The 144,179-nt window shown below is 43.1% G+C and overlaps 3 protein-coding genes and 1 long non-coding RNA gene across 6 annotated transcripts; 3 read left to right on the forward strand and 1 right to left on the reverse strand.

Annotated features, from left to right (window-relative positions):
* The first annotated feature begins 16,707 nt into the window (after nucleotides 1–16,707).
* LOC115336875 (atrial natriuretic peptide receptor 2-like) lies at nucleotides 16,708–55,636 on the forward strand. The gene is made up of 24 exons (XM_030004566.1): nucleotides 16,708–16,799; nucleotides 17,562–17,658; nucleotides 20,347–20,479; nucleotides 23,403–23,411; nucleotides 26,555–26,678; nucleotides 28,578–28,682; nucleotides 29,307–29,409; nucleotides 30,987–31,132; nucleotides 33,758–33,830; nucleotides 36,052–36,199; nucleotides 37,693–37,779; nucleotides 38,047–38,190; nucleotides 39,057–39,178; nucleotides 40,824–40,965; nucleotides 44,483–44,531; nucleotides 45,451–45,555; nucleotides 46,545–46,664; nucleotides 47,533–47,626; nucleotides 48,465–48,552; nucleotides 49,320–49,459; nucleotides 50,590–50,742; nucleotides 52,253–52,351; nucleotides 54,741–54,832; nucleotides 55,383–55,636. The coding sequence occupies exons 1-24, from the start codon at nucleotides 16,734–16,736 to the stop codon at nucleotides 55,545–55,547; spliced, it is 2,604 nt and encodes an 867-aa protein (XP_029860426.1). The 5' UTR covers nucleotides 16,708–16,733; the 3' UTR covers nucleotides 55,548–55,636.
* Nucleotides 55,637–59,388: 3,752 nt separating this feature from the next.
* On the reverse strand, nucleotides 59,389–67,484 carry TMEM215 (transmembrane protein 215). Its single transcript, XM_030005642.1, has one exon. It carries the CDS (start codon nucleotides 67,164–67,166, stop codon nucleotides 66,450–66,452), a length of 717 nt encoding a protein of 238 aa, XP_029861502.1. The 5' UTR covers nucleotides 67,167–67,484; the 3' UTR covers nucleotides 59,389–66,449.
* Nucleotides 67,485–67,573: 89 nt separating this feature from the next.
* LOC115337367 lies at nucleotides 67,574–102,983 on the forward strand. Of its 3 annotated transcripts, none has more exons than XR_003922111.2 (5): nucleotides 67,574–67,754; nucleotides 76,806–77,189; nucleotides 77,310–77,424; nucleotides 98,796–101,315; nucleotides 102,632–102,983. It is a non-coding gene; the product is annotated as an uncharacterized LOC115337367 (long non-coding RNA). The 3 variants fall into 3 exon arrangements; XR_003922112.1 differs by lacking the exons at nucleotides 98,796–101,315; nucleotides 102,632–102,983 and adding exons at nucleotides 78,907–79,151; nucleotides 79,221–79,364; XR_003922110.2 differs by lacking the exon at nucleotides 102,632–102,983 and having other exon boundaries at nucleotides 98,796–102,002.
* Nucleotides 102,984–108,014: 5,031 nt separating this feature from the next.
* TOPORS (TOP1 binding arginine/serine rich protein, E3 ubiquitin ligase) lies at nucleotides 108,015–112,979 on the forward strand. Its single transcript, XM_030005214.1, has 2 exons — nucleotides 108,015–108,282; nucleotides 109,415–112,979. Exons 1-2 carry the CDS (start codon nucleotides 108,121–108,123, stop codon nucleotides 112,421–112,423), a joined length of 3,171 nt encoding a protein of 1,056 aa, XP_029861074.1. The 5' UTR covers nucleotides 108,015–108,120; the 3' UTR covers nucleotides 112,424–112,979.
* Nucleotides 112,980–144,179: the final 31,200 nt, after the last annotated feature.

Here is a 144,179-nt window from a genome sequence, read left to right on the forward strand (position 1 = left end):
AATCTGGGCAAGATCCTGTCCCTTTATCACAGGGCAGCATGTTAAAACTGAAGGCGAAACAATTTTCAAGTCCAGCAAAACAAACTGCTTGAAAAATGCTGTCTGTGACTCTCTCTCTTCTTTGCTTGAAGTTGCGAAGTTGAGATCCTAGCTCCTCAGCTTAATGAAAGCCTTTGCCACAAGCCATTCTCATTTTTAACCTGAAGAAATGCTGTACCTCTGAGAAGGAAAGGAAATATAGTGATCGCATCTCAGTCTTTCTGCTGGAGCTCCCCTCTGCAGACCTTTAGCTCCAGGTATGCTGGCTGTTGGTGATGCTGAGATTTGTCCATTAAAAGCAAAACTGACTTCATCAATAATAAATACAGTCTCATTGTCATTTTAAGTAATTGCATATTAATTTGTACTGAACTAAATCCAATAACCGAGCAAAGAAACATAACCTGTGATTATAGATGACTTCAAATTAAATGTTTTACGGCAAACAGTGGATTTTAGTGGACTGTAACCATCAGATGGCTGTTACAGGTTGTTACAACTACCATTTAGTTCTGGTAACAGGGAGCAGTAACTCCAAGTTGTGGCTCTCAGATGTAACTTCCATTGTTTACATTTGAGTATTTTAGCTATCATTCTGTCAGCAAAAAATGCTGCCAAGGAAACCAAGAAACCAGTCCTGCAAACTGGTTGATTGCTGCATGACTGGTAAATTCTTGACAGGTGTTTCTAGATTTTCAAATGTGGTGCTTAGTCATTCCCTGGGAAGTCTGACTGGTGCCAAGTAACTACTTCAATGTCTTACATGTTTTTGAATATTTTTCTTTGCTGTTATTTGTCTTCTAAGAAGTAAGGAAATAAGAAGCTTTGAACTAGTTTGCAAGCAACAAGTTTGCCAGGAACTTTGTGCAGCATTTTGGAAATCAGTCTTATTTGTTTGGCTTTGTTTTGTTTAGAAAAATCATTTGCCTTCTTCATTCTTAATATCTAATTTTTGCTGTTGACACATCTCCTAATTATGTTGGCATGTGATATTTCCTTCAAGCCAGCATTGTAACTGAAAGCCAAAAAGGCTATGTAACATGCATTTGCTTCCCACTCATTTAATTCAACATGCTACCACATCTCTAAGAAGAATGGACATTGTATGAATGGAATAACCTTTTCATCACAAGTACTCTACTGCCAGTCTTATAGGCATCACATTGATTAAAGAAGCAGTGAATTATACAAATTGCATTTTGGATGCACTACAAAGCTGCTTTGTGTCATTTATTAGGCATTTCTCATGATAGTTCACAAAAGCTGCATTTAATGGAAAGAACTGCATTTGTATTTGTGTTTATGGTAGGATGGTATTGTTTGTCCTGTTTTAATGGGTGTGTGGAATCCTGAGATATTTGGTGTCACCAAAATATGTTCCTTATGCTTACTTTTGCTTTTTCAATATTTTGTATTTCACAGTTACTACAGAAGATGGTGTTTATTTCTTAGTGGCATGTTTTGGTTATGTTTAAAAAAACCCAATGCATCTGTTTCTGTATCCACTTTTACACATGTCCAACAGAACTGCATAAAATTTATTTCATGACTCCATGTTCACATTTTTTATTGAAATAATTTTTATCTGACTATCTGCAATGGCTTAGTTGATAGTTGCTCTTACTACCCCCCATGTATAAATTTTAATTCCTTCCACTCTTCCCAATGAGTAAATAAAAGTATCAAGGGATTAGAATAAGGTATTCAAATTTTAAACACATCAGTGAGAGCTGAAAGTGTGCTGTTGATTCAGAATACCATATAAGTTTTTTATGTGATTCCCCATTGTGTTAGTTACTACTGAAAAATAAAATGGCAAGAGGGAAAGTGAAGCTTTCATAGATGGAAAACCAGGGTATGTTAAGAAAGCCAGTGGACTTCTGTTGACTAGACCAAAAGACTAAACTTCCAAGTCTTCTGGTTGTCAAGTGTTCAAGCTATGCAGAATTCGAGTCTGTTTCAGCACAAGCAAGTGGCTTGCTCACCAAGGACTGAACTATGGCACTCACCATGTATCCTTAGCCTGCACTGTGATCTCTAGCAAGTCACTGAACATTTCCATGTCTTATTTTCCCATCTTTTAGCACAGACCCTGAGAAAAGGCAAATTTTATTACGCGTTGTCCTTTAATACATTAGACTATTTTGAATCATATCACAGAGCCAGTTTTCAAGAAGACTTTCTCAAAATGTTACCTCATGCATAGATATGCAGAACATTAATAATCACCTTAGGATGGACACAGGCATCATCCAGATACTACAGTGTCTGAGCGGTGGTTAGCAGGTATGGCTTAATGTGGTGATAATGCCTTATAAGGTGGAAAGTATTCTGTTTGAAGGACAAACTCTACCTTGTGCACAGCTAAATCAACTGCATACTCTAGAGTTATGATCTGGAGCCACCTCATTTAAAATAGAAGGGGTTATCAAAGCAGTCACACCAGCCAAGAATTTGAAAGGTAGGATCAGTTGCCCTTGACTGACACTGTCAGTTGTTTATGAAGGAACTTCAACTTTCTTCCAAAATAGATAACTGGGGCCTTGCTATTTTGTATCTTTAAAGGAGACAGTGACACTAGAGCCATTATTAGAAGGCCAAAAAATGTTACAGGTAAAGCCCTATAAAATGCAAGGAAGAGTTTGTTCTTAATTCAGGACTGCTCACACTGTATCATTTCTGCTTAAAAAGCAAGAACCAGAACTGATATGAAATTACTAAGATAATACAACATCCTGAGGAAAATAGGTTTTTGAATAGGGCTCTTGGAAAATGTCTAGGGCTGCAGCTTGACTCTTTTGGGGAAAAAAGGGGTGTTTCCCAGGCACTAAAAATTGGCTTCTAAGAAGGAGGGAAAATAGATGAGAAGAAACACTTGCTATCTGTGTTAATCATAGCCTAGTTGGAAGCAGAAACACCTGAATTAAAACCAATGTTGGGATCCTAGAAGTTGAAAATTGTGTTCAGAATGTCTGGTTTTTGAGCTCATTTTTAGGAAAGAGGCCAAGAGGTTATACTGGATACTGAATTTTATTTAATGTCAGCTTACAACCACTGTCTATAAATACACATACACACACCTGTAAGGAGTCCTGTTTATTCTTACTCTTGCTCTAGAGCATTACTAATTAATAATGTATTGTTACAAATAGTTTCTGGAGAGCCAATCAAGAGTCAAATACATAGCCATTTTTTACAATTCATGAGGATTTCTTACCTGAACATTTTCCTGCAGGACTTATGTTGAACACTAAAGTTTTCATATGAATTTTAAAAATTTCGGTGGGCAAAGACATACTACAGTTATATACCATATCTCACCTTAGTTAAAAACTGAGAAGCCAGTACAGCTCAGCAGCAATCAACCTTTCACCTTTGTAAAGCATTTTTTCTAATCTCTAGGTTGTTCTTTTGTCAGTTACTTGCAGCTTTGTTTCAAAAATAGGAAAGCTGGAGATAAGCAAAGTTCAACAAATTACACTAACACAGAGCAGGTCTATGGCAGAGTTGGAACTGTTCCTCACATCTGCTGGCCCATAATGTTATATTAGCACAATGCCATCTACATTTTTGAGCTAGATAAAGCCACAGAGGTAGCCCACCAGAGCATTCAAAATCTGTTCTTATAAGGATATCAGTCTCCTTTAGGTTTTCACTGGCAATGGTAACCTTGGAGCATTTTAGTTTCAGTCATGTGAGTCAGTGGTAACAGCCTGTGGACTGACACGCCATTCCCCACCTCTCTTTCTTTCCTCTAACGAGTTTTGGTCTGTCCACCATTAAAGACTTCTCTTAGTTATAAACTCTGACAGACCCCTCAACTGAGACTAGGATATGGAATTTTTAAGACTTGTGCTTTTGAAATGGCAGCTCTAGGCATTGAAATACCTGGATCATTTAGTTAGAAAGAAAAAGTCAAGCGTGTATACTCGGATAAAAAAATAGTTTGCTTTACAAGAGCATTGAGTAGGTCTCCTACTTGTAAATCAGGATCCATTAATTATGAGGCATTTAAGAGTCCTGTTTTAAGCAACCATTGTAAGTAAGTTTATGTTAAATGTCTGCATGAGTGCTATAAACTGCCTTCTTGGCATTGTGTCAGGAGGTATTCAGTACAACTGTACTGCTATCACTCAGCTACACTTGTAGAGAGGTGGGACATGCCATAACACAGTTTCAATAGCATCCAAATTACTAACCCCTCCAAGTACTGTTGTTTTCTGTAATTAAATGTGATAAGCCTGGGTTTGGTTTTTTCCTCAGGGACAAAGGGGTTTGTCTGTTGTTTGTTTTCCGTCTGATGCCCTAGGAGCTTCAAAGCAGATAATATAGGGTCACCACCTTCCTGCCTCTTCTAGTTACTGACAACGCCCTCAGTTTTTGAGGTACCCCAGCACTTCCTAGGTCCTCTGTAAATTCACTTTCCCTTAAAAAGAAAGTCAGACAAATATGTCCCTTCCACTAGTCCCCATCTTCTAGAATGCATTTTCCTCTTTTCTGAAGAAAATAGCTCTTAGAGTAAGTGCTGTTGACAATCTTTTAAGCAGGTTAAAAATCTCTCTCTCTCTCTCTCAGCTTTGAATGAAACAATTAAAAAACAAGATGTAAGTGAAATTCATAAGACCTAAGCTGAAAACTGAGGTCTTTTAAAAATATATGCATCCTCCAAAGAAAAGGCAATTAAGCTAGAGAGAGAAAAGTACTGGCAAATGAATTTTACAAGTATTTTTTACCAAATTTTAAATGAGGGTGAAAAAAATACTAAGAAGAAAATTGAGTTAATCCTGGCAATTGAGATAGGCTATATTTTCCCCATAATTTAGCAGAGTAATAAAGTCCAACTGCTAATAAAAAAAGAAGTTAGAAAGTCCTGAAATAATTATAGTGGCACAATGACGCATTCTGGGACAGCTTTGACAAAACTGATTAGCTCATGGAGTAGGAAACAATTCTGAAGGAAATTGCTTGCAATATTTTTTGGTGTGCTGAATGCCTAATGCAGTCTAGGGAGGGAGAAATTCAGGTTGCAATTCTGCCGCCACCACTAACTCAAGGCTTGTGAACCCAATAGAAATATAGAAAAACTTACAAGTTTCTCCATTCTGATTTATCCACATCTTATAAATTTACTGCTGTAATATAAATTTATTCCTTATATCTATTTCCTTTCATTCAACACTGTGACAAAGCCAGAACAAAAAACTTGTTTCTAAAGAAACAAGTGTGTTTGGTGTTGTTTCTTTGTATGGCTTTAACCATCAGTATTGTTGCCTCTAACAAGTGAGACACAATACACCACTGAGGCAGAACTGAGATTCTCCAGTAAATGAATGTAACATATACAGAATTGTTTGTGATTGCTGCTGTCCTAGGACTAAAGGAGTTAAATAAGTATATTCTTACTAAATGAGTGTACTTATTAAAAGTAAGTATTAATAGAAGAGCAACATCTTGGCTAATGAAAACACCACAAAAAAAATTGACTATGTTAAAAATTTACCCTGCTTAAATCCAAGTTAGTGGGCTTTCAAAAAATTATTACAGAAAATTGATGAAGATATATCTGTAAAAATGTTACATTACCAGAGTTCCCCACTGTGACATGTTAATCATGCATGGTCGTTATCATCTGTATTTACAGTTTTGACTTTTTTTTACAGATCAGGTAGAAGCTTGCATTGCTCTTTTCCTGTTGTGTCTAAATGTTTCTGGTGAGAATCTGGATCTTTCTCTTCCATTCTAAAACCAAATCCCTTAGTAAGAATACAAGGCACAGACAGAGCCAGGGATTTATAAACACAGGTGAAAAATCTGTGTTAAGTATGTGACTAGAATTTCTTATACCCATAAGAAAACATAATTTGAATGGCATTGCTTAAAACACATTTAAATAATACAAGTTGCTTGCTTAGATTCTGGCAGTTTGCCCTGAGAGCTGAGACTTCTCTTGTATCAACAAGCATCTTTTTCACTATTTCTTGTAGATCTCAGACAAGCCAATTCTTTCAGCACACTCTAAAGAAAAAAATGGAGAATCTGCATTCGTTATAGAAGGCAGCAGTAACAAATATTGATGACTGTTCTAATGTGAGACAGAGGAGATGCCCTCAATGGCATCACAAGGTAAGTCCAGACATGCTTGGCTCTTGTCATTGTTCATTTCATACATCTAATGAAGAGTAAATACATAAGTCACAATTCTGAATAGCACTTCCTCATTCCTCCCTAGCAACTGAGACTCATTCTTTCTTTAAGGTCCTTTTGTCCCTCTCAGCTAAATCAGGCCAAACTGGTTATTGACACCCTTTATCAGGGAGGTCCAGTAAACCCTGCATCTCTACCTACTTCCTTGCTTGCCTGTCAAGTGTCATTCTGCATGAATTCTCATTGCTGTCTCCCAGTACTTATGAAATCACAGGGCCATCTTGCAGTCTCTGCTGTGCCAGTGGCCAGCATTCAGCAAATCTGTTGCTTCTCAGCTAGTTTCATCTAGCAATCAGGGTTTCCAGTCAGGAAAAAGAGGACAGCATAGTAGAGCAGTTGGAGTCTGTCTGCATCCCATCAAGATCACTTTCAGGCCAGAAATCCAGTGAAACACGCTTATTCAACACAGAGGTACAAGCACTTCCTCACTGTGTGATGCCAGGCACTTGTAAACCTTTGTCCTCACAGTTCTGGTCTTTGATCCTGCCTGCTACTCTGTACTTTTCTTGTTGTCCTGGATACTCCTGCTGTGCTCCTCGCTCCTTTAACAACAAACATTTTGGCTATTTAAATTCTTTTAGAATGCATATAGCCTGTAGGACAGGCTCCTCCACACAGTCCTATTGGTCGTAAGTCCAGGCAACTCTGAAATAAATTTTCTTTCCCTCTTCTTCCCAGGCCTTAACATCTATACCTGCAAAGTTTTACTTGGGCAGACTTACCAAAGCTGGTTAACCCAGGTTTCTGTGTGTAGGTACAATACATACATTGCAATGCTCCATATATTGTGCGAGTATATGATATGATTCTTTTACACATCATAAGCTACATGCTGTGAATATAGAGTAATGCAGTGAAATGGTGCTGCTAATGATAGGTCATGTTCATTCCATGGTTGGAAGTGAAAGTGATCTCAGACTGCTTTTAAGAGAGAAAAGAATCCTCTCTGTGGGACCAGAAAGATGAGATTTTTAATATATCCTAGTCGTAATACACAGTGATGTAGCTGTTTCACAAAAGCTCATTAGCTCTGTTAGATTTGTGGTGTTTTTTTGAAGCAGAACAGGGTGTAAGTTGGTTCAAGAACCAAACTTATGTGCTGGGTATTTATTGAACCACTGGTACATCAGAGGGAACAAAAATAACCACTGAGTTATTTTAGAGAATGATCCACTTGTGTTTAAGTAAAGCCACACAATTAATCTTCTCTTCACCTTTATGCTAGCCACAGCTCCCCAGTGGAATTTCAATTTATATCTCTTACATAATCAGAGCACAGTTTCAGGGGAGAATTTGACCCTGAGGGAGGCAGGAGGACTGGAGAGGCTTGCTAATAGTCATGTGGTAAAAATAGTCTTTTCATAAGCCCTGCATGAAGCATGGAGAATGCCTTGAAACATGCCCTAGCTAGTATCAGAAATAGCCGAGCCAGAGATGAAAAGCATCCTTCTGCTCAAATGTAAAGGGAAAAAAACTGCCTAAGATATTCTATAACAGTCCTCATGAGTCAGTCAATGTGTTAATGAGTTTGTCACAAGCCACCATTTAAAATGGCAATCCTTTCTCACCAGCACAGAAGTACACCAGTTCTCTGGACATTCAGGTTCTCATGCACCCCTTCTCTCCTTAAATGTGGAAGGTACTAACATCAGTCTCATTTCAGGGTCCATAGAAATCAGTCCTCACAGCCCAGGTGTTTATTCACAAAAAGAAAAGTGAATAAGGCTCATGATCCCTGGGAAGCAGCACTTTCTCCAGGAGTTGGGAAAAGAGCAATTTCTTTCCTGGTTTTGCCTATACAACCTGTCTAGTTTCCCTACCCTTTCTGCAGGTAGCCTGGCTTTTTAATCCCCTGTTGTCTTGACAATGGTAGGAGATTTGTCCTGCTTCATGCTTGAAGGGCTAAGGATTTTGTGTATCATTCTTCCAAATGAATTAGTTGCATCTCTAAACTTTCCCATCAAGTATGGAGCTGCTTATCCAGCTTCCATGGGATATAAAGAAGGCACTAATAAGGTGGGGGTTTTTATTCCCACTGAAGTACAGAGAACAAAATATATACAAGTTAAAGGTCATCTCCTATTAATGGGATAAGCACCTGGGGCATGAGGAAAGGACAAACCTAGTCTTTTTTATGACTAGGGAAAGAGTGATATCATGAACCAATGCAACAATTGGTGGTCAAGCATTAACAAAAAGATATCACTGTTAAGAAATTAAAATGCCTGTATAAATTTTATAAAAATCTCTAAAACCACAGCCAGTCTGAAGCAGATATTTTGAAGTAGGAGTGTGCCTGGAAAACAAACCAAATCAGTGATAACACTGTTCATTTAAAAATACTGTAGAAACCCCAGAAAATCCCAAGATATTTATAACGTCTGTGTTTGAAGTTAACTATGCATAGAATTCTGTCCTGATTATTACCTACTTACTGTAAAAACAACTTCTTTACAGTAATTCATACTTGGAATTAGAAACAGTTTAGCAAAAGATGCTGTAGAGAGGTATCTCTACGAGGTTTTGAGCAAAGCATTTACATTTTCCTCCTGATCTTTTTTTTTTGTCTTTTTTTTTTTCACTGCAGCAGTACAGCTGAGGTGTCCTTGTCAGAGAGCAGCAAGGACAGAGTGCTCCAGAAGGGAAGGAGATCCAGGCTGACAGCAAGACAGGAAGAGCAGTGTCACCCCAAACAGGTCCCAGGTCCACAGTGCCTGAAGAGGGCAAGCATGACGGGTCTGGAGATAGTAAACAGTGTCAGCCAAAAGTAGGGATTGACAGACAAGTCCATGGTGATGAGACAAGTCTGAGGTCAAGCCAGGAAGTCAAATCCATGTGTCACAGTCAGGATTCAGATCAACAGGATACCTGGCCAGGTATGGGCATAGGTGGAATGTAGCTCTGGCAGAAAGCAAGTGTGAGAGCCCAGCCTAAAAGTAGCTGCTAGAAAAAGGTGGAGAGCCCCTGCAAGGGCTGCTCAGGCAGCTCTCCCTCACATAGCTTCAAGGCTGGAGAGCTGCACTATCAGTGTTGGCCCTGAGACCAGGCAGCATAGCTTCCAGGAGAGAGGGGTATGGTTGGGGCTCTGATAGCCTCTGTCAGGATGATGAGTGTTTCCTTCTCTTACTCACTGTACACATACTTACACAAAAAATAGAGATTTTTCCAAGAAGTAAGTGGCAGTAAAGCATGGGGAGACTCAGTGAGCATCAGGCTTCTGGCTGCTATTTATGCCTTTAAGAATCCCCTGCTTTTGGAAGTTTAAACCCCAAGAAATTATTAAATAGGAATCACATTATAAGAGAAGTGAGGGATCTGGAGGGAAGTGCAAGATGAGAAGACACACCTGAACTCCTAACTAATATTTGTCAGAGCAAAGCAATGAAATACTTCATGGCAGAATCATACTGACACTTCTTGATAACCAGGCTGCACTAGAAGCTGTTAAGGATAGCACTCTGGAGTGTGCTCTCTGAAGGGAGAGAGATATCAAAAGACAGAAGAAAAAGCTAATTAGTTAGTAGCCTTAGGCAATACAAAAGTGAAATAATGGAAAATAAAAATTGTCTTTATAAATACTGACTTATTATGCCTACATATAACTTTGCAGTGTGTTCTCAAGTTCTCCATTCTGGGACTAGCATATCATTGGAAAAAGCAAAGACATGTGCCAGGGATTTCAGTCAAAGTGAGGCTGAGCCCTAAATCAGGTGATAGCCGCACGTGGCTACAAAAGGATACGTTATTTTATCCCAACAGGTAAGTCAGATCAGGTATTTGGGTTTCAAATTCAAAACAGTTTTCTTTTCTGTCTCTTCTTCTCTGTCAGCATTCGAGCCACTGTTCCTTGTGTCAAAGCTACAGTGCAAATGGTAGATTGATCTTTGTTTGGATGCTAAACATGATGGGAAAAGAAGTTGCTGGCTCCCCACTGTTTTCTGACAGAAGGAAGGCATGTCTGACTTCAGCAGAGAAAGTAATGTACCAAAGAATAGAGAATCCTGAATGGCAGAGAAATCTTTTCAGGTTCAGTAGCATCTGAAAATCCTCAGCTTCTCCCACTAGACTAGTTCTGACAACTAGTCAGTCACAAAACAGTCTACGAAAGGGCATTATGCCAAACTGGACATGTACCAAGTTCACTTCACTTGAGGCACAGATTTAAAAAGCTCATTGAGACAAAGCATCCATCAGCAGAAAGACTGGGATTTTAAACAAAGGCTGTTTTCCACTTCTTTCTGGAAAAGTGACATTTATTTTAATTGCAGTATGACAGTGGTCTCTTGATTATGATCCTGGGCTACACTTGAGATCACTTCTTTGCATCCAAAGATCCAAGGAGAAAGTGCTCATTCCTACTGCTGAAATATCTGTTCTACTTAGACTTACTCATTTTCTTTAATCACTCTTTATTCCTGTATTATGTTGCTGAAACTAGGATAATCCTTTTTCTTGTAAAGAAATGTGAGAATACGCTTGTGTAAGGCATCTTGATACATAGTAACTGGCAGAAGCCAGAATCCTAAAGACTTCAAGCATGTAAAAAGTATACAGAACATCCTAACAGTTCTCTGTGTAGCTGGCATAAGTACTGAGGTGAAATTGTAGCAAGATAGAACGAGGTGGGACCATAGGAAAACTTTTTAACAGGGAGCAGTACTGAAGCGTTGTACTACATACACCACAAAGGAATGGCTAGAGACTCCACTACTGAAGGTCATTAAAAACAGGTTAGGCAAACATCTCTCTAGCCTGATATATGCAGTAATGATCATGACTTGAAGAAAGGAAATAGTTTGGACCTCTGTTTCATTTTGGGGCTGGTCCAAAGAGATGATCCAAAACGCTAAATGATCCTTCAGTTACAAAAGGCCGAGAGACCCCTTGTCTCAGTGAGTTCTCAGTGGTCTCTTAGGAATTCCTGATCGCATGAGACCCTAGAAATGTGGAAGCAATTATGGGTTATGAGGGTGTCTTTTGGGAGGGGGCAAGGGGTGAGAAAGAGTGTGTGCAATGACAATAAATGTGCAGTGCTAATGTGCATAAAAATATAGACAGAAAATTATTCAAGAATTCTGAAAACATAAATTAGTCATGCAGTGAGAAGTGAGAAGGAGAGGAAAAACCCATTAAAGCAAAATACAGATTTTAATTGAATGCTGCTGCAACCAGTAGAGTGACCAGTGGATCTCAGGAGCATGTCGCAGGTAAGAACAGAAATGTCCCTCAGCTGCCATCTGTAACTGACACCCACATCCTCCACAGTAGATCTTAAGAGCAGCCAAGTTTGCTGTTCCTAAGCACTGCAGACATCTATAACATTTCTGCCTGTGTGGGAGGACTGAAAGATGGGAGGCATTTGAGAACACCAGTGATGTTCTGCTCAGTTTCTTTCCAAACAGAAAACTCAAATTATTCTGTGCTGAACTGGGACCAGCTCTTCTTAAGCCTCTCAGGCAGTCATCCTATCAAACTGAAATTCATTCTCACATTCTCAGACTTGCTGAATGCCCTTTGAACAACTACAGCATTGACATCCTGTGTTATAGTAACAGAAACCCAATGATTTATTCAGGCAAACCCTTGATGCAGAAATATTTTAAGTTATGTACTTAGGCTAGGATTTTCTAAAGGTTAACCTGGATCACTTTGAAAGTGACATTCCTGTTGGCTTCTCTAGGAACTGTGAGTTCATTTTTTTATCCAGTCTCTTTAGGGGTTTTGAGTCATATGTTATATCAAATTATTAAGACCAATGGCATTTTCAGCTAGAGAGGTAATCACTGTAACCCGTTAGTTTTCTAGCTGTGAGTATTCTCCTTGCAAAATTCCAGATGTCATCATTCTTTCCACCTTCTCTTTAGAAGAAGAAAAATTACAGATTGCTTTACGTGATGAAAATCCTAGAATGTTGATTTTCTTCCACAACTGCTAATGTACTGGTCAATTCTCTAAACACAGAATAGTGCATATTTTTAAGGAGAAATATTTCTTCTTCAAGTCTGTGACATATCCTAGATGAAACTCTTCATACATCCTGCAGGGAGTATACATGATACTTTTAGTTTCAAGTTTTGATAGATTTTCTAACATTTTTGAAATTAATTAAATGTTTAATCTTATTTAGTGCTGCAGATCAAACCCAAAGTACAGCAACAGAACAAAGCTTCCTGTGATGCCCCATGAACTAGAGTGGACCTAAGGAATTCATCTATAAAAGCGTAAATTTGTTCAGCATTTGCAGTAACTTGAGAGTCTAGTGAAGACTATCTGCCACCTTACCAATTAATACCATCTGCATTTTTGAGGTTTCTGTGAGTTTGTGTATAACATCAGAAGCAGTTAGCTTCTACTTAAACTACTTAGCTGTAGTTTTCAATGTCCCTAATTACCTTTTTACAAAACTATTTCTCTGATCTGTCATGCTTTCATACTGCCTTCCAGCTCTGTTCCTTTGTGTAAACTATGTAACTGCTCCTTCTGCTGCAGTTGAGTTAAACTGTCATCAAAGATTAACCACCTAACATTAACCTTTCAGATCTTTAGCAACAAATACGTCACTACTTTTTTTTTTTTATTATTTTATGCTTACTATTCTTTTAGCCCAAGGCCTCTTTCTTTGGAATTCTCTCAAACTTCTAATATTTGGGAGAGTGTGTGAAAGAAATGGAGAGAGACTACAAAGTTAAGGGATGGCATGGGTGCAAAGCTCAGGAGGTTGCTTACTGCTCTCCAGCATTTCACAAGACCCACAGCTGTTGCCTCTTCAGCACTCTCAGCAAATTGAGGGCACTCATTACTTCTGAAGCTACTGAACTACTACAAAAGTTATGACAATCTTTAGTCTTTTAATTACCAAGAATTCTGGAGAAAATCAGATGTTGCTTTTTGATCTTGCTAATCCAGGCTCAGCTGAGGTCTGAGTCTCACTGAACCACATGAACACACGTGTGTGTTACTTGAATAAGAGTTTGCACCTAGAACAGGTGAGAATAGGCAAAGGGTGGGAGGAAAAAAACAGTGACCTCGTTAAAACTAATGCAGCATAATAATAATAATTTTAAAAAAAAGCATTTGTAACTGGATCAGATTTTTGATCCAGTTGTCCAGTTCATCTCATAAGCAGCAGAAAGCTTGGAGTACCAGCACGACAGGGAGAGCACACAAGAAGCTCACACTGGAAGGCCTCTTTTGATACATATGCTTGCTTGTGTCAATGTGGAGTTACAAGACAAGATCAACATCCTTTGTCCGTGGGGCTTTATGCAGGACAGCAAAGCACTTTCCACAGGCTAAAAATGCAGAAACAAATGGTTACAGCAACCCAGTGGAGGTGTGATCACTTGCTGTGCTGTGGTAACATGGCCATATACCAGAGCCCTGGGAATTTCTTGTGGCAGTCCAGTGCATCACTCTGCTGTGGGAAGGGGAGGGGTAGAAGGCCACCAGCTGCTGCCACCAAACCCCTAGGTGAGAACCTGAGGTCAGGCAGGTTCTCTGCTGCACTGCTCCCAAGTACTCTATTTGTGGCAGCTTGTGCATCAAGAGAAGACTATCCTTAAACCAAACTGCGCACAGGGGAGAATCTGTCTGCCGTTGTTCTGCAATGAAACCACTAGAGGGGAGTGTCAGAGTGCGCTGGCCATGCCTGCTCACCACCTCTGCAAACACGGTGACTATCGAAAACTTTGCTGGTCGGTTATGATCCCAGTAAGTAAGGCACTCAGACTCTCTGTCATTTAAAATGCTTTTTATTGGAGCTAACACTATAAAATGAGAATAGGATAGATAATCTTACATCCCTTTAGATGCTAGGAGCATGGAGCAGTGTAGCATTGAGCAGGATGCCAACCCATGTGCAGGATAGTTTGTATTTCAAGAGCTTAAGTTTTAACTACTGATTTCACAAATGACAACATAGTTCAGATAAATGGTATCTTTGTAATTCCATCATTTTGAAATGTCAAATGAGCCCTGGCAATGATTTTCTGAGATCGTTTTTTGTTGAAAATGAATGTTGAAAATGTGTCTTGCTAGAAAATATAACATATTTAAAAATGAAGTACTTTAACATCTCTATTTGAAATTCAGCTTGTTATCAAGACAAGAACCATCTGGAAGTTCTGAATGCCAGAATAAATAAATATTGTCAAGGATATTTGAAGCTTTCATCACAGTTATTTTTATTTCATTATATTGCTGGAAATTGCTTTCCTAAAATACTTGAAAGCACATAATTAGCAAGTCTTATGGAGCAATATTTTAACCATTGTTATTTTTTTCTACAAATGCTGCATATTTATATTTTAGTTATTATTATCAAAACATTAATGAAAATGCATGGTTTTACCAATATCTACAGTGTTATTGCTCATAAAACTTTGAAATATCTTTATTTTCCCTCTGATTTGTAGTAGAAGTTATTACTGAGTTAACGAATGAAGTAGAAACAGTGTAGCTTAAGGGACTGTCTAAGCACAGCCAACACAACAGAAATAAATCTGTAAACATAAAGTTATTTGATAAACCTCATTTCAATCAGTAGAAATTACAAGTTGGTTTTTTTCAGACCAAGAGATCCTTCTAAGAGAAGAAGCCAAAGAACTGTTATTGCACTAAGCCAGTCAAGTGGCAGTAGGCAGAATTCAGTTCATCTATGCTAGACTGGGTCTGGCTGTGTTAATAAACTCATTTGTAGTACGATGGATGGTAATGCAAATTCTGTGACTGTGTATAACTTACAGAGAGAAAAAGAAGCAAATGTAAAGTAAAGATTATTAGGTTTGAGACTACCATCTCACTTTATTCAGATCTGTTTCTGATTTCCTCTATATACAGAGAGTTGTAGATAGACCTGAAGAATGTATTACTCACTAAGCTCTCAATCCTTTCTTTTTACCAAGGTTCATATATTTATATTGCAAAATAGTCCTCATTGGTTTTCTTTTTAAAATTTCCAGTGCTTAAATGCAGAGGTGGTAATGTGCTTCTCAAATAGCTGGGATAGATTGTTAAGTCAGATAAACACCAGCCATTCCGATCCATCCATCTTTAATTCAGGATTTCCAGGCCAGCTTCTTGTACATGGCCACTCTCCAGGAATTCTGAACTTGGTGATAGACAAGTAACTATAAATGTAATGTATGATCTTTACAGTCTTTGAATCATGATATTAATGTCATGTGAATATTTGACAGTCCTATTAAGGAAAATAGGATCAGTCTGGTATTCTTTTGGCTGCTGTAGGGTCTAACAAGTTGTAATCCCTACCTTCCCTGCCAGCAAATTCCTCATTGAACACAAGATATCCTAAAACAAATCACCAGTAAAACCTCTCCAAGATGTTAGTATGTGTAGCATTCTTCTAAGCAGATAATTCCAGCCAAAAAAAAAAGCATTTTTTTTCTCTTCTCCTTCTGCCATGTAGCCAAGCTGAAATACAGTAAAGGCTTCCGTATGTTGAAACCTATGTTTTGGGTGAAATGGTCATAGTGAAGCACAGGAAGACATAACACAAATGAGGTTTAGGATTTCACTAGAAACATAAAATTCCAACCTAAAATATTTGTATTAGTTTATACAAGTATCTCTTTTATGAGTGAATCCAAACAGATTTTTTTAATTGATCTACAACCCCTTTCAAGATGAACTGGGCACACATTGCATTTTTTTTCCTGCAATTTTGATGCAATAAATAGTGAAGTCCAAGCATTTTGATGAAGATTCTTAATGTCAGTTTGGGCTGAGAGCCAGCATTCCAGAGAAAACACAGGGAAATGTTCAGGAGACCTGAATCACAACTGAAGTTCCGTGTTGGCGGTGACTTCAGCAAACATAAAGTCATGGACACATCTATGTCTTCATTGTAGCAGCATGGCTAGGCAGAGGTCTGTTTCACCCGTGTACGTAGCAGGACACTTCTCAGGCAGAAGTTGTCCTACCCCTCCAGGGACTGAGAAATTGAAGTCATAAGGTCTAATACAATTCAAGTCAGAAGGAATGTCAGGAGATCACCTAGTCCAGCCTCTAAGGTTATCTTACATAGGTGACTGTTTCTTTGCCTTGGAGTTTATACACTTCTCCTCCTCCAGGCCCAGCCATGTCTCTGTGTTTATTTCCACAGTATCAATTCAACTGCCTAAGGATCAGATGCTGCTCAAGTTCAACAAGGCAGTGAAATGGAATCCTCCCATTGCTTTTCCAGGTTTGAGATGACAGGGGCACAAAATTCAATGGTCTGAGAGCTGGGCTGCCCTTAAGACAAGTGATGATTTTTCAGAGAGGTTCAGCAGAGGTGCATAAGGGTGTTTCCACCTTGCACCGAGAAGAAGTGGGGTAGGGGGGAAGAGGGAAGGAGGAGGCAGAACAGCTGCAGCAGCTGTAGTTGCCAGGTTCAGCTTGCCTAGCAACCCCCCTTCTTAGGCAAGGGCATCTAATTCAGTAGCAACAGCAACATCAGAAGCAGCCCTGACACTTGGTGAGCTGGGTGCATGTTAGGGAGCATGAGAGCTGTCAAAACACCAGCCTTAGGGCTCCGAAGCCTCCTCAGTTTATTGGTAGGTAAACTACATAGATCTGCTTACCAGAACTTATTCCTGTGGTCTGTGCATATGGAAAGAACTGTGTATGGCTTATTGCAGTGAAACAGCTGTTTATATGAGGCAATCATTGAATGTTATTTTAGTAATGTAGAAAATGAGTAATAGAAGAATATATTGGAAAAATCAGTTGTATAATTTAATCTTATTCCATGCATACTGTGATAAGTAATTAAGCTATTCTGATGCTGTATTCTACCTGTAATAGGCTTATGCAGTCTTAGTATTATCTATAATTATATATTAACATTTATATAATTAACAGTTGTATTGTGTTATTAAAAGTATAGCAAAAACCTACTCTTTCAAAGAGTTTAGGTGTAAAAGATTAAAAGAAACAGCAGTTTGGAGCAAGGGGGGTGCCATTTTAAAAACAAACAAAAAAAATCTTTAAATCAAATGTCTCTCTGCATATGGTCCTAGAATCACCTGCTCTTCATAGAGAAAACCTTCTGCAAGACACAGATTAGTTAAGTCCCCTCAATGTTTCATGGCTAATTTCTGGGTAGATCAAAATAATATACTGATCAAGTCTGTATATCCCTTGGAAGCTGTCATTTTTTTCTCCAGAAGTTGAAGAGAGTGATATATGCCAGGCTATGTTTCTGCATTTGATTTGATTTCTTTAGAAGAAATACAAACTTCGGAGAAGGAACTCATCCTTCCCTTGTTCCCATACTGTCTTTTTTGGAGTCTATTCGTATGCTTTTTTTCTGGCAGGTGATATTAGCGGAGGGGTGGCATGATTTAGATAACAAAGACTATGACTGTTGGCCCCTGGAAAAACCAGATGAGTATAACATGCTGGACTGTGGAGGTGAGTGAGTCCTAAAGCTGCTCAAGAAAGAGCATCTCTTGCTTGGGGAATGGTTGAAAACCCAAAATTGAAGTACTCAGAATAATACCTAACTCATGATGAATGTTATGCATAGTGGAAAGCATCTGAATTGGTGACAACCTTTCTTTCTAGAGAAATAAGTGAAAGAAAACAACCAAAAGATACTTCAGAGCAATTATTTGTCCAATATTCATTGGTTCTGAAAGATTAAAAAAATAGCAACAGCTGAATCCCTTCACCCTGGAAGAAACTGAAAACATTTTATTTCTCTTTAGAAAACCAAATGCAACTTAATTGAAACAAAGCATGCCGGCAGCTCTGCACTGCAGCAAATTCTATTGAGTCATTGCTGAAATTTTGTAGTGTCAGTTCAAAAGTGGACTGTGTTTAAACACTCCAGCCAGTAAACAAAATCACTGATTCTACATGTCATGCTTTTTCACCTTGCTCAAAACTGTGTTCCATAAGTACTTAAAAAAACCCCTGAGATCTCTAATCACTTATTCCAGTCAGTTTCAAAAATGAATTATACGATGAGATAATAAAAAATAGAGTAATTATTTATGTTGGAAATTGATTTTTTGAGATTGAAAAATAATTAAAGAGCAACTGAAATATGAGAAATTCAGTTTAAATACGAGAAAAAACTTTTATACTGTAAGGGTAACCAAACAGTAGAACAGGTTGCCCAGAAAGGTTGTGGTTTCTCCATCCTTGGAGATTTTCAAAACCCAACTAGACAAGATCTAGAGCAACCTGCTTTACGTGATCCTGCCTTGAGCAACAAAGGGTTGGACCAAATGATTTCCGGAGGTGCCTTCCAATTTCAACTATTCTGTGATTTTGTGACTCTGTAACTGATAAATAACTGATGTAAAGCAACACTTTCGTTTCTGTTGTAGAAGATAAGACCAGAGACAATGTATTTCAATATGGTTTTTAGGAAAAATAAGAACACCTGTGAAACTAATACCGATAAAACACTCCAGGAAATACACTGCTGGGTCACACCCTGAGCTCAATATTACAATTAAACATTTTCCAAAGAGTTCTGTTGGAACAGTGAAATTCAAAGACTATCTAGGTGATTGTCAACTAAGACTTTTATCCCTGTACGAATTTACTATTACTTTAACATTGAAACAACTATCTACCAGAAAAGATTACTTGTTTAAAGCTATTCTTGCTAATAATCAAAGTGTGAACTGAATACAAGGGAAACTAATATGAGAAGGTTGTTTAATTAACATACATTCTTTACAAACAGGTTTAGAATGAACTCCAAGCTCTATCCTACCTTTCTCTGTGGTTCTTCCTTGTCATCTTCTGGGCATTGCTAAAAGCAAAGCAAGAGGCATATACTGTAGCCTGATTGCTGTGGATTTAACATAAGATCTTCAAAGCATTTAGATGTGGCAATATCTATCATTGAAATAAGAGTTTTGTTTATTTTTGTGAGACCTTAAAAGGAATTAGAAAGTAATTAAACTGAAATTCATGCTGACCTTTTGCCTTCATTCTCACACATTCTCTGAAGCTCAGCTCTCTCTTACCTTTTAGTGCAAATCACACTAGCATTTTGTAAATCTTTGTGTTGTTGTTTCTCTCATAGTGTTAGCATTTATTGAGGAAGATGTGAAATCAAGAGGTTATTTTACAATTTTCTTCTTTATATCTGAAAGGTAATTACATTTAGGGGAAAAAATAGCAGCTTCACTAACAGTGCAAGTGAAGAATACATTTGTAAAAACAACTCCAGAGTAATAAAAGAGTTTAAACCGGAACAAAACCACCAACAAAGTGAGATTCTCTTGAAGGGCAGGTTTACCCACCCTCTGCATAAGGGATTTGAAACTTCCTCACAAACTGAGAGCTACACACTTGCATGATGTAAGTAATTTGATGTGGCGAGAATTAAAACCTTCACCCAACAATATGGAAAGAGGTAGGTGAATGGAGTGGGAAGATTTTGATAGTGTTGTTTAAGAATATGGATTAAAAACTTCTTCTGTCTCTTATGTCACTTCATTCCCAGGCTCAGAGCAGGTAATTTGGTATCCCAGGGACAAGAGAGATGACTGGGATAAATCATCTTTCCCAATAAGAATGTGGAAATGGAAAATGACACATGTCTGAGTAGCACTCCTTCCACTGTCCTCTGTTTTAGATGTGGTATGGTTTTATAAAATGAGAATGCTTTCTTAAATATATTAGTATAAATAATTTATGTCTCATGAGGTTAAGGGTTTTGACTGAATTTCTTGTGTGCTAGAGTTGTCTGTTCTTCTTCCATAATGAGGTATGCCACAGTGAAAGCAGCTAAGAATGAAGAGAAGTGTTTATTGCCTCATCAAAGAGGAAAACAAATATATCAGGACAAGCAGCACTGCATTATACTGGGAGTAAAGACACTTCAGATAAGATGACCAGATTTCTTGTCATATTTCTCCAATTGCTTGATTTTTTTAAAGCGAGTGTCAGAATTGTTCAGTTAATGTGCATTTGTGTTTACCTACACAGCCACTAAAACGGATGACTGTTTTGGGCTCATAAAAAGCAATAGGAACAACTGATGAAAATCACTACAGAGAAAATTCTACATTTGTGTGCATCTGTAAAGTAGAAAAGTATAGCAAATATGTTAGCCCATGACTGTGTTGTTTCTAGGCCTGGAGATGGCATGGGTGCAAAGGCCTCCAGAAAAGGCTGTGAGTGGAGAATTCTTCAATGTGACCTATGCAGTCTTTGCTTCAGACAGCTTTTATCAATATGCAGTGCAAAATGGAATCCTTTCTCACAGGTATTAACTCCAATAAAAATGCTTTCATTGTCATGATTATATGGGGATTCTGTGTGTACATTTTCGGTTACATAATTGGAACACATATTCTGGGGCTCCTTGCTAATTCTTTGCATCTCTTTAGGTCTCTTTTAGCTCTGTTTGCCCTGATATTTTCCCCTCTGCATTGGCTTTGCTCTCAGATAAGCTGTCATGGCATGCTTACCTGCATGGTCAAAGATAGGGCACATCATCCTGTACCTGTATTACTGTCTCAGTGCAACTCTGAACATCACAAGGAATTTACAACTGAAGTTTAAGCACAAGTCCCAAATTAACTATGTCTTATACTCATTTTAATCATAAGTGTGTTTGAAGTGCACAACATGGATATGAAAAAGAGGCTGGCCCAACCCTGAATCCACTGAATTTAGTGATGAATTTCTTCTGATTTCTGTGGGATTGAAATCAGTCCAAAAGTTTATATAGCAACTGAGAGATTGTGTTGATAACTATAGACAACAGAGGTTAAATACGAAATGTTTATGGGTACAACTCCAGGTCACTTAGAGGCTAATAAGCCCTGATTTTACAGTTTTGTCTGTACATAGCAGTTCTCCATCCATATACAGCAATGTCTGGGACAGATGTTGCAGCTGTATTTCCCCACTTTCTGTGATGTGCTTGGTTAGTGTAAGAGAGGTTTATGGAAAGCATCACATTTTTCTCTGCCAGTCTGACTGTTCACATTGCAAAGTTCAGACTGTAAAAGCTGTTATCCAGAGATATTTTTTTTCATATTGAAAGATGACCTATAATCAATTTGCAATGGTAAAAAGTTGATATTGGATTTTGATCATCTATGTACTGTGGTTACACAGTTTTGCAAAATTTGTTTATCACATTTTCTGAAATTTATGGCTAGTAATAGTTCCAAGAACTTAACCATAAAGCAGTTTTTTTCACTGCTTGGAAATGAATCTGTTTTTCTAGTCTTACCAGGGAGACCCACTTCCTTAAATCAGTAAAGAATTTGGAAAATTCTGCTTTTTGTGTACTCATACATATCTTGCACACAGAAACAGATGGTAAATATTTTAAAAGAGAGAAATTGACTTCAGCAAGGCCTTTGACACTGTGTCTCATGGCATACTCCTTGAGAAACTGGCTTCTCGTGGCCTGGATAAGTGTACTCTTCACCGGGTGAAAAACTGGCTGGATGGCCGAGCCCAGAGGGTAGTGGTGAATGGGGTGATTTCATACCTTGATTTCAAGTTACTAAAAAGGTGCATAGGCCCTCTAGGAGATAAGAAGATTGGAAAGGAAAGATTGGAATGGGCAACACAGGGAAAATAACCAGCAATGTCTGAGTTCAGGAAACAGAAACTCCCCTGGGGAAACATCTTTTCAATCACTTATAGTTACAGCTGCCCACTGATAACCCCAGGGCCAGGGTGAGACATTAGATTAAGCCCATCAGATGCGCTGGATTGCACAACCTGGCTGATTTAATTAGTTGCTTCAATACGTATTTACAACTGATGTGAATTAACCTCTTCACTGCATGACTGGATCTCATTGTTAGAAGTCATGTTGCCTGGTCTGGCAGACTGTGCAGCCTGGAACATCAGCTCAGCAAGCAAGGTTAAGCCATTGGAAAGCACCTTTTCTTAAGCAGAGATGTTGTTCTACCTGTTACTTAAATACTAATATATTCATTCTTTCTCTAATTCATGAGGGTGTATGGGGATGCTGCCCAGTCTTCAGAGACAAAGAAAATCTGAGTTTGTTACAGTGTTGGTCTCCTCTGGGTGAAAAAAACAGAACAGAAAAACCCACCACACATGGAGTTTGCCCATCTCCTCACTCCTGTGTGCTCAGAAGTTTTATTTAGAGACACAAAATTCACATGCCAGCTGTCCCTTGCGAATGGTTAGTGGCAAATGCAACTCACCGCAGATAAGCACTCCTGATATTTCCTTCTTATGCTAGCTCTGTCCTTACACAGGAAAAGCCAAACATGGCACCTTTCGTGTGCACAGGAGGTTTTGGGATCAGAGGGATCTGCAGTCAGTGTTGGTAAGGAGAGGTGTGGGACGAGACCAGGAAGCTAAGGACATGCCTTGTTGTTCAACTTACAGTCCTGCTATAGCATCAGCAGACCCTGATGAAAGGGTAAAAAAAGCAAGGGGTTGAATTCCGCACTGTCAGTTCAGACTCTGTTCAGGAAACTGAACATGTTTTATAAATATGCCTGTGTAGGTACTTTAACATGTTGGAATATGTTGGGCTTGGTTAGTGCTAAAAAATACCTTCTTGATTCTTTGTTACCTTTGTTTTCATTATAAAGTAGTTGATGAGTTTGTCTTTGAACAATGAAGCTTACCTGATAATTTTGGAACATTTAGACAGTTTTGTTGCCGGTTGCCTTTTTTTAAGGTCAGTAGGAGGACACGAAGTACATTGATGCGTAACAATTAGGGTGAGTCAAGAAGGCAAACTGGAGATCTAAGTTGTTGATTATATTTCATATGTCAAATGTTCTTCTGAAAAACAAAAGGCATTAGACATGAACAGGAAAAATATCTGTACTCTCACACCATGCACAGGTTAAATTCTACGTCGGTCGCTTCCTCTTCACATATTCTGTTTAATGAAGGCCATTGTTTAAGGTTAAATAGATTAGTTTCACACATCTTGGAAGCCATGGAAAGATGAAGAGCAGCAAACAGATGAGATGCTCAGGAGAACCACACTTTCTATTTCTGGCTTTGAGGCTGCCCATCCCAGTGGCATCTCTCTGCCTTATGTTCCTTCTGAAAAAAGTAATTAATTCGAATCACTTTTTTGGTAAAACTTTTGTCTTAGAAGACATAAAACCTCCACACTGAGCCGGTGCAAGAAGTCCATGATCTTTGCCTGTCACAATATAACCCTCTTGCAGCTTCTGTACGTGCAATGGTGGGCAATTTCAGAGAGAAAAAGCACAGATTATGTCCCAAATTAACAAATGTTTTTCCACCACTGCTTAAACTGGAATCACTGATAGCATTTTGGAGTTAGCATTGCTCTGGTGTAGCAAGATCCCTTTATAACTCTTGCCCTTGGATGTCTGTACTCTCATGCAGGCATAAATGCACAAATGATTTATGCCTGATTCACATTTTTAAGGCACGCCCAAGAAATTAGAGAAGAAAGCAATAATCCATTGAGCTGCCTGCCATAAGCTAGCTGAGGCTGGCTCATGGGTGTACACCAAGACACCAGATCATCCAGTAAAAATTAGATGGCCTGGGACGTGGTGGGAAACCTAGCTGGCTAATTTAAGCTAGATAGCTAACTCTTGGATGGCTTATATTATGAGACATGATGCCTGCCTTGGTTCTCATATGTTGGCCTAATCAGTTTCATACCAGAGTAATTCAACTTATCCATGCAGGTGTGAGAGGAGAATGAGGTATTTAAATAGTTAAAGATTTGTAAACATGGAGTATAAAATAGGTGCTATCTCGTGACTTTTAATTGCTGTGTTAGCTGTGTGCTGCTTGAATGCTTCATTCAAGGCTTTTAATAGCAGTAAAAGACATCATCACCTTTGTTGAGAGTGAGATAAATATAATGACTGCTAGCTACACTGTAGAGTAAGAGTTTGTGGCCTCTGTCCTTCTTACTTGCACTTCAAAACTTTTACTTTACTATTTTCAAGGGAACATTGTGTGAACTTAGCAAAAACCTGATTTCAATTTGAGTTTTTCAATTTGAATTTGTTGGGCCCCGTTCTGTTTAATATCTTTATCGATGATTTGGATGAGGGGATCGAGTGCACCCTCAGCAAGTTTACAGACGACACCAAGTTGGGAGGCAGGGTCGATCTGCTTGAGGGTAATGTAAGGAGGCTCTACAAAGAGATCTGGACAGGCTGGATCAATGGGCTGAGGCCAATCGTATGAAGATCAACAAGGCCAAGTGCCGGGTCCTGCACTTGGGCCACAGCAACCCCATGCAGCGCTACAGGCCTGGGGAAGAGTGGCTGGAAAGCTGCCCGGCAGAGAAAGACCTGGGGGTGCTGGTTGACAGCTGGCTGAATATGAGCCAGCAGTGTGCCCAGGTGGCCAAGAAGGCCAACGGCATCCTGGCCTGTATCAGAAATAGTGTGGCCAGCAGGAGCAGGGAGGTGATTGTCCCCCTGTACTCGGCACTGGTGAGGCCGCACCTCGAGTGCTGTGTTCAGTTTTGGGCCCCTCACTACAGGAAAGACATTGAGGCGCTGGAGTGTGTCCAGAGAAGGACAACCAAGCTGGTGAAGGGTCTAGAGCACAAGTCTTATGAGGAGCAGCTGAGGGAGCTGGGGCTGTTTAGCCTGGAGAACAGGAGGTTAAGGGGAGACTTTATCGCTCTCTACAACTACCTGAAAGGGGGTTGTAGTGAGGTGGGTGCTGGTCTCTTCTGTCAGGTGGCTGGAGATAGGACGAGAGGAAATGGCCTCAAGTTGAGGCAAGGGAGGTTTAGGTTAGATATTAGGAAAAATTTCTTTACTGAGAGGGTTGTCAGATATTGGAATAGGCTGCCCAGGGAAGCGGTTGAGTCACCATCCCTGGAAGTATTCAAAAAGCTCGTAGATGGGGTACTCCATAACATGGTTTAGTAACATGGTTTAGTGGGCATGGATGATGGTTGGACTTGATGATCTTGAAGGTCTTTTCCAACCTAAATGATTCTATGAGTCTATGATTCTATGAATCTATGCAGCAGTTTTTCAAAGGGATCAAATTTGCACCTCATTTTAACTAGAAGACTATCTGGTTGACTCATAAGCTTACAGTGGCTGACCCAAATATGGCTGAGGCTGGCAAGTCAAAGTATGGGTGTCAGCATAATCAGGTGAAGGCCATGATGAAGATATTGAATAGAAAATAGAGAATACAGGATAAATTTTAAAAAGCAGCCATAAGGACAAATACATGATGGAATTAGGCAACAGCTTGCTTAAGTATTTTTTAAACTCCCAGCATGGAGTCAAAGGCCAATAGATTTTAATATTTTATCTGTTTAGATGCCTTGAGGATTGACAAATTTGCTTATCTCAAGTTTCAAGTATATCTGTGCCTTTGTAAATCTGGCCATTAACACAATCTATGTCAACCAGATCCCCTATGTATGTGTTTATTTCTTATAGTACAGTCTTCTGTCTTAAATCTGCTTATTACTGGCTAGTTCTTCTTTCATTAAAAACAAACTGAAAAATAAATCCTGGTGCTCTGGCATTGCTTTATAGAGATCCATCACAAGTGCATAACATTTAAACTAAACCCTACAACTACATCTGGCTCTATCTACTGAGTAAACCATGTTTGCAGAAAATTATTTTATTTTAAAGCCAAGTTTATTAAGGTGATAACCAACTGAAAGTGTAACTGAGGAAACAGTGGGAAAAAGTGTTGCATCTCACATTTTCAGGTAACTACATTAGTCTTTCAGGGATGAAATTTCAAAAGGCCCACCTTGTTTTGCAGAACGGTCTGTTCATAAAGTCCACTTTTTGCTATAAATTTTTGGTTTGCAGAATTGTATCTGATATTATTGTCCAATATAGTTATTTTCCTTGGCTGTTCGCATTGTAGAGCAAAGACTGGAGCTCAATGATATGTATGAATCACCTGCATAGATAAATGTGTATAATTGAAAACACTGAGAATAAAAGTAGCCAGGGACATATATTTCTGATAGTGGAAGTAGAGTAATGGTATCTTGTTCTGTGCCAGATGTAGTGGTACCAAGTAATCCCATCTGGTCATCAAGTCAGTCTGGGGAGAGAAGTGGATGTGAGTACCTGCTTGCAGCATAGTATCTGCCAGAAGTCCCTACCACATGGCAGTAGACAGTGATCCAGCTGACAGCAAGCTTCATTGCTCTAGAAGTGCTTCAACCAGAAGCAAAACAAAAGAGAAAGAAGTGGTGTAACTATGTTTATTTCACTGCATATGTTTTTCCTGCTAATTTTTCTGTGCAGGATAAAGAACAGGCTTTCATGTGCTTGTTGCAGTTTTGGGAAATGAGGAATGAATATAAAAGTTTCTCTTTCTGCTGCTTGGCTAGCAATGCTACTGCTGCAAAGGAATTCTGTGAGGAGCATGAATGCCCTGCCAGCTGGAAAGATGCAAACGGGGAGAACTGCTGTGTCTACCACGCCAACATTCACTCCTGTCCTTTGGCCTTCATGGTTAGTATAATGGTGCAGCATCATGTGCTCTGTTCTTGCTACTGAATGAGACATCATTGTAATAACCAGGTTCAAGTTTATGATGTCCTGTGATTACAATTAGACCAAATCTATAGCTCACTAAAACCACTGTGGGAATATCTGTCAGTTTTAGAATTTTTTTGCACTGGGTGCTGAGGCTCCAAAGCAAATGGCTGGATTTTTGGACAAGACGGTATTCGGAGTCTCTCATTATTAGTGGGGCCAGTTTCATCTCTTTGCAATTACTTGGCTTAGATTTCTGTACAGTTAATAGAGAAAGAAAGACATATAATTTCTTTCTAAAGCAAGCAGGGAAAATTGTCAGTTGGAAGTGTTACTGTCTCTGCAGCTTATAGAGGGACCCTGAATGATTTGCTTGAATTACTGAAGTTGAGTGGGGTAAGTATCACTGATTACTGAAGTTGAGTGTGGTGAGTATCGCTGGCTGTGACTTGTAGAACTGAAGCCTGTATACACATGTCCTGAGAAGGAATTATTTTTCTGTAGTATATCAGAGCAAAAAAAAAGGAATCCAAATACATAACAAAATTTGTTCATGCAATGTAAGCAGGATCCATTCTTAACTTGGCTGTCCCTCTTTGAATGAATATTTAGTCTTTCTAGTTGACCTCCCTTCTGGCAACCTGACACATTCTTTGTGATCAAAGACGGTGTAATAGAAAACCTAGTGTACACGTCTTGTGGCTATTTCATGTACCCTTCTGTGTGAAGGCTTAATGTCTCCACAAGAGCTCTAGCTTACTTCTTAGCAGTCTCTTCATAAGGAGCTGTTTTAGTAATGACTCCCTGGGGGCCTTAGCTGATACCACGACTTTGGTTTAAAAGAGGAATCCCTTCTGGAACCATCACATCAAAACTTTTGTCTAGAACCATAGTAAAGAACTTCAACATCCCACCACTGCAGTGACCTCTCCATTATTTCTTACTTTCACAGTTAGTTCTGCTTGGAATTAAGGTTTGGAAAAGGTGAAAGCATGCAGCCAACATGCATCATCTGGCTTCCTTGCAATACTGTAAATATTTCAGTTCCTGCTTAGGAGAAGTCTAAGCAGGTTGGCTGTCATGCAGCAAAAAGGCCATGAGTATCATCGCATAAGATTGAACATACACTTCAAAGCAAGCTTTTTCCATTATTTGAGAGGAGGTTTTGTTGGGGTTTTTTTTGCAATGTCATGATTTCTAAATGTTTTATCTTGGTTAACATGAACTCCAGTTCTTTTGATTTGGTCTATGTCTTACAGTGCATTGAAAGAAGTGCATGAAGAAATATCTGGAGTTAGGAGACAGACTTAAGCCTTTCAAACAAACAAAAAAAATGCAAGATCTTCAGACAGCCAAAATAATGCTCTATGGTTGCAATTGCTGGGAGGTTCACATCTTAACAGCTTTACTGAGAAATGCTCTGCAAACAGGCACAGAAGAGATGCCTTCCTTTCTCATTAAAGAAAAAAAAAAGCTGCCTTATCAAAAGTGAAACTGCAATAAAACCCCTTTAGAAAAATATTAAAAATGGGATATGATTCAGGTTCTGGTTCTAATATAGCAAATCCTGAAAAAGTGTATTAGCTTCATAGAATTACTGCATTTAAAATTTGGGACCACATTTTGGCTCATGTATTTTTAAAAATAACAATATTTGTGAGATTTTAACTGAGTATAGGCACAATTTCTTCCCTCTTATTTTATCTTTTATCACAGAACAGTGTTGCTTGTGCTTTGTCATTTTAATAGATTTGGTTATAAAATATCACTTTATTTGCTCTTAGAGAACACAAGTCATTTTAAGAAAGTAAAAGAGGAGGAGCTAGTATTTTATTTTGTCATGGTTTACTGACATAACCAATATGTCTGATAAAGGGTAGAGGAGGAATATGTGGTCCGTGGATCCCAGATGATGGCCAGATATTTACTCACACTTTGTCTACAGCTGGCAAAATGAGCCAAAGAAACTGGACTGCCAAGGTAAGGCATATTTATTGCATACAGGATTTTACCTAGTTTGCTCTTTTCAGAACTTACTTGCTAGTAGTTTAGTGCAGTTCATGTACGTGTTCCCCATCTCATTTATTTGTCAGTGTTATGTGTGTAAGTGATGCATATGGCTGAGTAATATCAATTCCCAACTGACTTGAGTTGGTAGTAACAGTTTTTCACACTACTACTCCCTAGGTAGTAAGTAGAAGTAATGGGGATTGGAGGGTAGACAATATCCTCATCTGTCCATTTAAGACCTACACTAACAATATATTGCACTACTGACTGGAGGGTGTTGCAGGTTAATATGGTCATTAGGGGGCTTCTACCCAGCAGAAGTAACAGGGAAGCAAATGTGACAGAATGCACAGGCTGATAGCCCTGCTTGGTGAAAAGAATACAAACCAGGAGGGGAATTAGACCTGCCTTTCCCACAAGAGTTGTGTCTCCTGCTTCTGCGTGTCTCCCCAGTCAAGAATACCTGTCCTTCCTGATTCTGAAAAAATGCATGCATTCTTTTGCAAGACACCACAATTGGACAATTGTTGGTACAATAGCCTACTGTATGCAAGTGAATTTTTGATGCTTCTGCTTTGTTCACTTGTTTGGCAGGTTGTCTTAGTTCATGTGGGTGTGACTTCTCTGATCGCACACGTCAGAGTTGGAAGAATGCAAGTTGCTCTGGAAGCAAAAACCACAGTCCTTCCTGCAGTAGGTATGACATAAAATGAAGATGTGAGGGAATTGCCTATTGACTGCAAATCCCAATGCTTTTATCATTCATGCATGGTTACCAAGAGCAAAAGGGACTCCTATCCCCCTCTTACCATTGAAAATGCACAAAAATCTTCCTAAAATTCTTCTTCACATAACACTGAACATCTGTAAAACTGTTTGAGCTTCTAACCTATGTATGAATCTAGAATAGTAGGAAGCCACACTTGTCAAATAGGTAAAGTCAAATACCACGCCAAATGGCTGCAGGTACTACAAGGCTTATCTGCAGTTGATGGGGATGTGAAAGTATTCTTCCAGCTAGTATGTTGTGATGATCTGGACACTCTTCATCTGAAGGGGACCAGGCTAGCCTTAAGCATACTGGAAAGGTAGAAACCCATCTTGGTTCCCTTGTTCACATTAAAATTCAGTTGTTCCCAGAGGCATCAGTCTTTCATTCACTTTAGTATAGCTGTATGCAGGGAAGCAGAAATAACTGTAACAATTCTCTTAGCAATGTAAAATTTAAAAACTGGAGTTATTTAATAAATTAAACACACAACCTGAAGAAAAGTATTGGGTAAAATAGGAATGTCATCACAGTACTTTTGTTAGCTACTCTTCCGGAAGTTTGAGAATATATTTCCCAATGTTATGAAAAAAAAAAAAAAAAAGAAAACCAAAGCAACTCCAGTGTGGATGGAAATACTTAGCTATAGAATTTGCTATTCATTTCAAGACAGCTGCAGCTGAGTTTTCCAGGAAACTTACAATTTATCAGAAAAGAAATCTAAAATATGCAGCTCTACCCCTGAGGCAGAAAGTGACTTCTGTGATTATCCTGGTATTATCCTGGAATCAAATGGACTGAGGTAAAATTATTACTGAGCAGTGCATTTTTTGTTGTTGTTGTTGAGGCTTTTTTCAAAAAGGGTATTACATAATGACAGAATAATACCTTCAGTTCATCTCAGAAGGCTGAAGTACAGCATGATATTAGTTAGTCATAGAGGTAAAATTGAAACACCATTCAGGACATGGGAGAAGGAGTTTTGTCCTTTAGGGCTTTTGTTTTAAATCACACTTGATACTGCTGGTAATTTTCATAAGACCTTGGAAAAAAAGAAATCTTCTTGAAGTACGAGTTTCATTCTGCAGTATTCAGTGCCTTCTGCTGCTGCTGAGGAAGGGTCACTGGTTTCTGAAGATCTCAAGGGCTGGATTAAGTACAAAGAATAGAAAAGACAATGCCTGCCTTGAGGAACTTTAAGTCTCAGAAAAAACAGATGGACAATGAGAAACAGAGTAATGATGAAGTGATTTATACACCACACATGTCAAAGGCTCTGATGACATTAACAATTTAATCTGATCAAAGACATCCTGTATTACTTTAAAAATTCAGATTATTCTTTTAGCTGCTTGGGTGCTATCTCTGGACTTTTGAAAAATTTATTCTTTCTGGTACACTGAGGTTTCCCAGATCAAAACCCCTGTGTTTAAATCTGAATACAACCTCGTGGAAGGATGAAACTGCCTTAAAGTATTCTGATATGTGTTTCTTTTTCTTATCAGTCTGTGGAGATGGCTTTTGTGAGGAAGAAGAAGGCTGCTCTATCTGTCCAGCAGATTGTGGGGAATGCCCACTGTCTGCTGATGCTAGGATAGCAATTGCCTTACCAATATGTTTAGTCTGCACTGGCTTCATTTTGACAGTAATGGTAAGTATCCTGTCTCTCCTCTTCTATTTCCTTTCTCTTACTTCCATGATTTGGTTAGCTAGAGTAGAGCTCTGTCTTAGTAGAGGGATAGATTTTCTTCTGCATCCACAACCTGTGTGCTATGGAAAAAAGCAGAAGGAAGGGAAACAACATTTTTGGCTTCTTTATGAGAGGAGTCTCATTGGGCTAGGAATTTGCATCCTGTAAGACAGAAGCCTGAAGAGGAATGTAACAGAGAGATGGATATATAATGGTAAAGGAATAAGAGGTTTTTCACAACATAGGAACTAGGTGGTGCTAGTAAAGTAAGAGCACTTTTTGCTCAGAATAAAACTGTTACGAAATTAACTGCTTCAAAACCCTATGGAGGCCAGAAGTATAAATGAATTAAAAAATAATTTGGCAAATTCATAAAGGGATTAACTCCACCACAGGCCATTAAATCTCAGAGTCCAAATACAACTTATAATGGAAAACAATCAACTTGGGATATTCTCAAAAGAAATAATAAGAAGAGGATCTTTCCTTTTTTTCTGTGTTTTTTTTTTTTTTTTAATTTTATTTTATTTTTTAATAGGCTAATTTACTTAGTGTAAGTGAACCATTTTGGTTCAGTTTAAAGTGATTAATTTTACTTAACTGTTATCAATTATTATAACAGACTCATGAAGGAAAAACAAAAAGGGAATGAGGAGAGAGGAGTGTATGAATATGGGAGAAATAGTTTTGGATACCTTTGAATAAAAATGCCTGTATAAAGAGGAGACAGCATGCTATTATGGCTTATTACTTCACAGTGCTTCTGGGAAAGAGGATCTACATTCCTTATGTGTCTGTATCTTGAAAAAAAATATGTTTCTGAATTTCATAACAAGGATTTAGCAGGTGAATATGGCAGTTTTAGAGTCATTATATTGACTATGTACATAAAAGATAATTTATTTGGTGTTTGGCCTATAAATCCTGTAAATCGACAGGCTCCTCTTTCCTCAGGGATTCCTTCTCTTTCAATCTTGTACTGCAGTTGCAGTGAGCACCTGAGGTAGGCAAGAGCACTGAGGGGGAATGAGCAGGAGAAGGCTGATGGCCCACTGAGTAAGGTACTACAGGAGGCCTGAATCACAATTAGGTGTCTTCTCTATTCTGTGCCTCTCTGTGTGGCTTTGTGAGTGAGGAATGGAAGCACTGTTGAAAACTATTTGAGCATTTATAATCCACAGGGCAGTTGTGACAACGTGTTTATAGTAACTGTCCTGTAAAACCATATGATCTGATAGAAATGTATAATTGGACAGATGAGAAGTTCAGACAGTTTTAAACAATTGGCATTTTAGAAAGAGCAATGGAGTTTCTTGGCCTTGCATAGGTTTATCTAAAGGTCTTTTAGCAAAATTTACCTATTATTTCTGCTATTTTTTGTAGGTTTTGAGGTTTATTTTTTTCTTCTTGCATTTCTGTATACTTCTTCCTGCCAAATTCTGCAGTAGCATCTTCTTTTTTTAATGTTTTATTTAGGTGATAAGTAAACAAGATAGGAAAGATCCTTTTACCTAATTCAGTAATTAATATAATGTAAAAGGAACCATGTGGGAAACCAATGCCTTCTTTAATCATTCAAGCAGAGGAGAGGATTCCTTTGATATCAGTGTCTCTAGCAAGCCTAGTGGTCACCTCCAGCTAATATGTCTTTTTTCAGTCATACCTTTGCAAAACAAAATGTAGCTGATGTTTTTTCTCAGAAACATTTTGAAATAAATGGGATTACTTAATTTTGATTCGGTGAGCTCTATATTTGTCATAAATTTCTACCAAAATATTGACACAATCTCTGCACCATGTTCCTTGCATATTATCTGGGCTCCTGTTACCTGTTTCCATGAATGCATAATTCCTAATATTAAATTCCACACTATAAAAAATGGTATAATGATGGTAAAATTCTGCTTTGGTTTGATATTTAGCATTGACTGCAGCTATAACAACTATATAATTTAATCTGCTGCTCCTCTTTCAAAAGCATATATTTACACTTTCTACGTTAGTTTTGCATGTCAGCTCTACAGGAAATCAGCTATTAGATTGATGCCTTCTTTACAAAGTAACCACAGAATCCCTACTAATATTCTTTATGCTAGAGTATTTGACATAATATGACCTTATTTTGGACCGGGGGCTAATTCTATTACAGGATATAAGATGTACTGCTCCTTACCTTGGGGCTGGGATGTAGTGTGTTCTTGTCATGCACTTACATAGCATAGGACATTTCCGTCACATGAGGTGTTGTAAACCACTCATCTAATGTCCAGGTTGACATGTAAAGGTAGTGCCTAAGAAGTATCGACAATAATGGAGAGTTTGTAGCCAAGGCAAAATATAACATGTAATTAGATTCTAGAACATAGATTGTACAGTTTTTAAATACTTATCAGATGCTGTTTTCTTTTAAGCCTGTTATTAATACTCTTGGTTCTAATATTAGTCATAAGATACACGTTGGATGCTTAAACAGCAGATTTTGTTTGGATACTTATAAACTTCCATATTTGAAAAAAATAATCTCTGGTTTAATTCCTTTGAAGACAGTAAGGCTACATCAGGAATTAATTTGATTGGGTTTTGTAGTGGTTTCAATATCAGAAACAAAAGATGTTTTGGGATGAAAGCTGGATTATAGACTTCACCTGCATCAAACAAGGTTAGTAACTTGTCATTTTGATACTACAATCAGTTTCCTTAATGATGTTGAGAAATAATCTCAGTCATAAGTACATCTTCATGTTTTAAGGGTCTTATAAAAGGTGAACCAATTTGTGAAAGACATAGCCAAAATTTCATCCCTGTAACCTCTGTGAGCTGATCACTGATATTTTTGTTTATTGAAACTTTAGATGTCAAAGTTATTTTAAATAGTTTCCTTCTTTTTTATGGTGATCTGTCAATTAAAAAAGACAGGCCTATCCCAAAATAAACAGCTAACCTCTGGACTTGGACAAAATAAATTCCAGTTGCTTCAGTGGATGTATCATTCTGTATAATTGGTCTCATTAAGTTGCACACATATAATGAGGGATATAATGAGATCTTCAGTTCTCTCAGTGTATGCTATCTGTGACAGACTTGCTGCAAAATGTAATTCATTGTGGCCAGAGCTTTTTTCATTTTACCTTCTGGACATAAAATATGATTTAATTGGTTCTAATTAAACATGTTAAGAATAAAATCAGATATTATTATATGCTTTACTATGCTGCATGTAAAATAGGTATAGATTATTTACTCTGCTGTTCATTGTTTTAGCATTCAGAAGGAAAACAATGCCTAGACCCTCTGAAAGGGTAAATCTGTAGAAATCTGCTTAAGTTGATAGGTCTGTGCTGGTGTATACTCTCTCAATTTTTGTCTCTGTGAAGAATTGCTAGAAAGGTGTCTGCTTTAGCTGTGTTATGTCATTGTGTTGCTAGTGGAAGTGTCAAGACATTCTTGTGTTAATATATAGTAGAGAGACCTTCAGCTTTGGACTAGAATATTAATTTCTGTGTAGTTTTGATATGATATCTGTGTTGCTGTAAAGAACAGATGTTGGTTTAGAAATTAATTTGAGTACATAAACCAAACCAAATTTCAATCCAGATTTGTGAAAACAGAAATGGAACACTCAAGGAAAAGTGTCTTTCAAAAAGAAACACGAGAAAATTTTCAGCTGATAGTGAATTAGAAGAGGTCATAAACATCACAGAAGAAGATAAACAATAGAAAGAGACTGAGGGAAATTAGAAGCACGATCAAAAAATAACACATTAAAAATTAATTTGAAAAATCCTAGATGAAAGACATAGTTTTCTTGGAGAGGAGCCTATGAAGCAACAATACTGTTTAAGACCTAGGAGTGGTAATTAACAACTTAAGGTTAATAAGCACTGATAATGTGATGAGATTTGAAAACAGACAGTATGTATCCTCTGGACAGAGCTGTCCAGAGATACCCATAGTTGCCTGAAATGTACAGTTATCTAAACTGAAACACATCAGCAGTGCTACACCCAGGGTATGTAGCCTGTACTGTGAAAAATTTGCTTTATTTTTTCAAGATAACTCCTTTTTTGGTGCATTGCACCATATATAAAAATATATATATATGTACACTCTTATTCTCAAAGCTATCTCAGGGATCTCTAATATATTTCTGGGTGGAATGCTGTAGAAAGACGCCAAATGTCAACGCAATTTTGGACTGCATATGGATAATACTGTGGTGTGGGAACACGGCAGTCCTGATGCAAGGTGAGATGCTGAACTTCCTCAGCAACACTTTATTGGATATTCATACCAGGGAGAATTGAGGGTTTCAGCAATGCTGAGACTAGTTGGCTAAATCTGGGTTTTAACTGGAGATGGTGAAATGATATGTAATGTGATGTTACCTTGAGCTGGTCAACAGAGATGAAAAAACAGAAGTTAGGATCATTGATTTTTTTTCATCTGACTGTATTGTTGCTCTTCTCTGACTTCCCTCTAGTGTCAGAATCACTTCCCACATCCTTGTACTTTACAGTCTTCTAGGAGCTCCAAATAGACTTGTTAAAGTATGGCACAGGGCTTGCTCTGCTTCCCTGGGTTCTGTCCTCGGCATCTAAGTAGCAGCAAGGGCTAATCATCCCAAGCACAGAGATATGAAACTTACACTGAAACCCGGGGATTAGTGGGAAAGATCTCTGGCAATGAATCACCTCTGGAACTTTTTTTACTTTTTATGGAGCACTCACGTTCCAAGCAATGGCTTTCTGTCTTAAGTGTTAACAAGATCAGACAAGATGCAAAGATTTGGAGAATTTGCTATATTTTTCTGCCTCTGGAGTCTCTAGCTGGGCAATAATATGCATCTTCAGGTGCCTTTTCTCATCCCACATCCCATTTAGATCACGTAGTACGGACAGCAACAGGAAGCATGATGAGTGCTCCCCCAGCACACAGTGACTCCAATGCCAGCTGTATCACTGCTCTGAGCTCCTGCACAGCAGCTGCTAATGTGTCCAGGAAACAGTACTTCACCCAGACTGGGAGATAGTAAGTCAATGTATTACTTATTTACTGCAGTACCTACTACACCATAGTTTCACCTTGCTTTCCAGTTCTTGCCACTTTACTGTTGATAGGTAGTACAAAAGCTTCCATTTCTCTTACTAGGCTAAATCCAGTAAGTTAGTATCATCACCTGACTTCTGTACCACATACTGACTGTGGAATATCTTATATGCCAGGCTTCTGTTTTGGTTGTAATTTCTTCTTTTCTCTTGGGGAATTGTTAAAAGGCTGTGGCTGCATAATGTGTCTTGCATCTGTCCATGAATGGCCCTTACTGTTCAAATATATTTGGAACCAAGGCTTTTATGCAGCCTTTTTTCTAAAATGCAGGCAGACCACAGCTAGGTTCTTTGCACTAAAGATTGGCATCCTATACAATAGCACATTAGAAATCTTGTCCTTAAACCAGCTGATGTGGCTGAAGATACAGAGCATTTCATCTCTTGATCACATTATAAAGGTGCACATCATATAACTACAGGAGCAAATAGTATAGCCATATCCTGCTATCCAGAAAACAATTTTCCCATAAAAATAATACAATTAGGGGGTAGGGACAGAACATGTATGAAGATAGAAGTAATACCTACCATTTGAATACACAGGGAAGGATCCGTGATTTGCAGGATAGAGGAGCTTAGGATCATCGGCTGGGCAAGCAGCTGCCTTATCAGCACAGATCAGTGTTCTGGAAAATCGCAGCCACTTCATTGAGTGACAATGAGAGACACTGTGTCCAACACAGATCTTTTACAGTGAGCATTTTTGCTGCTTCTTTCTGAATTATGACATTTTCATCATCATCATATTCCTCAGATGAATCAAGGTCAAACACATTCATCAAGGGTGAAAGATGTAAGAATGGGGCATTCAGTCTCATTGGCAAAGCACCTACATCTGCTACACCACAGACCCCATACTCTGTATTTATATGGTGGGTATCACTTAAATTCCTGCATGTATGTCCGCTGTATTCCTTTATTCTTCCATGGAAAATTGCTTTGCTGTCTATCAAACTCAGCTGCTTCATCGCTGAGAATGTTTCATCCCATGAGAACAAAAGGATGTTAAATATCAGTGGTGGTTCTCCAAAACAGTAGGCAGAAGCAAGGGATAGCAGGGATGTGTTTCACTAGCTCTGACATTTCCTGTAAAGTAGTAGTAGTAATAATACTATTCCATCATCCAGCTGCCTCAACTGACCGTAACCTCATATGTTCCAAATGTCACCCACAGATCAAGAATGCTTGAATATAAATGCTAATGCTTCCCTTATCATAGAAACAGGGCCCTGTTGCCTGTCACGTACTCAGATTCAGATTTACACCCACATATGGGCATGCTTAAATTCTGTGCCTCATCTTGAGAGATATGAAGCTGCCTACTGTAGAAAAAAAATCCAGCCCATTTTTGTAGTCTGGATGGATTATGAAGTTGGCCTAAAACTCTGTGAACAGCATTTCATTCTGTTTCAGTGATGGTAGAACAGTGGCCATAAAGAAAATAATGAAGAAAGCATTCTCGCTGTCCAAATCCATACGTAAAGAAGTAAAGCAAGTGAGGTAAGAAGTGAAACCTGAGAAGCCTATGTCATTCCATTTTTATGCTGGTTCTTTAGGGGTTACAATCTGTCCAAATGTGACTGTAAATTCATATTCCTCTTTCTTTCAAACTTTGTTTTGACACCAGATCAAAATCTCCTTATGCCAGTTTTACTTTTCTATCTACATTGTGAGACAAGGCACTTGGTCTTCCAGTTACCTTACAAAAAGCAGGAGGGACATCCATGAAAATTGCTGGTGTGTTGCGATTTCTGTTGATTTTCACAGGGAACTTGACCATCCCAATCTCTGCAAATTCATTGGAGGTTGCATAGAAGTGCCAAATGTTGCCATCGTGACAGAGTACTGCCCCAAAGGCAGCCTGAGTGATGTTCTACTCAATGAAGACATTCCTTTGAACTGGGGCTTCAGGTAGAAAAAACCTTTTGAAAAGCTACATGACACAAACTGTGCTATGTGCTGTTTAGGACAAGATTTTAATTTTAGATAAAGTCCTTGGATAGTCAGGCCTACAATGTGATATGGAGAGAATGATGAAGAAAGAAAGAAAGTGAATTCAAATATCCAACCCAACTTGTCTTCTGGATTTTTGAGCAATCATATGGTTAGCGCTGGTCATGCTAAGCCAATGACTTTTCAATCCACCTCTAGTTATACTGCAAAACTGTTTTTAAACCTTTTTTCCCATGTAACTTCATTTTGTTTCCAAGTATCTTGGGCATCTCCATTTAATTAAAAATCACTAAATCTCTGTTTATGAGCACATATTGGTGAAATGATTAGCATAACTACAAATGCAGTATTATATTTACCGATACAGAAATTGAGCTCACATTGTCAATGAAACTTCCACAAAACAATGACATTGTTTATTGAGAATAATCTTCTTGGCATACTCTTTCTACTTCTGCCTTATGTTTGCCTTCAGCAAAGAAAAGGAGTATAAGGGAGGAAACCCTCCAAATCAAGCGAGAAAGTTAGTGAAAAATTGTTTCTCTTGTAAACATTTGAAAGTACTCTCAAGGATACAAAGGTACTGGGGATTTCTAGAAGAAACTCAACTGTCTTAAAAGAGGCTAAAGACCTGTGGACTCAGACAACTGAGTTGGGAGTTTAGGGCTTTCAGCAACCCACCTTAAGTGTTTTGGAAAAATAAGCACACAAACTGAAAGCTATTGCAGTCATAGAGAGGCTTTCTGTCAACCTCAGTAGGCTTTGGAGCCACTCTTGAATGAAGGTTTAGTGGAAATACTAGCTCATTAATTTTTGTCTTTCAGGTTTTCTTTTGCTACTGATATTGCACAAGGAATGGCCTATCTTCACCACCACAAAATGTATCACGGACGGTTGAAGTCTAGTAACTGTGTGATAGATGACCGATGGGTTTGTAAAATTGCAGGTAAAGACAAGATAAGAAACAAAATTTCAAAACTGTTCAGCTAACCCACCAATGCATATAGATGTCGCACTCAACACTCCTCCCAAGCACTTCCATGTTGACGTTTCATGTGGAAATGCTGACTATACCAGCCTTCACTAGAAGTTCCCCGTGCTGAAGCAAGTTTCATGTTACGTTCTCATGTCAAGCCATTTAATGTGTCACTGATGCACACATCAGATCCCACAAATGATGGATTCTATCAACATCAGTTTGAGCAGAGACTGTCTCATTCTCAGTTTTGATACACAGAGAAAACCTGAGCCATGGACAGTGCTGTAAAGTCATGGAATAATGCTGACTGATGGGTAAACACAAGGTAGTTTCATGGAGAAAAGCAGACTCAACTTAGAACTTTTCAATCTTGTACACAAAACTGAATTGTATTCTCCCAGAGACAGAGCCATAGGTCTGGTCTGCTCCTGGTACAGGAAGACAGCCTGTGGAAAAAAACTGGAGAATCTAGTTTAGTTTGCAGATTCCAAAGGGAATGAAAGCAATGATCATCTTTTCTACTTCCTCCCCAAAGTAGTTATCACACTCTATAACCCACAGCCATCTTAAAAACAGCAGCAACAGATTTGTCCTTCAATTGTTCATCCTATGACTAAGGCTCCTACACAGGGCCATGCCTGCTTCTCCAACTCATTTAGTATCCTGCTGCCTTCAGAACTGCCTACTTTGCTTAGAGCCGGTTCTGGAGAAAAACATAAAAAATGGAGGTAGTTGGATTACATCAGCTGCATCACCTTAGCACAGCTCCTCTGAATTAAATGGGATCTCTGTGAAATTGTTCAGAAGTTAACTGGTAACATTGTAGAGACTTCGAATATTCGTGGTTTATGTGGATGCAATAATGCTAAACAAACCTCACAAATAACCAATATGGGAGCTATTTGAAAAACTCCAATGACATCCAACATAAAGAATGAAGCTCTGGGACCATCTTAATTAGAGGTCATTACGGGCAAAATCAGACATCTGCATCCTGCCTTCCCATACACTCAGCAGAGTGCTGTTTATTATCAGAAAGAAAACTGAAGTCAGTTGGTTTTTTCTCCTCTCCGATGCTGAGTCACATACTGAGAATCTCTTCTATGTTAGGCTAAAAGTATAACTGCAAAGATGTTTCACATTTATGCTGCCTTTGTTCTGAAGCTAGTGGTGTGCAGGTAAAGGCCACCATCTGATTTTCAGTAGTTCTAGTCTGTCTAACTTATAATTACTCTAGTAACCTTCCACCACAGATGAGGATCAGGGGATGAGTGAACAGAAACCTGCATTTGCATGCTAACTCTTGCACTGAAGTGAGCCTATTCTCTGAATATAATTTTATAAAATCATAAAAAATTCTGATTGGAAGGGCCGTGTAGTTCAACTTTCCTGCTGTCATGCAGACTCACCCAAATATTTGCTTTCCAGATCCTATATTTGCAATTGGTTTAGAGGGACAAGACCACCAGACCTACACTATTTTTAGACAAAGATGTGTATTTCAAATAGGGGAAATTAATTCCTTTAGACTAGTTGTGTTACTGTCTACTAATGGACATGTTTCAGAGGAGTACCCACTGAATAGTTTGCTTCCTGTTTTCTTGCATGTTAGATTATGGTTTGCAGTCATACAGAAAAGAAGATTCTCCTGAGGGGTCAAGCTCCTGCAAGCAGCGTTTGATACAGATTTACACAGCTCCTGAAGTACATTCCCTTTCAGACTTTGAACCCAATTCTACGACAGACATCTACAGGTAGTTAACTTTTCCTGTTTCTCACACTTAATAATCTCATCTCAAGTTGAGTATTCTTTATCCACAAGTAGGCTCAGTATAATTCTGTGGTCACCCCACATGTATGTTTGATTATATTTTAAAAAGGATTGATCCTAGAATACAGAACAGCATAGATAGGATCTTCTCTTTCAAATACTGAATTCACTGACATTATATAAATGCAGAGTTAGTCTAATAATATATGAGGAGTTACTCTGGACTGGTAGATAAAAAAGGTATAAAGATCTGGTATTATCTAGTAATCCTTTTTTGTTGTGCTTCTTATGAAGAAGTAGATTATTTTCAACATAAAATTTAATAGCATCAATTTTCCAGGATGTCATAATGAACATATGCATCCCATAATTCTATAATTAGTGTCAATACATTATTTTGCTGCATACACGCACAGTGACAATATTTGGTTTGCAGAGAAAAAATAGAGGTAGGAAAAGGAAATGGATGCACTAGTGAATAGCTCTATCCCTTTCCTTTCAAAAGCCTTTATAGGAGATCACTTTGCAATGGCTTATTTGGCTATCAGGTTTAGCCTTGCCAGTGATGGATAGCTTCTATCCAACTGCTTTTCAGATAAGCAGGATTACAATTGAATTTTCAGAGAATAATAATGCAATGAAAAAGTCATTGAACTAGGTTTTTAAAAAAACTACCTTTATTTCTTGTTTCTCACATGAATTTTCTGTATTAATAGGAAAATCACTGTGGTTTTTGTGTATTCTATTTCATAACAATACTTCCTCTGTCTGTTTATTCCCAACAGTTTGCTGAAAGCATTTGAAAAGCGAAAATGCAGAATGGTATTACAAGATGCTTTGTGTCCCTTTTCTCTTACTTTTTCCTGCCATACTCCCAGCCCAGCAGAAGTCTTCTTTTTCCTGGGGACTTTGGTAGCTAGCAGAATGTAAAGAACTGGAATTCAATTAGAGATTGAAATGCTGATAGTGCAACACAGTTGAGCAGAAGGTGGCATAGTTATTAGCACTGTTTATTGACAACATTTACCAAAGAGTAGCTATTATTGCCTTTTATCAAAAGGTCTGACTTTTACTCTGGCCTGCTCTAGGCCACAACAAATACTTACTGCCTTAAGTGACTGTTATGGGGCTTTTATTGAAAAATGAGTTGCAGAAACAGAGAACGTAGTTTAAGTCTTCCCCTTTTTTCAAATAGGATTAATTAAAAATTATATGAACTGAAGACATGATTTTATACATAAGATTTACTGGTTTAATGCACATTATTTGCTTATAAATAAATGTATGCATATACAATGTGCTACAACATTATTAATTGTAATCCATTCTATCAGATTATGTAAGCAAGAATTTGAGGTCTCAGTAGTATTTTTATCTATAGGTTTAAACATGCCCTTAGAATTTGGTTGAAAATAGCTCAGTTAAAGGCAGTTTGTCACTGTGTTGATATTTCTGGCTATTGTCATTTGTCCTGTGTTGGTCTGTACTTTTTCAACATGGACTAGTCTTAGAAAGTACTGTGCTGCGACTAAGCAGTAATTTTAGGATTATCTTATGCGTTGCAGTTTATCATTGCCCCACAGCCAAAATACATTCCAGAAAACATTTCCTTGGTGCTTGTCTGGTTCACACTTTGCCCCTGTTCAGGCTAGATACCATTACTTGACTTTGCAGTCAACCTGGCCTCCTGAAGCCATTACTTGCCAAGGACTCCCCTTAAAATATTAGCTGATTTGCTCATATCATAGATGAGTACAATGAACTTTTGACAGATTCAGTGAATGCTTGCTGAATCTATCTTGCTCTCAGTGCCCATGTCTGCAAAATCCAGGTCTTCTTTTGTTATACTGCAGTTGATCCTTTCTTCATAAAAAAGAAAAAGCAGTTAAGACACGAAATCAGAAAAGGGAGAATAGCAACGTGCAGTCAGGGAAGAAAGAGAGAGATGCACCCTGTAGCATTGAAAGGGTTGTCTTTTTAACCAAGCTATTCTTCATAACCTGCATTTTAACACAGTTTGTGTTTGATGATATGAGCAGGTGCTAAGCCTTCCTGATACATGTATGCAGGCTTGCTGGCCAGGGAGCAACGTCCCAGTCTTGGAATCTTCAGTTTTTATCTGTGCAAAAATTCCATTACTATTCCTGAAGGTGTGGCCCAAATAAAAAATAGGTAGAAACTGCAGGAGTGGGACTTGTAATTTTGTGTGCTTTTACAGATGAATCACTTGCTTTTAAAGTTCTGCAGGGAATGTGTTGGTCAGATGGGAAAGCTAAAATGGAAATGAGAACAGGAGCAAGAAAGCAGCTCCTGTTTGAGCTGAAGAGGCTGTTTCCAGTCACAGTTTCTCCTAGATTGGCTGCTCTTGATTTGTAACAGTTATGTGAATTTCACTGTCCACTATGTTAGGACTTTTTTGAGCAGTGCTGCTGAAGCTGAATGAAATCAATACTGCTTTATCGGAGTTACCATGAGCTAACTAGTCTCCTTGAAAATTTGTTTCAGCTTTGCTGTCTCACCAGGATTGGTATTGTTTCTACTACCAGATCACCCCCAAATTAACATAAAAATCTAATCAGATTAATTTCTACATTGTTCAGCATGTTTTATATGCATTATTCTATTTGCTAGTGGTGGTCCACAAGTGGACTGAATGATAGACAGACATAGCCCATTATACAGCTAGAATGCCTTACAGAACAGAGCAACCATTAGCAATACAACAGATTGCAAACCAGTATTCCCCATTAAAATAAATGTTATCAAGTAGAGATGCATGCGGGGAGTTAATTATTACACAGTTTCAATACATAAAGAGTCAAGAGCATCTTTATCAGGATTGCTGGCTGGAGGAGGTGCTGGCTTCTTAGAGATCACTGTTCTAAAAGATCTCTAGTGAGTTCAATAAGGAGACTGAACACCCAGTTGTTACCCCATTTTTTCCATTCTTCACCCTTGATGAATGTTTTTGACCTTGGTTCATCTACAGAAGATGGTGCTGATGAAAATAGAATTCAGAAAGAATGAGCAAAACTGCTTACTGTAAAAGATCTACTCTGTCTCATCATTGACTTTATGGAGATTTTCCAGAACAGTGATCTGTGCAGAAAAGAAGCCACTCCTCCAGCTGATGAACCTGCTTCCACCCATTGATTACAGCACAAACCTGCCCTGTATGTTTAATTGATAGGTATCATGTAAGTCCCTGCACGTATCCCCTCTGGATTCCACCAATTCTTCCAGAGAAAATTGCTTTGCTCATCAAACTCAAAAGCTTCGTCTCTGAGACTGATAACTGTGAGAGGAGACTGCTATGAAATGATCAGTGACAGATGTCTGAAAGCACAGAGTAGTAAAAGCAGCACTGTTGCCATCCTTCCTTTTGGGATACTGAGCTTTCAGTCACAAAATAGGGAAGAATAAGAAATCATGGAAAATAAAAATCACTGACTCCATTAACTGTTTTTTCATTAAGATTTTGGTTTGCTTTTATTCTGCAGTTATGCCATCATTCTACTAGAAATTGCCACAAGAAGTGACCCTATGCCAGTAAGTAAAAATGAACTTTGAAGTTTGCATGACAGCTTTGATTCTGTTTCTGCTAAAGATACAAACCAAACTCTGAGTAACTGCACCTTTGATTTATTTTTTGAGCATGCATTTTCCTTTTGATTATGTGGGTGCAAGTTCAGTTCCAATGGAACATGCAATCAGGGCTTCCTCATGCATCTATCAGACTTCCCTTCGGGACTTTGAAGAAGAGTGTATGACAAAAATAATGTAGCTCCAAAATTGCGTTTTGGTTAGCTCTATGAGGCTTAATGGCAGGGGGGTGGAGGGGGAAGGTATGCCATAACATCTTCCCTTTTCTCCTGTTGTTCCTTCCCTTTCCTGCCATGCATGGGCCCTTTCAGTGGAGTCTTGCAGTGGTAAGAACATGCTAGAAGAGCAAATGAGCTGCTCTCCATAAGGAAAATGTCTTCTTTGCACGTGTCTTGTCAGTGCTAAATGGCAAACACAAAAAATGCACCTTGACATTGAAACCAGATGTTCTGCATATGTAACAATGTTCTATCTGAAATAATTTTCTGAACAATTCTAACAACGAAGACCTGAAACTGCTGTTCTTCCATTTCTGACCATTTGTGATAATAGACCAATGTAGGTCTTGTGGTTTCTCAAAAGTTTCCCAATATCTCGCCAGCTATTAATTTGTTTCAAAAGTTGTTTACCTCATATAAACACTCAGATTAAAGTCTTTCAGCCATTAAAAAGCTTTTCGACAAGGCCATCCAGTTTAGACTGGGTTATATCCTTTTTTTTTTCCTTGTACTCATGTAAAAAAGCTGATCTGGACATGATAGAGAGGACATCATAAAAGTAATGATGATTATAGTAATATATTTTCAATGGATGGTATGAAAAACACACCACTTGTTTCAACATTGTTTAATCACTTTTTCTCTAGAAAGACGATGCGCATTCAGCTGAATATTCTTGCTGCCCACCTTTGGCAGAATTAATTTCAGGAACAGCTGAGAATTCTTGCCCATGTCCCACAGACTACATAGAGGTGAGTAAGATACAACATTGTGTACAAAAATTCTTTACTAAAGTGAATTTAAGACATGTCACAGAAGTTTTATGGCAATACTACCTTTGATGAATGTAAACAACTCAGAAGTCCAAAAGTACATCTCAAACAAGGCACAATGAAATGCTTTAATACCCTTAATAAAAAAACTGTCTTTCTGACAAATTGGAAGTTTCAGTTGTCCCCTCAAATTGTCAGTGTAATAAATGACATTTTTAATATTCAATCATTGATTTTTGTGCATTTTCATTTTATTATAAAGTGTTGAGTTCCATACATATTTTATAGTAGTAATATCTATTTAGCTTACTGGCAAAGGACTTTCAAATAGTGAAGTATGTGTTCAGACAAAGTATGAGTTTGGTTTGATTCTCATGCAGAAGGTCTATGTGTTCTATTGCAAAAGGTCTACTAGTAGCCTCAAACGGCCTAATAAAAAAAAGTACACGACCTCCCAGTTCAATTAAATCTGAACAAGAGTGCAGCATCCTTGTTTGAGCTTAAGAGCTATATAATTCACCTTTGGTGGTTTGTAGCAACATAAATGTAACAAACTTCTCATAAGCAGGACTGTATTTTAGTCAGGAATTAACATTCTTAAGTAGTTGACTTTTTAATCTTTTGTGAATTTTGTGTACAAACAAGTCCTCTGAAAACAGTATGTGACTCCAACAGCATAACACTGAGTTAAAGCATAAGACAAGAGCTTAAGCAGTGTTTGGCAGAAGGAACATGAGCATCTAATTCATGATTTCCCGCAGCAGCATTTTCATGAACTAACATTCTTCATTCAGCATAAATCTGTAGAATTCCAGAGATCTCATTATAGCTCTGCCACTTTTTACCAGCTGCATATAGGGCTTCACATCCACAGTTTGCACCAAGAAAATAGTATTAATTAGAAACACTGCCTGTGCTTGGAATGACAAAAGGCTGTTTGCTTTTCTCACTCTCTTTCCCTGCTGCAGTTAATCAGAAGGTGCAGAAAAAATAATCCAGCCCAAAGGCCTACATTTGAACAAGTCAAGAAAATGTTGTACAAGATGAATCCTAATAAAGTTAGCCCTGTTGACATGATGATGACTCTGGTAAATTTAGGTTTTTAATCAATTCTAAGTCAATCTGCTCACCTGCAGTAACCTTCACCTCTATCCTTCAGGTTTGTTTTCTGATCTCATACTCCTTGTTTGATGAGGAAATCCAGTCATTCAGTCACCTCTGGTGGGGTGATTGTAGCTGCAGTTCTGCTTGAGACCCAGCTTTTCTTCTCATTCCATTTCTGTCAGTTTTTCTTAAATTTCTCAACTTCTTTGGGGCTGAACACTTTTGTTTCTTCAGTGAAATGTTTGTTTTTTAATGCACTTGCAGGAAACTAGATTCCCCTTTTCCAGAGGCTTGGTGGTGGTCTTACAGTAATGGGGGTGTAGAATCCCTGCAAGCCACAAATACCACATTTACAGATGCATTTTGAGCAGAATATCTTAAGCCCATCAGCAGAGAAAAGAGACTCCTGCCTCCACAGCCTGTTGTCTCACACAGAGCAAGGATGTAAAAAGCATAGTATAGCATAGCAGGATAGTCTACGAAACAGCATTGTGAGTCTTTGACAGAAGGTTGAGACTTAGATACATTTTGTTTGGGCAAAATATTTTAATCCATGACTGCAGCTTGGTCTCTGCATTGGATTTGACCCCTAATATTTACACAGACTTTAAAAGTCTGGAATTGGCTTCTGCCCTCTTACGTGTAAGCAACAATCTCAAATCCAGAATTATAAATTTACCTAAAGAGAAATCTGATCTTTGAATTTTGTAAGAAAAAATTAGCTATCTCAGACCTGAGCCTTTGCTTATCTGAATGTTTTCAAAGCAGAACCATTCAAATGCTTAAATCCTATCCAACTATGAATCTGTTTCAGTAAATGGATTATTTTATGCAATTCTCAATGTTACTTAGATGGAGAAATACAGCAAACATCTGGAGATATTGGTTTCTGAGAGAACCCAGGATTTAATGCATGAAAAACAGAAGACTGATCGTCTGTTGTATAGTAAGTCATACAGCAAAAATACTGCGTATTCTTCTCAATAATAATAATTTGATTTTAACTGTCTAATTACAAACAGAAACCCTTTGATAGTTGATTATTTAATAGATAACATTTAGTTAGCAATGAATTAATATACTTGTTCCTTGCAAAGCTGGAAAGATATTTAGCTACTTTTGTATTTTCCCCCTAAAAATCAGTGCCCTCCTCTGAGAGCTATGACTCCAGAATCCATAGTGCTCTCACTTTGATCTTGCTTGGCAATCCTTCTGTATAGTTATAAATAATGGGGAATTGCTTTCGGACTGAAGTTACTTTTGATGGCAGTGTATCTTCTGGAATTCCACAAGAAAAAAAGGATAAAGGAACAGGTATAACACAGAGGACAGAAAAAGGAAAAGGCTGTGAAAGTGCAAAATAAGAGAAAGAAAGAAGATAAAAAAAATCAAAGAAGAGATAGTAAACAAACCTAACACAGGAAGAAAACACTAGCAAAGAGTTGACAAAGAAAACACTAGCAAAGAGTTGACAAAGTAAGAGTTAGTAATATCACAAGTCACACTATTAGAATCTAACCTTACTCTGACTTGGAATGTATGGATACTGGTCTGTTTGAACTAAAAGTTATGGGTCATCTGAAAAATCTGGACTTGTTATCAGTGAGATTTACTGTGAATTCTCACATTACAGCAGAGCAGATTTTGATGCTAAAGACTGCTTTCACCTTCAGAATATTTCACATTTATGAACATTGCTTTTATACCTTTAAACAAACATGTTCTGTTTATTGTCTCCTTTTATTCATGTCAAAAGAGTAACAAGGCTCTACTTTCTACAATAGGTATGTTGCCGAAGCAAGTAGCAGATGATCTCAGGCAGGGAAAACATGCACAAGCTCAAAGTTACTTAAGTGCCACCATCTTTTTCAGGTAAACAAAAATGAAAGATAGGACTAGAACTGACTCCTACTGAAGAAACTTCTAGGCTCCTAGTGGAGATGAAGCTCCTAACTGAGTGCAGAGTTTCTATCTAAACTGTCATTTATCGTACCAGGTGGCAACATTTGACTCTGCAAATGAGTGTCTTTCAAAATTTGCACACCTCTCCGTTTTTCATTACAATTACTTAAATAAAAAATGAGATTACTGTGGAGCTCTAACACACAGCAGCATGTCACTTTATGTGTGTTACACACACATGCATGTATGTTTCATAAGATAGGCCTAACTAAAGGTTCCAGCTTTTAGCTGTGTAAAGGAAACTTGTCTATCCTTAGAATCCACATGGCTTTACAGTCTTTGACTTGTTATATGTGCATGAAGCAACATACAAATTGCATATCTTCACTTGTCATAAATGGACAGATATTAAGTTCCCTTTTTTCATTTGTTCATAACCCAAACCTGAAGAGTACTTAGTCTGTCACAGATTAAAGTCTAGCTGTAAAAAATGGTTTACTGCATTGGTAAGCAAAAAGACTTAAGTCAGACAGTCCTTTTAAGTGGAAGGAGTCTGTTTTCAGTTTAAGTAAATGTTCAAAGACAAAACTATTCTGTAAGATCCTTCGTGAAAGAAATACTGAAAAAGAGAGGGTTGAGGTAGTTCCACTGAGAAATTATTACTGTGTGTTTAGGATTACCAATCTGCAATGGTCAAGACAGTGGATGAGTATGTTCTTTTTGTTGTGTTTTAACAGCGACATTGTTGGCTTCACTCAGCTGTCCAGCAGCAGCACACCTTACCAAGTGGTAGATCTCTTGAACAAGCTTTATACCACTTTTGATGAAATCATAGATAACTATGATGTCTATAAGGTGGAGACAATAGGAGATGCCTGTAAGTTCCTTGAGCTGTGGACAATGATGGGTCATGGGTATTTCATCAGGATAGGTACTGACTTGGTGGCAAGGAAGAACAGATGAAGGAGATTTGGAAATCTTATTACCACTGGGAAGACCACAAAAAACAAATAGGGGAGAAGTCCCAGCAGAGCCCTAGCAAACTTTAGGAACATTTTCCTGCATACCTTTTATCATTTCTACAACTGATGAATGTTGTGGATGGGACAAATGAGTTGAGTAAACTACTGCTGCTGTTTATTTAGTTCTTACGTCCTATAAGGTCTGACTTTAAACCTTGGCAACAGATTAACCCCAGTTGACAACTTCTGTTTCACAGGAACACAATTGAAAAATTTACCTTCTATATGGGAGCATAGGTGCCATTCCATAAGCTTTATTATCCCTCTCTTTTTTGCAAAGGCCATGACAACCTTCTCTCTCCTAATACTTTGTAGGAGTTTGTCTGCCTCTTCTTTTGGATTTTTAGGAAAATGGCTTTCTATTTGCTACCATGGGAATCTGTTGGGGATTGACTACCATTAAAACTGAGTTCCAACAAAACCCTAGCAGAATCTAGCAGGTTTTTTGCATGAGACAGAGAGGAAATCCTGTAAGAGAAGTGGAAAAGAAAACCCACCTTTTTTTTTCTGCGGTGTGGTTGAGCACATTCTGGAGCATAAAATTCCTGAACAAATGCACCTGAGGGATCCTGAAGAGACCAGTCTCTTGTCCTAGACAGTAAGAGTCAGTGCAGAAAACATAGGACAATGCCTAGTAGGAATCATTGTCTCTCTTTATAATATCTGCCCAAAGACAAAAGGTATTGAACCGCCACTTTGCCACTACCTGTCCCACTTCAAGCATCCTCAGTGAAGGGAGGGAGGAAGAAAGGGTAGGAAGGAATAAATCTTACGGAAAAGTAAGCAGGAAATCCAACATTTTTCATAGCTAGCGTAACTACACACGAGCTGTAGCCCTATCCTTCATTTGTTTCTGGCTTTTTCGCTCAGATTGTGCCACAGAATAAGATGGAATAGGGCTTTACTTTTTTTTAACTTAGGCAGCATCCTTTGGTAAATCTGTGTGTAATGCCACAGGTTAACACAGTTGCATTGTTGTGTTAAGATATGGTGGTGTCAGGAGTACCCAAAGAGAATGGGATTCTTCATGCTGGTGAGATCGCAAGCATGGCTTTAGACCTTCTGGACATCTGCAAGACTTTTAAGATCCCACACAAGCCCAACACGCTCCTAAAGATAAGAGCAGGAATCCATTCAGGTATGTTAAGAGGGCTGCAAAAGAGTCCTTCTCTGGTTTAACAAATGTTTCTGTAGGCATTTCCTCTCCATTAAAAGTGAAGTTAATTTCTTGACATGGGATGGAACACCTGATAGAGGTCATCCCAACAGAATAAATAATTGGATACCTGGAATATTTGGAACACAATGCAGAATGCAACATTGGAAACACCACATGGCCCCAGTACCTTTGCTGATGTGAGTGAGGACTGCCTTTCTGTATCTGTTAATTGTCCTTTTCAGCTGTTCTCTTCGCAAAATAATGAGTTGCTTCTTGACTCTTTGATCTAGCCTTCAATCTCAGTCTCCTAGCTCCCTGATCTAAGCTGATGTGTGATTGCAACTCCTTGATAGCCAGCCAGAGTTAGGCATATGCTATGCAGCCCAGCATCAGCAAACTAAGCAGCTTACATTGTCTCAGCAAGAGATCATATCTTCTCTATTTTAATTCCCCTGGGGCTGACATGAAGGAATTAAAATGGTCATTTTCTGCCTTCAGCAGGAGCAGGTTACTTCCTGTTCCTGTGTTGTGTTTTAACCCAGCCAGCAACTAAGCACTGCACAGCCACTGGCTCCCCCCGCATCGGGATAGGGGAGAGAATTGAAAGGGTAAAAGTGAGAAAACTCGTGGGTTGAGGTAAAGACACTTTAACAGGTAAAGCAAAAGCCGTGCATGCATGCAAACATGGCAAACCAAGGAATTATTTCACCACTTCCCATCGGCAGGCAGGTGTTCAGCCATCTCCAGGAAAGCAGGGCTCCATCACATGTAATTGTTACTTGGGAAGACAAACACCATAACTCTGAACGTCCCCCCTCCCTTCCTTCTTCCCCCAGCTTTATATGCTGAGCGTGACACCATATGGTCTGGAATATCCCTTGGGTCAGTTGGGGTCAGCTGTCCCAGCTGTGTCCCCTCACAAATTCTTGTGCACTCCCAGCCTACTTGCTGGTGGGGTGGGGTGAGAAGCAGAAAAGATCTCAACTCTGTGTAAGCACTGCTCTGCAATGAAAAACATCCCTGTATTATCAACACTGTTTCCAGCACAAATCCAAAACATAGCCCCATACCAGCTGCTATGGAAAAAATTAACTCTAACCCGCCAAAACCAGCACATCCTGCTTTTCCGTGTCATTAGTGAGCGTTGTGTGCACAACTCCTATTGGCAGCATTCCTATCTCACTGCCCCTCAAAATATTCTGTTGTTGTGTTGAAACATGATTCTGCAAGTGCCTTAACTCATGCACACTACCTCCATCCCATCATCACTTCCCCCACCATTCTCCTCTGATGCTCTTTTGCAATTCCCTCCATGGCTCCGGAAGCCATCTGTAAGTCAGAGGTATAACCTGTATAAGACAATACTGACACTCAGTCTTCATCTTGTTAATGAATGAGATATAAGGTAAGGTAGGAAGCAACCGTGAGGTTGTATGACTGATTATGTGATTTAAAACCACAAAATATATTGTTTTCTTTTCTTTAACAGGGGCAGTTGTAGCTGGAGTAGTTGGGACCAAAATGCCACGGTATTGTTTATTTGGAGATACTGTGAACACAGCTTCCAGGATGGAATCTACCAGTGAAGGTAACAAGGAACAAATTGTAGATGTGGTTTTGACCATCCCTTAATGAATTCTGAAAAAAATGCTATGCTGAGTTTTGAGTCCTGTCCTGTTCAAATGACTGCAAGTCCCGTAAGCAGGGTGTTGATTTCTGGGTCCAATCTGCCTATGGGCAAATTACGCCAGTGATATTCTCTACAACCTTTGTAACAAGATCCCCTCATTCCCCAAGTCTCAACAGGAATTTTCATGGCTTTGAGGTTCTGTATAATAAAAAAAAGTAAGAATCAGATAAAATGAGAGGTAAGTGGTTATACTAACTGTTTCTATTCCTTCCTGGCACCTAGCTGAATTTATAGTAAAAATATTTTCATAACTCCTCTCTTTCACTGATAACTTCCTGTAATGGAGAACACTAGAGATGGTAGGACACCATGGGAGCTGTGTCTGTCTTTAACCAGTATAGAAGATTATATATATGTCCTCCAGCAAAGAGATTAGGCAGAAAACTCTAATGATTAAATAAGGGAGATATCCTCACTGTCACTTCTTCCCAGGACATAAGAGCTCCATGTTTAGTTAACAAGCTTCGTCTTTAGCCAGTATGACCATTTGAACCTCAACTTCTGAAATATTTTAGCCTGATCTACAAGAACTGAAAAAGAAAAAAAAAAAGAAGAATGAGGGAGTGATTCAAGGTCAAACAACCTTGGTGTCTTGGTTTTGTTTCTTTCATTCATGAAATGAAGCTGAATAGTTTTATGGCACACGCTGCAATGCTTTGTAAATGGATTTGAATTAGGCAAAATCCAAGGTGTTTTCAAGTTTAACTTCATCATAAAAAGTGATGTTTTCAACATCTATCATGGCCCACTAAAAGCAAGGCAGAAAGGCAGAGGAGTGGTTTTACATTATGGCTTTGAAAGTTTAGCCTGGGGATTTGAGAATCAACCATGATCCATTCCTTCTCACTATTTTATAAATTTTTCCAAAGCAAATACTAGCCTGAGTGGAACACATATAAATTTATTTTCCTTCTGTCAGTCTCCCAGATAACTCCTTTCCTTCTCCATCTCCTCCTTTCAGGTTCCTTCTATCATCTCATCTGAACTGCTTTAAAACTAATGCCTTCAAAATCTGCTTTCATCATTCTTCATATTTCATCTTTTGCTCTGTATGTCAGTCTATTTCTTATATGGCACATCAACACTAGGAACTTAAGTATATAGACAGAGCTTCTTATCTTTTAAGCTTTTCTTTAATCTCCCTTTTTTTCCTGCCAGTACATTTGAGGATGTCAAATTACATTAACATACTTTAACCCTAAGATGATCACTTTAAAATAGGTTAATTAATTACTATTCGTGTAAATTAAAATTGCTATCAGCTGGAATCTGAGTGCTAGTGTCTTGTTCCCAAGCAGGATTACCAGTTAAAATATCATGTATCTAGTGGAAAGACTATTTCAGAGATATGTATCTGGATATGTTGAAACATATATTTCCTGGTCTACAGGGAGTATTTTGAGACTTTCAATAAAAAACATTTAAAAAAGAAAAAGTGGATCTACAAACCCATCATTTTTTGATATAAGAAAAGTCAATAGGACAATCTTAGCCGGCCCTACTATCATCTGGGATCTTTTTCAAACAAAGAAGCATAATGATTTACTCTGTCGCAGAATGATAAAAGCAGAAATCCTCTAAGGATATTTTGGTAATTTTCCAGTTTTTGGCAAGATTTGGCAAGATTTGCCTTTTCCTTGGCAAAAGTAGGAGTATTCAGAATTTATTTTATCTGTCCTCCTCCTTGGTCCTTCCTCCATCATTTGCAGAAGGCAAGACAGCCAGGGTTTACAGGAAGATAAATTCTTAACAGAGGAAAAATCACATTGTTTAAGAAGCTAATATTGTCTGGTTTTGTCAGACAGGGTTTTTTCCCCGTTTTTGTTTACAGGTTTGGAGGTAGAGCAAGGATGGCAGTTTTTTTAATGTTTAGACTTTGCTGAGAACTGTATGTGCAAAGAAAGCACTGGCTCTTTATTGACCACAAGGTAGAACTATGTATGGTTTTCTTTGCAAGATGAAAAGGGTGCTCATCAGTAACTTCAGCCAGGCAGCTATGAAGAGTAGACAAATAATATTAGATGCAGGATGTGAAGAGTAGTATTTGTTGACAGCCACATATTTGTCCTGAGATGCTCTCACAAAGAGGCCAGGGTATTGGAGCTCGTGTGTGAACATTTCAAATAACAGAGGAATGAAAGCAATAAGACATGAAAAACGTGAAGTGGAATTCATTAATGAGTCTTGAAGTCTTTGAGACACAGAGGCAGACGGGTCTGTCTTAGATTATGTCTTAGATTAGATGTTTAAATTATTATGATAATATGACAATTGTCTCTCTTTCCAGCTCTTAAAATACAGTGCAGTTCAAGTGCATACCAGCTGTTGGAGCAGATTGGAGAGTATGTGTTAGTATGCCGAGGGAATTTACAAGTCAAGGTGTGTATGCAACATTTATACTCAGCTTTTCAGAGAGGAGAGTGTGAAAGTCCTCTGGAGTCTCTCAGTTTTAACCCATGCAGTCCTCTATGTCTCAGAGTCCTTGGGTTAGTCTATTTCCTGTCCCTGAAGAGAGCAGGCTCAAGTTTTAAACCAGGACAAATTCCACGGGCTTGTTCATGGGATAGCCCTGATAATTCAGAGATGAAGGACTTAGCCAAACTTGGAACTACTGCATGGCATGTCACTTTGTCATAACTGCTTGAAATCAGAAAAGGTCATTCAGAGACATCAGAAATCATCATAAGAGTTCCATAAGAGGACTAACATACTTCTGGACCCAGTTTTGGATGGGACTTCAAAGAATTGTTCTAATCAATAGTGCTGCTGGTATCTTTTAAGGAAAAGTTTTATGCCTCAGTTGTCCTGTATGTAAAATGGCTGACAGGCACATCAGTCTCCTTTTGGGACTTGCTCTGAGTTGTAATAAGAAGGTTATTAAACAAATTATGGGTAGTATTTTAACCCTGTGACTCATTTTCTTCCTTAGGGGAAAGGAGACATGGTAACATACTGGCTTGAAGGTAAGAAAGCCTCGGCCACCCAGAAGGCAGTCACCAGCACTTCTGTCACTCTTCAAGACCCCAAAACAGCTTCATTTAGTTTGATACCAGGTGTCCTTCCCAGTGATCCTCTCTCAAGTCCTCCTTACTAGCCACTCACCAACTCCAGCACCCATCCTGCTTTCAGTCTGTTAGGTCATCCTCCTAAATTAGAAAGTAAGAAAAGAGATACTATGCCCCTTTGGCCTTGGGGATGTATTAGGTCAGACTTTATTCACAGGTATCTCTCTCCCACCAGTGGCAGAAAAAATACAAAAAAGCAAAAACTCACCTTCAGGAATAATACATAAGATTGGCACACCAACTACTAGGGCAGAAGGTACCTCCCCGTGTTACTTGTAGATTTGGTTTTGCTGGGTAGTGCCCTGCCAGCAGCCTCCACCACTTCAAAACCAGGTGCCTGGACATTCCAGCCTGTGAGCTGCTCCCACAGGAAAGAAGGAGACAGTGTAGTGTTGCTATTTAGCGGTATGATAAACCTTGTGGGTGTGATTGGTTTTGTTCTGTGAAAAGGAAAAATGAGTTGTGTATTGTGTTAAAAAGCAAGACCCACTGAAAGAGGAGGATGAAGCAGTGCAATCATAGTGGATATAAACTGAAATGAGAATCTGTGCTCCTGCTTCCGTTTCATCTCCATTGTCTGGAGCACAGAAAGAATTAAGAAGAAAATCCAGGGTATTTCTGTAGAGTCAACACTTAGTGATACCTGCCATCTTGGTAAAGAGGTTGAAAATCTCGGAAGAGAAATGAAAGACATTGCATGCTGTTGTTAAACAGAAGAGAGTCCATTACAGCTGCTCTTGTCTTTGGCAGCTCTGGGATTTCTCTGAAAAACTGCTCTTAAAGTTAGCTTATATTATGGAATTGCTGTGACTAATGTAGCGGTGAACCTACTATTGCTGGCTAGCTGTCTGACTGTGAAATCAGCCAGCCCTCTGAGTCACTGTGTAATTTAGGATACAGTTTAGAAAATGTCATTCCTGAGCAAGCATTTCCTGTAAAGAGAGACCCATCACTACAAGTGGAGTTATCTGTTGTCAGGTATGGTTCTGTAAGCATTGCTGGTGTTGACTTTCTTTAAAGACAAAGCATATGTACAGTGAACCCTCTTTATACTTCTTAGGGTTTTATTTATAGCAATAAATTACCATTCAGAGCTAATCTATTTTGAAGAGTTTAGCCAGTTCCTGTTGAACTGCTTAACAAACAGTCTAACAGGATTAGATATGTGAAATAGAGGAAGGAAGGATACCAAGAGTCACAGCAGTTCCACCATAATGTGAACTGGACTGGCCAAAGCTAACTGGAAGGAGGTGAAAAGGAAGGACTATGAGTGACATAGCACCACTTACTCCTCCTCTATTCTGCTCCCTTACCTTCCAGTCTGTCCCCAGTCCTAGGTACAAGTACAAAACCACACACGTAGATGCATTTTTTCTGGTATAAATTTGTGTAGCTGAAACAAGCAGCTGCCTAGTTGTCCATGTTCCCATGTAGCTAGCATACTTTCAATGCTGAATATTTGCTGTGTGATAGTAATAGGAGAGTCACATTACAGTGCTTCTTCAGCTTCTGTGGGAAGTAAATGCAGTGGTAATGTTAGATTTCTCAGAGATGCCTAATAGAGGTAGAAAGCTAAATCCTTGTAAATTATGGAAGACTTATTCGAAATACACAAAAAAATACAGAACATTCTGTCTCAGAAGTCTGTGGGAATACTGCCACTTGAATGGGACCAGAATCTTAGCAAGGGACATACACATAGCTGATCTTGTCACATGAGATCCCAACAGAGAGTTCAGCCAAATTTTTAGAAATTAAAATTTTTAATGGTTTCACATTTTTTCCTAAACTTAAGAGATCCTTTTCTCTATTTTTTAAATTTCATATTAGTACATGGTACAGTACAGTTACCTTATTTGTAATCTTAGCAAAATAAATCTTTCAGTTATCCAGAGGTCAGAGATGTCCTTTAATACAACCATTTCCTTTATCCAAATGCTACTTAGATGTTGTGAAACTCTGCTGTATTATAGTGCTGCATGATTTATAATATAGTTTTACATTATTCTTTTAACGAGTTAGCATTTTTTACATTTTTATTAGAAATGTGCATATCATAGGGTCTTTTATCAAATGTGAATGTGAAAGCATGCGCTTTGTTATATGTTCATCTGTAACAGTACTTTAGTTTTAACTGTTCTGCTTTATTTTAGTATTGTTTTTAGAATTAAAAGCTTTAAAATGAGTGTCTTCTGAGTTTAAAGTCTTCTAAATATAAATGATTGATGAGTGACCATTAGCAAGCTTGTTGGATTGGCAGCCTTCACCACTGACTTGTTGTTGGGTAGTATTCAAATTCTGCTGGAGATAGTAGAGAGACTCTTGCTGACTTCAGGAGTCTTAGAGTCTGGTGGCTATCCACAGACGAGGTACAGCTTGAAGAACACCAGTGTCAGCCTACCTCTCTGTTTTGTTTTTACCTCTTGATCCTCTCCTCAAACAGACCATCTCCAGAATGAGAACTAGATTATTGTCTAAGGACTGTTGAATTTGTGGTATCTCTCCTAAGACTTCAAGCCGTAGTTGTTATTAATGTCAGTTTGTCTGGTGACTGTGATAATATGAATGTTCTTCCTCCACAAGATAGAAGTACAGGGTAATGAACATTATAGATGCAAACAGGAGTGTCCTCAGTCAACTTACAAGTATTTAAGATTTATCTTAGGCATTTTGACAGATGTAGTCAATGGCTACAGCCTTATTTCATTGTCAACGACTGAAGCAATAGGCAAGTTTCAGCAACATGAGCTCTATTTGGTTACACAGATTTTTTCTAGAAGTTAGACACAATGCAGCAATCGTTAGAGATTGTATAACACAGTAAATTCAGCAAAGGTGGCTGCAGCATAAAGCCTGTGAGATGTGCTTTGCTTTTACCTCTTGGGGATGGCATAGCTGCAGAGATAATTTTTTTCTGTATTGTTGTGGCCACACAGGCATACATACATGTAATAATGTATCTATAGAATATATACAACATAGAGAAAATTATATATTATTATATACATAAAACATCTGGCTATAAATATAACTGTATAAGGAGAGGTTTGTGCAAATCAATACCCGGTGTAAGGACACAAAATTGTTGACATTTGTTGCCTCAGGCTTGAACTCTGCAAGCATCAGTTTTTGAATGCACCAAGGGAACACAGAGTGCTGCTCCACACAGAACTACATATACAAGGGCAGGTGGTCTTTATAGTACCTGCAAACCAAAATGCTGGTCCTTTTCACCACTCTAAATCTATGTCCTTGTGTGAGGCGGCACTTGTGACTGATACTGCAAATTCAGATCTGCAGAGTCCTGTTATAGCTCCTGGTATCTCTTGCTATCCAGGAAATGTAGCAAGGAAGTTTGCTGTGGCTAACACTGTTGCTGCTGACTAAGGTGCTGATGGCCTTGGCAATGTGGGAAAGCATTTACCAGCTGGTAAAGCTGAAGTATGATAACCAGCATGGTGCTCATCTGTGAGGTACTTTAAATCCACAGAGATTCACATCCCAGATGTGCAGTTAGTCAGCTCATCTAGCAAGTATTCTTTTCTAAAATGGCACTCTACACTGATAAATATGTGATGTATCCCTCCTTTCATAGAAGATTATATCCCTACCAGAAAATGGGTAAGCTAATAATAGAGCTGAAGAATGGAAGATGATATGTACTTTATAGATCATGTCAGTTCTTCACTCAGTGGCCATTCATTGTTTATGGTCATGCAAAACAATGCAGAGGATACTAATACTGTATTCATGGTGTGGTGATTCTATGGAAAGATTGTGCATTTTGTTTATTGTATCTCCATCTACATACAGGTGAGTATGCATGCAGGTACATTAAATAAATCACACAACTCAAAAACTGACTTATGAAAGTCTTTAATTAGATCGATAAACCTTCACTATATTGTTTCAGTTTGAACATTGAGAAACAGATTGAATAACCACAATATTTAAAAAAATCCCAACAAGTAAAAAAAAATGGTTAATGTATTTCCAGGTGTAAAACTTCCCAGATTTTATTCAAACCATTGGCATTGGAAAAAGACTGTGTTTTGCCACCAAAAAGTTAGTCTTTATCCCCTAGATTAGGTAGCAAACATCTTTTGTTTAGCTTGTTATCGACATGTGCAGAGGGTCTCCAGTTCCATGGTTCTTTTTGTGCAAACAGAAAAGTTATCTGCTTCCTCCTACAGGTAATTAGTCAAATGAGAAAAATGAGTGTATTTAAGGAAAAGTGGAACAAAAAGTCGGGTGTTCTTTGCAAACAGTGCAAGGGCATAGTATGAGTGTTGAGCCTGACTGTGCAGTCAGAGGATGCAGGGTTTCTTGAAGATCTGTGTCTGAAGAAGAGAATGGTATGAGGTTCCCCAGCATGTAGAACATCTCTCTCTCCAACCCCACTCAGATCCCCAAAAGTTATTAATAGCCCTTCCATCTGAATTGACCTCAATAGTAAGAGTCTTTGGTTTTTTTAAGAGTGTCTTTCTGGGGCTGTCCTTTCAGACCAGTAAAAAGACAAAGCTATGCAAGATTATTCTGATTATTCTCCAGCTGGCTACCATCTGCTTTTCAGCTAATAAGTACTCTGTCCTCCTAATTCCTGTCTGAATTTTCCCCTACTTCACACCAGTCAGTGTAAAACATTGGGTTGTACATTATTACATTCTAATCGGAATTCAAAGATAAAATCATTTGCAATCCAATGTTCTCTCCAAAGAAAATAGCGGAAAATTCCGTCTCCTCCTAATTTAAAATTTGCTAAAATGCACTTTCTGATGTAGAGATATAAAACAACCAGTTTGAAATGTGAGAGAGTGTGTTTTGTAGAATTTGTTTGCGTGGGACCCCTAATGATTGAAACCTTCCAATGAGCATGTATGAGTCTACATGATGCTATTTATTGTCCCATAATATACTAACCATGGTCCTTAGGTTAAGACAGGGAACAAAGCTACCTCAACTTCTGTATTTGTACCTCACCTTCATACTGCACTAGGTCTTAAGCGCATATGTCCCTTTTAGAACTAACTTCTAGTGCCAGATTTAACAGTTTTCATACAGCAATAAGTTTGACCTTGAAGACCCACATGATTTTTTTCTATTATGCCTTTGTGAATTTTGCCTTGGATTTCAATGGCAGTAGAATAGGTACTTCCTAGTCAGTGAATGCCAAATACAAAGCTACTGTAGTAGCATCCTTATGTTCATGAGTGCACATAATTGCTAATGATTCACTGCATTTCATAGTAAAATACAGTGCTGTGCAAATAAGTGTTTTGATGAGATCTGAGTTTCTGGCATCAGATCCCTACTACATGCCAATTTTTTCTGTAGCTCTTGCATCCTGCTTCCAGGCAGAAAAACACTCTGTCCCTACCTGAGACTGTTCAGGGTAAGCTACCAAATAGAAGCTGCACATATGGAAGAATGCACTAAACATATTGCCTATGCGACTAGAATATAATGCAGTTAATCTAACAAAGTAATGAAATACTGTCTGTGAAGCCTTTTTGGTCCCTTTTGCTTTCATGAATAATATCTCTTTTTCTGTTCTTGCCTCACTAGAGCAAAGTACAGAGCCAGATTTTCAAAGTATTTAACCCTTTTCCACTCCTTAAGTAATGAAACTGTAGGTTGAAAAAGTACTAGTACTGAATCTATCAGAATTGACCAAGGGTTTTACCAATGGTTTGGGGAAATGCTTTGCATTTAGCAAAGCACTTGAAAATTTCAGGTTGCAATAGGTAACAGAGCCAGGATTTCACAGTCAGGATGTAACAGTGGTTACAATGAAACGGTCCTGGGACATTTAAACTCTGTGTATCTTGTTGGAAGAACCGTTTGTCCTTGAACAGCCACAACAAGAGTTCTTAGAAAAATTGTCTTCTCCTAAAGGATGGAAGGAATTTTAAATTGCAACAATAGGCTTGAGGCAGAAAGTTTGGGTGAGGTCTCAGAAGGGCAGAGGGGTCCTCTGAGCAGATCTCAAATTAATATATCGCTATGCTTATGCTTTCTGTGACCTGCTCTTGCGAACAAATTTGTACTGTAAACACACCTATGCATGGTGCGGTGTTTTTAAGTAACAACATTAAGCATAACCATTTCTGCATGCATCTGACAATAGGATAGTCAGGGCTAATCCATGCAACTGTTCTGAACAGAAAATAGACCGTGATTTAAAAAACAATGATAGCTGGATCTCCTTGCCTGGTAAAGACAAGGTCTGGAATTCCTCCACTGACAGGACTGTTATATTAAAGGTAATGCTTACTGATGAAATTGTGCCAGAGAGAATTAAAAGTGAATTCTAGATCTGCTCTCTGTGTTGTTTCTGAAGACCATACATAAAAGGGCCCGTTGTACCAGAGAAGTAACAAATCTGCTGACAGTCGTCCCAGTAGGGATTGCATGTTCAGACTATCTGCAGTGTTGAAATGGTCTCAGCATGAGCTGCTTTGCAGCTGATGCCCCATGCTGTGTCGTAAGAATGTGTCAAGAAAACTACTCTAGTCTACATATTGGGAAACTCCTCTGCAATGTTTAATATGATTGATACCAGAAACTTACACAGAAACCTTTCAAGACTCGGAAAATCTCCCATGTCAGAACTGCATTCTCTAGCAGTATGGCTTTACAGGCAATGTGTTGAGATTCAAGTTTCTGAGCGCAGATTGTGCTCTGCCTATAAATACATCAGTCCCTAAATGCTCATAAAAATCAGGCTGGAAGTGCCTTTGAGACCTGGCAGTTACCCATCTCTAACCCATCACTACAGCACCTTTAGTGTGAAAGGTATTACACAGAGATGCAAAATGCCAGGCCTGTGCTGCAAGAACTGACAATTTAGTTGGATGTCTCAACACAACAGCTTACATAGAATGGATGATATAGGGTCAGATTCTACCACCCCGGTCAAGAGCAGGAGCTCATTCTGCAGTCTGGTATGTACCAGGAGAAATGCTGAGAGGGGGTCATAGTGGCTGTTACTCTGCTAATTACAACATAATAAACAGTTACTGGAGCCAGGACTGTGGAGAGGTTGGATCAGATGCGGAGGAACTGCCTGTGGAAGAGCACCACATTTCTGCAGAATGCAGATCAAGAACACAATACTGATCCCGAGGGACACACACCCTGAGCACACTCACCTCCCACTCGTTCCATTCCAGGAAGAAAGGACCAGCTATCGTTTAGTGCCCCAGGAGGACAAACTGCACACTGATTAAAACTCCAAATTTTCTGTTAAAGGCGGCTTTGCAATGATCAGCTTGTATGACTGTAAAACTGCTATTTGTGACAATAGAAATTTAAAAAAAGAAACATAAAATTGCCCTGTGATCTGTGTATTACATTGTTTCTTAAAAGAAGGTAAACTCCACCATAGCACTATGACAAATGCTATTCTAAAAATAAATTTTATATATCTTAGGAACTTCTGTGAATGTCCAAATCACTGGTTTTCTTCAAACGCTAATATATGCCCTGCCACCCATACTGTAGGATCAAGCAATATGTGGCAATTGAATTCAATAAGACCAGGCGCTAAACCCACAAACAGAGCTCCTCTACAACTGCATGCGTTGTTTGGAGGATAGCATTGAGGACAGGAGTGGTATTTTTACCCAGAGGGGTTTTAAATGTAGCAAGGAGAGAAGCTCTCATCTCTGGATCATGGCTTGGAATCACATCCCAAGCTGTGGTGTCCTGAAGTCAAATTCAGAGCCAAGACTAGAAGCTGCCTCTGAAAAGCATTGTGATTATTCCTGCTTGTTCCAAGCTCAGCACTGGTCCTACAAGTTCTAGTGGCCATCAGAAGAGACCACAGGAGCTGAATGAAAATAAAGCCCCAGTAACTCTCAGGCCTGGGCATGGTACCTGCATAAAAAGCTTGAAGCTGCTATCATGCCGTCTTTGATCAAATAAGTAGTAGGTTTCTACTGGTAAAACTATAGTGTACGAAAAATCTCACTTTATCTAAAAAAAAAACCCAAACCACCACACAAAAAACTTTCATTTTTAAGTGGAAAAATTCTTATTTTTAAAATGTCCAAAATAATCCATTTCCATTTCATCCTCTGCTTAACTAGCAGAAAAGAAAGGAAAAATCACAGAGAAAGAGATTTCAGGGGCAGTACTAATATATTTATTTAACTTCAAATTCCCACATGTTCAATAAAAAACTTCAGTGGATTTTGGTGGATTAGCCTAGAAATATTGCTTAACTTGTATTTTGTTATGAAATCTTACCTCAGCTAAATGAACGGAGGAAGGCATTGACTGTAAATATCACTTTTTAAACATACATTTTTTATATCTCTTCCTATATTGTGGGAAATTTTCACTCCCATTAAACTTGCTTTCATACAAAAATTTTCTTGTTTTTACACTAAGAATGGAATAAAGCACGACTCAGATCTGCATGGCTGTATCTCAGGTTATATATTTACCATTCTATTTGTCACTAGAGTTTGCTGTCTTGCCTTGTAAAACCCCATATAACTTTTGACAGGGAACATCTAATCCTACACAAAATGGAAAAACTTGACCTCTTCCTATATATATTTGCAGAGCTGTACAAATCTAGGTTCCCAGCGGGCTCACACTTTGCTCTCTTATGCAAGGCAAGCGATTGCTCACAACCCCAGCAAAGGCAGCATGCGGCTACCTGGTAGCCTGTTTTCTCATGGTGGGTCTGATCTTCAGGGATGCTGAACACCCATGGGCACACACTGAGACCCTCACCTGCTTCCCTTGGGAACAGAAAGCGATGAAAGACCCTACTTCTCATTATGTTCATTAGCAGTATTTTAGCTGTTGGCTTCAGAGGTCATGAAATAAGACTTCCCAGTGCCATCAAAGAGCTGCTCTGTACATTGCAGAATAAGGTCTTGGAGTGACTAAGCCTGCAGGAGACTATCTGCCTGACAACAACAGAGTGCTTTTATGTGGAAGTGGGAGTTGAACATGTCAGGGAGAGGGTCTGTTTTTGTGGCATTCCTTTGCTCAGTGGATAAAACTTGGGCTGTACTGAGTGTAAGTTTATTTACTCCCACAGAACTTTCACTGCATGCCAGGGCAGCAAAGTTCCCTGTAACCACCTATCGAGAGGCTTTACCTGACTCAAACTAACTAGTATTTTTTTAATTTATCCTAATAGCATCCTGATGTCCCAGCAAAGACTGGCCAAAGTGTTTAAATATTTTTTGGTCTGAAAGAGACCAAACTATCTTCTCTAAAAAATTGTATTTCCTCCTTCAGGAAACCTCTTCAGAAACTGGTTGTCTGTAACAATTTGACATAGGTTTCCAAACAAACAAACTAGCAGATGCATGAAGTTTCCATTCACTTTCCAAACAATTCCACAGGCAGTGAAAAATGGCTCATTTCAGTGGAAAATTCCTTGCCACTTTCTCCACATCTCAGGTTGCTACAAAAGAAAGGCTGTTTTTCTTCTCTCCTACCCCAGTAATTCAATGCATTTGTCTGATACAACATATGGTTGACAAAAAACAGCTATGTAAGAACAGTTATTAAGACTTCCATCACAGAGGAACTTTTTGGAGTTGTGAGAGTTTAGTTATAGGAACTAGGACTTTGTGAGATGCTAGTAAATTACTCCATGCTTTATAACCATTACCCTAAGAGCTCAACCCTTGGAGCAGCTGCTTAGCATGCACATCGTATTGTACCACATCTCTGTTACCTACACAGTACAGGTCAGGTAAGATTTTTACACACAGCATGGAATATGCAATTTACTGTTGGACAGAATAGCCAGGATTTGCGTTTCTGTATCTAAGCTGCAGGCTCAGATTTTGAATGGTTAATCCTCATTACTCACTTCATATTTCTCTTGCTATCTCTTGCTTATTTCTCATAAGCTGTGAACAAAAACATCTATCAGCCAGGTTCTCTGTTCCCTCCCCCCCCAGCAAAGCATGGCTTTGAGACCCCTGAGTGGACGGTAACCATTCATCACCCATAGAGAAACATCTGGCATTTTAGAAAAGGCACATGAAAATGACATTTTCAGAAGAGTCAGATCCAGCTCTGAACACAACCCATAGAAGTCTACTCCCTAAGTTACTTTAGAGGTACTGAAATGTATTTTTAAGACCCGAGTCCACTGACAACTGCTCTGAGTCCCTGCAAGGACTTGTGTTGTGATAATGTCGTAGTCTACTTGTCAAGTATGCCTATAAAATCCAAAAGCATTAGAAACATTCCAGTGAACTCAATACCAATGGGGAATGAAGCTAAAACCTGTACCTTGCATGCTATTGATGATGGATTAGCCTTTGAAAAGTCCCCTAAGCCCATCTGGCTCCTAGGAGATTTTCAGAAGAGCCCAGAGGGTCAGCACATCAATTCCTTGAAACAGAGGAAAATAAAATCCTGCCAGGAAAAAGAAGGAAGAGAGACAAATCACTTCTACACTCCCTAACATCGGCCAGCTATTGGAGTGCATGCTGACATCTCTCAAGCCCTCCAAAAAGGAAGTGACACTATCGCTAAGTCCCATTCAGCCATAGACCACCACATTCTTTCCTACAGACAGCTCCAGAGTTTTGATTCAGCTCTGGATCTCAGCTGACAGCCACTGCTGCCCTCCTGCCAGTGTGTCTACAGGCTTGGGTGCAATAGGCAACAGGAAAATAAAAGGGAAGGAAAAGGAGAAAATAAAATAAAAGTGTAATTTCTTTTTTCCCAAAATGAAGAATTGAGTTCTTTAACCTTTAAACATGCTTGTTTACTTACAGAAAGAGTATTTCAGGCACAAAAGGTTTGAGTATCAGTCACATACCGGGTTAAACTGTAATAGTATCAGGATTGTCCCATGCAGTGCAGTCAGCTATATTATCCCCTATGAAGAAGTTGAAGTTGTAGTTTTTGTATACATACATATATATATACAAAATATGCATCTTTCACACTATGGTCTCCTGGTCTGAGTTGACTCCAGTAGGGTTTATGTAACAACAGTATCTGTCATAAGGGCTGTTCTCCTTGTAAGAGCAGACAATGATACTGTCTTTAGGAGCAACAAAAATGTTGTCTTCAATGTCTGGGCAAGCAATGCTGTCCCTGGTGGGAGAAGAGCTCTTCTTCTCCAAGGCACTGTATGTGGAGCCATCTCCCACGAACACATTCCCCGGCATCTCTGGGTAACAGGTCTCCAGGTATCTCAGCATCTCCTCCTGCTCCACCTTTCTGATGAGGCTCTTGCACTCTCCCATGGTGGTGGTGGTGGTGGTGCAGATGGACACAGAGTCCTCACCCCGCAGCACTCTCCTGTCCTTCTGGTACACTTTCTTGGCCAGCTCGTCACAGCTGCCCTTGCCAGACTCCAGGTCCGAGGGGGTCCTCAGCAGCTCCATGACGTCCCGGTCCGTGACTTGCTTGCAGCATGGACACTTGTTCTTGGGCCATTTGGTGCAGCCGTCGGTCTTTCTGGTGAGGGCAATCGCGGCGATGCCTGGCAGGCAGATGGCCGGCCCGATGGCCAGCAGCGGGATGTCCCCCAGGGTCTCTCCCTTGATGCCGGACACAGTGAACATGAAGCCGAACACCAGGAAGACGCTGACCAGAGCCACCACCAGCCCCGTCCGGGGGTTGATGTCGTCGGGTCTCATGGTCCGCACCATCCTGCCGGCGTGCACGGGACCACTTCCCTTCACCGAAGCGGCCCCTCGGGGCAGGGGCTGGATGCTCCGCGGCAAGTGGCTGAAGTTTCCCGGGCGGTGAAGCGCCCTCCGCAGCCGGAGGGCGGGACGAGGACGGAGACGGGGACGGGGACGGGGACGGGGACTGGGACGGGCAGGGACCGGGCCGGGCAGGCGGGCGGGAGCCGTCCTGCCTCCTCCCTCTCCGAGCCGCTCTGAGCCGCGCTCCGCAGACCGCTCCGCTAAGGCGGGAGCGGCCCCCCCCCGCCGGCAGCCCCGCCGCGCCCTCCCACGCGTGACGGCGGGCCCGCGTGGGCGCGGCGTGCAGCCTTGGGCACGGGGCGGGGGTGGGGGGCTCAAGCCCAGCAAAAGGGCCGGGGGGGACGGGGGAGGGGGCACAGAATAGGGACCCACGCGGTTTCTAGCAGCCGGCGGACGGGGAGCAAGCGGCCGCCAGGGACACCTGCCCTTCCTCCCTCCTCCTCCCTCCCTCCCTCCCTCCCTCCTTCCTCCTCCTCCTCCTCCTCCTCCTCCTCGCCCAGCCCCGCCGGACCCCCGCAGCAGCCGTGAGTACGTGCACCGCCCACGGGTGCCGCGGCGCGGGGGGCTGCGGGCTCGGGGGTGGGGTGGGGTGGGGAGGCTCGGGAGGTTCCCCCCACCTGATGGGCAGCCACCGCGGCTTCGCTGGCGGCTGCCGCCACCCCGGGCAGACTTCCCCTCCCGGGCGGAGGGGACCCGGTCTGGGAAGCCGGCGCCGGACCCCACCGACGGGCGTCCTTCCCCGGGGTGCACCGGCCCCCGCTTCGGAAAGCCGGGACAGCGCTCCCTCTGCACGGCACGCCCCGCCCCCCCCCCCCCCCCCCCCCCCCCCCCCCCCCGCCTTTGCGGGGCTGGGATTTGCGGAGTAAATCCTCCGGACAGAGAGCAGTCCTGCGCCAGACTCTCCTTTCCCGGGTTAGGTGCAAGTGGGGAACAAGGCTTTAGGAGATGCTCTGCTGCTGCTGCTGAATTTCATCCCGGAGGAGGCCTGTAGAGATGAAGCTTCTCACGGCGTTATCATCTCCCCAAGACCCCAAGAACAAATCTGGCTGTTGGGATGCACCCCACAGGGTTTCCCTTGGTGTCTGAGGCAGGCCGTAAATCGGCTGTGATGGTGATGTTCAGCCTCTGTGTTTTGATGCACGTGGGTGATGGTAATACAAAGTAAGCCCCGCCATCTGAATGAATATAGGATCTGAAATGTGTGGGAATGTGAGGAGGAGGCTTATGAGCAGCAGCATTTTCGGGCCGGTTGCTTCAACATTTAATGTGCCAGTGACATAAAGGAGTAAATGCTTTCACCTGGGGCAGACATACTGGGAGATAAAAAAGGAGTGATACTAGAAAGCGTCCAAGAGAATTAAGAGAATAAAAAAGGACATCCTGAACTAAATTGTAAAACCATGTTTTCTGTAAGTTTTCCCATTAACATGATTCCTTTTCCTCAGACTAGAAATTTGGAAAGCTCAGAGAAGCCATTTTAGAAAACACCCAAACACCCATTGTATTTCAGCCATAAAAAGTCCTGGTTTTTATTCATCCTCCCTACAGTACAACATGAACAAAACACCTCTGTGTTGTAGAGTTCCAAGCTGGCTTGCAGAGAGCAAGCCCGAGAACACCAGAGAACATCCTGTCATTAATGGGCACAACTCCTGCTTTACAGGGCACTTTCTTCATAAACAGGGTGTCAAGTGATAGCCTTTGTTGTCTTAATTTGAAGGAAGAGTAAGTGTGGGAACAGAATTACACATACTGAGAGAAGTGTTTAAGTTGGTGGCAGTGGCCTGGTTTTGAGATTAAAAGTTTGTAATGGACCATGATCATCGTTTGAACTCGTCCTCCAGAAAGTTGTCCAGCAAAAACCACACCGAGCCTCTCATCTGTTGTGGAGCAGGCTGAAGCAGGAATAACTTGGACTCTGTTAGGAATACCCTCCGACTTGACTGAAAGACTTCAAAATCAGACTTTCCAGTTATATTTCAGCACAAGTTAACTTCTGCTTTTGTCACTGTGCAGGATTTAGCAGGGTGAGAAATGACTGTAGTGTCTCGGCTCGTATTTTCTGGAGTGAGAATTTGCTGCTTGTTTCCATCTGCTGTTATTCAGATATACAGCTTTTATGTCCTCACATTAGAATGAATAATGCCTTTTTTACCCATCTGCTAAGTTCTGGATGAAAGGAAGTGATCAACCTTCAGCCAGTCTGTCCCACATAGCTAAAATATTGTAAAGGTTATGTTATGAGTTGGGTTATGTTGGTAACTAATGCCGTGAAACTCACTATTCCTGCTCCCTGACCTTCTTTCACCTCCCCTCATACATTTGAATAGTCTTTAAGATTTCCTGTTGGGTTGGAAATTGGTCTTTTGCTGAAAAACAAACAATGTTGCTTGGGAATAGCAATTAGCTGTAGCTGTATTAATCAACAGTCCTTCAGAGAAAGGAAAACTGCATCAGTAGATGACACAGAAATGTAAATATCATTAGTGGCATCAGTGAAGGGGAAAAAATACTGTAAGAACTGCAGTACATGTCAGAAGAACTAACAGAAATAAGAATGGCCCTTCAAATTTAAACGACAGGGTTACTGAGATGGAAGAGAGAACATCTACTTTGGAACAGAAAGCTGTTAGTGGGCAGAAGAATACTTACAGAAAATGTCAGGACAAAGGTGGAAGTAAATGCCTCCTATTTGTCCCTTTTTGAGTGGTTTCCAAGACTAACAGTATGAAAATTGTATGCTTCCTGGGGGGGATAGAAAAGGGAAACCAACCACCACGTTCCAGGAAAGCATGCTACAATTGTTAAAACTGTGTTCCCAAGCTAGAAAGCAAGAGATCAGCAAGTATCCACTTGCACAACTGAGCAGCAATGCAAATGGTTGAATTTTCCATCCTGTTTATTACTAGAGAAAAAAATTGCTTCTTTGAGGTGAAATATGTTTCTGTTGTGGTGCCTTACACAAAAGGTTTGCATTAGCTAGCTTTGGAAAATCCAAAGTTTTAATTGAACAGACGGTGATGGTGATTAACAATATTTTATTGCTATTACCCATAACTTAAAATGTTCACTCAAAGCAAAATTGGAGCTGAACTTAGGGCAAAAAATGTGTTCCTATTCTACGCTGTGATTTTGTCAGCTCTTTTAGGATTGGTCCAATTGGATTAATCTCTGGAAGACACTTTTGGGAAGATCTAGGATTCATTAAGAGAAGGCTGAGAATGGACATCCCTTAACAGGGCAGGCAGAATGCTGCTATTGGACACTGGTATGTGTCATGCGTAAATAGGGATATTAAATGCTAAACCAGTATGTTCTGGACTGGGACACTAGTTTCAGCTTGCTCACCATGCATTTCCCCTATATACACAGTTTGATACAAATCCCATTTCCTGTCCCACATAGTTTAATGTAACGGATAATCAGGTAGTGTATGCCATCCTCTCACTGTTTGAAATTCATAGCTGAAAGCAGTGAGCACTGTTGGTAAAATATGTAAGCACTATTCAGGTTGAAAGCTTCTACAGAGGTGTCACCTCCCTAAGCTCCTTACGGCTGTGGTGTGGAACCTGGAGAACTGCAAATTAGAGCTGGCTTCAAATTGAAAATAAAGATTTTTAAAAAAGAGCTAATTCAAAGTACCGTTGACTATTGTAGTGTTAGTTGTGTTAAATATCAAGGGTGCCCAAAAGTGCTCAACCTCCTTTTTTATCATCTTTATCCATCAAAAGTAAAATACAGAAATATGAATGGCTCCTGTTGAGCATTAACTAGAAAGGTGGGAACATTAACATGTCAAAGATCTGAAAGTCTTCAGCAGCTCTGGTCTCATGCAGTGGTCTGAGCCCAGTGCATGTCTATAGGAATAACTCATCCTTCCAAAAGGGTTGGATCCCTCAGATAGGGATGACCCTATCCGCTTTTTTATCTCCACTGCTTTTAGCACTTGCCACCTCACAATGCAAATGTCATCTAGCCTTTATTTGCTGACCAGTTATATTGAGGCTGAAATATTAAGAATCAGCCAGTTGGGTTGTTACCGTTTCAACTTGAAGTAATGTTTTAAATCTATGGCAGGCTGTTTCATAGAATCATAGATTCATAGGATGGTTTGGGTTGGAAGGGACCTTTAAAAGTCATCTAGTCCAAGCCCCTCTGCAATGAGCAGGGAGATCTTCAACTAGACCATGTTGCTCAGAGCCCCATCCAACCTGACCTTGAATGTTTCCAGGGATGGGGTATCTACCACCTCCCCGGGCAACCTGTTCCAGTGTTTCACCAGTCTCATCATAAAAATTTCTTCCTTACGTCCAATCTAAATCTACCTTATTTTAGTTTAAAACCAATACCCCTTGTGCTATTGCAACAGGCCCTGCTAAAAAGTCTGTCCCCATCTTTCTTATAAGCCCCCTTTAAGTACTGAAAGGCCGCAATAAGGTCTCCCTGGATCCTTTCCTCTCAGCCTTTCCTCACAGGAGAGGTGTTCCATCCCTCTGACCATTTTTGTGGCCCTCCTCTGGATCTGATCCAACAGGTCCATGTCTTTCCCGTGCTGAGGACCCCAGAGCTGGATGCAGGACTCCAGGTGGGGTCTCACCAGAGCAGGGTAGATGGGCAGAATCACCTCCCTTGACCTGCTGGCCAGAAAGCTGGTTGGCTTTCTGGGCTGCAAGCACACATGGCGGCTCATGTCCAGCTTTTCATCCACCAGTACCCCCAAGTCCTCCTCTGCAGGGCTGCTTTCAATCCCTTCATCCACCAGCCTGTATTGATACCAGGGGTTGCCCTGACCCAGGGGCAGGACCTTGTTGTCCCTCATGAGTTTCACATGGGCCCACTTCTCCAGCTTGTCCAGGTCCCTCTGGATGGCATCCTGTCCCTCAGGCATGTCAACTGCACTGCTCAGCTTGGTGTTGACTGCAAATTTGCTGAGGGTGCACTTGATCCCACTATGTCATTGATGAAGATATTAAACAGTACAGGTCCCAATATGGGCCCCTGAGGGACACCACTTGTCACTGATCTCCATGCAGACATAGAGCCATTGACCACTACCCTCTGGATGTGACCATCCAACCAATTCCTCATCCACCGAACAGTCCACCCATCAAATCGATATCTCTCCAATTTAGAGAGAAGGATATTGTGGGGGACCATGTCAAAGGCCTTACAGAATTCCAGATAGACAGCATCCATAGCTCTTCCCTTGTCCACCGATACAGTCACACCATCATAGAAGGCCACTAGGCTGGTCAAGCAGAACTTGCCCTTGGTGAAGCCATGCTGGCTGTCTTGAATAAACTCCCTGTCCTCCATGTGCCCTAGCAGAGATTTTAGGAGGATCTGTTCCATGGTCTTCTCAGGTACAGAGGTGAGGCTGACAGGTCAGTAGTTCCCAGGGTCCTCCTTTCTACTCTTCGTAAAAATGGGTGCAATGTTTCCCTTTTTCCAGTCTCCAGGGACTTCACCTGACTGCCATGACTTTTCAGATATCATGGAGAGCGGCTGACAACCACATTGGCCAATTCCCTCAGGACTCTGGGATGTGTCTCATCAGGTCCCATAGACTTACGTATGTTCAGGTTCCTCAGGTGGTCACAAACCCAATCTTCTCTTAGAGTGGGAGGGACTTTGCTCCCCCAGTCCCCATCTTGCAGTCCATCCATTTGAGAGGTGTGGGAAGAGAGGTTGCCAGTGAAGACTGAGGCAAAAAAAGCTGTTGAGTACCTCAGTCTTCTCCTTGTCTGTTGCTACCAGTTTGCCAGTCGTGTTCATCAGGGGGAGTACACTTTCTTTGAGCTTTCTTAATTACCATGGAGAAACCAAAACAGCTATCTAGATAAACAGCTTCAGATCTGCTACATCATTTCTGTTTTTACGTAGGTTTGATGGTACAGATCAGAAAAGTATGGACCAAGATGGATGTGGTGAAAAGGGTACCAGTTGAATGACTTTTTTTTTTTTCTGGCACTTTTTTCTTAAACTCTTCTCTGAACCTTTTGTTTTGCAGATCTGATTGTCCTCTTCAGTCAGTGGCTTTGTGTCAAAGCAAAGCCTTTCTCTGACCAGGCAGTATTGTAAAAACCATGGAAAAGTGTGTGCAGCATATTTTTTAGCATCCTAAAGGGAGATAGATCTGGGAGGTGGAGTTTTGAATTAATGCGTTGCAACAGACTGCAGGCCTATCTATAACATCTCAGCCATACCATACAAAGACTCCACAAGTCCTTAGTAACATCACAGTTAAAATTAGACTCTCCTTTCCACCTTCCAGGCTCTATGGCAATGCTAAAACTTGACACAACTTGACTACTTCTGAGTGTGGGATCATGTAAGTCTTACCTATAATTTGGATATGAAACACAGGACCTGTTTTGCTGACAAGTTCTGTGTGGATTGGGATGCTCAAGTTTCAAGCTTTTACAGCAGCGCTCTTGTGCACACATTTGAGCCACCCCATTAGCTTGAGTAGACTATGGCATTCTGCTGAGGTCACTGGCACTTCAAACCTGCTCAAGAGCTGCTTCACAAAGTCCTTCCAGTTTGCTATCTATAGCAAGTACTCCTTGCTGAAGGTGGGTACTGAATGCCACATCCATTTCCAAGCCTTTTTTAACACTGTGTTTTCTTGGCCATATCCACAAAAGGAAGTACTTGCTAATTTCTTTGTGCTGTGCAAATGTGTGCTGTGATCCTCATACGCTTCAATATACAGATTCATTTTTTTTCCCCATTTCAAAAAACTTGTCTTTTGCCCAGCTCCACATACCAAAATTCCCTCATTTGTAGTTCTCAGGGGGTCTGTCTAGCCAGACCCTATGTCTCTTCCATATGGCTCCTAACTGCTCTCAAAGCCCCAGGCAGTTCTCTGTCTCTTCAAGTCCTCAAGCATAAGAAGTTCACCTGAGGGAGGATTTTTGGTCTCTGGCTGCTCACTAATGCCCCTGGGTCTTGATCTTTGCAGGCAATCATTTGTGCTTGACTGCTGCTTGCTGGCCGATTAGCCATAGGTCAGACATGGAAGGACTCTGTTGATGATCAACAGAGAGAGTCCGATCAAGAAACAAGTGGCAAAAGGGAAGTAGCAGATGCCTGAAGGGCTTGTGCTTTGCCACCGAGCCATCATACCAGGAGTGGGATTCAGAAACCCTGGTAATGAGTCATGCATCAGTCTTGAGGTGACCTTGGGGACTTCAGCAGGGTTGCTGTGGAAGAGGTACAGGCTGTTGTATGAGTCACAGCATCAGACAGTAAATACGCACCATAGGAGCAAAACCCTGCCCATATAATTCAATGGCAACTTTGTCTATCTGCATCATTCTGCCTGGTGTGTTTTTTCCCTTTGGGATACTTCTGATTAAATAAACTTTATTTCTTCTATCTAGAAGTACTCAGACAAACGATGCAATAATCTCAGGGGAGTCACCCACAAGTACTGTGTGTTATGCATAATGATGAATAATATGTATCTTGCTTTGTCCCAAAGAACACAGCAAACTGAAGCCCACACTTCTTAAAAGGCGTCTCTGATTGGAGTGTCTTGTTTGTGGAGAGAGAAGGAGGGAAATAACCCATGTCAGGTTGTCTTGACCTAACTCTACAGAAGAAGCTAATGATTTCCAATGTGCTGAAACACCTTTAAAAGAGTTTTAAGCATAATCATGTAGAAATGACCACATATTAGGGCAACTCAAATGACTAATTCTCTCTGGGAAGCTTGCTGACACCCTTCCTACCTGTTTAGGAAAAGTTAGTAAAAAACTAAGGGAACTTATCAAAAGAATATCAGCAATTCATGTTACTTGCAGGCTCTGGAAGACTGGAACCTCCCAAGCCAACTAAACTTGAAGCAAATGAAAATGGGGATGGATATTGTCAAATGCCTAGTCTATAGGTCATTTAAACAATGCAAATATCTTTTTCAAAAATCATCCCATGCTGTGGATGTGAAAGAAACAGTGAAATCTTTGTCATAACTGTCCTGATTGCCTGCCCCCTGATTATTTTGTGCCACATCTGCATCTTTGCCAAGATGTAGCAGCTAATCCTGGAAACCATTTCCAGGCATATGAATGACAAGAAAATAATCAGGAGCAGTCAGCACGGATTCATGAAGGGGAAGTCATGCTTGATCAACCTGATAACCTTCTACAATGAAATGACTGGCCTGGCAGATGCAGGGAGAGCCGTCGATATTGTCTACCTGGACTTCAGTAAGGCCTCTGACACTGTCTCCCGTAAGATCCTCATAGACAAGCTGTTGACGTGTGGGTTGGATGAGCAGACAGTGAGGTGGATTGAAAGCCGGCTGAATGAGCAGACCCAAAGGGTGGTGATCAGTGGCACAACATCTAGTTGGGCACCAGTGACTAGCAGTGTACCCCAGGGGTCAATACTGGGTCCTTCAACATCTTCAGTAATGATCTGGATAATGAAGCAGAGCACACCCTCAGGAATTTTGCAGATGACACAAAACTAGGAGGAGTGGTTCATAACAGAGGGCTGTGCTGCCATCCAGAGGGACCTAGACAGGCTGGAGAAATGGGCTGACAGGAGCCTGATGAAATTCAGCGAGGGGAAGCGCAAAGTCCTGCACCTGGGGAAGAACAACCCCAGACATCAAAATATATGCTAGGGGCTGCCCAGCTGGAAAGTAGCTTGGCAGAATAGGACCTCGGGGTCATGGTGGACACCAAGCTGAACATGAGCCAGCAGTGTGCCCTCATGGCAAAGAAGATGAATGGTATCTTGGGCTGTATTAGGAGGAATGTTGCCAGCAGGTTGAAGAAGGTGATCCTTCCCCTCTACTCAGAGCTGGTGAGGCCACATCTAGTTCTGGGCTCCTTGGTACACTAGAGACATGGACATACTGAAGGGAGTCCACTGAAGGGACATTAAGATGATTCAGGAACTGGAGCACCTCTCCTGTGAGGAAAAGCTGAGAGAGCTGGGACTCTTCAGCCTGAAGAGAAGGCTCAGGAGGATCTCATCAATGTATATAAATACCTACAGTGAGACTGCAAAGAGGACAGAGCAAAGCTCTTTCCAGCGGTGCCCAGTGACAGGGCCAGAGGCAGTAGGCACAAAGTGAAACACAAGAAGTTCCCTCTGAACTTCAGGAAACATTTTTTCACTGTGAGAGTGACCAAGCACTGGCACAGGTTGCCCAGGGAGGTGGTGGAGTCTCCATCCTTGGAGATACTCAAAAGCTGCCTGGACATGGTCCCGGGCAAACTGCTGTAGGTGACTCTGCTTGAGCAGGGGGGTTGCACCAGATGAATGCCACAGGTCCCTTCCAACATGCACCACTCTATGATTCTGTATGGCAGAGAAAAGGACGGATGAGTGTGAGTGTGTGCACGTGCATGGGCTGAGTAGCTCCTCAGCACTGTGTGCAGGGGCACTGGATGGAGGAGAGGGGCTAGGCATGTTTTACTGGGGAAGGAGATGCAAGCAGCTCTCTTTGAAGGGGGTGAAACCCTCTTGGTGCACCAGGAGTTCTCTGGGGGGAGGAGTGCAATGTGACACAAGGCATGGGACAGCGGTGTCCCTGAATAACGTGAAATATGTTTTTTTCAGGAGGCAGCCTGTCTGATCCCCATCAAATGCTGACAGCTTCCCTCTCCCGTCTGCTCCACCGGGACTGTCTGCCGTCACGTGCCTGGAGGCACCAGAGCTGCTTGCTGCAGTCCCATGGTGGATCCCCAGCTCTCAGGCACTTCCCTGGCAGGTCTCCTTCCTGCTGGCTTTGGGCAGTATCTGCCACTTCACCCGCTGCAGCTCCGCCAGCCAAGTGTCCCAGAGAGGTTTCCTCTGGCAATGCCTTCCAGCAGCTGCAGGGCCACAGAGGCTCCTTAGGGGACGTGTCTCACCTCAGCCCAGCTACCTGCTGGTGGTGACCACTGTGAAGAACTTTCAGGCCTTCTCTGAAGTCCCAGGGGAGAGTGATGTGCTACAAGACAGGTATCCATCAGCTCCGCTGTCCCGGTGAACGATACCCAGTGCTGGCAGTCAGGGCAGCTAGGGATCAAACCAACAGCATGTACACGCTGTGCAATTCCCCTTCTTGTGTTTGGCCTTCAGGTGCACCAGAGACCGAGGTCAGGGAGTGACAGAAGTCTGTCCAGGCTTCCCTCCCACACTGTGAGCTGCTGGAGACTGCCTGTAGAAGAAATGCTATTTGAGTTTGTACCCACAGGTACCAGCCATGAGGAGTTTTGGGGGAAGGAGGGGAGGAAATGGTTGTTAGGAAGATGCTGTTTTCCTCTGTGGATAATGCATCAAAGGGATGGGAATGGGTAGTAGCCATAAGGTCTCTGTGATGGAGTGGGGAAAAATCAGGAGATGTTCTGTTGTCCTAAGTAAAATGCCTGCCATCACCATGGCTCTTGCAGGCCATTGGCTGTCTAAAAATCAAAAGCTGACTTGCACATGCATGACTCATAAGAGCCCTCATTGCCTCAATAGTGGCTAACTGTGTACCTGATTGACCTTAGTGTCCTACTGACTAATTGGGCAGTTATGGAGGCAGCTTCACAGATTTTAGTGTTTCCTTTCTATTGACTCACTGCCTTTTTCTGAAGTTGCACCCACAGTATCCATTAACTAACAACTAAGCCATCACAGGTGGTGAGATGATGACGACTATGAGCCAGTCACGGTACTGCCCTGTGTCAGGGAGCAGTATTTAAAGGTAGGGTTATGTGTTCATTGTGCTGGGAGCGCAGCTGTGTGAGTGCTTTAGGCATAAAATACATTGTAGTGTTTACTAGATGAGGAGATGTATAACCACAAAGGGTGAAGGACGGTGATGGGGGAGGACTTTGCCAGTGTTATACACCTTTCAGTGTAATAGGCTGTTCTTGTACTTCAAAGGCATTCGGTGCAGGGGTGGGGGTGTTAAAGTTTTTATTGCTGTACACTTGAACTGACTGGAACACTTAGAGCTGGTAAAAACCTTGGATGTTAATATCAGGGGATAGAAAATGGCTCCTGATTGCAAGCGTGGGTGTAAATACACTGCTAATTCACTCCCTTTCGGTAGAACAGACCTGTGCCTCTGAAGAAACAGGGAAGGATGCTATAAAAACAGCTACATATGTTGCGGAGGAGGAGCAGAGCACAGGAAGGTCTCCAGCCAGTCCCCAGGAGTGAGGGGTTGGTGCAAACCAAGCCTCCGAGCACAGGCTCAAAATGGCCAGACCTGGACCCTTGGCCACCCTCGCCTCCCCTGCCCTCTGCCTGATGCGGAGGCAGCCCGCACCACCCGGGGCAGCTCCCTTCGGACAAGGATGTTGCTTACTGCCCCCCACAGATGGGCTTAACCTTGCCACTGGGTTTGGAGGGCACCAGTGAATATTTAACCAGTGCATTTACTATTGCTGGCCATTCCCACTCTTTCACAAGCCACCCCCTGGGGAGGCCCCATCCCCAGATCCAGCATCAGGTGTGAAGTGCCCTATGCCCTCTGTCAAGGGATCTCCAGCCTGCAAAGAAAGTCCTTGGGCCATGTGGCAGGCTCCTTTCTCGCTCTGCAGGCTGCTCTGAGGTATTGTGCAGTGCATGTGTGCAAAATTTTTTAATTCACTCCTGCCAAAGAATATATCTTTCAGTGGTGTGGTGGTAGGGAAGGCATGGTAACTGAAGCTTTGTAACAGGCTTTTTTCTCCTTCCTGCAAAGCGCAGGCCTTTTCTGCAGACTCTGGCTGTGTTTTGATTTCCCAGTGTACTGCACATGTGGGCACTCTATCTTCAGCTCGGCTTTCACATCCCCAGTCCCAGAAGCCCTGTTATAGTGGGACAGCTATCGGAGGTCCAGCTCCAAGACCTGGAGGTGAAGATGCTGCTAAAGGAGGAGCCGGTGTGGTCCGACTGCCACACTGCAAGCAGACAGGTGCAGCTCGTGCAGTGTCACTCTGTCTCAGGGTAAGGACTCTTAGGTAAGAACATCCTTGGGCTTCCTGTTGATCCCAAATGCTCTCTTCCCAAGATTAGTTTTCATTTTCCGTTCAGGAAGCAACCTTCAGTTGAAGCCACGGGATGTGGGCAGCAGAGACTCCTTGTCTAGACAGACAGCTCATCCCAGGTGTAGATGCTTGTTTTGGTCACCCCCTCAACCCACCTCCCTACAGAGAGTGAGCACAGGTCAGTCTGGGAGCCTTGTCTGCTGTGATCATGGTCTCTGAAAAGGAGCAACCAGCCATCGGTGTATGCTGAGAAGTACCTCGTGCTTTGACAGGAAGCTGTAATGTGACAAGATGAGTAATTAATTAGCCTTGTGCTGCCACAAGCATTTCCAGTCCCAGCTGACAACAGACTAATTAAGAACCTCCCTGTGGTGTCTATTTTAGATAACCATTTACTTTGGTACAAATTAACAAAAGGGTTTTCTAATGGTTTATTTCACAGGCGACTCATTAGATAAATTTATGGGACAAATAGCAGGAAATTGAATAGACGTTTTGAGTTCCCAGCCACTAAAAAGCCCAGACAATTTTGCTGAAGAGTGCTCTAATTTTATCAAGGCAAAACACTTGCTTCGTTCTGATTTTTTGTGTCACATCTTTTGTTCTCAGACATTACCTTAGCCCAAGTCCAGAGGCTTTGAAAACTGAAGGTGACTTTGCAAGTGCTGGTTCTTAGGAATAGATTGATGTCCCGACACCCTCCTACATCATTTGTCCAGCAGAGTCATTTGAGGTATTGCAGACCAAGCACCATGAGTGCTAAGTTCACCCTGTTATCAGTGTCATCTGTTTCAGCATCTTGGTGGAGGTTGAGGAACCAAACCTCATGCTACCCCTATGATCCCTGCATCTGTGACCATAGGAAACACTGATGCATGTGCAGCTCCAGGGGTTTCACAGGATCCCCCACAAACACTAAAAGAATCAGAAAAGGGCCTTATGTTCCTCAAACGGCAGGCAGGAGTGTCCTTCCTTTCCATGTTGGCTTTCAAATGTTAAGCTTGACCCTGCCTCATAACTGCACAAACACAGTTTGTCTTTAGGATGCTGCAGGACTCTCAGATGTAGTCTGGACCAGACTAGGGACGTGGGTTGACAGTGAACCCAGAATCAACCTGGTTATCTCCGCTCCAGGATCTGTCCTAACAGGAAAACATATGCAGGAGGATTTTATCTTCCCTCACTGCCTCTGCACTGCCTCATGTTTACAAAAGTATAGCTGCGAGTATGAAATATTTAAGTTCGACCCCAGATCAAGAGCGAGTGGATGACAGTAAAGATGGCAGATTGGACCTTATGTAGCAAGGGGTCGCACAGCTTGGGAAGGGAATTGGGGCTTCGGACAGGAGAAGAGAGCGAGGAACATGAGCTGGAAGGCCTTGGTGGGGGTTAGGGCGGCACTGTGGCAGCAATGAAATTCTCTGTGTGGTTTTCAGCAGGGTACAGTTCTCCAGGCAACTGAGATTGCAGGTACTTCCATCAGCACTAGAATTAATTGAGAAGGTCTCTTTGAAATGAGTGTTTGAGCATCTAATATATTTTCTTTTTCCTCTGTGGGGATACTAGCCAGTTCCCTGTTTTCAAACACCGGTAGAAACTTAGGTTAAAGCCTCAGAGATGCATTTTTCGTCTACATTTGGTTAAAATTGTGTTGTGGATTTGCATACAGAACAATTTCATTGGAAAAATTGCTAAAGCTAGGGATGCCTCCCTACAAGTCATCTGCTCAGAGCCACCTGCTCAGAGGCATACAGAATCATCTTTGTTTGTTGATGAAGGGGAGCATTTTCAAGCCTTTCTTCCTAAAACACTGTCCCAAAATAGAATCCCTAGATTCTTGTCTAGTTTAACTCATAGAAAGTGAAAACTCAAACCATTAGTGGTATTATCAATTTACATTTCTCAGCACCTAGTTGTGTGTAATTTTTGCCTTACTGCCCCTCACCCCCAGCAATTCTACGTGAGCAGAAATGGGAACATTTCCCCTGTTTCATGGCAACAGAGCTAGGCTGTGGAGGCTCCACAAAGCCACATGCATTGCGATTTTTATCCCCTGTTGCAGGCTGGCAGCGTGTAAGCTTTTCCTTCCCAGTCCTGTGTGACCCTTTTGGGTTGCAAGCAGCTACAGTGAATATCAAATCTGACTGTTTGCTGTAGCTATCTGCCTTGACCCTCCTAATCCTTAAGGCTATTGATGATTTCCTCTGCGGCTGGACGCTGGGATGCTGGTGACCCACTTCCCGAGTCTGAAGGCATCGTGGAGCATAGGGTAGCTGCAGCGCCCAGCAGCTCTGCTGAAGCTCAGTGCTGACAGCTGGGAGGCAGCAAGGGTTGAACACAATTGCTTCTGAAATGCACACTGCGCACTTCTCCTCAGCAGATGCTTCTGCCATAGCTGTGTGACAAAATGTGCTCCTGACTCACGAGGCCAGACTCCTTGCAGGTGTAAACTGGCTCAGCGCTACCAGCTTCAGTTACTTCCTGCTGAGGAGCTGTCCCTGAGCTCTCTGCCGAAAGCCTCCGAGGACCCTACTAAGCAGGGGCTTCTAGAACTTTTTTCTGAGGAGTAGCTTTATATAAGTGGCCTGTGCCACATTGATGTAATTTGCACCATTATCCTTTTCTGGCCAATACTCTGAGCATTTCATTGTGGCCTCCTGAGGTCACTGGCACTGGTGTGCTAACTCCTACCTGGCGCGCTCCTCCCTGAGCTGAACTCAGCCTGCCAGAGTTGTAAATTTGTCTACCAGGGGCACTTATGTCAACTGGTGGGTGCAGCTGTCAGAGCTGCAATTGTCACTCCTTTCAAAACCATCAGCTGGTTGGTTTTCTTTTTTCAACTTTAAATAGCTGTTTCCAGAAATATTGGGTGGCTTCTAAGGATGCTGTGTGCGTAAGACCTGCCCCCCCCCCCCCCCCCCCCAGGTTGTAAACTCACAAGTCCTTTGTGCTTTGGTGTGTTAACAGATGGGGTACTTCGGCATGTCACAGTGCGTGTGAGTCTGTCTGGCCTCTGAAGCTGACCTGATGTCTACTGCTGTTTTTCCAGAGCAGAAAATCTTCATGGGACCATGAGTCTAGGCAAGAACCTGTGGGTGAGCTATGTCTAAACTCCAAGTGACCACAACCCACTGTGCTACATATTTCTCTGCACAGACTTGCTCAGCCCCAGCAGAAACACTGAGCAGTGCATTGCACCCAATTATGCAGCTTTGTAATTTTGAGACTCTCCCCAGATATGCATCTTTGCTAGGTACTATCTTGTCTCCAGGTCCCAGACAGTTGAATTCAGTTTGTTCTGTACTCTTGGCTCCCTTTGGGAGCAAGCCTATCTCAGGGAGAGTGTGGTCTCCTGCTAAACATGCTGGAAACAGGTCTTGAGGCATGTAGTTCTTGGGCTTGAACTGGAGAGTATGATCCTATTTCTCTAGGAAGGGTACTGCTTCCTATTGTAAATCCCTGTCGTAACTCCCACTCTATTCTGCCCAACAGAAGCCACCAGCTGCCGTATTATCCCATGGCTTGTTGCAGTGTCACTGTCTTCAGCAAAGCAAGTTTCTAATGGTATTTTAGCATTCATTCAGACCCTGTGTCTCTGTCAGAGTCTCTTCCACAGTTCCTACCCAGGTGTTAGATGCAACACATGTCATCAGGCAGTGGGACAAAGACTGGATAAAAAATTCTTCAGCAACTTTTATTTGACAGACTCATCCACTGTGATCAAAGGCCCTGTCCTGATCCCATTGAATTTAATGGACATTTTGCTAATAACCTTGGGAGACCAGGATCTGACTCTCCCTGGTTTGTGGACAACACCATTACAGCTCTGGGAGAAATTAAATCCTTTCCTCTACTCTACAGGTGGCGGGGAAAGGCATGTATCATGCTTCCTCTTCGGATGATGCCTGTTCTCACAACTGGCCATTATTTGAGACAATAGCGGGTGTAGCATGTGTCAGAGGAGCGTGCTGTGGCAATTTCTCTCATCATCATACATCTAGCCCCGAGTCTGGAATATAGCTCGTACTGGACAGAGCTCAGCTAACATTATGTCCATGATTGTAACTGTGCATTGCTAGTCTGTGCAACCACTGGTGCTGCAGAACCCAGCTTTGAACTTCCACTTCTTTTTATTCTTTCCTAGAACACTTGGTAGAAGAAGGGGTGTTGAGACAATTTCTCTGTCTTCCCACCGAGATTTATATTTCTGGAATATGTCTCAAATGTACTTAGGGAAAAGGAACAAAATTCAGCAGTATGACTGCACTAGCAGAGCAAATGTTTTGCTTGTGGTAGCTCTTTTCCCCTTCGTATTAGTCCTGAGTTTGTTCTGGTATTCCTGAAATGCCTTGAAACACTTCATTCTTTAGAGTGAGCCGAAATGGTCCCTTGTGTGAAAGCTAGCTTTGGGAAGAAAGCACTAAGCCCCTTACGAGAGCAAAGCTGTGCCTGTGTTTAGACTGATTCTATCACCCTCTATGGCATTTGAGCTGATTCCTCTTTTTATGCCTATCACCTTCTCATTTCCTTTGGCTGGGATCCCTCTTTCTTTCTGCTGAAATATTTGGAGGGCAGGCGATTCCCTGGCTGCCCGCAGATGAAACGAGATCAGCTTTCAGTATTGAGTTGTGTAACAGCTGCCCACTGTCACTACAGAGCCAATTTTGGGACAGTGTCATCAGCTTTGTCAATCCATATGTCCCAGGGATGTTTTTACTGGATCAAATCTTAAGTGCACATTAACTAGATCAAATTCTTAAATGTACATCTGAGATCTGAAGCGACGAATGGGACACCAACTTTCATTAACCAAATGAAACTGTAATTCATTGATGTAAGCTGAAAGTTTCCATGAATTCCAGCTATCCATAGACACATGATCTCTGAAAGATTGTCTAATGCTCAGCCTAGTCTGTATATGAATGTGTGTGAATGAGCAAGAAAAATTTTAGTATTCTCTTTGCAAATTTTGCTTTGTTTTTTAATAAAGCTTGTAATTGTCAGGTTGTGCTTTGAAAAGAGTATCACAAAAAGATCAGTATGAATAATATCAGGGTTTCAGATCAACAGAGCAAGTGTAAAATGGCCTGGTGGAAGCTTGCAAAGATATATCGTAGCTTTCTAATAATAAAAATGTCTCACTCGTCTTAGATGTGGGACGTTGTGTGCTGGAAGACGGCCTCTTGTTACCTAACAGCAGAGCCTCCTCCAGTGAGGGCATGCCCTAAATTGCTCTTTGCAATTGAATTCATTTCCGAACAAGGCAACAAGACCCCAGGGCTGGTAGGTCAGCAACGCACAAGCTGCATCAGCTCCCAGGTGACTTCTGCTAGGAGGATCAGCATCAGCCTGTCTTGTCTGCACGTGCGAGGCAGCTGATGGGCTGCCAAACACTTTATGGAGCTCAGACAGCTCATGATTTACACAGGTTTGCATAGACAGCTAGATAACTAGCAGATGAGTTGTCTGCAGAGACCCTGCTACTGGAAGAAAAGTCTCAGGACTGAAGTTGGGCATATTTCTCTTTGTCTAAACACACAAGCATGGTCAATTCAGCTTACTTCACTTACCTGGTTTGTACTACTTAAATTTTTGCATGATATTCTTCTTTCAGCCTAATAGTGGTTTAACTTCATCCATTACCTTAATATTTCTTTAACTGACTCAATTTAAGTAAGAAACCAACCACATCTGGGGCAAAATTTGCTGAGTAATTGAGATGTGGGCCTGCTCAGTAGCTCACGGTCTGACATTAGCTCTAGGTCACTTCTCAATAGGCTTCTGAGCATCCACAACATGACAGCCTCCTGCAGGGTAGCCAAGGGAATGAAAAAATTAATGCTTATTGTCGTGGTTTCACCCCAGCCAGCAACTAAGCACCACGCAGCCGCTCACTAACTCCCCCCACACCCAGTGGGATGGGGGAGAAAATTGGGAAAAGAAGTAAAACTCGTGGGTTGAGATAAGAACAGTTTAATAGAACAGAAAAGAAGAAACTAATAATGATAATGGTAACACTAATAAAATGACAACATTAATAATAAAAGAATTGGAATGTACAAACGATGCGCAGTGCAATTGCTCACCACCTGCCGACGGACACCTAGTTAGTCCCCAAGTGGCAATCCCTGCCCCCACTCCCCCCCCGTTCCTATACTAGACGTGACATCACACGGTATGGAATACCCCGTTGGCCAGTTTGGGTCAGCTGCCCTGGCTGTGTCCTGTGCCAACTTCTTGTGCCCCTCCAGCTTTCTCGCTGGCTGGGCTTGAGAAGCTGAAAAATCCTTGACTTTAGACTAAACACTACTTAGCAACAACTGAAAACATCAGTGTGTTATCAACAATCTTTGCATACTGAACTCAAAACATAGCACTGCACCAGCTACTAGGAAGACAGTTAACTCTATCCCAGCTGAAACCAGGACAGTTATTTATCCTATTTTAAATAACCATCTCATGTTGTAAACAAACTAATAAACATACCTTAGCCAGACGTGCAGCATTTATAAATCAGTATAATCAGCTCTGTTCCTCTGATAAAGTCAGTTGGTGTATATTGATTTGCATCTTCCACTGATCAGACCTGCCTGCGTGAGATTAACCCCTTGAAATTATCTTGTCATTGAAAAGTGAATTTGGCCTATTTCTCTACAGCACTGGGTAGCTTTTAATAGGAAATATCAACCCAGCACTCTGGGTGCTTTTGGACAATGGGTTTCATTATGGAAGTTCCCATAATAATTTTTCCAGGAATAAGCTTTTTTTTTCAGGCTGGATAAATTCCAGCTCAAGTAATTACACTCTGCCTTCCTCAATTCCCCCAAAGGTCCAATTAATTCAGGCATTCTTAGCATAAAATTGTTACATGCTGCTACTGTACATGGCTGAACAGCTGTTGTACTTCCCCCCCAACGACGAACACATCTCAGCGGTGCGTGAACTGATTCCCTTACCTCACTCTGCTGTGGTGTGCCTGAATGATTTCAATGCTCGCAGTCCTCCAAGAAAAAGCACATTGGTTACACATATTTTTGTCATGGTCTTCCTAGTCCTGCTGCTTTTGCTTGTCCTTTCTCATTCAGAACAGGAGATGGGAAGAGGCAAAAAGTCCTGCTGGTTAAACTCGCTTCTGGATCTTGAACCACCATAGGTGGGGAAGTTCTCAGAGCAAAAGGTGGCATGTTACCAGAGGTGCCGGGCATACTGGGAGGCTTTACTCACATGGCACATGTTGTTCTGAGTACCTGAGAGGGCACCCGCTACTGAAGTAATTAGTTATGTCCAGGTTGCTTAACAGACACGTTACACCGATGGGTTAGCTGTTGTCCATCTATAGTGAGAAAGGGTTTAAAAAACCCAGAGAGTTAGTGGACATGAGAAGCTTACAGCTGCAGTAGTGCCTGTTCTGCTTTTTCTTTTGAAAGTGTTTTTTACCTCTTTTTTTTTGGCCAGGTCTCGGTGAGATTGTTGCAGCAGGAGCGCACTGCTTTAATGCCCACCGGTTCCCCACTCTAATGATCTGATGCAACTCCCATAGTTTGTAAAATCAGCTGCAGTGCTCATGCCTGACCCTTGTTGGCAGACCAGAGGAGCTGTCCCAGCAGGGACTCAGAGCTTGTGAGTGGAGAGCTTTCCAGGCCTTGCCCAGCTTTGGAAAGCTCACCCCTGTCATAACCACTTTGGTAGCAAGGCTGTTTTAACATCAGAGTTGAAAGGCACAGCCTCTTGCTTTTGTTAGTTTGAACAGCTGAAAAGCAATGTGCTGCCCAAAGGTAACCCCAAGGCTGCACCAGGTGCCTGGTGGGACCTCTGCACCTCTGGGGCAGCAGCTCACGGCAGGAGGGCTGCAACGAGAGAGGGTCTTGAGAAAATAAAGCTGAGCATGAGAAGGATCAGATGGGGGAAGTTTCTCTACCATGTGCTTCGCTATTTGACCTTCAGAGATCCTTTTGCACACGCTGTAGGATTTCCAGTTGTGCATGTCAACCCCCAGCATCTGCACGCAGGTCTGCAAGACACAGTGGGGGCAATTTGCTCTGTGGAGCTGCAGTAGGTCAGGATAATCCACACTTCTGTCACTTCTATGCCTCCAGATGCCTTTATCTTTCAGCCCACATGGGGCTCAGTTCACCTTCTTGCATTTCTCGAGGGATAGGATTTCAGCTGGCAGCTTCTGGGTCAGGCTGTCTTCAGCAGGTGGAGCGGCTCTGGGAGGGACATGGTTCCATGCAGGGCATCCTGCGTCAGTCTGTCTCTGATGTCCGTTGGGGTCTCACTCAGTGCCGGTTTACAGCTTCCTTCCTGTACGGCTGGCAAGGGTAGCCGTCATCCTACTGGACCCCTCTTCCGACGGTGACACTGACGTCCTCCGGCCACAGCACGAAGCGCTGGGCACGGGCTGCAGCCACGGAAGTGGCCACCGGAGAGTCTGCCTTTCCTGCGTGTGCTGCTGGCATTAGCCAGCTCACGTTTCATCTGAGCTACGTCTGGAAGTGGACATATGCAGCACACGTCCTTCCTGGGGACAGGCTGTCGGCCCTGAGACTTTGCTTCCTCCAAGCCTGTTGGCTTTCAAAGCGTGACATGGAGCCACTGACCCAAGGGTAGAGAGCTAGTTAAAGCCGTTAGGAAAACAGGTTTCATTTCACGCATGTAACTAGGCAAATTGACTCTCTCCAGAGTTCCTTACGCATAAAAGTGGAACCATACCATCTTTTTCTTCATCTGCCTGTCTTCATAAACACACCTGCATGGCACTTATGGTACCATGATGTTGCAAAGTCAAAATGTTTATGATTTCTTGGTGCTAGGGGTGTGGTCTGTTTGCTCTTGGAGAGCTTTGCCTCAGCACTCACAAAGTACGAGACCAGCACTTCTCAGGGCCAGGAGCGCATTTCCTTGCCAGGAGGAAAGTTGGCCAGGTTGAAGTTTGGCTGTCTGCACGCACCCATGTTCAGGTCCTGGTCAGGCCCTTTGCTGATAGCAGTGGTTGTGAAGGAAGCTGGAAGGAAGGACCTGCTCCTCCTTTCCTTGGGGAGATGCTTTAAAGCTGAGCTTTACTGCTGCCCTCCCCCCACCGCACTGCATTATGGCAGCAAGCAGATACATATCTGCCCAGTCTCGTACCTCCTCGATCCCAATTCTGACCCTGACCTCTACCTGTGACTCCAGCCCTGACCCACACTTGCTACTCTGCATGCTGGCACCTGCTAAGGAGGTCCCTGCTTCTGCTGGCCCTGCTATTGCACCCTGGTACCTGCTCACCCCCCTTTGCAGGGAGGCTGGCTCTCGCTGCTCCCTGACGCCTGTTTCTTCCCCACTTGATCCATAGGTTTGATTTCTGTCCATGCAGACTCCCAGAGTCTCATGGAAGTTTGTCCTTGTGGGGGCAACTCCAAGAGCCCTCAGCATCCTGTGACTTTTACCATGTCTCTCTCTGTGACAGGCTGTCGTGGTTTAATCCCAGCCAGCAACTAAGCCCCACATGGCCACTCACTCAGTCTCCCCTGCTGGGATGAGGAAGAGAATCAGAAGGGTAAAAGTGAGAAAATTCGTGGGTTGAGATAAAGACAGTTTAATAGGGAAAGGAAAGCTTCACACACAAGCAAAGCAAAGCAAGGAATTCATTCACCACTTCCCATCAGCAGGCAGGTGTTCAGCTATCTCCAGGAAAGCAGGGCTCCATCACATGTAACAGTTACTTGGGAAGACAAACACCATAACTTTCAACATCCCCCCCTTCCTTCTTCTTCCCCCAGCTTTATATGCTGAGCATGATGTCATATAGTCTGGAATATCCCTTTGGTCAGTTGGGGTCAGCTGTCCCGGCTGTGTCCCCCCCCAACTCCTTGTGCACCCCCAGCCTACTCGCTGGTGGGGTGGGCTGAGAAGCAGAAAAGGCCTTGACTGTGTAAGCACTGCTCAGCAATAACAAAAACATTCCTGTATTATTGGCACTGTTTTCAGTGCAAATGCAAAACATAGCACTATACTAGCTACTATGGAGAAAATTAACTGTATCCCAGCCAAAACCAGCACATAGGCTGACCTTTTCACCTCACTGTTAGATGCCTGCATAAATGATGACGAAATTTTGCACATGACTTCAAACCTTTTTGGAGGGGGTGCCCCACCTGAGCCGAGTTGCTGGTCTTACCTAGTACCTCCAAAAGGGTGTGCATCTCATTAAAGGAGGGCTGTGAGGCTATGCCTGCTGGGCTCCTCCGCACACCAGCACCTGCCCCAGCACGGGTAGCAGCTGGGGTCTTCTTCTGCAAAGGAGAAAGGGGCATAAGGAGCTGATGCTGCAGTATCCTGGTGCATGGGGTTGATGCCAGGGGCTGGCAGCTCTCTGGCCGCATAAGTTGGATGGTGCCCAGAGGAGCTACTGAGAGCTTAGTTTTGGGTTACGGGCTGCTCAGCTAGAGCTTCATCTACTCTTTACCTTGTGCCAGACAGGGAATCCCTGTTGGGAGCAGACACTGGAACCAGTCTTTCCCCCTAGGCCAACTGTGTGGGGATATAAAATTGCCATTTTCAGGATGACCTCCCCCCCTCTGTGCAACAGCCACAAGAGTCCAGTGGAGGTGCAGCTCCCCTCATCCTCTTTCTCAGCTTTCCCACTCTTTTGTCTCAGTTTTTTTCATCCTTCTGTCCTCTTCTCCTTAGCATCTGCATGACACAGATCCATATGGCTTTAAAAGAATATCATTGACCTGCAGCACTACAGAAGGCTGATGCTTTCTTAAAAACGTGCCACTTTCTATTTTTATCCTCTCTGAACTACAGGCACCTCAGACCAAGCTGAGGAGGTCTGACCCGCTGCTGTGTACTGATCTTGGCTGTTGTGTCCCTGCACAAGTCTTATCCTGCCACTGCTTCAGAGATGGCTTGGACTCCAGGTTGTGTCTGTTCAGACTGTGGCCCCACTACAAACTTGTAACAATGCTGTTTCTAAAATGGATAGGAGGAAACTTGCATTTTCAGATATGCATATGCAAATAGGATGCCGGGAAATTTAAGGACAGTATGGGGTTTTGTTCTGTTTCTGCATTTCAAATTCCATTCTTCCCCCACCCTCATCTATTTTTTCTCCTTCTGCTTTCACAAATGCCTCAAGAAGTGAGATCCCTTGCTTTACGACAGTATGAATTTGGTGTGGTACAACATAAGCGTGCTTGTGCTCCCCTCCCGGTGCATTGTAAGTTTGTCTTGTTCGCATGACTTTTTTAAGCAACAGCCTGATAATAGTTTGTATCATAAGAAAAAAAAAAGACTCTCCATCTTTGCCTCTCTCAATCTAGATTGTATTTTCCTTATTTAATGGCTGGATAAGCAAATATTTACTGCATTTATTTCAGGTGGTTGCTTTTCTGCTCAATGATAATGTTAGCCTTTCATGTAGTACTTTGGCATATAAATTTGGCTGGGGGGGCTGTAGTTTGTTCTATCTTGCAGGCCGATTGCAAACCTTCTTGGCATTTACCAGCCATTGTGCTGGCAGCCAGTTTAATGACGTCTGTTGTAGGCACTGAAGGTCCAGCACTTCCAATGCGAAGCACATGGGGCTTCAAAGCTATTTGTAAACCGCATTGTTGTGAATGTCAAAATAAGTTATTTTTGCCTGAGAATTAAAAAAAGTCTAACACTGTGGGATCCAGCTGGACACCTAACTTTCCAAAATCCAGGAATTCTAAAGTTAAAATTTGAAATGAAATAAAAATTGAAGTTTGAAACCTTCTTAAGTCCCCACATGTCACCTTGAAAGACCTTCTTAGCTTCTCAAATGTTTAAAGCTCAAAGCCTGTGGATTGTACTGGTATGACTGAAAAACTCATTTTTTGCAGCAGTTTTTTTCTTGGGTGTTCAAATTCTGAGGCAGAGGAACATAAGGCATAGAACGAGATTTGGGCATTTACTATATTCTCCAGTGAAAATCACTTACATAACTTAAACGTATATAATCAATGCAGTTCGTGCCTTGCAGCGTCAGCCTGACTCTGAGAACTTGCCACAGTTGCAGAACATGCTGGCTCCCCAAACTGCGCTGTTCCAAATTAGCTGTTTAGATGTCTAAAGTATATTTCCTTTAAAAAACCCAAACAAACAAACAAACAAAAAAATAATTGGGCAGGTGGCAGATCTCTGCTGCTTACCTGGAGATACTCTGTGCTGATAGAGAGCTGCGGTTGGAGTGGGACGTCATAATTTACTGCAATTTATTTCTGTCATGGTATAACCGTTCACAGATAGGTAAGAAAAGGCCTTATTTTTTTCTTTCTCCAGCTGAAATGTAATGAGGTGACATATACCAAAATCTGCATTTCCACTGCATACAAGGAGTGGGGGGGGGAGCCCCAAAAGCTTTGCTGTGCACAGGGCTCAACTGTCATGGAAGCGAGAGAGAGGATGCGAGTGGCCACACACCTTTGTTATTCTCTACCTTGTGGTCTCTGCTGGACCCTGGTGCATCCTCTTTATAAGGAGCTGCTATTACAGTAGGGTGTCACTTCAATCCCTGTTCACAGGTGTTATTTCACTGTTGCTGGTTGGGCTTTTTTGCTGTGAGGTAATCAAGACATAAAGACAGATAATTTTAGGATGACTCTGGCTAAGGCTTCTGGTAAACCATTGTGCCCTTTGTATTTCTGTTCAAATTTCCATGTGAATTCTTCCGTTCAGAGTTCTGCTCTTGCCTCAGGATCTTACTCCAGTTCCTGCAGTCCCAGGGATGGGACGCTTCTTCTGACTTCACCCCACCAGGGAAAGCATGGGTGTCTCAGTGGTGTTCACGCCTGCCATGCATCTCCTATTCCAAGGCCCTCTGTTTCTGCACTTAGGGCTATGCACTCTGAACGCATTGCATTCAAGCACCTGACGCTGCCCAGGATCACACACAGAGATGCCTTGTAAGTTGCCAAATGCCTCTGAGAGGGTATTTCAAGGAACCTTGTAAGTACCATCCTGCTAGCATCTCTCTCTGAGCAGTATGGAGTCATCGCTGGTTTTATTTCTCTTCTTCTGAGGCACTAGGCACAGTCATTGTGTGGATTGGCTGGACGCTGAGATGTTGTGACCTAAAAGGACAATCTGCATGAAATTCTTGGAAGGTGAAAAGTTCTATATGCGTGGTTTTACCTATTAGTGAGTGTGGAAGGTTTTCACTCCTGTCCTTGCCTTTCTCTGAAAGCATGTGATTTAATTTCTTCCCCTTACCAGGTTAGTTGCTCTTGCTGTCTCCTCCTTCCCTTCCTGCTTTTGCATATGCTCCTGCTCCTGATGCAGCTTGTGTCTACTTTATACAGTCCCTGCTGTCTTGCAATTCAAAACTGCCTTCGGTCTTGAGCAGAGCACAATCAAAAGCAAAGCACATCGTGGCCACAGAGCAATATTGCCTCATGCAGCAGCTTTGAAATAACAACCCCGGTTTCTCACTTTGCTTAACAGCTTCTGTTTCAGACCCATTTGACCCAGTTTTTCCAGGGCGTGAGAACTCATTGCCTGCTTTACTTGGTGTCTGCTGTATGGCTCACTCTGTTCAGGATTTCCGCTTGACCTTTCCAGTTTCCACAGCTTCTCTGTGATCAGCCAACCAAAGGGCAGGTGTTGAATATGTTTAAGGCAGCAGGTTGCTAATGTGGGCACTGTTTAGCCAGTGCATGCGCATTTCTACAGCAGCATGAGGAATGACAGGAGGATGTACATCTTGCTGATAGAAGGCAGCTGATCTCAGAGAGCCTGAAGGATTTGCACAGGAGAGCCAGTGCCAGGGAATATTAAATATTACTCCATGTCCAGAAATAAAACTCTGCAGATACTATCATGCTGAAAGGTATTTGTCTGTATCTTCCCTTCCGGTTGTTACCCAGAGAACTCCTCAAGGCCAGCATGTAATTTTGCAAACATTCAATCCCTTCTGTAACTGCCTGCATTCTGTACACATCTTGTCTTTTTGATTGTGATGCTGGTTTAGACTGTATACGTCCTTTCATGTCCAGCAGACCGAACCTGTGTGGTTTTGCTTAGAGAACAATAATTTTTAAAGTTAAAGAATAACTCTATTTCTAAATCCATTTCATTTTATCTTTTCCCCCGCAGAACATGATTATTTATAAAGGTAAAATAGCTCACTAGATTCTAGGAACTGGGTGGCTTAAGGGAGCAGTTATAGAAGTGAAAGCTTTACTTTCCAAGTTGCTGACTCAATTCCCATTCACATATTAGTGAGCAATGTTGCCATCTGACAGCTGCCTGCAGCTCCCATCAAAATGAGATGGTGGTTCAAGTCCAGTCCTCAAGGCTGAAGGGAAACCAAAGGAAAACAAAACAAAACAAGCCCCTCTAATTTGTCCTGCAGTTTGGGACCCTGTGGGCACCCTCGGATGAGTGCCAAGAACAGAGATGGGAGACGCACACGTGGCGATCTCTACCTGGAGACCATCCTTATTGCAGTGAATGAACTCACCCCATCCTTTGCAGGTCAGGATGCTACTCATCTTCCAAGGTGCTTCTCAGCAGGGGTGACCTGATGAGCCAAATGGTAATCTTAAAATGTGGGGGGTGCTGGGTGGTTTTAGTTAGCTTAGAGATGTGTACTGGTGGCTCAATTTTCTTTGAAAAAGACTCATGTTTAAAGAAGTCTATAATTTCTGCAAAAATGCATTAGTTTGGCATTCCTGAAAGTCCTTGCATCTTCCAAGTGTAACACACTTCAAGGCTTTGCAGGAATAAGGAAGCAAAATTTGACCTCTTAGATGCATCAGCTCCTATGTTTGCAGAGGCAATACCAGATTTGTAGATCGATAGTGCTAATGTGGTGCCATTATAAGCCCACATGTGCTGCCTTCAGAGCTTGCCTGTAATCAGAATATTGCTGATTTCATACCTTGATTTCAAGTTACTAAAAAGGTGCATAGGCCCTCTAGGAGATAAGAAGATTGGAAAGGAAAGATTGGAATGGGCAACACAGGGAAAATAACCAGCAATGTCTGAGTTCAGGAAACAGAAACTCCCCTGGGGAAACATCTTTTCAATCACTTATAGTTACAGCTGCCCACTGATAACCCCAGGGCCAGGGTGAGACATTAGATTAAGCCCATCAGATGCGCTGGATTGCACAACCTGGCTGATTTAATTAGTTGCTTCAATACGTATTTACAACTGATGTGAATTAATCTCTTCACTGCATGACTGGATCTCATTGTTAGAAGTCATGTTGCCTGGTCTGGCAGACTGTGCAGCCTGGAACATCAGCTCAGCAAGCAAGGTTAAGCCATTGGAAAGCACCTTTTCTTAAGCAGAGATGTTGTTCTACCTGTTACTTAAATACTAATACATTCATTCTTTCTCTAATTCATGAGGGTGTATGGGGATGCTGCCCAGTCTTCAGAGACAAAGAAAATCTGAGTTTGTTACAGTGTTGGTCTCCTCTGGGTGAAAAAAACAGAACAGAAAAACCCACCACACATGGAGTTTGCCCATCTCCTCACTCCTGTGTGCTCAGAAGTTTTATTTAGAGACACAAAATTCACATGCCAGCTGTCCCTTGCGAATGGTTAGTGGCAAATGCAACTCACCGCAGATAAGCACTCCTGATATTTCCTTCTTATGCTAGCTCTGTCCTTACACAGGAAAAGCCAAACATGGCACCTTTCGTGTGCACAGGAGGTTTTGGGATCAGAGGGATCTGCAGTCAGTGTTGGTAAGGAGAGGTGTGGGACGAGACCAGGAAGCTAAGGACATGCCTTGTTGTTCAACTTACAGTCCTGCTATAGCATCAGCAGACCCTGATGAAAGGGTAAAAAAAGCAAGGGGTTGAATTCCGCACTGTCAGTTCAGACTCTGTTCAGGAAACTGAACATGTTTTATAAATATGCCTGTGTAGGTACTTTAACATGTTGGAATATGTTGGGCTTGGTTAGTGCTAAAAAATACCTTCTTGATTCTTTGTTACCTTTGTTTTCATTATAAAGTAGTTGATGAGTTTGTCTTTGAACAATGAAGCTTACCTGATAATTTTGGAACATTTAGACAGTTTTGTTGCCGGTTGCCTTTTTTTAAGGTCAGTAGGAGGACACGAAGTACATTGATGCGTAACAATTAGGGTGAGTCAAGAAGGCAAACTGGAGATCTAAGTTGTTGATTATATTTCATATGTCAAATGTTCTTCTGAAAAACAAAAGGCATTAGACATGAACAGGAAAAATATCTGTACTCTCACACCATGCACAGGTTAAATTCTACGTCGGTCGCTTCCTCTTCACATATTCTGTTTAATGAAGGCCATTGTTTAAGGTTAAATAGATTAGTTTCACACATCTTGGAAGCCATGGAAAGATGAAGAGCAGCAAACAGATGAGATGCTCAGGAGAACCACACTTTCTATTTCTGGCTTTGAGGCTGCCCATCCCAGTGGCATCTCTCTGCCTTATGTTCCTTCTGAAAAAAGTAATTAATTCGAATCACTTTTTTGGTAAAACTTTTGTCTTAGAAGACATAAAACCTCCACACTGAGCCGGTGCAAGAAGTCCATGATCTTTGCCTGTCACAATATAACCCTCTTGCAGCTTCTGTACGTGCAATGGTGGGCAATTTCAGAGAGAAAAAGCACAGATTATGTCCCAAATTAACAAATGTTTTTCCACCACTGCTTAAACTGGAATCACTGATAGCATTTTGGAGTTAGCATTGCTCTGGTGTAGCAAGATCCCTTTATAACTCTTGCCCTTGGATGTCTGTACTCTCATGCAGGCATAAATGCACAAATGATTTATGCCTGATTCACATTTTTAAGGCACGCCCAAGAAATTAGAGAAGAAAGCAATAATCCATTGAGCTGCCTGCCATAAGCTAGCTGAGGCTGGCTCATGGGTGTACACCAAGACACCAGATCATCCAGTAAAAATTAGATGGCCTGGGACGTGGTGGGAAACCTAGCTGGCTAATTTAAGCTAGATAGCTAACTCTTGGATGGCTTATATTATGAGACATGATGCCTGCCTTGGTTCTCATATGTTGGCCTAATCAGTTTCATACCAGAGTAATTCAACTTATCCATGCAGGTGTGAGAGGAGAATGAGGTATTTAAATAGTTAAAGATTTGTAAACATGGAGTATAAAATAGGTGCTATCTCGTGACTTTTAATTGCTGTGTTAGCTGTGTGCTGCTTGAATGCTTCATTCAAGGCTTTTAATAGCAGTAAAAGACATCATCACCTTTGTTGAGAGTGAGATAAATATAATGACTGCTAGCTACACTGTAGAGTAAGAGTTTGTGGCCTCTGTCCTTCTTACTTGCACTTCAAAACTTTTACTTTACTATTTTCAAGGGAACATTGTGTGAACTTAGCAAAAACCTGATTTCAATTTGAGTTTTTCAATTTGAATTTGTTGGGCCCCGTTCTGTTTAATATCTTTATCGATGATTTGGATGAGGGGATCGAGTGCACCCTCAGCAAGTTTGCAGACGACACCAAGTTGGGAGGCAGGGTCGATCTGCTTGAGGGTAATGTAAGGAGGCTCTACAAAGAGATCTGGACAGGCTGGATCAATGGGCTGAGGCCAATCGTATGAAGATCAACAAGGCCAAGTGCCGGGTCCTGCACTTGGGCCACAGCAACCCCATGCAGCGCTACAGGCCTGGGGAAGAGTGGCTGGAAAGCTGCCCGGCAGAGAAAGACCTGGGGGTGCTGGTTGACAGCCGGCTGAATATGAGCCAGCGGTGTGCCCAGGTGGCCAAGAAGGCCAACGGCATCCTGGCCTGTATCAGAAATAGTGTGGCCAGCAGGAGCAGGGAGGTGATTGTCCCCCTGTACTCGGCACTGGTGAGGCCGCACCTCGAGTGCTGTGTTCAGTTTTGGGCCCCTCACTACGGGAAAGACATTGAGGTGCTGGAGCGTGTCCAGAGGAGGACAACCAAGCTGGTGAAGGGTCTAGAGCACAAGTCTTATGAGGAGCAGCTGGGGGAGCTGGGGCTGTTTAGCCTGGAGAAAAGGAGGTTAAGGGGAGACTTTATCGCTCTCTACAACTACCTGAAAGGGGGTTGTAGTGAGGTGGGTGCTGGTCTCTTCTGTCAGGTGGCTGGAGATAGGACGAGAGGAAATGGCCTCAAGTTGAGGCAAGGGAGGTTTAGGTTAGATATTAGGAAAAATTTCTTTACTGAGAGAGTTGTCAGATATTGGAATAGGCTGCCCAGGGAAGCGGTTGAGTCACCATCCCTGGAAGTATTCAAAAAGCTCGTAGATGGGGTACTCCATAACATGGTTTAGTAACATGGTTTAGTGGGCATGGATGATGGTTGGACTTGATGATCTTGAAGGTCTTTTCCAACCTAAATGATTCTATGATTCTATGATTCTAAGATATGCTTACACTTATTATAAATGCAGCAAAGTAAGGAACAGGTTTTTTTCTAATTCTTTTCAAATGCGTGACTTTGTGTGTGCTCAGCTGATCATGTCAGGAAAGACAGTTAAACTTTAGCTGGTGGAGGTGGCCTCATTTTCTCAGGGGCAAGTGGTTTCAGAAGTCGCTACTGGAGCACTTTGTCCCCTGGCAGGGACGGGGAGACACGTCTGGTTTAATGCTGACCGTTCTCTGCATTCATATGCATACCATCAGTCTTACTGTTTCTTCATTTGGGCCTTTCACACAACACTAGCAGGGAAAGAAGCATTTGTTTTAGTGAAAAATGTGATTGTGAAAACATAAATTATCAGCAGGCTGCAGGCATAGGTTGCTCTCTTCTAAAACTAATTGTAACCCACTTTTATTTAGCGTTTGACATTGTCCATTTAATTCAGCACTGGAGTTTTATACAGGTTTCTAAAGCGTCACTTACAGTTTCATTATCTGACTTCAACAGCAAGAAACAACATTGGTGAGCTATGTTTAACTCAAAAGAAGCAATAAAAGAACATATGCTTATTAAGCAGTAATAGAGGAATCCTACTAAGCTATCTCTAAAATTGCTTCCCAAACTAGAAGTATGCATTCTTCAAATGAGTATTGGGTACTCTTCTCCCAGAAGGAGCCAGTTAGTATTTATCATCAACATTAATGTGGCTGAGAGAGATATGTTGGCCAACGACAGATTGCAGTATGAGCAAAGTAGTTTTGAGAGGTAGTTATGTATCTCCTCCTGTTGGATAAAGACTTCCTAATCTGAATTTATCTAAAGAAAAATTGACAGAGCAATCAATATACTTACTCACAGACTAACTGTGGGTGGATCTGGCACAGAAAACACAACCAGGAGTATATACCAAAGTCTACTGAGATCTGTGTTAAGAAATTGTGTTTTTCTGAGCTTCTATTATTTTGACAAAATTGAAAATCATATTCTTATCCATTCAAATAAAGAGTTAAGTGATCTGAGATACAATCACTTTGTAAAGCATATTAAGTTACATATCTGTACATTGACATTGTGCTAATACATATTAATATACCCTGTTGTATCTGGAAAAGTAATGAAATAGTTGTTTCTGAATTCTCAACTCTTTGCTAAAATTTGTTGTAAAACCTTTCTTTTTATCCAGAAACAAAATTCCCTGTGCAGTAGGATTTCCCCCCGCCTTTTTTTTTTTTCTTTCCTCCCCAGAAGGAAGAATTAATGGACCATTCAGAAGGAAACAATCTCTGTGAGGAAAGATGCAAATCAATCATCTGTGAGTGGCTGATGTCCTCACACAGTCACTTGTGCTGGGCAGCCTACGGGGATGGAAGAATACCCCTCTCTGCTGACCTGCTTCATCCTGAGGAAGGGAGTTTGCCATTGCCCACTGGGTGGAGTTGTCTTCCCTCCTATCCTACCCCTCAGACCAGGATTGTTCCTCTGTCAGCCTTGCCCTCCAGCATACTCCAGGCTTGGAATGAAAGGCAAGGAAAAAGTTAGAGGAAAAGTCTCACTGGGGGCAGAGAGAGCACCTGGAGAGACCAGGGACTGACAGAAATGTTAGTGGCTGTAATAACCACCTAGGATTCACAGACCACTTAAAAGGAATGCAGAACAAGCATTTGCAAAAGATGAAATTTGCTCCTTTCCCCGTGAAGTGCAGGTGAGCTGGCAGTTGTAAAAAAATCTGCAGATGTTCTTGAGGAAAAAGAAAAATTTGTCAGTGGGTTCGAGAAAATGCTTATACTGGTCTTGGGACATCAGGATGACTCTCCTGGTACAGATTGTTGGTTCAGGAGCAAAACCTACATAAGCTGTGATATAAGCTGGTCCTGCTCCACTTCTGTTGGGCACACTCCCATGAGAGCTGGATGGCACGATCATAAGCATTTGTCTCCTGGACACATGTAACGCAAAGAGCTCTTCTGCAGAAAAAGGCAGATGACTGCAGATCTCAAGGGAACAAATTTTGCCTCAGGTTTTTAAACATTAAACTCATAGCCTTTCGATCTGGGGCAGTCCACTGTGACACTACAGGGTTTTTTTCTGTTAGTCTCTACATTCCTCCCCTGCCGCCCATTTGTAGCCCACCATTCCCATCACAGCTGGGCTGTTTTAGAAGATTTTCAGAAGGCTTTAGTAAAAAGTATATGTTAACTCTTTAAAACCCTATCTGGCCTGGAAAGATGCTCTGGCATGGGACCCTCAGGCAGACTGCGGTTGCTTGCTAGCTCTCAGCTTGCTTGTGAGCACAGACAACTTTCTTATCAGCACTTCTCTCTTCAGCTCCCACTCAGGGTAACAGGCACAACTGTATTTCCCTTCACTTGTTCTTTTCACAGCAGTTCTACATAAGACTGTAAGCTCCATGGTATGTATGCTATCTTTTACAGTCCCACAAAAATTTGGCTGTCTCACTGTTACAGTTACACACGCCCCCAACACAACAGTGCTGGCAGACCTCCTTGAAGTCATTACCTGCACCGTGCTTTGGATCAAGGCCTAATGAACTGCAATTATTTGAGGAGGAGCTTATTATTAAGCTGACATCTTTATCACTAGACCAAATCCTTCAGTTCTTTACTGAGGCAAAACCCTCCCAGTTGCAGTCAGTAAAATCTGTAGGCTGTAGCTGCATGCTGCATGTCTGAAGCAAAGCATAATAGTTTAATTACCTCTTGAATTGGTATGTAACTCCTAATAGGTGCCATCTATCAGTACAGAAATGGAAACAAGGACTGAAATGTTAACATTGCTTAGTTTAGTTCTGTTGAGGTGAAATATCCAAACAGCTTTTCTCCTTGGAGAAGAGACCTCAGCATTACCAAGGCAGGGGTTGTTGATTTGAAGCCATGGACTTCCTTCTTTTAATCAGTGTAATCAGTGATGAGTAGATAATGAACAAATGCATCCAGCTGCAAATTTCACATAATATGTGGTCCACAAGCCTTTGGAACACAAATACTGTAAAAAAACAGTTTGAAGCAGGTTTGCTGCAAGCAGAGACCAGCGGAACTCTGCACGCTGTCAGGACCTCACGGCCCACTGCTATGTGCAGTACTGTGCGTTAGAGTACTAGACCTTCTTGGAGAGATACAGTACTTGGGTAAATCTCATCCCTATGGTCTGATCCTGCAAACAAGATATGGTATGTAAATTTAAGATACCCAATTAGAAGGTACCACAAAGTGATACACAAATACTGATTAGTAAATAGCAGCCCTGCAAGGATTTTAGTCTGGAGCTTGTTTGTAGCTAGACTGAATTAATTGGCTTTACATTGCAATTCTGGAAGTTCAGCATATGCTTTTCTATGTGAATAGTCCCTTTGAAATCACTGGGAACAACTATCGAGGTTGTAGCAAGCTTCATGTCTGCCACTGATCTGAAGCCCACTGCCGATGTTTACACAGAGCATGATTTTTTAAATTGCATACTTTCATTGACTTTGATAGGATTATTTGCCCCAAGTCATGGTGAGTTGTTTGTATGATCTGGGATTTAACCTCCTAAGGGAAGTCTCCTTTTCAATTCCTTCCCCTTTTCCAGCTCTACAAATTTCTCCTTGGATTAGGCATTTCTACCTGCTGTGAAATGTATTGTCCACCCACAGTTACATCTGAAAAATGACAATAGAGAAGACAGAGTGTGTTATCCTGTGCTTGAGAACCTCTGTAGAAATGTGGAGTGACAGCAGGATGACTGCAGCTGATGGCAAAAGATAAGGTATGGTTATGAAGCTGCATAGCTAGCAAATGATTTCAAAAGTTTGGGTTTGAATCTTTTTTCCTTTTGGGCTCTATTGCTGGCACTAAGCTTTTGGTTCATAATGAAAAACAATATATATTTAGTCCTAATTACAGTCTATCACTTCATTATGTTAGTAATTTTGATTACTTTGCTACTTGAATCAGCACAAGGATAGAGTCAAAATATCATTTGGAATAGAGGACTAGGAAAATAACTCTCCCAAGAAGCTAGTATGTTGGGTAAAAATATGTTGTTGTATTGGCTGTAATCAGTAACACCCAAAGTGCGAAGGAAGTAAACGCTATCCCTATCTGCTGGCAATGTTGTGCTCTCAGCTGCTGTTATCATTTCAAAATAATCCTCATCTGAGTGGAAGAGAATTCCTTTTCCTTTTCCTTGGAGTGACTGTTGTCCTCCTTCAGTGTGATGTGTGCCACAGAGGAAGAAACTAAAGGGACTTACTGCATATGTTTTTTCCATCTTACCAAGTCCAGAAATCATTTTCAGAGCAATCCCATATAGCCACAAAGCTGTACCCAGTTAAAAGATTATTGTGACATTATTATTAGAAATCGCTGCAGCAACAACTTGCTAAATGAACTGTTAAAAGCAAACCAGACTCACTGAACCACAATAAAATTCATTAAAGGCTGCTTGGGGCAACATATGGTCTTTGAAGGTCTTTATCTTTTTAACCATTCGTCTCTTCCAGCATCTGTGGCAGACCCACCTCTCTTTTTATCTCATTTGAATGTAAATAGCCATTTCAAAAACTGCCACTTCCTTTTAGTGACAAGCTTATTTGGTGGTGTGTCACTGTTAAATCGATCTGCTGACATGCAGAAATGTGAATTGAGGGAGGGGAAATGCCTTTTTACTGCATTTTACTTTTTACGTTCCTTCTCCTTTGGGAACTCTGCTTGAGTCTTTTGGGCTGTTGCTTTCCCCCCTGAACTCTGAGTACCTCTTTTGTGGTTGTTGGTCTTGAGGCTGAAGTTTCAGAGATGCTAAAACATTTTTTTCTTCAGATGACAAAAAAGGAGGTCCAAAACTGATTCCTGTAAATGGAGGACCCATAACTCGAGCCCTCTGTGCAAAATCTGAGCAGTAGCTTACCTGTGCCTCAGAGTATGTGCCAACACTGCCGTCTAGCTTCTGCAAAGGTTTTGTATGCTTTTGCTTTGCTTTAGTTGCTCACGTTCGTGTGTTAAAAAGCTTTGTGGAGCCTCCGATGGGGACTCAAGGTCATGTAGTGTTGAATTCTGTTCAGATACATGTGTTCCTTTCCACAGAAATGTTTGAAGTGGTCGCAGCATGAGATGAGTGATGGCAGATGGCTGCAGCAAACAATAGAGGAGATCTGAAGTGGCAATGCAGCAGGAGAATTCCCAGCCTGTATTTGCAGATAGGGAACTGAAACCTGTTTGTCCAAACTCCTGCGGGATTTTTGGTAGCACCACAACTCAGACAAACCAGTCCTAGGTCTGTTCAGAATTTCTAATCACAAAGCACTGGTAATGTCCTTGGACAGGGTCCTCTGTCATGTCACCCTCCTCTGGGCTGAGTGTTGTCTTCTGCTTTCCTGCATCTCTCCCTTACCCTTCTCCTTCTGTGTCTCAGACCACGCATACATCTTTTTTCCTCTTACACCACAAAATTAGTAGCTTTTGCTTCTTGTTCTGTGATGACCTGGGAGCTACTTGTAGTCTGAAGTACTGTCTTTAGGTATATATGCATTTTATGTCTGGTCACCATTGAGATTTTAAAAGATTGTTAGGTTTCCATTTACCATGAACTTGTGTGTATTTACCAAAAATCTGGTTTTATACAGCTTTTAGGTTACAGGTGGTATTGCATAAATAATAGAGATGATAAAGATAGCATGTAATTATTATTAAGCAGGCAGAGGACTCTAGAACTTGGGTAATTCCTCCATTTTCAGGCAGCATGTAATGCAGGAATGAAGCAATTATGTTCCAGCTTCCTTGCTGGTATAATTTGGGAGAAATTGATTATCATCAGTATGTTAAAGTGATTTAAAGCCAAATCCAGCCCACAGTTGCCTGGCTAATGATTTTGTTTCCATTTTTGATTGTTTTCAATAGCCTTCATTAAATAACTCAGCCGCAACATTAGCTATCCTTACATATTCTTATCAATCTTATAATTAACATGTATCCATGGGTACTGTCTCATGTTAGCAAGACAAGATTGTATTTGAAGGAGAGTCTTTTGTATGTGTTGAAGCAGCTGTTAGTGTGGCTGCATACCTTGCTGAATCAATTAATCATTTCATTAAGGAAAAGTCCTCTTAGCTATGCTAATCAAAAGCATGCTGATCATAATTTTTCCAAACAACCCCCAGAAACCTAAACAAACAAACACTTCAAGACTAATAAACCAGCCTTGCTCTGATAAATAAGCTATGCTTTATTAAAAAGGATTAAAAAGAAAATAAAGATCTGAGGGGGATTTCATCAGCATTATGAATATATTCCTTTAGGGATGATAGCATTGGCAAAATAGGCATCTCTGGTGATCTCATATGAATGGTTAATGCTGCCTAAACAGTTATTTACTGTACCATTTTGAATGTGACAGGAAACACATGCATTCTGCTCTGCACTGCATATTCGTGGGTGAGGAGAGGATGATGGATGCTAAGCAGTGGGTCCAAGCCCTTCTTGTGACATCCCAGAAACAAGCTGAGGGGGTTTGCATGTTCTTCTTGACTTCCATGAGCAAGCACATGAGCACAAGGTGAACAGAGAGTTTGAAAGGGAAGGGGAGGTGGAACATATAACAGGTGGTAACACTGTAAGTGAGCAGCTTCAGGGACAGCTTCTTCAGAGAGAGGTAGCTCAGAGTATTAAGAAATGAGACAACTGGCATCAAAACTGCATAGGAAGTAAATTTTTAATACTGCTATTGATGATATGGTGAGCTTATATTCTCTTATTTCTAATTACTAGATATCTACTGGAGATCTTTTTAAATTACTTTCAATCCATGTCTCAGGAGCTTGATCCTGGACAATGATCCTTACGACCTTGTCTTCAAGACAATGCATAACTTCTGGGCAGAAGAATCAGAGTGAAGATTTACTCCAATGTGGGAAACTGAGCTGAGTCTAAACCTCAAGTTTCTAGGATTCCTCTGGTTACCTGGAGCTCTCCAGTTCATGTTATGATGATTTTACTGGCACAATGCAGAGACTTTTCTTGCTGAGGTGGCAGTTTCAAATCCTTGCGATGAACATGATTTTAATTCTTGCTTTCCTGAAAGAGCTACTGTTATTGGGCAAGTAGCAGAGGCAAGCAGAAGGGTGAGCTGCAGAGACAGAAGCTGCAAACTGTGTGCTTCCCACTAGACTTGAAGGAGGTATTTCCCAGCTTCTGTGGGGGTTTTGCTCCCACTCCCATGTTACCCGGAAGAAAAACGTTGCTTCTTGCTGCTGCCATCATCCTGGCATGGCTTCAGGCAAATGTCAGGATGTGCAGCTGAGGATGTTTCTTAGACCCTTGACACTGACTCCGGCATGGTGCTGCGATAGCAGCACAGGAGAGAGAAGAGGGAGAATAGTCAGAGCAGGGCAAAGAAGAAAAAGCTCTTGAGACTCTCATTTCTCTTAATATCTGCAGAACCATCACACGGTTTTCTCAGTTAGGTAAGGACTCTGCCATAAAAAGAGCAAGTTCTCTTTCTGCCTCCTTGCTGTCACTGTGCACGGTCTAGTCAGCAGCAGGGACGTTTTCGGTTGTTTCATCTCTGTTGTGAGCAGTCGTAGGCTCTGCCTTGGACTTCCAGGGTCCAGAGACAACAGGCAGGTCTTGGCCCTCCGAATGCTGTTGGGGAGGCACCCCTGAACACGCCGAGCAGCAACTAACCCGAGGGGAGACAAATTCAGCCGGCGCTGCCGCTCCCCTGCAGCCCTGCACGGCTCCAGCCCGCGGTGCTGGCAAGCAGGCTTGGGAGCGATGCGAGGGAGTATTTTGCCATCTGGTGGCAGCTCGCAGGTAAACCAGCTCTGCGTGGTCACGAACACTCGCTACCCAGAAGGAACAAAGCCAGAATGGGCGATTTCCGTCGCGGTGGCTGCAAAATGGCACTTAGAAGGTTTGCAGCAGAGCGGAGCAACCCGAAACCCTGCAGTGACCGATACCTGCCCACCTGCAGCTCCAGGTGCGTGCCGGCGGTGACACCTGAAGTGAAGGCTGAGAAGCAAACGGTGAGAGGCCACAACGTGGGGCAGGCTGGTGGTCAGAGACTGTTTCTAACAGTGCCGGCCGGCCCCGCACCCGTCACTCCTGCTCTTGGCACCGTGCTGCTGGAGGTGGCCAGCTGGCCAGGGGAAGAAGATAACTGCGCCGGGACAGTGCTTGAACACCACGGTGAGGACAACAGCGCACCAAAGCTAAGTTCTTACTGCGTGGACAGCAAAGGACGGTCTGGCCACTCAGCTTTGGCTCAGAGATAAAGTCAGTGGAAAGGCGGAGAGCCTCTCTGTCAGCACAGAAGCCTTTGTAGGGGCACTGCCGGGGTCTATGACAGTTGTCATGTATTCGCAGGGTGATGCAGCTAACAAGGGAGATGCTAAAAAAAACTGGGAATCGAATAGCCTGAGCCTCCTGCTGACCTCCTTCCTCAGAGGAGCTGTTGCTGCTGTGCCTGAGAGGGCATTGTCCCTGGTGCCAGGGCGAACCAGAGAGAGGGCTGGGGGTTGTCCCCTCCCCAGGGACTGTGGGTCCCACTGTCAACAGCTTGGGCATTGCTGGTGCTGCGGCTACTGCTCAGGACATGAGACCGAGGCCCCCCTACACTCTTGCTCCCACAAAGCTGCCAGTGGGGAAAACCCCTGCCACTCACTGACCAAGAGACTCCAGAGGACCCGACAGCCCAGGAGGCAGGGCCAGACAACCCCAGGTGAAGGCTCTTCCCCAGCTTCAAGAGGTCTGTGGGTGGGATGAGGTGCTGCCGGCCTGTGCAGGCTGTGGGAGGGGAGCCACAAGACTTCTCCTCTTCCCAGCTGTGTGGAAAACCAGCACCCCAAACCAGATCCATTTAACTTCCAGAATTGCTTCTTTTCAGCTCATAAATGAAAATCCCCCTGTGAAGAGCCTGGGGCACCTTCCATCTTCCCATTTTGGTGACTCAGGGAGTTCCAGAGATGGACTCTCAAAGTGGATCCCACCTCACCTAAGAGCCAACATGTGCACACAGCATTTAGGAAGTTGACTGAGTAGGACCGTTCTGGATACAGATCCCTCCTACCGTGCCAGCGATGGGAGTGCGTAAGGGTCTTGGTGCCAGCAAAGGGCACAGGTGACAGTGAAAGTCTCAGCTTCAGTCACTGGGACAGGACCAGTATGTGTGCCCGCAGTGCAGCTACTGGGGGAACCAGGGTGAGTAAAGTGAGTGAGTCTCGGCACCAGCATGCAGAGGACTGTGGGGTGCAGCGCACGTGCCTGGTGCTGCCTGCTGGGGAGACAAAGTGGTTGCACCTCCCCCAAACACCAGGAAAAAGTGTTGGGGTTGGGGATGTAACTCCTTAGCACACTTCAAGGTGGGCTAGCTGGCAAGTAGGAGGCCCTGGGTCCAGGCAGGGTATCAGGCATAGGCCTATGCTGGTATCTGAGGAGATCTGCAGGTGCGGAACACTTGTTGGGTTAAGCGTGTCAGTGCATGCGTGTGTTTGCTCATAAGCAGGAAGCTGGACCAGCCGGTGTGTAGGAGTGAGTAAGAGGGCTCAGGATACGGGGCAGGGTTACTAGATGGACAGAAGGGCTGTGCTGGTACTCGGGGGATCTGTGAACCCATGTGTGCTTCTACTAGTGAACGTCAATCCTTTCCGCCAGTAGGAAAGAAAAGGGACATGGTGGGCTGCACTCACGTTTTATGCGAGTTCTGGTAGTAGTAGTACATGCAGGTGCTGTGGAAGACAGCACTTTGTCTGCGGCAGTCTGCAGAGCTGACCATGTCAGTGTCTTTTTTTTTGCGCATATGGGTATGTATGTCTCTTGCAGGCACGCGCTGGTGCAGATCAGCAAGGAGAGATCTTTTTCTCTTTTCTGGTAACTGCTTGTGCTTTATTTACCCAACTGACAACAGGGCTCCTCCAGCTTTCCAATGGATTCCTCCGTCCTCTCAGAGACAACACCAAGCTCCCGGCGGTGTCGCACGGGCTTTGCCATCGCCTAGGGCAGCCCCTGGGCCAGGAGGCCGCTCTCCAGCTGCCGCTGGGCGGCCACCCGCGACCCGTAGAGGACGAAGCCCCAGGAAAGCAACACCACGGCAGCTAGCACCTGCGGAACAAAACATTGCGCGCTGGCCGCGGCAGCACCGGGACCCTCCCGTCCGTTACCCGCGCAGGTGCCCGTATCCGCTGCCTCCACCGAGAGGTACACCCAGCCCTGCTCCCCGCCAGCCCGCCCCGGGCAGTAAACCTGCCCTGCAGGCCGGGCGGCCTCGGACCTGGCACGCCCGGTCCTGCCCCCCCCCCCCCCCGCCGCGGTTACCGCCACCGCCGGCCGCGGCCCGCACCAGGCGGCAGATGCGGCGCGGGTCCCGCCGCCCCGGCGCAGCCATGCCGGCCTCGCCGTCTCCACGGCCTCCGCCCAGTAGCGCCTCCGCCCGCCGGCAAGATGTCGCCACCGGCAGCGGAAGTGACGCCAGACGATAGCGCCCGCGTTCCGCTCCCGGCAGGCAGCGCGGCGGCGCGGCGCTGCCCCGCTGGTGGCGGGGGGCAACCGTTCCCGTGGCAACGCCGCTTCCGCCGCCGCCGATGGCAGAGCCGTTACGGCGCCTGGCGGAGGGCAGCCGCCGCCGCCGCCGCCCGCCGGGGGAGGAGCGGCGGGAGGCTCCCGGCTCCGGACGCTGCCGGACGCGCCACAGGCTGAAGGCGGCCGCGGCCCCGGCCCGCGCGGGCAGCGAGGGCCCGGCATCGGTGAGCGCGGGCGAGGGGGCCGGGAGCGGCGCCGGACCCTTCCGGTGGGCTGGCGGCGGCCGCCGGATCGGCGGCCGGAGACGCGGGCGGGAGGCTCGGGCAGGCGGGAGCTGGGCGGGGAGGCGTCCCGCAGCGGGCGGGTGGTCGGGGGGGGGGGAGTGGGGGGAGGTGGCGTGACACCCCTCACCGCCGCCGCCGCCGCCGCTCGCGTTGGTGACACCCCCCGCGTGCGCGTCCGCGCCCCCCAGTCGGTGCGTGTCCGTGCGCGTGTCTCGTGCGTGTCTCGCCGGTCTGCGCGGCAGACGCCGTGCCCCGCGTCCCGCCGGTGGCTGTGTCCTGCCCCTGAGCTCGCCGCGAAGGGTGGGCGGGTGAGTTTCGAGGTTTCTGGCGGACCGCAATGCCCGAGGATAACACCGCTTCCTAAAATAACTTTAAAATAGGTGAATTTATTGCTAACCGCGCTCGACGGCCTGGCTAGGTGCAAAGGCAGCGTGTACCTGGGGATGGGTGTAGGAATGACACCTGGCTGTTTCTGCTTCAGTCATCGAAACAAAGACTTATTTAGGCCGGAACACATCCCCGGAGGTTGTCTAGTCCAACATGCCGTGTGTGGTCCAGCGTGAGTGCCCAGCAAAACGTGGGCAGAGGGTGCAGGAACAGGACAGGTCCAGCAGAACTTGGAAACGGACCGTTTAGTTCGAGTGCAATTATTGCTTGTTTTGACTTTTTTTCTTAAAAGACAGAACTAACTGTTCTGCTATTTTTCCTATGTAAACGCTGGTCTCTTTTGGAAGTGTGTTTCGGAGGACACCGTGTTAATCATAAACTGACTGACCACGTCGGAGCAGTTATTTATGAGTGGGGAAGAAGGCAAGAGTCCTGCCTGTTACCTTCATACATGCCAGGGTGATTCAAGCTCTGTTTAAAATTTGCAACTCTGAAGAGCCAGATCTCACTGTGAAGAGAAGCCAAGCAAAGTAGTTAGGTCATGCTGCCTCTTTGTTCCGTGTTCACTCAATGTTAATGCTGGCTTTTGCAACCTTAAAGGCCACTGTTATGGGTTTCTGTGTCTAGACTTTAAAGTTTTTGTCTCTCTGAGATAGCAATCATCTTTTGTCTCTTTCTTTTGTAGAACATGACTTCAGCAGATAAGGAGTTTTCGGAAGATAGCAACTTTTCACCAAAAGCCAGCACCAGCAAGCTGCTAACAGATGCATCTCCTGACTCTAAATGCCCCATCTGCTTGGATAGGTTTGACAATGTTGCGTATCTAGATCGCTGCTTGCATAGGTTCTGTTTCCGCTGTGTCCAGGAGTGGTCAAAAAACAAAGCAGAATGCCCCCTCTGCAAGCAATCCTTTTTTTCTATTTTCCATACAATTCGTGCTGAAGATGACTTTAAGGAGTACATAATCAGCCCTTCAGAAAATAGTTCTTTTGCCAGCCCTGATGGCCGGAGATTTCGTTACCGTACCACCTTAACAGGAGAACGCCGCACTGGCAGTTCCCCTTCCCGAAGGACGCTGTCCCCTCCAGGTAATGGGATATTGTTTGAAGGGCTGTCGAGCGAACCAGTGCGGCAGAGAGATGGCGAGATTCAGCAGATGATAAGGAGGCTGGCCTCCAGGAGGCAGGCTAGCGCAGAGGGCAGATCTCTGCGGCAGATTCAGGAGGAGGACATGATCAACTTCCGCAGAGCTCTGTACCGTACTGGTGTGCGTATTCGTAGTATTCAGGATGGTGGCCGCTATCGAGACATTTCAGCAGAGTTTTTCCGCCGCAACCCTGCTTGCCTTCACAGGTTGGTTCCTTGGTTGAAGCGAGAACTTACAGTGCTGTTTGGTGCCCATGGATCTTTGGTTAATATTGTACAGCACATTATCATGAGTAACGTGACTAGGTATGACCTGGAAAGTCAGGCCTTTGCTGATGATTTAAAGCCGTTTTTGCTGAACCGGACTGAACACTTCTTACATGAATTCATCAGTTTTGCCCGTTGTCCTTTTAACTTAGAAGCATATGATCAACACGCCAATTATGACTGTCCTGCGCCATCATATGACGAAGGAAGCCACTCGGACTCATCAATTATTACAATATCTCCAGATACGGCATGTTCTCAAGGGCCAGATAACAGTTTGTCTGTGACTGGTCTTGGTCAGGCCCCCTGGGATGATGAAACTCCAGGGCCTTCCTATTCCATTTCGGAAGAGGTTCGTGCAACCATAGCTTCTCCTCTGGAGATGTCAGAAAGTTCTGATGAGGACTCTGCTACAAAGAGTCAAAGAGCCAAACTGCAAACTCAGTTACAGGCTAATGCTGACTTAAATGACAGTGACTCTTCCTCAGACAATTGTGTTATTGTTGGGTATGTTAAGCCATTAGCTGAGAGGACACCAGAAGTGGTTGAGCTGTCCTCAGACTCTGAGGAGTCCATCAGGGAAGAGAACAGGGAAGATGTGAAGAAACAGCAGCCAATCCAGTGTCGCAGCTGGAGTGATAGTGAACAAAGCAGGAGCTTCTCACCGCGTTCCCCCACATGTAAGGAGGATGTACGTAGTTGTAGAAGCTGCTTATCTCCTGCAGTTGAGAAGACAGAGTCAAAAGATTATGAGAAAAACAAACATAAGGTAAAAGATCTGTCTCCGCAGCACTTGAGCTGGAGCCCCTCTCCGGGGAGTGACACAATATGCTCCCCTTGGAATAACAGGTTGTCTAGAAAGGGAAAGTCCAGGAGTCCACAATCCTGTTCACGAAACAGTCGAGGTAGTAGTCATGGCTATCGGTCTAGGAGGGAGCGTCGTAGCAAAAGCCAACTTAAAAAAAGACGATCAAGAAGCAGAGATAGTAGCAAACATAGGAGCAAAAGAAGCAGCAGGAGGTTGAAGGCTCATGACACCAGAGCCTCTCTAAAAAGCCAGAGAGGCTCTTTAAGTCGTGAGAGCACTTCATCCAGAGAAGTAAGCAGATCACGGTCACGTAGCAAAGGCCACAGCAAAAGGAGATCAAGAAGCAGAGACAGTGGTCGTTATTATGCAAGAGACCATTACCAAAGTAGATACCAGTGGGGTTATGCTTTCTGTAGTCGAAAGGTGTTCGGAGATGGCTATGAATACTCCAGCAGGAGGAGGACGCAGTCTAATGCTTTCTATTCAAGGCAATCTGCTAGTCCAGAATACAGGATACGATCATTTATTGAAAGGACAGATCCGCATAGCCAGAGGGGACTCCAGGAGAGACACTTTTACTGTTATGAAAGATGCAGGTCAAGGAGTCGATCAAGCAACAGGTCAAGGACCCCTTCTGGAGGAACTGACAGAATGAAAAGTGAAAAGCCTGGTGGAAAAAGGAAGTACAAAACCCGCCACTTGGAGAATGCATTCACGGAGAGCACAAGTCTAGAAAGAGAAAATGACCCCAAGAAAACTGTCTCAAAATTCAGTGACTGCTACAAAAATGAAGACAGCCTTTCAGACAATCGAGCAAGCAGTGAGACAAAGCGTAAGAAAAAGAAAAAAAAGATGAGGAGTCCAAGTGTGGAGATAGTCTATGAAGGAAAAGCGACAGACACAACAAGGCATCTTAAAAAGAAAAAGAAAAAGCATAAGAAGAAACACCGGAAACATCACATGAGTAACTCGGCACATTCTTCTCCAGTGGTGATTACAATTGATAGTGACAGTAGCAAGGAGCCAGAAAGTACTGAACGTGACAGCAGTATTACTTGGACAGGCACAACTCAGATAAATGAGAGGGAAAACGAGTCTCCCTCTTCTTTTCTGGGAATGACAGGAGATGGAGATGTTTACAGAGTTGGTGAGAAAACTGGAGGAGCAGCCAAAAGCTACAGTATTCCTACCAGAAGGGGAGACTTAGATGGTGACATTAGAAATGCTGATGTCAAACTTCGAGAAACAGCAGCTGATCAGAATCTTACCATACCAGACACCAGCAGTAACAGCCCTCACATAGGAAATATAACCAGCTACATTCACGAAGCACCAGCAGCGCCTTCCAGTCAACTGCCTTCCCCCAGGATTTCCTTCCTAGAGCGTCCAGAGAGACGACCATTGATACTAAGACTGCCAAAGAGTCTTGTCAACAGATCCTCTTGGTTTGATTTCCCAGAAGAAAAAATGTAGCACTCTTTCCATGGAACACTTCTTAAAATAGTGAATTTGTTTTAACTGCTTTTTTCCCCTTGAAAACAAAAACACCTGATATGATCTGTGTATATTAAAAGATGTCTGGGAAATATGTAAAACCTTGGAATGTGTATGCACTTTTAAGTCAAAGAAGATAGAATATTGCTAGTACGTAACTTTTAAAGTTTCTCAGAAGACACTTTGGAAGTTCTAATTTCATAAAGCCATCCTGTACTCTTGTCATATGTAAAATATATCCACAGAATATTTCAAAGTTTTGTTTAAAACCAATAACAAAAAAGGAGCCCAAACCAAAAGCCAGAACATGCATTTTATGAAGATTGCTCTTAGACATAGGAAAAATTGCTTAGTTCATAGGAAATTATTCAGGCTGAATTCTACCATCATTTTAATCTATTTGGTTTAAGCTGATCTCTGCTGAAAAGTAGTCAGCAATTTCTATATAGATCTTCAAGAGTACTTCCAGTAACGTAAAAGTGAGCTATGTCAAAATCTGAATAAAGCAATAAGACTTTTTTTTTTTGAAAATGAATTTAAATGCGTGGACTGTGTACTTTGCAAACAGAACATTTATCTTTCAGTTTTGGGTGTCTTACCAGTACAGACCATGGGATGTTCATGCTGTCAGGAGTACTCTGGGTTGGAAGGGACCTCTGGACGTCATCAGGTCCCAGCCTTCACTGAAAGCAGGAACAACTTTGATCAGATTGCTTGGGATTTGCTCAGTTTTGAATATTCCCAAGGCTGGATGGCCTTTCTGTGCTACCTCTTCTAATGTTTCCTTGTTGCAGTCTATGTCTTCTACCTCACATCCTGTTGCTGTGCAACTCTCGAGGAGCCTGTTTTCCTTTTCTGTGTGCCCTACCACTACATACTTGAAGACATCTGTCTTGTCTGTAGCCTTGGCAGTAGAGCAGCTCCTCCTGACCTCTTTGCTTTAAGCAACACTCACCCAGCTCAGTTCACCCTAGATATCCTGCTGCATGTATGTGCGAGGCACAGGGCTCAGGCAGGGTTTTGTTCTCCAGGTTTGGGCCTTCTCTGTCTGCACAGCAGTAGCTCTCAGGGCTGAACCAGGAAATTGCCTTCTGTCTCTCTGTATTACTGCCTCCATGAGTGGTGGGTTTGACCTTGGCTGGTTGCCTCCAGATGCACACTGAGGTGTTCTGTCACTTCCCCTCCTCCACAGGGTGGGGGAGAGAAAATATGATGGGAAAGCTCGTGGGTTGAGATGAGGACAGGGAGATCACTTAACAATTACTGTCACAGGCCAAATAGGCTCAGGGACAATTAATTGCCAATTAAAAATTTAGTAGGATGATGAGAAACAAGGACAAAACTAAACCCACCTTCCCTTCCGTTCTCAGGCTCAACTTCACTCCTTCATTCCTTACTCTTCCCCTCCCCAGCAGCGTAGGGGGATAGGGAGTGAGGGTTGTGGTCACTCCATAACACTGTTTCTGCTGCTCCTTCCTCCTTACACTGTTCCTCCACTCTAGTATGGGTCCTTCCTACAGCTTTCAGTCCTTCAGGAACAGACTGCTCCAGTGGGGGTCCCCCACGGGGTCACAGGTCCTGCCAGAAAACCTGTTCTGTGTGGGCTCCTAAACACAGGCTGCAGCTCCTGCCAGGAGCCTGCTCCTGTGTGGTGTCTCCATGGGTTGTACCTTCTTTCAGGGCGTCTTCACCTGCTCCAGTGTGGCTTTTTCCACAGGCTGCAGGTGGATATCTGCCCCACTGTGGTCTTCCCATGGGCTGCAGGGGGACAGCCTAAGTCACCTTGGTCTTCTCCAGGAGCTGCCAGGGAATCTTTGCTCTGGAGTCTGGAGCACCTGCTCCCCTCCTTCTCTGACCTGCAGGGCTGTTTCGCTCATGTTTTTCTCACTCCTCTCAGAGCTGCCTGCAGCGTTTTTTACCCTGTCTTAAATACGTTTTCACAGAGGCACCACCAGTATGGCTGATGGCCTCAGCTGTGTCCTGTGTTGGGTCTGTTTTGGAGCCAGGTGGAACCGTCTGTGGCACAGGGCAGCCCCTGGTCCGTTCTCACAGAGGCCACCCTGCAGCACCCCTTGCTACCAAAACCTTGCCACATAAACCCAGTACACCCTAGCTTGACAGATGTGGATCCCACATGTCAGCTTGTAGTTGATTGTGTGTGCAAAGATAGTGATGAGCACATCTGGCAGCAATGAAGAGTCGGTATCTAAATCCCAAAGTGAGTCTGGTTTGGGTTTGTGTGGCAGGGTTTTGGTAGTGGGGGATGGGGCTGCAGGGGTGGCTCCTGTGAGAAGCTGTTAGAAGCCTCCCTGGCTCCAAGTTGGACCCACCGCTGGCCAAGGCCGAGCCCATCAGCGATGGTGGTAGCCCTCTGGGAGAACAGGTTTAAGAAGGGGAGCCTGCAGCTGAGAGGGAGGTGGGATGTGAGAGAAACACCTGTGCAGACACCAAGGTCAGTGAAGAAGAAGGGGGAGGTGTTTTAAGGTTTGATTTTACTTCTCATTATCCTTGTTTTGATTTGATTGGTAGTAAATTAAAGTGCTTTTTTTTTTTTCCCCCAGTTGAGTCTGCTTTTTGCCCGTGACCATAAGTGGTGAGCGATCCCTCCCTGTCCTTGTCTTGACCCATGAGCGTTTCTTCATATTTTCTTCTCATCCCACCGGGGCCGGCAGGGAGGAGTGAGCAAGCGGCTGCATGGTGCTTTGTTACCGGCTGGGCTTAAACCATGACAGAGTCATTTCAGCAAGCTACTGAACGTGTGCTGCAGTCTCCTTCATTCCCTGCAAGGGACGGCGATTTCATAGCCATTCTGGATTAACAAGGTGACACCACACCTTCTAAGGTTTTCCTCCCTTCCAAGGGTGCTATTCTCTCTGGAACATGGGGGATTTTTTGAGAGGTTGTTGAGCCATTCGCTGCAATGGCAGAGATGGAAGGATTCGCATGAGAATGAGTGTTCTCACAGAAGGTCAGGATGGTGTGGAAGATCAGTCTTTGGGGCTGGTAGAGGAAGAGACCGTGACTGATGCGTGCAAAGCTCTGCATTGCCAAGGTCTGTCTGTCCAGCGTTACCAACCACTGAGCGTAGAACTGGAGGCACCACACCTGAGGGAGGGGAAAATATTCCTGATACCCAGGCCTAAGCTTCCACCATTGGGGACCTTGCCAGTATTACGGAGGAGGTGCTGTCCTCGTAGACGGCTGCTGTCTGTGCTGCTGGATGGACTGAGGTGAGCTTTGTAGCTCCCCAGGATGACGGAGCAGGAGGGAGCAAGACCTGGCCTGGGGTGGGGGCTGGCCACCACCCTGCCTCTTCCAGCCCCAGGAGAGGGATTTGCACATCCCAGGCAGGAAGTCCACCATGTTCATATATGCGGCCATGGACCAAACCATTATTTCTTGCAACTACGCTTGCCAGGTGAATGATCTTAAAAAGTTCTTTGACCACTCTGCATCTTTTTGCCCCTTACACGCTTCATTTTCACTTCGGCTCTTTGGATAGAGAGGACAACTGGCCTGGTGGCCCAGCAGCTTCCAGCAGGAAGGCAGGCTGGTGGCCCACAAGCTGTCCAAAGGCAAAGGGTGTCTCCTTGGCTGAATGCTCCTGCTTCAGGAACCCTCTTCAGGGCCTCTGTCCTGGTGGCTGGGGACCCACACACCAGGATGGGTGTGAGTGGGATTGCACCCAAGGGTGTGTGAGTGTAGGTGTTTCCTCTGGTTTCCCCGGTGCTCTGCCCATGCTGCTCCTCTGCCTCCATCAGCTGCTCTTAGTAAGACAGAAGCTGAGGTGGTTTCTATCAGCCTTGTTATCCCCCTGGGTGACAGCTGCAGGAAGATGTCCTAGATCCAAACCTTGGGACTGACTTTACTGCCTAGTGAAAGAGTAAAGCAAACAGAAGAAGTTTTTTGAAGAGCTGATGCCTACTTGTGAGAGCAGGAGCATGGGACAGCAGCTGCAGTGAAAGAGATTTTTGCACAGCAATCCCAACACTGGAACATGGCCTAGGAGACCATGGAAGTCAGGTCCCCTGGAGCCTGGGAAAGAGCCAGACAGTTTGCCTGCCTGCACTGCCTTCTCCTCTGGTCCTTGAATGTGTGTGCGCCCTCCTGCTGGTCCTGGAGAGTCTGTGCTCCACCCCTGAATTGCAATGGGATGCAAAATGTGTGAATGGGATCAGAGCCCCATCACTGAAGCACTAGTGAGTGCCCCAGTAAAGCCATTGACACATTAACATTCAAACACATCACCAGGTGAACAAAAGGCAATTGCTACCACGGGTTACACTTGTGCAGCTGCAAGTAGGAGCAAGGATGAGTGTCAGTGTTACAGTCCACCCTCCTATGTATCCCTAGGGAGAAGAGTCAGTTTTGGCTCTCCGAGCAATGTTAGCCCAATGACAGACAAGTGGAGGAAGAGAGGAGGACCACCTTTCAAGGAAAGAACGTGACATGTTTCCTTGAGGAAGTGGGGCACTGGGCCTCATCATCGCCAAATTCTGCTCCTTGGTAAACCAGGGGCAACTGCTCCCTGGGGCTAGATGTGTAGAGGTGCCCAGTTCTGCTCCAGAAGCCTTTGAGAAGCATCAGCAGCCCGAAAGAATTTGGGAGTGGGCAGCACCAGTGACCCTCCAGATGGGGCTGGCAGGATGGCTTGCTGAGGGTCAACACTTCCAGCCACTCTCCTTCAAGGCTGGCTTCCAGGGCTGACAAAGATGAGATGTTGAGGGGCAGAGCAGCAGCAGCAGCAGTGTGTCTCCTCCTTCCCAGTCACCCATGTGGGCACTTTTTAGTCCTTGTTATTTGGTGGGCTGTGAAACTCCACACTCACAGGATGCAATTGGAATTAAATGCCCTGAGAAGCCCCTCTGTTACAATTGTATAGTCCTTGCTCTTCAGGCTGAGAGAGATGGGGACAGATGCCTGTCGTTGGGCAGGTGATGTGAAGCAGACACAGTCTTCTCTGTGCAGGTACAAGGCTGGGCCAAAAGAAGCAGCAGAGAAAGCCATCACACAGCCATAAGACAGCACGTTGTGATATACCAGCATTTCCACCGCAGCAGAGGAGAAGAGCCTGAACATCCTGGACCCTGTGTCCATCCTGAGCAAGGTGACCAACTGGCTGTCCAACAGCTCTTTGCCTGGTCCCTCTACTGTGGTTCTCTTCTGGGCGTCCTCCTAGCAGACTCAGAGATGGCAGGAAAGAGTTCATGCTCTGCAGCCCCTCTACCAGGGCTGTGTGCTGGTGCTTTTTGTCTAAATTCAGAGCTGGTTTTATACTGGAGACCAGAGAGAAGATTCAGAAAGAGGAAGAAACTGCAGCACTGTTTGTTGAGGTTATCTGACAGCTCGGTGCAGATGGCTGGTTCTGGGATGCTCTGGGGCACCAGGTTCATATCTACTGATGTTCCTGAAAGCATTGCTTTCTGCTGGTTTTCCCCTCTCCCTGCCTGTATGTGAGGTGCCAAGCCAGCCAAAGTGGAGCCCAGGGGATCTGCCATTTGCACAGAGGCAGCTTCACCTTCCTCAGTGCATGTCTTGGCTCTATTGGACTGGTTCACTTAGGAGCCTGAGAATAGATGTCAGGGGAGGCCATTTAGACCCTTTTTATTTGTAACTGCTGCCTCCCCAGAATTTTGGCTTTGCCCTTCAAACCCGAGATCTCCATCTTCCCTTTAAAAGAACAACTGCCCACTCTCAAACAGCAGAACAGTTCCTGCCCCCTGAAAAGTGTATTCACAAGCATGCGCAAGCATGACTTTGTCAGAAGGAGATTGCCCAATTCAGCTGTATTTCTGAAACAGAAAAAAATCCAGGTGTGGACTCATGCCTATTTATCTCAGACTGTTGTAACCTTTGAAGCCTAGAGATGCCAGTGCCACTGCCAGCCTCGCAACTTTTCAGCAAAGCAGCAAGTGGCCTGAATACAAGTGCAGTCTACCCTTCACTCTCTTGAGTGCAGCTTTGGGGTAAGGCTTTTGTGCTCTTCCTGCCAGCTGGATTCCTCATTTGGCTTTGAATTTCATTTGGGAAAGGGCAGTTTCAGGCAGACCACGCTGCCTGATTAACACATAGGTATAGCGGGGTGTAGTGGTTTCAGCCCAGCCGGTAACAAAGGACCACGCAGCCGCTCACTCACTCCTCCCGCCCCCCTCCGGTGGGATGGGGAGGAGAATCAGAAAGGAGAAAAGAAAAAAAAAAAAAACGGAACCTCGAGGGTTGAGGTAAGGCCAATTTACTGGACAACACAAAAAGAGAAGTTACAACAACAACAACGGTAGTAATAAAAGAATATACAAAACGAGTGACGCACGGTGCAACTGCTCACCACCCGGAACCCGACGCTCCGGCACTTCCCCCACCTGAAACCTTAGAGACCCCCCCAGCCCGCTCCCCATTTATATACTGAGCATGATGGCACATGGTACGGAATAGCTCCTTGGCTAGTTCAGGTCAGCTGTCCCGGCTGTGCGCCCTCCCAGGTTCCTCTGAAAATTAACTCTATCCCAGCTGAACCCAGGACATGGGGTCAATGGGGCACTCTCCAGTCCCTCCATCTCAGCAGTCCTCTGTTGCTGGAGAAATGGGAAGGCAGATATGGGAGCATAACTCTCCCTGATAAGTCTGTGGGAAATGGTGGGCAGAAAAGGGCCTGCTGGACTGCGTGGGAGAGGACAGCTCTTCACTCCATGTGCGTGCCCTCTGCTTGGACAGGTCCTGCACAGCATGACTCCCTCCTTTGGGCAGACTACTTGACAATCTTGCCTGGGATGTAAAGTGACTCTGCAGTGTTATATGGTCCATGCTGTCCTGCTGTCAGACTTTGTTAAACCAGAAGAAAAGGCGGGGGGGGGGGGGGGGGGGAGGGCAGGGTAAGAGAAGGAAAAAAGAAAAACGAAGGTCACACATGATCAGTGGCAAAACTCACTGGAGGCAAAAGGGGCTCCCACATGAGAAGCAATTGGAGCAACCAGGACAAAGAAAGAAATAATGAAAGAAAAGATGAAGGGATGCAGAATGAAGATGTATTTATAAAGGAGAGGAAGCAGCTGCAGTTTTCACCCTGATGGCTGAGGAAGAAAATGGCCAGGTTGCCACCTGTGGTGCCCACCAGGTTCCTCTTTGGGGCTGGAACAACTTCTCCTGCCAAACGCACAAGCCTTTTCTCCCCGGGCCGCACCTGCCTCCACCGGTATTTTACAAAGCTGTAAGAGTGGGAATAGACTTAGTGGAGACAGCTGGGGATTTGATTTAACAACCCTGTATAATATTTCCTAAAAGGTGTTGGGAGAGGGGAAACAAGACCAGTCTCCAATTAAGAGGAAGGATTCCTGAGACACAGGGCACACCTATTCTGAAATACAAGCTCTGCAGAGGGCAAGCCTTAGCTGGATGGCTCTTTGCCACTTGTCACAGAAATTCCCTGAGGAAAAAGGAGGGCTCCCTTCTGTAAAGAGCAGCATGCAGAGAATGCTGCCCGTTGGCTCATCACCCCCCACTGCCCACAGACAGCTCTGCCCAGGGTTTCCCCTGCAGCCCCCGCACAGCACCGGTCAGAGGGGCAGCCGGGCAGACTGGTGAGTGCTGATGGACAGGGAGGTGGCAAGGGTTTACAGACACATGCCTGCTCACAGAAATTGAAATGCCATCAATCCCCAGGGTCCCTTTCCCGGTGGAGAGGGTGGACATTGTCTGGGGAGAGATCTGCTGTTTGTGTATCTCTCTGCTTTGGTTTTCAAAACTGATTCCTGCAGCCAGAAGTGCCATGGCAGGGAGCTTGCTCAGACCTGGTGTAGTGGTCTAACCCCAGCTAGCAGCTAAGCACCCCACAGCTGGTTGCTCACTCCTCTCTGGTGGGATGGGGAAGAGAATTGGAAAGGCAAAAGTGATAAAACTCATGCGTTGACATAAAGACAGTTTAATGGGTAAAGCAAAAGCTGCTCAAAGGAAAACAAGGAATTCATTCACTACTTCCCATCGGCAGGCAGGTGTTCAGCCGTCTCCAGAAAGCAGGGCTCCATCACATGTGTAACTGTTACTTGGGAAGACAAATGCCATAACTTTGAGCATCCCCCTGTCTTTCTTCTTCCCCCAGCTTTTTCTTGCTGAGCATGACATTATATGGTATGGAATATCCCTTTGGTCAGTTGGGGTCAGCTGTCCCAGCTGTGTCCCTTCCCAAATTCTTGTGCACCTCCAGCCTTTTCACTGGTGGAGTGGTATGAGAAGCAGAAAAGGCCTCAACTCTGTGTAAACACTGCTCAGCAATAATGAAAACATCCCTGTATTATCAACACTGTTTCCAGCACAAATCCAAAACATAGCCCCATACTAGCTACTATGAAGAAAATTATCTCAGTCCAGCCAAAACCAGCACACCTGGCAGAGGAAAAACTGGGCAGTTCACAGAAGCGACGGAGGTTGAGCTGTGTCTGCTCTGTTGGTGTGATGGCCATGACCTTTGGGAAACAGTGAGCCAGCCAAGAAACAAAGAGAGGGAGAAAGAGAAAACGAAAGACAAAGTTACCCCCCCAGATGAGTGACAAGTGCAAGGTCCTGCACTTGGCTTGGAAAAACCACAGAGCCCAGTACAAGCTGGGACCTGTGTGGCTGGGGAACAGCCTTGCTGCCAGGGACCTGGGGGTCATGGTGGACAACAAGGTGAACGTGAGTCTGCCACTGCAGCAATGAAGGCAGATTGGATCCTGGGCTGCATCTGCAGTGGCATTACTAGCAGAGATAGAGATGTGATCATTCCACTCTAGTCAGTGCTTGCCAGGCCGCACCTGGAGCACTGTGTCCAGTTCTGGTCCCCATGATTCAAAAAAGATGTGGACAGACAGTGGAAGGTCCAAAGCTGGGCCACCAAGATGGCCAAAGGGCTGGACAACCTGCCCTATGAGGAAAGACTGAAGGAGCTAGGTCTTTTCTCCCTGAAGAAGAGAAGGCTCAGCAGGGACCTCATCACAGTATTCCAGTACTTAAAGGGTGGCTACAAAGAGGCTGGAGGCCTTTTGTAACTTTTCAGGGAGCTACTTAGCAGAGCATCCTGGGAATCTGCTTTTGAGGGCTTAGGAGTCCACGAGTGCTGGTCAGTTTTTAAGAACCTTTTAAAAGCACAGGAGCAGGCAATTCCACTGTCTCGAAAGTCAAGCAAGCGGGCCAGAAGACCAGTTACCTGGCTGAACAGGTAACTCCTTGTGAAGCTCAAGAGGAAAAAGAAATTGGGCAAACTCTGGAAGCAAGGTCAGGCTTTGCAGGAAGATTACAGAGCTCATATATGTGGGGAGAAGACACAAAAGGCCAAAACTCAGAGTTGAAGCTGGCCAGTGCTGTATCTGACAACAAGAAGGGCTTTTTTAAAAGTATGTTAATAGCAAAAGGAGGTGTAAAGAAAGCATTGGACTGATACTTGTTGAAGATGGTCACCTGACTAATAGGGGTGAAGATAAAGTGGGGGCATTCAATGCTTTTTTTTCCTCAGTCTTTAATAATACTGATAGACCTTGGGCTTCCCAGTCCTCTGAGTCAGAGGACTATGAGTACGGGAACAGTGACTTTCCATTTGTGGACACTGAAGTTGTAAGGGATTGGCTGTATCAGCTGAATGTTCATAAGTCCATGGGGCCTGATGGGATTCATCCTAGAGTACTGAAGGAGTTAGTGGATGTTATGGCAGGACCCCTCTTGATCATCAACCAAAGGTCTTGGGAGTCTGGGGAGGTCCCCGCTGACTGAAAGCTAGTCAGTGTTATTCAAATTTACAAGAAGAGCATGAGGGAAGACCTGGGAAAACTACAGACCTGTTAGTGTAAGCTCAGTTCCTGGAAAAATTAGGGAGAAAATGATACTGGCTACTTTTGAAAGGCATTTAAAGAACAATGCAATCATCAGGTACAGTGAACAAAGGGAAAGTCCTGTTTAACTAGTTTGACATCCTTCTAGGATAAGGTCACCTGTCTCCTGAATAAAGGGAAGTTATGGTAGATGTAGTTTTTCTGGATTTTAGTAAGGCTTTTGACACTGTCCCTCACAGCTTCTTTCTGGACAAGTTGTCCAGCTGTGGGATGAGCAAGTACGCAGTGTGCTGGGTGAAGAACTGGCTGGACAGCTGAGGTCAAAGGGTTATAGTGAATGGGGATACATCTGGCTGGTGACCAGTCACCAGTGGTGTTCCTCAGGGCACAATTCTAGGGCTGGTTCTGTTCAATATCTTTATCAATGATCTGGATGCAGGAGTTGAATGCACCATTAGCAAGTCTGCTGATGATATCAAATTGGGAGGTGCTGGTGCTGTTGACTCTCTCTTGAGGGACGAGAGGCCTTGCAGAGAGATCTAGGTAGACTGGAGCATTGGGCAATCAATGACATGAAATTTAAAAAGTCCAAGTGCCAAATTCTGCACCTGGGGTAGAGTAACACCAGACACAAGTATAAACTGGGAGAGGAGTGGCTGGAGAGCAGCCCTGCAGGAAGGGATCTGGGGGTGCTGGCTGACAGCAGGCTTGATATGAGTCAGCAGTGTGCCCTGGCAGCCAAGAGGTCAAACCCCATCCTGGGGCTCATCAAACACAGCAGAACCAGCCGGTCAAAAGAGGGGATTATCCCACTGTACACAGTGTTGCTGTTGCCTCACCTTGAGTACTGTGTGCAGTTCTGGGCCGCACAATTTAAGAAGGATGTGAAGGTCCTTGAATGTGTCCAGAGGAGGACAACACAGCTGGTGAAGGGGCTGGAAGGAATGCCCTGTGAGGAGCAGCTAAGGACTTTGGGTTTGTCTAGTTTGGAGAAAAGGAGGCTGCGGGGCGACCGCATTGCTCTCTGTAGCTTCCTGAGAAGGAAAGTGGAGAGGGAGGTGCTGGTCTCTTCTCCCTGGCATCCAGTGATAGGACATGTGGGAATGGTTCAAAGCAGCATCAGGGGAGGTTTAGACTGGACATTAGGAAGCATTTCTTTACTGAGAGGGTGGTCAAAGACTGGAACAGGCTTCCTAGAGAGGTGGTTGATGGCCCAAGCCTGTCAGTGTTTAAGAGGCATTTGGACAATGCTTTTAATAACATGCTTTAAGTTTTGGTCAGCCCTGAAGTGGTCAGGGAGTTGGACTGGGTGATCATTGTAGGTCCTTTCCAACCTGAATATTCTATTCTATTCTATTCTATTCTATTCTATTCTATTCTATTCTATTCTATACTATTTTCTCTCTTCACAAGGAACCACGTGGACAAGACATGGGGCAATGGGTATCAATTGCACTGGGAGAGGATTTATCTTGACGTAAGAAAGAAATTTTTTACAGTGAGAACAGTCCCTCCCTGGAAGCAGGCTGGATCACTGCCCGGATGAGCTCTGCAGTAGCAGATGGGCCATTGTGATACACTGTGTGGTAGACGGTGATGTCATTCAGTGGTGGCCTCACCTGGGGCTGGTGAAGTGGGGGCTGAAGTGGACCAAGAAGGTCTCCTTAGTCACCTCAGTCTACTTACTAGAGAAAGAAAATAAAGGAATAAAGACTACAGGAGGAGTCTTGGTGTCACTAACGGTGTGGGTGGCCTTGCTGTTGCCACCCGGGCTGCCTTCGGTGCTGCGCCCGCCTGCCCCCTCCGGTGTCCATTGCAGCCGGGGGTCTGTGGGGCGTCTGGAGGGAGCTGGGGTACAACCACGCAGCTCTTTGCTGGGGGAGGGGGTGGGATGCTAAAGCTGACGGCTCCTTCCGTGGAGCCCAGGAGCTATTTCTTTGTTTCTCCCCCTGAGGGGGAGTTCTGCTCAGCTCCAGGGCTGCGTCCCAGCGGCTGGTCCCAGGGGAGGTGTTTGCAGGCAGGGGGTCTCCAGGGCCAGCCTGCGCCCCATTGCTCATCACCCCAGGCCTGGCCGCCTCCACTCCTCGCCCTCTGCCCCCACGGCTCAGGGCTCTGCTCCCCTGCCAGCCCACGCTGCTCAGTATGGCCTCGGTAGGTAGCACTGTGGCTCGGTGCCGCTCCGTGTAAAACCAGGGCTGCGCCTGCCAGTGCTTTTGGCAGGTAATCCCAGCGACAGCCCTGCTCCACGGCAGAGCAAGGCTGAGCAGCCCCAGCTGGGAGGCCTCGCACACTCAGCAGAGCCAGTGCCCTGCTGCTAGCAGCACCGGTGCCCTGTACAGCTCGGTGGTGCAGGGAGCTGCCTGCTGCATGGGATGTGCTGCGAACACTAGAAAAGAGCAGCCTGTCAAAAGCATTATCAGTATTGCAGAGAGACATTTACACTGTGGGAAACTTCATGGGGTTGTTTTTCATAACATGTGTTAATAGGAAGTTGGGATTAAAATGCAAAGGATTGTTTTCCGTGTCCAGGGCAGCGTGCTCAGCTTAGGAAATCAGAATTCTGCCACAGACGACCATGGCTTTCCAGTGCTGCTTTGGGTAAGCCAGCTCAACACTCCCACTGCACCCACCTGCAAAGCGTGAATAAGCAAGCCAGTCCATGGCATCAGCTGCTATTAAGCAACCTACTTCTGCTGAGGGGAACCGGGCTGTGTTAATCAGCTCTGGGTCAGAGTGAGACTCATTACACCTCTTGCAGGGTTCACCTGGCATAATTTTGTAGGCTTAGGCAAGAAGACTTCTGCTGGCAGTGGTGCTAGATTTAGTGGCCCACATAACATTATCTGGGGCCATTTGAGATTCCCTGGATATTCTGCCTGGCTTCCAGGTGCCTTTTGAGAAAAAAGGTGTCTTATCTGCCAGACCTGGGGTACCTTGAAATCTCAGGAGAGCCATGTGTGCAGCTAAATCCACTGAGGGTATTTGTTGCCCTGCACACATGCAGAGCTTGTCAATACAGGACTGGGATCTTGTTTGAGGACTCCTGTAGGGAATAGATAATAATCCAGGCTGCACTGCAAAGGGCTCTGCCCCTTTAGCATCCACCTGCTGTGCTTCAAATGAGTACTTAGGGACGAAGGGACGTTCCATGGGCACATTGTTCATATTGTAGAGAAACTCTGGGGAAGAAGCATGTTGCAGTGTACATTCCTGCCTCAAAACTGGACTGGCATCCAAAGGCTGGCAGCAGAAAATACCAGTGCTGCTAGTGTATATATCTGTTGAACATTTTATTAGTTGGTAGATCAGTGATCGGCAGTGTCAGAGATACTCGGTGCCTCTGTTTCAAGTCTTGCTTTCCAGCAGGCTGGGGCTGTCTGCAGTTCAATAGGTTTCACAGCCTTTGCCATGGAGTGACAGAGGACCTGGAAATGACCCGAGACTATCTAGGTAACCTGCTCACCTAGGTACATTTTCAGTGTTCTCCAAAAGAGGAACTAAATTAACTGAGGCAAGTCTTCTGGATGAGCAAAGGCCGATGGAAAGCAGAGGAAATGTCCCTCTCCTTGGGATGCTGTTAAATGCTTGGGTCTAGGAAATTGTTTGCATGAGGTGTAGAGTGAACCAGTGCACAACTAAGTTAGTCTTCAATCCCAATGATTAATACGGCTGCCCGCTCATCAAAAACATGTGAACCAGTATGTGTGGCAATATTACTATTTATCTTTGAAAACCTGTAGCCCTTAGAGATGAGGTATCCAGTATGTTGCATACAGAACAAGCCTGAACTAAGTGACAAGCTGCTGTCCAAGGCATTGAGATGAAAATTAAATGCATAGGGGCGAAAAGATGCAGAGCTGTGAAATAACTTTTTTTAAGATCATTCACCTGGTGAGTGTAGTTGGGATAATAACAGTTTGATCCTTGGCTACATGAACTAGATCACACAACTCCTTCAAACCACAGGGCTTTGTGCCTTGAATTGTATTAATTTCTTCTCCACCACTAGCTGAAGCAGAAAAAAATGTACATACATATGTACGTATGTATGTATGTGCTTGCACACCTGTGCACTTTATTTGTTAATGGGGAGAGGGAGGGAGAGTGAGAGAGGGAGAGAGGATGAGTGAGCTGGCAGATGCCTGTTGTACTCTGGAAGAGCAGAGCAGAAAAGCAAAGGCAGATACTGTGCGTCTCCTGCATGCACATTTATGTTTTTTTGACATGTGAGAAAGACCTGAAAAGAAAGGAGGAAAAAAAAAATACACTGGATGGGCTGGCGTCTTGTAAGATTTATGAACTGCTAAATTTAGAAAAGTCATTTTGCCGTTGCTGGTGTATCGCAGGCTCTTGGGCATGAGTTGATAAGAAAAAACACAAGTCACTTTCTCTGTGAGAGCATGTACAAGTAACATAAAATAAGCTCAATTAATCTTTTTAACCACTGAATTCACTCTGGATAAACAAAGTGTGTATCAAATGATATGCCCTAGAAAGGTAATCAGCCTTATAAAATGCTTCTCTTCACAGCTCTGCTTTTCTCATTATTGTATTGCAAATAGTTTTCTGAAAGGAAAAATTGTTCAAGCAAAATGTTAAACAGTATTCATTTGTCATTTTCCTGCACGGACCAAGCAGGAGCCTGCTGGATCTCAAAATATGTGGTCATTATGAAGCTTGTATTGAACTGTTTGTCTTTTTTTTCTCCTTCTTTTTCTCAGGTGGTGTTCTTTTATGACTGGTAATTTCCAGCACTCCTGCTTGAATTGGCACAGGTTAAAACTCTGCAGGAATCACACAGAAAATTAAATACAAGGGATCATCACAAGCTAGCTATCAGGCTGTGTTTTGGTACTGTACAGGTGATCTCTACTGCTTCACCTGTAGCCATAGATGTTTCTTCATGGGGGCCAGCTGTGCTCCAAACCACATCACCAGGATCATTACAGAAGAAACCAGTAATTTTGGGCTGAGGCATTAATGGGTGGAAAGAGATTTTAGCAATCCCTTTGTATTATTTTTTTCAAGAACAAAAAAGGAAATCTCTAAAGTTCATTTTTCATGGCAAATTATAAGTTTGATGCAAGAATAACTAGGTAAGGCTCTTTGGCTTTTGCTATGGAATGGGTCATAGTAAAGAATTAGACTAAATTGTCCCTTCCAGGCAAAAAAAAGCGGAGAAAATAAAGCTATGAAGTTAAAGAGTTCAGCCACACAGCAGAACCTCATGTTGTTTAATGGCAACGTCTTTTGTGTTGGCATCTTGATTTCAGAGTTTGGGAGATTACAATCATCATTACACACTAGGTGCTGTTGCTGGCTTTAAAATGAATGCAAAAATTCCAGCACTCTGAAGTATGATTAAAGACCATCAATCTATTATATTTTCATTCCAAATTTTCTATTGCTTTATGTGAGCTTTAATATTTGCTATCAGATTTACATGCCTGTTTTATTATACATTACAGTTGGCTGAACTGGGTTGGGGTGATTATCCCTGGGAATATTAATAATCCTTGTTTTAACAAGCCAAAATTTATACTATTGTCAGAAGTTAATTGCACTGTTGCTCTCTTTTTGCACAGGATTGCTGATTGCTACCGGGCAGTGGCGGAAAACAATACTGGTATACAATACATAAACCTCCAGCCTTATTCAGATGCTAACAGCTGGCACCACAATGAAGATTGCCGGAGAAAAATCAATGTCACAAAATACCCATACCATGTCATATAGGTGAAACAGGAGAATAATGGTGCCATCTCCCACACAGCACTGAACAGACATGTTGAAATAGTATGCAGCGTATTATCCATGCTGTAACCACTGATGCCAGTGAGATAGTTTCTCATAGCAATGCCTTGTTGTCACCAATTAGAGATTATCATTATCAGTGCCACTTCCATATATAGTTCCTCCAGCGATATTAATGTAATTTAGAAAAAGAAGGTCAAACTTTTCCCATGAAGAACTACTCTGTGATAGCAACTCAGTTGTTCTGGGTAATCATGCTTAACCAGATCCCTGCCGTCTTTAGCATAGTTTCTGGATGTGCTTCCTCCTTGCCCCATGTCCTCAGGCTGCTGGATTTCTAAACTTGAAGAAGGTATGTCTTGTCCGGAGTGAATTTGGATCAGGTGTGGATATATAGGAGGATGTAGATCTAAGAAGGAACATTTCTTTCCTTATGCACAGCATGGGACAGCTAGATGAATTTGGGTACCTTTTCTTCCTTAAAAAGATATCCTAGAGAGCCAAGGTTTTATAAGTTTGGGTGGATTTAGGATGAATGATGGCTTTGTATTTAACTGCCTGCTTTTGCCTATATTTCCCCTGTTTGAGTGTTCATCACATGAGTATTGTGCTGTTTAGTGTGATCCTAGATGGATATAGGTGTCTAGGCTTTCAGCTGAGTGGAAGTTATTTACGTATCTTGGAAGATCTCGGGTTCTTCATTACATGAAGTGACTTGTTACAGTTTGGGAATGCAAAGCCATCTTTCTGCATCCCTGAGTTTCAGATAAAGAATGGAGACCAGCAGCTAAGCCCCGCTTCTTGCCAGGAGATCATAGGCTCTTCTGCAAGGTCCATGTCCTTAGAGTGCTTAATGGCTACCTTAAAAACATAAAATGATAGCTCATAATCTAAGCTGTGACAGTTCCCCAGAGGGGTTACCTAGTCTCCCTGGATACTAAAAGAGAATTCATTAGCTGAGAATAATGCAAGAATGAGGAAAGTTTATGGTATCCTGGGTATCTGTAGCACAAGAACATCCCAAGCCAGAGTTATGAAATAGAAATAGCTGAGTAACTGTTGTATGCACATCACCCGCCTGGGCTGTTTGTTTTTAATAGCATTTGACAGATTTCTTTTCTGTGAAGGTCATGATTCAGGCAGTGTGACACATCCATCCAGCCACTGTCTGAGACAGTAGGATTGTCTGTCCCTGGGACCAGGAAGAATCAGCTTTCTTCTACTGGTTGAGATGCTGTGGTGACCCTGCCAGAGCTGACGTTGCATCCAATCTCAACTATGCATGCTTCCTGACAGGCATACGATGTTCCTCTGAATTGGACAGCAGTTTCCACAGCAGCAACAACATCGCAAATATCCAGTGTCACCCACAGTCAGTGAGACACCGAGAAAGTCTTCTCACTGGTCCATTCTCCTTTTCTTGTCCTGTGATGAACACAGCCTTGGAGAAACAGGAATGCCTATTTTTTCCAATCTAAACAAATGTCAGCAAGGAGGCCATACCATTTGATATTCAAAAAATAATACTTGGCAAAACCTACATGCAGTTATATAGATGCATTTGTTTACACTTAGCCAAGGTGTTCCTGAAGGGACAGCAGAGGTTTTGCATGGAGTGTCTTCCTGCCTGTTGAAACATCATAAAGCAGCTCATAAATCATAAATTTAATCTCTACAAAATGCCTAACAGCTCTAGAGCTGGCAGGTCTCCTCCGCTCTTCTTTCTTCATCCTTTTCTCCTTTTAGCACCTGTCCTTTTTTCTGTATGTGTCCTGAACATCTCAGATATCTGACCAGACAGGGCAATATGGGCAGAGCATGAATCATGTGAAGTTGGTGTCAGCACCCTGAGGGCACCCCACTCCAGGCCTCTCCCTGGGGCTTGGCTGACTGTGCTGGTGGCTGGCTCTGGCATGGTGCAGCCGTGTAGCCTGCGTTCGGGCTGCTGCAAGCAGAGGTGCCAAGGGCTGTGCTGGGGGCTTTCCCATTGCTTTGGAGCTGTGTGTCAGCTCAGCCCCTCTAGTTCTTCCCTGTGCCTGGGCTCCCGGCTCCCCTGCTGAGCAACCTGCTCTTGCTGCTGGCCAGTACTCCGTGGGGATGCAAACTAGTTCAGCTTCCAGCTACTTCAGCTTTGTGCTGCCAGCCTTCAGTCTGGCTGGGTGCTGCTCCAGTTCCAGGTCCTGAAGTATTATATTGCCGGTGCTGCTTAGCACTGCTCTAACAGGAGAAGTTGGAATATTGTCACAAGAACGGTTTTGTGTCAGCCCAAGTTGCTCATTGTCTGTGCAGCCCTTGATGAAAATGGCCGGGTGTATTGGTTTTGTGTGGCAAGGTTTTGGTAGCGGGGGGGGTGTTACAGGGGTGGCTTCTGTAAGAAGTTGCTGGAAGCTTCCCCTGTGTTCGAGAGATAGAGCCAATACCAGCCGGCTCTAAGACAGACCCGCCACAGGCCAAGGCCGAGCCAATCAGTGATAGTGGTAACGCCTCTGTGATAACATTTTTAAGAAGGAAAAAGTTGGGACAGGCGGTATTCGGCAGCCGGAGAGAGGAGTGAGAACCTGTAAGAGAAACAACCCTGCGGACAACAAGGTCAGTGAAGAAGGAGGGGGAGGAGATGCTCCAGGCGCCGGAGCAGAGATTCCCCTGAAGCCCGTGGTGAAGACCATGGTGAGGCAGGCTGTCCCCCTGCAGTCCATGGAGGTCCACGGTGGAGCAGATCTCCACCTGCAGCCCGTGGAGGACCCCACGCCAGAGCAGGTGGGTGCCCGAAGGAGGCTGTGACCCCGTGGGAACCCTGCGCTGGAGCAGGCTCCTGGCAGGACCTGCGGATCTGTGGAGAGAGGAGCCCACGGAGCAGGTTTTCTGGCAGGACTTGTGACCCCGTGGGGGACCCACGCTGGAGCAGTGTGCTCCTGAAGGACTGCACACCGCGGAAAGGACCCATGCTGGAGCAGCTTGTGAAGAACTGCAGCCCGTGGGAAGGGCCCACGTTGGAGAAGTTTGTGGAGGACTGTCTCCCGTGGGTGGGACCCCACGCTGGAGCAGGGAAGAGTGTGATGAGTCCTCCCCCTGAGGAGGATGAAGCGGCAGAAAACAACGTGTGATGAACTGACCGTAAACCCCATTCCCCGTCCCCCTGTGCTGCTGGGGGGGTTGGTAGAGAAGCCGGGAGTGAAGTTGTGCCCGGGAAGAAGGGAGGGGTGGAGGGAAGGTGTTCTGAGATTTGGTTTTATTTCTCATTACCCTACTCTGGTTGATTTGTAATAAATTGAGTTAATTTTCCCCAAGTTCGAGTCTGTTTTGCCCGTGACGGTAAGTGATGAGTGATCTCTCTCCTGTCCTTATCTTGACCCACAAGCTCTTTGTTATATTTTTCTCTCCCCTGTCCAGTTGAGGAGGGGGAGTGATAGAACGGCTTTGGTGGGCACCTGGCAACCAGCCAGGGTCAACCCATCACACCGGGGAAACAAATGCCTCCGTAACGGTGAACTGTTCTGCACAGCTGGTGCAAGTTTCTCTTCCCTGTTTTCCCAGTTCCTTTCCTGCTTTAACTTAAGTGTGTCCATGTATTGCTCATTCACTTCTGAATGTAGTTGCTCTCCATCAGCTTGCTCACGCAGTTTATTTTCCTTTCTTTTCTATATTGATGTATACAGATATTTCAGAAAAACAGCTTAATTGCTCTACTGCTGTAAAATTCTCTTCCCCTGTCTTTATATTTTATAGCAGTAAAACTGAAGATGCAGTGTGAAGTTGAGAGTAAGCAGAGTAATAATAACCTAACTGGTTATATTTTGTCTGTTGTAATAGAATTCAAAGTGACATCTGTCAAGATTAAACCTTGCTAATATCTATAGGCATATACTTTGCATAAATTGGTTTTGTATGGATCTAAAAAATCTGATTTTTAGTCTTTTTCCTGAAGACAACTTTAATTAGAGTCCAAATTGCAACCCAAATTAATAGAAGTTGTTGAAAAATATGCCAGTCATAAAAGCAAATTCTTTTAATTCTTTTGAAATTACCAGGAATAGAGAGGAAGAAAAGGTTGGGCTGTTGAAGTAGAAGCAGCATCTCCCTAAATGTTCAGGTGACCGAAATGAGGTTAAAAGCTGTGGCACACTCTTACCTTTCTAGGGATAATAAACTGTACAATGGTGTTGATATTCCCTTGAATTCCCTGCAAAATTATGTTACAAAAGCAAGGCAGAGCTGGCAAGCAATTTTTAGAAAAAAGAACCGTGCTAGAGTTTCTATATGATTTCTATGTGCTTGGAAACCTAGAAAATCTAAAATCTTATGTTTGTCCCTCTCTCTGAAACAGTTTTTTGGCCCAGATCGATCATTGCTTATTTAAATCCTTCAAGCTGCCCATATTTGCAGGAGACAAAAGAAAAGATATCATGGAGTCATTCTACTTCACCAGGTGTTATTGTGCCTTATCTGAAGATTGAAATTCTCAGCTAATTAGGAAGACTCAGAGATACTGGATGAGATGGCTGTAGAAGAAGTTGAGAGGATTTAGCCACTGGTAGTATGAGGATGAAATCTGTGTTTTTAATATTGCGCAAAGCCCAAGAATTTATAAATATTGTGCTTTCCTACCAAAAGCTTCCTCCATATTCTGTGTCATCTGCTGTCCTATGACGTCTATCTTCTTATTTCTTCAGGCTGCAAATTGTGGGTAGAGACCCATCAACTTCTTCTGTGGTTAAGAAGTATGCTGCACATCTGGGTTGATAATTCAGAATATGAACATTGTCTGTGTTGAGTACTGTCATCCACAGTATGAATTGCACAAATATTCTGAAAGGTTAGCAATCACTTTCTCTGAAAAGGTACCAGCAAAATGTATTTACCAGTATTATGCAATGGGATGTGATGGGCAAGGTGTAACATTTTTTTAAATCTGATCCTAAGAAGGTGTTAACTTGGCACAGAGGAAAACACTTGGGATTTCCACAAACCATAGTTAGTTGGACTATTGGAATAGGATGAGATCTTAGCAACTAGGAAAGGACAGTATTTAAATTACCAGTCAGGAGAAATAACAAATGTATACGACAACTGGCAATTATGCAATATTTTAAAGGTAATCTCCAAAGCCTTGTGTAAAGCTTTTTGCTGTCACACACCCACTCTTCCAGGGCTCTTAGGGACACTGGAACTCCATTGCAGCCACATTTACAATGCATACTTTAAACTGCAGTGAAGCTCTCCAAAATTTCCCAGTGTGACTGGCAAGATTTGTCTGATTGCATCTGTTTAACTGAAATTTCCCCAAGATGCACACTGTGTTTTTTTCAAGTAATTACCTTCCCTCTCTCCGAGGACACAGACATGAAACTGATGAGTGATATTTAGGATGCTTCCTAATAATTCCAAATACCTTGAATGTTTATGTTATTTCTAGTTACAACACAACTTCCTAATACAACAACTTGCTTGTTTTTAAACTACACACATGAAAATAATTGGACATATGGTGCTCTTATGAAAGCAACATACAGCTGTTGTTCTAGGTCCAAAGATTGAAAGGAAAAGAAAGTGCTGTCAATCCAGCAAACTCCTATAAAATGGGTGGTAGACAGTTTTTTGGGTAGTAACCACACCAGTGCCTTACAGAGTGTCTTTCATTACAGAGATGATGTTTCATACCTGCTGCTGATTAATGCTGTCTGTGCTACCATCTTGTGGTAGCTGTTATTTTTCAAAAGCAGAAAGTACCGCTGTGTTTGCTCATAGCAGAGAAAGTGAGAAAGCAACAAGGATGGCTGTGTTTTTGGAAGTTTGCACTTTCCTTCTACCTTGCAGTACTAAGAGAAGACATTATTAATTCAGGCTTTTATGCAAAAATTCTGGTATTTTCTGCTGTACTGGGTGCCTGTGTCCAAGTTTTGGCAGAGGTGGGCTGCAGGGCTGGCCTCTGTGAGAAGATGACACAGATGGTTCCAGCTGGCTCTAAGTGGGCCCACTGCAGGACACAGCTGAGCCCATCAGCCAAGATGGTGGCACTTCTATGAAAATATATTTAATAAAGGGCAAAATATCACAGGGCAGTGTGAGAGTGAGGAAAAAAGTGTGAGAAACAGCCTTGTGAACACCAGGGTCAGAGAAGGAGGAGAGGCGGAGGTGCTCCAGGCATTGGAGCAGAAACTCCTCTGCAGCCCATAGAGAGACTATGATGCAGCAGGCATTTCCCTGCCACTCATGGAGGGGACCATGGTGTAGCAGGCATTTCCCTGCAACCTGTGGAATTGGAATTCACTACAGAAACAGACTTCTCTGAGATATATCTAATTTTTTTTTTCCATCCTATGAGGATTCAAAAGGTATTGGAAGAAGTAGCTTGAAACTTAATCTAAAAGTATATGAGACGTCACCACAAAGATTCTTACAAATGAAGTAATGGAAGATTTTCTAGAAAGTCTGAAAAGTCATAGTGTAATTTTTTGTGAAGACTCTTAATTCTAAATTCTTTCCTGTCCCTTGAAGGTTTAATGGGGGTGAACTGCACAGTACAGGCAGCACTACCAGAGTCAAATAAGCTGCAGGTGACATCTACAGCATGTCACTTTTCTTTCCTATGTACAAGAAATGCAAGCTTGGAATGCCAAATAAAAGGATTTCAAGTCGTCTTCCCACAGACTAATCCACAATAATTTTAGGATTAAAAAGTTTATTTCTTCCTAGCATTTCAGATGTGGAAAGAAGCATTAGTACAAGCTGGCATCTTGCCTGGGACTGTTTAGCTAGTGCTGAACCTTCAGTGGGAATAGCAAAGTTCAGCTGTAGTACTGGCAGATAGAGTTGATAGAGCGGTTAATGAGTCTGATGTTCTTTCTCTTGTCTTCCTTGCTTCAGACACCACAGCAGCTCTGTTTGCATGTCACTGCTTCATCTGTGCTGGCTGTCTCCATCTGGAAAAATTATTGAAAATGCCTTTGCTGATAGCTGGATTTTGGTTCTGAGGTGTGTGCCACCTGGTGAGGGAGGGTCAGGCTCTACAAGCAGGGTGCCAGCACGTGGTGTTGGTGGTCACAGTAGAACTGCAGGGTGCAGAGGGGCATAGGTGTGCTGCTGGGGATGATGTGGGGCTGCTCGGAGACTGCAATGTGATGGTCTCAGTATGGTGCAAGGCATCCTGTCAGCCACCAGCAGTGCAAGTGCCCTGGCTTTTGGCAACAGTGGGAAGGCTTCTGATCCACCTGTAGATCTGCAACTGCAGAATAGGCACAGTGCCACACTCAGCAAAGGGTGCATCGGAGCTGAGACTGCACCTCGCATCTGCAAAAAGGGGAAAGGCAAGCAGCAGTGGTGGGAGACTTTGTCCTGCAGGGTATGGAGGCACCTATCTACTGACATGACCCGATACCTTGGGAGGTTGGTGTCTGCTCGGGGCCATGATCCAGGTTGCCACAGAGAGACTGCCAAGGCTTGCCTGGCCTTCAGACTATTATATTGCTACTCTTCCACATGGGCATCAGTGATACTGCCATGGAAGTCCTGGAGAGCATCTAAAGTGATTAGAAAGTTCTGGGGGCAAGCATGAAGGGCCCAGGTGGTGTTTCTTTGACGCTGCCAGCAAAGCAAAAATGCTTGAGTAGAAGCAGGGTCATCAAGCGTGTCAGCAACTTGCCGCATGGCTGGTTTTGCAGGCAGGACTTTGGCATCTATTGAGTACAGGACCCTCTTTGAGGAGCAAGAGCTACTAAGCAGGGATGGGATAAGCCTGACAAAGCAGGGCTGGAATGTCTTTGCAAATGAGCTTGCTAAAATAGTGAGGAGGAGTTTAAACTAGTTATGCAGGGGAATGGTTTCCACAGTCTCAAGCGAAATGAGAGCACCAGGGCAGAGCAGAGGTGTCCAGATGACAGTGTGACCTGCAAAAGCAGAACAACTTACAGCCCATCTCAAATGGCTGCACATGAATTCAGATAGCCCTAGGGACAAGGGGGAGGCATTAGCAGTGGTTACACAGTGGCAGAGCTGTGACCCCAGTGGAATGGCAGTGACACAGTGGGACAGCTCTCACACCTGCAGAGAGCTGGAATGGTGGGATACAGGTGCTTCAGAAAAGGCAGGGTGCGCAGTCATGGAGGGGTGCGTATACTCTCTGTAAAGGGTGGTTCAGATGTGTGGGGCTTCACTGTGGGGCAGGTGTTGAACTGGCAGAGAGCCTGTGGATAAGGATAAGAGAACAGAACAGCACCAGTGATGTAGCAGTAGGTATCTGCTCAGATCTCCTGATCAGAAAGAGGATGTAGAAGAAGCCACCTTCTTCATGGCTATCACAAGCCTTGATGTGTGTAGGTAACTTGAATCACCCCAGTACCTGCTGGAAAGCCAACACATCTAAGCATAGGCAATCCAGGAGTTATCTGGAATTTATTGAAGATAATTTCCTGATGCAGGGGATCAACAAACCAAATTGGGGAGATTCTCTGTTGGACCTGCTACTCACAAATAAGAAAGAACTGGTTGTATACATGAAGGTGAAGGGAATCCTTAGCTGTAGTGACCATCAGATTTTTTCATTTAAAATCCTGAGAGGTGTGAGCAAGTCAAACATCAGAATTACAACCCTGAACTTCAGAAGATCAGATTTTGGCCTGCTCAGGGACTTGTTTGGCTGAATCCTGTGGGAAACTGCCTTGGGGGCAAAGGAACTAAGGGCAGCTGGCTGATTTTCAAGGATGACCTCATCAGAGTACAGGAGCAGTCCATTGCAACGTGCAGAAAGTTGAGCAAGTGTAGCGGAAGCCCTGTTTGGATGAACATGGAGTTCCTGCCTGAGCTTAAACACGAAAGGAAGTACACAGGAGGTGGAAGCAGGTGGAAGCAGGAGCAAGCTCCTTGGGAGCACATGGAGCAGCAGAGTCCAGCAATCCAAAGCTCAGTTGGAGTTGAAACTAGCAAGGAAGGTAAAGGACAGCAAGAGAAGTTTCTGTAAGTACACCATCAGCAAAAGGAAGGCTAAGGAAAGCACAGTTCTATTGCTTACCAGGGTGGGGGACCTAGCGACAAAGGGCATGGAAAAGGATGATGTACTCAATGCCTTTTTTTGTGTCAGTTTTTGCTGGTGAGGTTTGCCCTCAGGCTGCCCAAGTCCCTAGGTGAACTAGCACAATCTGGGGGGAGTGGGGCAGGCAGGAGATGATTGAGTTAGAGAGGACTTAAGCCAATGAGACAAACATAAGTCTGTGGGACCTGGTGGGATGCATGCAAAGGTGCTAAGGAAGCTGGCTAGTCTTAGGAGGCAGCTCTCTATTGCCTTTGACCAGAGCTCTTTAGTGTCTTTAGTGACAGGGGGCACTCCCACCAAGATATTGGGGGACACCAGATTGAGGGGAGTGGTTAGTGGCCTGGAGGGCAGCACTGTTATTGAGATTGACTTGGGCAAGCTACAGCAATGGACTGATGGGAACCCCACGCGGTTTCCCAAAGGCCAAGGCAAAACCCATCCCATGGGACAGACTCACCCCCAGAGCAGGCCATGCTGGAATCAAGTGGCCAGGAGCAGCAGCTCTGTGGAAATGCCCTGGGGGGTAGCAGGTTTCCATGAGGCAGCAGTGCTCCTGGTCAGCAAAGCTGGTGCAGACCTACACCCAGGTCTGCAACAGCACGGGTGCAGCAGCAGGGCCAGGGACTGATCCTGCCCCACTGCTCAGCACCGGCGAGACCGCACCAGGAGTGCAGGGTCCAGGTCTGGGCTCCTGGTGCAGGACAGACCCTCATGTACAGGAGCGAGTCTGGTGGAGGGTCCCTGTGATGGTCAGGGCTGGAGCCTGGGACATATGAGGGGAGGTGGTGGGTGCTGGGCTGGTTCATCCTGGGGAAGAGGAGGGTAAGGGGAGACCTCACTGCTCTTTGCAGCTGCAGGGGTGAGGGGATGGTATAAGAAGAGGGAGCCAGACTTTTCTAGGAAGTCCATAATGACAGGAAGAGGTAACAGGCACACACTGCAATGTGGGAAATACCAATTAGATATTGGTGACAAATTTTTTATGATGTTGGTGGTGTAGTACTGGAACAGGTTGCCCAAAGCGGCTGTTGGATCTTTGCATCCTTGGAGGTGTTCAAGACTAATCTTGAGGAGAGATTAACTGAGCAAAATCAGGCTGAAACTAAAACATAGTTCAGTAGTGTCCAGAAGACTGTTCCTATTGTAAATGTATACAGTTCTGTGCCAATTAATGCATGCATATGTAAATAGACTAGTTAATAGGCTAATTATGTACTGTTTTCACAGAATATGATAAACTTGTGGGAGTGCACTTAAAGTTTCATATATCTATACATACTGGAAATATTGTAGATCTGAGGAAATGACATTTATTTCAGCAGAAGAGAGACCAATCAGTATAGGTGAGTAAATTTCCAGCCATCTGTCTCCTCAAAATCTGCTTTCAACATTCATGCCTTGAGTTGAACCCCACAGCATCCTACCTTCTAAAGGTGGAAAATAAGAAAACACGGACAAAATGTATAGCAATATTTGGCCGGCATGTGTTTTCTGATTCGGAGTCTATACATCACTATAAATGTAAGCAATATTTAGGTTTCTTCTGCAGGTCTGCTGAAGTGGAAACACTGCAATCTTCTTTGTTGTTGGCTTGCAGCTTTCCTGGCTCCAGGGTAACTCTTATGGAAAATGTGGGATACAGAACAGAATAAGAAAACTTCATAATTATATGAGAACAGGATATTTGGACAGCAGTATGATTTTTAAGCCTAATGTCATCAATTTTTTTTGTGAAGCTATTGCTTCTGTGAATTTTCACTGACTGTCCATTATGTGGGCATTTGCGTGTACAAAATTAGATCAGACTTATAAAACTTTCTTTCTAGTTGGTGAAAGTCTGTAGGATTTATTAGTAAATTATTTTATTTCTACAGATTTTGTGAACTATCCTGTAGAACAGCAGTTTTGTTGATACAGAATTTGTGAACAGCTTAATACATGGGAATAAAAATGTAAAAATTCTAAAGGTCTTTAGGGTATTTCCTTTAAAGTCCAATTAAAAAATAGAGTTTTCCTAAGACCTGAGTTAAAGTGGAGGTGATTCTAGATAAGCCACTCCTTCTGAATTACAGCCTATTATGGGAATTTTAGGAATATTTGTTTCATTTCAGCACTTTCTGGAGACCGCAGAAATTCCCTCTTTTATGCATTTTCCTTCATCGAAACTGTTCCAGCCTCTTGACCCCAAACTCCCTCTTCCCCTGCCATGTTACCGAGAAAATCTCATGATTTAGTCACAGCTACTGATGTGAAGGGGCTTAAGAGAGGCTTTGAGCAAGGTGGAAGTACTGAGAGTGCCCTCAGCCTTCCTGGGGCATGGATAAGAGCCAGCGATGCCCTGTGCACCATTAACAGTACCAACACTTGGCATCAGTGATGGAAGATCATCCAACAACTTTTGATGGTGTCTACAGAGTCTGGAAAGTACACTAGTCAGACATTATTTTCCCTTTCTCTTTGCCTGCCTAGGCTGAGTTTCTGCCTGGCTTCGGGGTGCAGAAAAAAAAAAAAAGAATGTGTAGAGAACCTTAAATCCTTCTACTGCATCTTTTAATAGCATTTCATGACTTCTTGCTGTCATATTTATTTCAAGTTTACGTATGCCTTGAATAGGAAATTTGAAAGGCATTTTTCTTTCAAATCTGTGGAATTTCACAGCATTTTTGTAGTACATTTTCTTCTCTTTCTGTGACATTTGCACAACACAATATAAAAATGGGTCTCCTCTATATTCAGACCTTCTGCTGCATGGATGCAGACACACATGCATGCCTACCTTTATATGTAGTTTTCACATGTGTGTCCTTCTCTTAAGCCTGCTCATGTTTCCTGGTCCCTGTACAGCCTCTGCATGACTAACTGATCCATCTTCAACAACTTTCCATCTGATTAAATGATTGTCATAATGTATAAATATAGTGCTTATGGGCTGCTAGTATTCTAAGACATGATGCACACTTTGGATTTACAGTAGCTGGTTTTTATGACCATCTGTATTAATCTTTGCTCTGTTTGGCTGTGTTTTTCTTTCAGGCAAACTAGAAACAGACCTGAGGGCTTTATCTCCGGGATAGTTTTGAGCTCCTTGCTTCTACAGTTTTGCAGTCTGAGTCCGACTATGGTTATTATGTGTGCAGTCTGGGTATGTGGCTATGAATTTTGGCAAGTTGGCTGTCTGGGAAATTGTAGATGGCTGTCAAATACACTCTGTGTGCCTCTGACTCTACTGGTATGCAGACTTCCAAGCCTTTTTAGGAGTATTTTGAGTTTTGACTGAGGCCTTCATGGTCATGGACTAGTGACTTTGGCTTTTGAAGGTGCTGAAGTCATGAACAGAGCTGGCCAGAGGCCAGCAATTCTGTTTCCCATAAGTATATGAAGGGGTTGCAGAGATGGATAAGGACTTCCAAATCCACGCCTTACAACACAGGGATGGACAAAGGTGAGCTGATTTCTTAGCCAAGGCCTGACAACCTGCCTTCAGGAGTGGAGGCTGGGAAACTGTGATTTTAATAGGGATTCAGTGGCACCGTCTCCAGCCCAGCCCTGTCTCAAGCTCCCTATCAGCCTGGACTGAGTCAGGAAGAAGTCCTCATCCCAAATTTCTTGCATGCAAGGAGTAAAGTTCATGCCTCCTTTATGGCTTTCCATGGATTATAGAGCTATGGCATTGCCTCCTCCCCTAAGACTGCAGCACTGCTTACATTGCAGCTTTTACAAAATTTTAATTACTTTGAAAATGGTCTTGCTAGTTCTGATCACTCTTGAAAATGTAAGCAAGCAAGAGTATCGTCTGCTGAAACAAAAGTCAGTCAGCCAGCCTTTGCTGCTCAGCTTTTGCTACCCAATCTGTTATGCCTGTCACAACAAGTTGTCAGATTGTCACAATAAATGGCCCAAGTTTAGGATCTTGTTTTGTTTAGCCTTCATATGAAATACTTTTAAGAACATTTTAGTAGCAGAGTATAATTAAAGTATAGCAAATGAATTCCCAAAGAGGGGAATAAGTTACACAGTAGTTTAAAATTACTAGAATAGGATTTTCTATTTGGTTTTTGGTTACTTGGAGTGACTGTAAATTGCCACAGTTGGTTCCAGTTGGGAATACTGAGCAAATAAATATTGATTAGGAAATTATTGCCTGAAAAGCATCAAACTAGGAATGTGAAGATTTAATTTGCTTATTCAAATTACTTAATTGATAATTACTACTCTTATGCAAGTTAAGCTAGTGCAGCCTGCCAAATATTCACCCCATTAGAGGAAGAAAACCTAGTGTTTGTTCCAAGAAATGATAATGCCTAACCATTATTATATTTTTCATTAGGTATTCCTCTTCTGTCTGATTTTCCACAGAGGTCTGTCTTTTTTTTCTTTCTCTTTTTTTTACAGCCTGGAGCTGTCTCTGAGCAGAAATGTTAATTTGGTTTCAGTTCTCACTCCTCTTACAGACACTGATGGGCCTCTGGCCCTCTATAAGGCCTGTCACCATCTATCCAACCCTCTGTGTCAATCGTCTCTACAGCCATCCCTTGTGCATTTCAACATCACTCAGCATGGTCAAAACCAAACCCTTCTGGAACCATACTTCTCAGGCCTGCCTTCATCTCCCAAATGATCACCATCAGCAGAATGATCCTCTTGTCATTCAGACCTATGACCTTGGTCATCCTTGACCACTCTTCATCTTCAATCATAGCTACATCTTCTAGTTTGAGTCAAATGCTTTCAGAGGGACTTTCCTTTTCCTCACCGTAGACGGAGAGCTTCCCACCCATGCCCTTGTGTTTCTCTGTCTTGGCTTCCTTCACGTGCACTTTTTTCTTTTATACAGGAGATGAATGCCACCAATTTCCCATCCTACTGACTGTGTCATTGTTAGTGTTTTGAATAATTTAATTAGCACCCATCTCATTCTTTTCCTTTGACTTCTTCACGACCATGTCTTTACTTCTTCCCACTGACCTGCTTGTCATCCTCTGCCCTGTCTGGTACTCCACTAACATGCTATGGTGCCAATTTCAGTACACCTCTCCCTCTCCTTTTGTTCTTACTCAGTTTTCCATACTAGTACACAAGCCCCTAGCGTATAGTGCTTTGATTAAATTTCACTGAAATTTTGAATTTTCAAACATGTAGGCAAGATTTTCAGATCAGAGAGTGGCTAAAATACAGATTATCAGAGTATCAGTAGATTCTGACAGGGTCATGAATGCCCACCTCAGTCTTTAACTCCTTCCCTGAATGTCAACTTCTAAGCACTCGCTGAGAAGAGCCACCACCATGAGCCAGGATGTCCATGCCACTGTAACCAGTGTCAAGTCTGCTGGCCAGACAGGGAAAATAGCTGCCAATAGTCTGCAACTGATACAACTGGAGACGTGTTCTTGGAGTGCATGGTCATCCTAACTCCTTTCCTGAAATGCTTGCATTTCACATGTGCCAGCCGACTGCATGCAATTTGAAGGTGGAAAGCTTTTGCTTTTTAGGTTCTGGCACATTGAAGAAGTTACCAGAAGTAATGAAATAACAGTATTTCATATGGAAAATGTTATCATTTCTACTAGGCTTTCATATATGCATACCTTGCAGAACATTGCAGAAGCAAGCAAAAATAGTGTTTTTCAAAATTAAAGAAGAAAGATTATTAATTATTTTTGTGTAAGGAAGGGACAGGAAGTGGTGAGTATACCACATAATGTAGTTAACTAAAAATCAATGCACTTTGTTTTGAAATTATCATAAGTTAATTAATATTATTATTGTTTATGTATACATACACAGAGATTCATTTTCTAGCCACATAATTGCATCACAAAGATTTAGAGTTCCCTTGGATATTTTGTGTTTTAGCAAAGAACAAAAATGAGGACTGGATCAGGCAACCTGTATACACATAGCACTGTTGATGAGCCTGCTCATGCCAGAGAGGTTGCTGCTGTGAATAAGCCTTGCAGAAGCTGACCGTTAGGTAAAATTTGTGAAAACATCTCCTCACTGAACCAAGTCAGCCTGCACAGGTTAGATAGATCACCCTGTTCAGCACTGCTCTAAGCTTCAGAAATTTGGACAAATGCTTCCAGGGACCTTCTTTGTCTTGCTTACACACAGGCCATCTCTCTGCGCTCAGTCAAACACCTACAGCATGGCCTCTCAGTCATTTTGTTCAAGACCTTACAGCCCATATTGTGGCACTTACCATACGAAAAGATAGGTGGTCCCTATTGCAGAGGTCTTGCCCTCCTGATAGGTGAAAATCAAGGTCAGCAGAAAAGACATATTATCACTGCCTTTTTGGAACTGAAGGATGAAAACCACGCCAGTTAGCCAAAATCACGCAGCATTGAGCCACATCCTCCTGGTTCCTTGGCCAGGATCTGAACCAGAAGCCTTCCTTCTGTTTTGTCTCAAAAAGAAACTGCAGCCTCCTTGGAAATGAGGGCCAGCAGAAACACTGTGATTCAGCTTAGTAAAACTATTACTTAGTAAAATTATTTCCACTGGCAATAATGTGCTCAATGTCACAGAACAGCAAAGAGAAAAACATGGTTCATGGATAAAGGAATCTGAGGAAATAGGAAGCAAATCAAATCTATTAATTTAAGAACTGATGTAAGTTAAAGCTAACTAATTTCTTAGGAAAAAATTAACTACAAGCAATAGCATGGCATCTTCAGTGGTGGTGGTGGTGGGTTTCTAAAGAAATTATTTTTAAGAAAGTATTTGATCGAAAAATGTTAATGCTCAATAGAAAGGCATAGGATGGCTCTTCAGGGCTGATGCTTAGATTTCTGAAATCAGTGGGAAGAGTTCTATATAATGACTATTGTGGTGTTGGCTCATTTTCTTCCCTACTAGTTTTCTCTCTTTCAAGCAGCCTTTCCCTCACCCCATAATTTCTTCCTACCAGCACTGAGACATATGTAGACATGACAAGGCAGAACAGTGATCTAAACACTTAGATTAGCATTTTCTACATTAAATGTGATTTAATCTTAGAATATATTTCTCTTCTGTGTTTTGGATATCTTTATCCTAATCTTTGTTGTTTTTAACTAAGGGTGTTCATTTACAGAATTGCTGTGGGCACCTCTGGAGATCATCTAGCTGACCCAACAAAGCAGGGTCTCTTGGAGCAGGTTGCCCAGGACCATGACCAGTC

This window comes from Aquila chrysaetos, chromosome Z (assembly GCF_900496995.4).
Source record: "Aquila chrysaetos chrysaetos chromosome Z, bAquChr1.4, whole genome shotgun sequence".
Lineage (NCBI taxonomy): Eukaryota > Metazoa > Chordata > Aves > Accipitriformes > Accipitridae > Aquila > Aquila chrysaetos.

What these genes read in the sequence shown, in the direction of transcription:
- LOC115336875 (XM_030004566.1), top strand. Translation starts at nt 16,734, where the DNA reads ATGTTAGGGAGCATGAGAGCTGTCAAAACACCAGCCTTAGGGCTCCGA. An exon ending in TTCACCCAGACTGGGAGATA is followed by an intron (nt 36,200 to 37,692) that starts GTAAGTCAATGT and finishes ATTCTGTTTCAG; the next exon opens with TGATGGTAGAACAGTGGCCA. An exon ending in GACTGATCGTCTGTTGTATA is followed by an intron (nt 47,627 to 48,464) that starts GTAAGTCATACA and finishes TTTCTACAATAG; the next exon opens with GTATGTTGCCGAAGCAAGTA.
- TOPORS (XM_030005214.1), top strand. Translation starts at nt 108,121, where the DNA reads ATGGCAGAGCCGTTACGGCGCCTGGCGGAGGGCAGCCGCCGCCGCCGC. An exon ending in GCAGCGAGGGCCCGGCATCG is followed by an intron (nt 108,283 to 109,414) that starts GTGAGCGCGGGC and finishes TTTCTTTTGTAG; the next exon opens with AACATGACTTCAGCAGATAA.
- TMEM215 (XM_030005642.1), bottom strand. Translation starts at nt 67,166, where the DNA reads ATGGTGCGGACCATGAGACCCGACGACATCAACCCCCGGACGGGGCTG.